The sequence below is a fragment of the Haliotis asinina genome, chromosome 11 (genome assembly GCF_037392515.1).
Source record: "Haliotis asinina isolate JCU_RB_2024 chromosome 11, JCU_Hal_asi_v2, whole genome shotgun sequence".
Lineage (NCBI taxonomy): Eukaryota > Metazoa > Mollusca > Gastropoda > Lepetellida > Haliotidae > Haliotis > Haliotis asinina.
Genome location: NC_090290.1, coordinates 28672501 through 28816679, shown reverse-complemented (window position 1 = coordinate 28816679; position 144179 = coordinate 28672501).

Sequence of the window (144179 nt, the reverse complement as noted above, 5' to 3'; positions counted from 1 at the left end):
CGTGACCTGGCTCACTATGTACAGCAACAACATTATCAGGCGCTTCCTTAGAATGCTCCTCCACACCCTTTTCACTAATGTCTTTTTGCTGATCACGATTAGCATATCTCCTTGGGCATTCAGATCGTGTATGTCCCAAATGATAACAACATAAACAAACAGGCAGCCTACCTGGTGCTGTTATCAGCATACTCATTCTGTCTCCCAGCCTGACGATATAAGGAATGGTGGCAGCCTTGTCACAATCTGTCTGGAGTTGCACAATCCTGACGCCAGTCTGCATGGGTTCCCCTCCCACAATCATGGTCTCGGATGACACTGAAATAACGTTTCCAAAACGGGAAAAGAAATCCCTGAGAAAAGCATCGGACACAATGTCATGCAACCAGTGCACCCGCAAGTCCATAATCTCTTTTTCATAAGGAGTGAAATCCACTTTCACCCCCCTGTAAACCACAGAACCAGCAGTTAATAAGAGTCTCACTCTGTTTTCGTGTTTAAGCGTTACATACCATACACCAGAGGATTCCGTCTTCCAGATGGAGAGTACCTCTTTAGCACGGATTCCTGGGTTTGATACCGACTGAATGATATCTAGTATTGCCTCCCTGTCAAAGTTTCTTATTACCGACTTCACACGTACCGTCAATGCAGCTTTCCTTTTGTCAAGAAACTTGGCCGGCACTGGAGGCAGGACTGTGGCAGCACTGTAAGCCATGGTGACAGTAAGTGGGGGGAGACCAAAGGTCACACAAACACTATGTGTCTGATGCCCGCCCGTAGATCTGGAAAGAAAAAGTCAATCAAACAATGTTCAATATCACCTTGATGATATACCGTGAAGATCGCTTCCACTGGATGCAAACAATAGATCGCAAGCCAAAAGGCCGAGAAGCGAAGAAGAAGAGAAGAAGTTTGTGTTTTTCAGACTGAAAGCGTTTCCTTTGAAATAAAAATGAAAGAGTGGTAAGAAACGGACCCTTGTTCAAATCCTCAAACGGGTCTACAATTTCATTCCTTTGCCGTAAATGTGTGCTAAATATAACTGTGAGGTATATGTATCACATGGTATTTCAGCTGACTAAGGTGTCTTCCAAACCTTACTTTGCCTTTATTAATTCATCCTCTGGTCCAACATTCAATTTCAAACCTTTAGATGATGACATTGTATTATCTTCGGTTTGTGGAAACGTTACATTGAAAAATTAAGAGATAGAAATGGAGTTATGTCATTCTTGACATCCTGCACACATGTAGTGTTCGACCTGTCAGAAGGGGAGACAATTCAGTGTGAAGGGTCTGACAGTTTGTGTTTTTCAGACTGAAAGCGTTTCCTTTGAAATAAAAATGAAAGAGTGGTAAGAAACGAACCCTTGTTCAAATCCTCAAACGCGTCTACATTGGAATTCCTTTGCCGTAAATGTGTGCCAAATATAGCTGTGAGGTATATGTATCACATGGTATTTCAGCTGACTAAGGTGTCTTCTAAACCTTACTTCGCCTTTATTAATTCAACCTCTGGTCCAACATTCAATTTCAAACTTTTAGATGATGACATTGTATTATCTTCGGTTTGTGGAAACATTACATTCAAAAACTAAGAGATACAAATGGAGCTACGTCATTCTTGACATCCTGCACACATGTAGTATTCGACCTGTCAGAAGGGGAGACAATTCAATGTGATGCACCTGACAGTTTGTGTTTTTGAGACTGAAAGCGTTTCCTTTGAAATAAAAATGAAAGAGTGGTAAGAAACGAACCCTTGTTCAAATCCTCAAACGCGTCTACAATTTAATTCCTTTGCCGTAAATGTGTCACAAAAATAACTGTGAGGTATATGTATCACATGGTATTTCAGATGCCTAAGGTGTGTTCCAAACCTTACTTCGCCTTTATTAATTCAACCTCTGGTCCAACATTCAATTTCAAACTTTTAGATGATGACATTGTATTACCTTCGGTTTGTGGAAACACTACATTCAAAAATTAAGAGATAGAAATGGAGTTATGTCATTCTTGACATCCTGCACACATGTAGTATTCGACCTGTCAGAAGGGGAGACAATTCAATGTGAAGCACCTGACAGTTTGTGTTTTTCAGACTGAAAGCGTTTCCGTGGAATTAGAAATGAAAGAGTGGTAAGAATCGAACCCTTGTTCAAATCCTCAAACGCGTCTACATTGGAATTCCTTTACCGTAAATGTGTGCCAAATATAACTCTGAGGTATATGTATCACATGGTATTTCAGCTGACTAAGGTGTCTTCCAAATCTTACTTCGCCTTTATTAATTCAACCTCTGGTCCAACATTCAATTTCAAACTTTTAAATGATGACATTGTATTATCTTCGGTTTGTGGAAACGTTACATTGAAAAATTAAGAGATAGAAATGGAGTTTTGTCATTCTTGACATCCTGCACACATGTAGTATTCGACCTGTCAGAAGGGGAGACAATTCAATGTGAAGCACCTGACAGTTTGTGTTTTTCAGAGTGAAAGCGTTTCCTTTGAAATAAAAATGAAAGAGTGGTAAGAAACGAACCCTTGTTGAAATCCTCAAACGCGTCTACAATTTAATTCCTTTGCCGTAAATGTGTCACAAAAATAACTGTGAGGTATATGTATCACATGGTATTTCAGCTGACTAAGGTGTCTTCCAAACCTTACTTCGCCTTTATTAATTCAACCTCTGGTCCAACATTCAATTTCAAACTTTTAGATGATGACATTGTATTATCTTCGGTTTGTGGAAACATTACATTCAAAAATTAAGAGATAGAAATGGAGTTTTGTCATTCTTGACATCCTGCACACATGTAGTATTCGACCTGTCAGGAGGGGAGACAATTCAGTGTGAAGCACCTGACAGTTTGTGTTTTTCAGACTGAAAGCGTTTCCGTAGAATTAGAAATGAAAGAGTGGTAAGAATCGAACCCTTGTTCAAATCCTCAAACGCGTCTACATTGGAATTCCTTTGCCGTAAATGTGTGCCAAATATAGCTCTGAGGTATATGTATCACATGGTATTTCAGCTGACTAAGGTGTCTTCCAAATCTTACTTCGGCTTTATTAATTCAACCTCTGGTCCAACATTCAATTTCAAACTTTTAGATGATGACATTGTATTATCTTCGGTTTGTGGAAACGTTACATTGAAAAATTAAGAGATAGAAATGGAGTTATGTCATTCTTGACATCCTGCACACATGTAGTATTCGACCTGTCAGAAGGGGAGACAATTCAGTGTGAAGGGTCTGACAGTTTGTGTTTTTCAGACTGAAAGCGTTTCCTTTGAAATAAAAATGAAAGAGTGGTAAGAAACGAACCCTTGTTCAAATCCTCAAACGCGTCTACAATTTCATTCCTTTGCCGTAAATGTGTGCTAAATATAACTGTGAGGTATATGTATCACATGGTATTTCAGCTGACTAAGGTGTCTTCCAAACCTTACTTTGCCTTTATTAATTCATCCTCTGGTCCAACATTCAATTTCAAACCTTTAGATGATGACATTGTATTATCTTCGGTTTGTGGAAACGTTACATTGAAAAATTAAGAGATAGAAATGGAGTTATGTCATTCTTGACATCCTGCACACATGTAGTGTTCGACCTGTCAGAAGGGGAGACAATTCAGTGTGAAGGGTCTGACAGTTTGTGTTTTTCAGACTGAAAGCGTTTCCTTTGAAATAAAAATGAAAGAGTGGTAAGAAACGAACCCTTGTTCAAATCCTCAAACGCGTCTACATTGGAATTCCTTTGCCGTAAATGTGTGCCAAATATAACTCTGAGGTATATGTATCACATGGTATTTCAGCTGACTAAGGTGTCTTCTAAACCTTACTTCGCCTTTATTAATTCAACCTCTGGTCCAACATTCAATTTCAAACTTTTAGATGATGACATTGTATTATCTTCGGTTTGTGGAAACATTACATTCAAAAACTAAGAGATACAAATGGAGCTACGTCATTCTTGACATCCTACACACATGTAGTATTCGACCTGTCAGAAGGGGAGACAATTCAATGTGATGCACCTGACAGTTTGTGTTTTTGAGACTGAAAGCGTTTCCTTTGAAATAAAAATGAAAGAGTGGTAAGAAACGAACCCTGTTCAAATCCTCAAACGCGTCTACATTGGAATTCCTTTACCGTAAATGTGTGCCAAATATAACTCTGAGGTATATGTATCACATGGTATTTCAGCTGACTAAGGTGTCTTCTAAACCTTACTTCGCCTTTATTAATTCAACCTCTGGTCCAACATTCAATTTCAAACTTTTAGATGATGACATTGTATTATCTTCGGTTTGTGGAAACGTTATATTGAAAAATTAAGAGATAGAAATGGAGTTATGTCATTCTTGACATCCTGCACACATGTAGCATTCGACCTGTCAGAAAGGGAGACAATTCAATGTGAAGCACCTGACAGTTTGTGTTTTTCAGACTGAAAGCGTTTCCTTTGAAATAAAAATGAAAGAGTGGTAAGAAACGAACCCTTGTTCAAATCCTCAAACGCGTCTACAATTTCATTCCTTTGCCGTAAATGTGTGCTAAATATAACTGTGAGGTATATGTATCACATGGTATTTCAGCTGACTAAGGTGTCTTCCAAACCTTACTTCGCCTTTATTAATTCAACCTCTGGTCCAACATTCAATTTCAAACTTTTAGATGATGACATTGTATTATCTTCGGTTTGTGGAAACATTACATTCAAAAACTAAGAGATACAAATGGAGCTACGTCATTCTTGACATCCTACACACATGTAGTATTCGACCTGTCAGAAGGGGAGACAATTCAATGTGATGCACCTGACAGTTTGTGTTTTTGAGACTGAAAGCGTTTCCTTTGAAATAAAAATGAAAGAGTGGTAAGAAACGAACCCTGTTCAAATCCTCAAACGCGTCTACATTGGAATTCCTTTACCGTAAATGTGTGCCAAATATAACTCTGAGGTATATGTATCACATGGTATTTCAGCTGACTAAGGTGTCTTCTAAACCTTACTTCGCCTTTATTAATTCAACCTCTGGTCCAACATTCAATTTCAAACTTTTAGATGATGACATTGTATTATCTTCGGTTTGTGGAAACGTTATATTGAAAAATTAAGAGATAGAAATGGAGTTTTGTCATTCTTGACATCCTGCACACATGTAGCATTCGACCTGTCAGAAAGGGAGACAATTCAATGTGAAGCACCTGACAGTTTGTGTTTTTCAGACTGAAAGCGTTTCCTTTGAAATAAAAATGAAAGAGTGGTAAGAAACGAACCCTTGTTCAAATCCTCAAACGCGTCTACAATTTAATTCCTTTGCCGTAAATGTGTGCCAAATATAACTCTGAGGTATATGTATCACATGGTATTTCAGCTGACTAAGGTGTCTTCCAAACCTTACTTTGCCTTTATTAATTCAACCTCTGGTCCAACATTCAATTTCAAACTTTTAGATGATGACATTGTATTATCTTCGGTTTGTGGAAACGTTACATTGAAAAATTAAGAGATAGAAATGGAGTTATGTCATTCTTGACATCCTGCACACATGTAGCATTCGACCTGTCAGAAAGGGAGACAATTCAATGTGAAGCACCTGACAGTTTGTGTTTTTCAGACTGAAAGCGTTTCCTTTGAAATAAAAATGAAAGAGTGGTAAGAAACGAACCCTTGTTCAAATCCTCAAACGCGTCTACAATTTAATTCCTTTACCGTAAATGTGTCACAAAAATAACTGTGAGGTATATGTATCACATGGTATTTCAGCTGACTAAGGTGCCTTCCAAACCTTACTTCGCCTTTATTAATTCAACCTCTGGTCCAACATTCAATTTCAAACTTTTAGATGATGACATTGTATTATCTTCGGTTTGTGGAAACATTATATTCAAAAAATAAGAGATAGAAATGGAGTTTTGTCATTCTTGACATCCTGCACACATGTAGTATTCGAACTGTCAGGAGGGGAGACAATTCAGTGTGAAGCACCTGACAGTTTGTGTTTTTCAGACTGAAAGCGTTTCCTTTGAAATAAAAATGAAAGAGTGGTAAGAAACGAACCCTTGTTCAAATCCTCAAACGCGTCTACATTGGAATTCCTTTGCCGTAAATGTGTGCCAAATATAGCTGTGAGGTATATGTATCACATGGTATTTCAGCTGACTAAGGTGTCTTCTAAACCTTACTTCGCCTTTATTAATTCAACCTCTGGTCCAACATTCAATTTCAAACTTTTAGATGATGACATTGTATTATCTTCGGTATGTGGAAACATTACATTCAAAAACTAAGAGATACAAATGGAGCTACGTCATTCTTGACATCCTACACACATGTAGTATTCGACCTGTCAGAAGGGGAGACAATTCAATGTGATGCACCTGACAGTTTGTGTTTTTGAGACTGAAAGCGTTTCCTTTGAAATAAAAATGAAAGAGTGGTAAGAAACGAACCCTTGTTCAAATCCTCAAACGCGTCTACATTGGAATTCCTTTACCGTAAATGTGTGCCAAATATAACTCTGAGGTATATGTATCACATGGTATTTCAGCTGACTAAGGTGTCTTCCAAATCTTACTTCGCCTTTATTAATTCAACCTCTGGTCCAACATTCAATTTCAAACTTTTAGATGATGACATTGTATTATCTTTGGTTTGTGGAAACATTACATTCAAAAACTAAGAGATACAGATGGAGCTATGTCATTCTTGACATCCTGCACACATGTAGTATTCGACCTGTCAGAAGGGGAGACAATTCAATGTGAAGCACCTGACAGTTTGTGTTTTTCAGACTAAAAGCGTTTCCTTTGAAATAAAAATGAAAGAGTGGTAAGAAACGAACCCTTGTTCAAATCCTCAAACGCGTCTACAATTTAATTCCTTTGCCGTAAATGTGTGCCAAATATAACTCTGAGGTATATGTATCACATGGTATTTCAGCTGACTAAGGTGTCTTCCAAACCTTACTTTGCCTTTATTAATTCAACCTCTGGTCCAACATTCAATTTCAAACTTTTAGATGATGACATTGTATTATCTTCGGTTTGTGGAAACGTTACATTGAAAAATTAAGAGATAGAAATGGAGTTATGTCATTCTTGACATCCTGCACACATGTAGCATTCGACCTGTCAGAAAGGGAGACAATTCAATGTGAAGCACCTGACAGTTTGTGTTTTTCAGACTGAAAGCGTTTCCTTTGAAATAAAAATGAAAGAGTGGTAAGAAACGAACCCTTGTTCAAATCCTCAAACGCGTCTACAATTTAATTCCTTTACCGTATATGTGTCACAAAAATAACTGTGAGGTATATGTATCACATGGTATTTCAGCTGACTAAGGTGTCTTCCAAACCTTACTTCGCCTTTATTAATTCAACCTCTGGTCCAACATTCAATTTCAAACTTTTAGATGATGACATTGTATTATCTTCGGTTTGTGGAAACATTATATTCAAAAATTAAGAGATAGAAATGGAGTTTTGTCATTCTTGACATCCTGCACACATGTAGTATTCGAACTGTCAGGAGGGGAGACAATTCAGTGTGAAGCACCTGACAGTTTGTGTTTTTCAGACTGAAAGCGTTTCCGTAGAATTAGAAATGAAAGAGTGGTAAGAAACGAACCCTTGTTCAAATCCTCAAACGCGTCTACATTGGAATTCCTTTGCCGTAAATGTGTGCCAAATATAGCTCTGAGGTATATGTATCACATGGTATTTCAGCTGACTAAGGTGTCTTCCAAATCTTACTTCGGCTTTATTAATTCAACCTCTGGTCCAACATTCAATTTCAAACTTTTAGATCATGACATTGTATTATCTTCGGTTTGTGGAAACGTTACATTGAAAAATTAAGAGATAGAAATGGAGTTATGTCATTCTTGACATCCTGCACACATGTAGTATTCGACCTGTCAGAAGGGGAGACAATTCAGTGTGAAGGGTCTGACAGTTTGTGTTTTTCAGAGTGAAAGCGTTTCCTTTGAAATAAAAGTGAAAGAGTGGTAAGAAACGAACCCTTGTTCAAATTCTCAAACGGGTCTACAATTTAATTCCTTTGCCGTAAATGTGTGCCAAATATAGCTCTGAGGTATATGTATCACATGGTATTTCAGCTGACTAAGGTGTCTTCCAAATCTTACTTCGGCTTTATTAATTCAACGTCTGGTCCAACATTCAATTTCAAACTTTTAGATGATGACATTGTATTATCTTCGGTTTGTGGAAACATTACATTCAAAAACTAAGAGATACAAATGGAGCTACGTCATTCTTGACATCCTACACACATGTAGTATTCGACCTGTCAGAAGGGGAGACAATTCAATGTGATGCACCTGACAGTTTGTGTTTTTGAGACTGAAAGCGTTTCCTTTGAAATAAAAATGAAAGAGTGGTAAGAAACGAACCCTTGTTCAAATCCTCAAACGCGTCTACATTGGAATTCCTTTGCCGTAAATGTGTGCCAAATATAACTCTGAGGTATATGTATCACATGGTATTTCAGCCGACTAAGGTGTCTTTGAAACCTTACTTCGCCTTTATTAATTCATCCTCTGGTCCAACATTCAATTTCAAACTTTTAGATGATGACATTGTATTATCTTCGGTTTGTGGAAACGTTACATTGAAAAATTAAGAGATAGAAATGGAGTTATGTCATTCTTGACATCCTGCACACATGTAGCATTCGACCTGTCAGAAGGGGAGACAATTCAATGTGAAGCACCTGACAGTTTGTGTTTTTCAGACTGAAAGCGTTTCCTTTGAAATAAAAATGAAAGAGTGGTAAGAAACGAACCCTTGTTGAAATCCTCAAACGCGTCTACAATTTAATTCCTTTGCCGTAAATGTGTCACAAAAATAACTGTGAGGTATATGTATCACATGGTATTTCCGCTGACTAAGGTGTCTTCCAAACCTTACTTCGCCTTTATTAATTCAACCTCTGGTCCAACATTCAATTTCAAACTTTTAGATGATGACATTGTATTATCTTCGGTTTGTGGAAACATTATATTCAAAAATTAAGAGATAGAAATGGAGTTTTGTCATTCTTGACATCCTGCACACATGTAGTATTCGACCTGTCAAGAGGGGAGACAATTCAATGTGAAGCACCTGACAGTTTGTGTTTTTCAGACTGAAAGCGTTTCCGTAGAATTAGAAATGAAAGACTGGTAAGAAACGAACCCTTGTTCAAATCCTCAAACGCGTCTACATTGGAATTCCTTTGCCGTAAATGTGTGCCAAATATAGCTCTGAGGTATATGTATCACATGGTATTTCAGCTGACTAAGGTGTGTTCCAAATCTTACTTCGGCTTTATTAATTCAACCTCTGGTCCAACATTCAATTTCAAACTTTTAGATCATGACATTGTATTATCTTCGGTTTGTGGAAACATTACATTCAAAAACTAAGAGATACAAATGGAGCTACGTCATTCTTGACATCCTACACACATGTAGTATTCGACCTGTCAGAAGGGGAGACAATTCAATGTGATGCACCTGACAGTTTGTGTTTTTGAGACTGAAAGCGTTTCCTTTGAAATAAAAATGAAAGAGTGGTAAGAAACGAACCCTTGTTCAAATCCTCAAACGCGTCTACATTGGAATACCTTTACCGTAAATGTGTGCCAAATATAACTCTGAGGTATATGTATCACATGGTATTTCAGCTGACTAAGGTGTCTTTGAAACCTTACTTCGCCTTTATTAATTCAACCTCTGGTCCAACATTCAATTTCAAACTTTTAGATGATGACATTGTATTACCTTCGGTTTGTGGAAACATTACATTCAAAAACTAAGAGATAGAAATGGAGTTATGTCATTCTTGACATCCTGCACACATGTAGTGTTCGACCTGTCAGAAGGGGAGACAATTCAATGTGAAGCACCTGACAGTTTGTGTTTTTCAGACTGAAAGCGTTTCCTTTGAAATAAAAATGAAAGAGTGGTAAGAAACGAACCCTTGTTCAAATCCTCAAACGCGTCTACAATTTAATTCCTTTGCCGTAAATGTGTCACAAAAATAACTGTGAGGTATATGTATCACATGGTATTTCAGCTGACTAAGGTGTCTTCCAAACCTTACTTCGCCTTTATTAATTCAACCTCTGGTCCAACATTCAATTTCAAACTTTTAGATGATGACATTGTATTATCTTCGGTTTGTGGAAACATTATATTCAAAAATTAAGAGATAGAAATGGAGTTTTGTCATTCTTGACATCCTGCACACATGTAGTATTCGACCTGTCAGGAGGGGAGACAATTCAGAGTGAAGCACCTGACAGTTTGTGTTTTTCAGACTGAAAGCGTTTCCGTAGAATTAGAAATGAAAGACTGGTAAGAATCGAACCCTTGTTCAAATCCTCAAACGCGTCTACATTGGAATTCCTTTGCCGTAAATGTGTGCCAAATATAGCTCTGAGGTATATGTATCACATGGTATTTCAGCTGACTAAGGTGTGTTCCAAATCTTACTTCGGCTTTATTAATTCAACCTCTGGTCCAACATTCAATTTCAAACTTTTAGATCATGACATTGTATTATCTTCGGTTTGTGGAAACATTACATTCAAAAACTAAGAGATACAAATGGAGCTACGTCATTCTTGACATCCTACACACATGTAGTATTCGACCTGTCAGAAGGGGAGACAATTCAATGTGATGCACCTGACAGTTTGTGTTTTTGAGACTGAAAGCGTTTCCTTTGAAATAAAAATGAAAGAGTGGTAAGAAACGAACCCTTGTTCAAATCCTCAAACGCGTCTACATTGGAATACCTTTACCGTAAATGTGTGCCAAATATAACTCTGAGGTATATGTATCACATGGTATTTCAGCTGACTAAGGTGTCTTTGAAACCTTACTTCGCCTTTATTAATTCAACCTCTGGTCCAACATTCAATTTCAAACTTTTAGATGATGACATTGTATTACCTTCGGTTTGTGGAAACATTACATTCAAAAACTAAGAGATAGAAATGGAGTTATGTCATTCTTGACATCCTGCACACATGTAGTATTCGACCTGTCAGAAGGGGAGACAATTCAATGTGAAGCACCTGACAGTTTGTGTTTTTCAGACTGAAAGCGTTTCCTTTGAAATAAAAATGAAAGAGTGGTAAGAAACGAACCCTTGTTCAAATCCTCAAACGCGTCTACAATTTAATTCCTTTGCCGTAAATGTGTCACAAAAATAACTGTGAGGTATATGTATCACATGGTATTTCAGCTGACTAAGGTGTCTTCCAAACCTTACTTCGCCTTTATTAATTCAACCTCTGGTCCAACATTCAATTTCAAACTTTTAGATGATGACATTGTATTATCTTCGGTTTGTGGAAACATTATATTCAAAAATTAAGAGATAGAAATGGAGTTTTGTCATTCTTGACATCCTGCACACATGTAGTATTCGACCTGTCAGGAGGGGAGACAATTCAGAGTGAAGCACCTGACAGTTTGTGTTTTTCAGACTGAAAGCGTTTCCGTAGAATTAGAAATGAAAGACTGGTAAGAATCGAACCCTTGTTCAAATCCTCAAACGCGTCTACATTGGAATTCCTTTGCCGTAAATGTGTGCCAAATATAGCTCTGAGGTATATGTATCACATGGTATTTCAGCTGACTAAGGTGTGTTCCAAATCTTACTTCGGCTTTATTAATTCAACCTCTGGTCCAACATTCAATTTCAAACTTTTAGATCATGACATTGTATTATCTTCGGTTTGTGGAAACATTACATTCAAAAACTAAGAGATACAAATGGAGCTACGTCATTCTTGACATCCTACACACATGTAGTATTCGACCTGTCAGAAGGGGAGACAATTCAGTGTGAAGGGTCTGACAGTTTGTGTTTTTCAGACTGAAAGCGTTTCCTTTGAAATAAAAATGAAAGAGTGGTAAGAAACGAACCCTTGTTCAAATCCTCAAACGCGTCTACATTGGAATACCTTTACCGTAAATGTGTGCCAAATATAACTCTGAGGTATATGTATCACATGGTATTTCAGCTGACTAAGGTGTCTTTGAAACCTTACTTCGCCTTTATTAATTCAACCTCTGGTCCAACATTCAATTTCAAACTTTTAGATGATGACATTGTATTATCTTCGGTTTGTGGAAACATTACATTCAAAAACTAAGAGATAGAAATGGAGTTTTGTCATTCTTGACATCCTGCACACATGTAGTATTCGACCTGTCAGAAGGGGAGACAATTCAATGTGAAGCACCTGACAGTTTGTGTTTTTCAGACTGAAAGCGTTTCCTTTGAAATAAAAATGAAAGAGTGGTAAGAAACGAACCCTTGTTCAAATCCTCAAACGCGTCTACATTGGAATTCCTTTGCCGTAAATGTGTGCTAAATATAACTCTGAGGTATATGTATCACATGGTATTTCAGCTGACTAAGGTGTCTTTGAAACCTTACTTCGCCTTTATTAATTCAACCTCTGGTCCAACATTCAATTTCAAACTTTTAGATGATGACATTGTATTATCTTCGGTTTGTGGAAACATTATATTCAAAAATTAAGAGATAGAAATGGAGTTTTGTCATTCTTGACATCCTGCACACATGTAGTATTCGACCTGTCAGGAGGGGAGACAATTCAGTGTGAAGCACCTGACAGTTTGTGTTTTTCAGACTGAAAGCGTTTCCGTAGAATTATAAATGAAAGACTGGTAAGAATCGAACCCTTGTTCAAATCCTCAAACGCGTCTACATTGGAATTCCTTTGGCGTAAATGTGTGCCAAATATAGCTCTGAGGTATATGTATCACATGGTATTTCAGCTGACTAAGGTGTCTTCCAAATCTTACTTCGGCTTTATTAATTCAACCTCTGGTCCAACATTCAATTTCAAACTTTTAGATGATGACATTGTATTATCTTCGGTTTGTGGAAACGTTACATTGATAAATTAAGAGATAGAAATGGAGTTATGTCATTCTTGACATCCTGCACACATGTAGTATTCGACCTGTCAGAAGGGGAGACAATTCAGTGTGAAGGGTCTGACAGTTTGTGTTTTTCAGAGTGAAAGCGTTTCCTTTGAAATAAAAGTGAAAGAGTGGTAAGAAACGAACCCTTGTTCAAATCCTCAAACGGGTCTACAATTTAATTCCTTTGCCGTAAATGTGTGCCAAATAAAGCTCTGAGGTATATGTATCACATGGTATTTCAGCTGACTAAGGTGTCTTCCAAATCTTACTTCGGCTTTATTAATTCAACGTCTGGTCCAACATTCAATTTCAAACTTTTAGATGATGACATTGTATTATCTTCGGTTTGTGGAAACATTACATTCAAAAATTAAGAGATAGAAATGGAGTTATGTCATTCTTGACATCCTGCACACATGTAGTATTCGACCTGTCAGAAGGGGAGACAATTCAATGTGATGCACCTGACAGTTTGTGTTTTTGAGACTGAAAGCGTTTCCTTTGAAATAAAAATGAAAGAGTGGTAAGAAACGAACCCTTGTTCAAATCCTCAAACGCGTCTACATTGGAATTCCTTTGCCGTAAATGTGTGCCAAATATAACTCTGAGGTATATGTATCACATGGTATTTCAGCCGACTAAGGTGTCTTTGAAACCTTACTTCGCCTTTATTAATTCATCCTCTGGTCCAACATTCAATTTCAAACTTTTAGATGATGACATTGTATTATCTTCGGTTTGTGGAAACGTTAGATTGAAAAATTAAGAGATAGAAATGGAGTTATGTCATTCTTGACATCCTGCACACATGTAGCATTCGACCTGTCAGAAGGGGAGACAATTCAATGTGAAGCACCTGACAGTTTGTGTTTTTCAGACTGAAAGCGTTTCCTTTGAAATAAAAATGAAAGAGTGGTAAGAAACGAACCCTTGTTCAAATCCTCAAATGCGTCTACAATTTAATTCCTTTGCCGTAAATGTGTCACAAAAATAACTGTGAGGTATATGTATCACATGGTATTTCAGCTGACTAAGGTGTCTTCCAAACCTTACTTCGCCTTTATTAATTCAACCTCTGGTCCAACATTCAATTTCAAACTTTTAGATGATGACATTGTATTATCTTCGGTTTGTGGAAACATTATATTCAAAAATTAAGAGATAGAAATGGAGTTTTGTCATTCTTGACATCCTGCACACATGTAGTATTCGACCTGTCAAGAGGGGAGACAATTCAGTGTGAAGCACCTGACAGTTTGTGTTTTTCAGACTGAAAGCGTTTCCGTAGAATTAGAAATGAAAGACTGGTAAGAAACGAACCCTTGTTCAAATCCTCAAACGCGTCTACATTAGAATTCCTTTGCCGTAAATGTGTTCCAAATATAGCTCTGAGGTATATGTATCACATGGTATTTCAGCTGACTAAGGTGTGTTCCAAATCTTCCTTCGGCTTTATTAATTCAACCTCTGGTCCAACATTCAATTTCAAACTTTTAGATCATGACATTGTATTATCTTCGGTTTGTGGAAACATTACATTCAAAAACTAAGAGATACAAATGGAGCTACGTCATTCTTGACATCCTACACACATGTAGTATTCGACCTGTCAGAAGGGGAGACAATTCAGTGTGAAGGGTCTGACAGTTTGTGTTTTTCAGACTGAAAGCGTTTCCTTTGAAATAAAAATGAAAGAGTGGTAAGAAACGAACCCTTGTTCAAATCCTCAAACGCGTCTACATTGGAATACCTTTACCGTAAATGTGTGCCAAATATAACTCTGAGGTATATGTATCACATGGTATTTCAGCTGACTAAGGTGTCTTTGAAACCTTACTTCGCCTTTATTAATTCAACCTCTGGTCCAACATTCAATTTCAAACTTTTAGATCATGACATTGTATTATCTTCGGTTTGTGGAAACATTACATTCAAAAACTAAGAGATAGAAATGGAGTTTTGTCATTCTTGACATCCTGCACACATGTAGTATTCGACCTGTCAGAAGGGGAGACAATTCAATGTGAAGCACCTGACAGTTTGTGTTTTTCAGACTGAAAGCGTTTCCTTTGAAATAAAAATGAAAGAGTGGTAAGAAACGAACCCTTGTTCAAATCCTCAAACGCGTCTACATTGGAATTCCTTTGCCGTAAATGTGTGCTAAATATAACTCTGAGGTATATGTATCACATGGTATTTCAGCTGACTAAGGTGTCTTTGAAACCTTACTTCGCCTTTATTAATTCAACCTCTGGTCCAACATTCAATTTCAAACTTTTAGATCATGACATTGTATTATCTTCGGTTTGTGGAAACATTACATTCAAAAACTAAGAGATAGAAATGGAGTTTTGTCATTCTTGACATCCTGCACACATGTAGTATTCGACCTGTCAGGAGGGGAGACAATTCAGTGTGAAGCACCTGACAGTTTGTGTTTTTCAGACTGAAAGCGTTTCCGTAGAATTAGAAATGAAAGACTGGTAAGAATCGAACCCTTGTTCAAATCCTCAAACGCGTCTACATTGGAATTCCTTTGGCGTAAATGTGTGCCAAATATAGCTCTGAGGTATATGTATCACATGGTATTTCAGCTGACTAAGGTGTCTTCCAAATCTTACTTCGGCTTTATTAATTCAACCTCTGGTCCAACATTCAATTTCAAACTTTTAGATGATGACATTGTATTATCTTCGGTTTGTGGAAACGTTACATTGAAAAATTAAGAGATAGAAATGGAGTTATGTCATTCTTGACATCCTGCACACATGTAGTATTCGACCTGTCAGAAGGGGAGACAATTCAATGTGATGCACCTGACAGTTTGTGTTTTTCAGACTGAAAGCGCTTCCTTTGAAATAAAAATGAAAGAGTGCTAAGAAACGAACCCTTGTTCAAATCCTCAAACGCGTCTACAATTTAATTCCTTTGCCAAAAATGTGTGCTAAATATAGCTCTGAGGTATATGTATCACATGGTATTTCAGCTGACTAAGGTGTCTTTGAAACCTTACTTCGCCTTTATTAATTCATCCTCTGGTCCAACATTCAATTTCAAACTTTTAGATGATGACATTGTATTATCTTCGGTTTGTGGAAACGTTACATTGAAAAATTAAGAGATAGAAATGGAGTTATGTCATTCTTGACATCCTGCACACATGTAGTATTCGACCTGTCAGAAGGGGAGACAATTCAATGTGAAGAGTCTGACAGTTTGTGTTTTTCAGACTAAAAGCGTTTCCTTTGAAATAAAAATGAAAGAGTGGTAAGAAACGAACTCTTGTTGAAATCCTGAAACGCGTCTACATTGGAATTCCTTTGCCGTAAATGTGTGCCAAATATAACTCTGAGGTATATGTATCACATGGTATTTCAGCTGACTAAGGTGTCTTTGAAACCTTACTTCGCCTTTATTAATTCAACCTCTGGTCCAACATTCAATTTCAAACTTTTAGATGATGACATTGTATTATCTTCGGTTTGTGGAAACGTTAGATTGAAAAATTAAGAGATAGAAATGGAGTTATGTCATTCTTGACATCCTGCACACATGTAGTATTCGACCTGTCAGAAGGGGAGACAATTCAATGTGAAGAGTCTGACAGTTTGTGTTTTTCAGACTGAAAGCGTTTCCTTTGAAATAAAAATGAAAGAGTGGTAACAAACGAACCCTTGTTCAAATCCTCAAACGCGTCTACAATTTAATTCCTTTGCCGTAAATCTGTCACAAAAATAACTGTGAGGTATATGTATCACATGGTATTTCAGCTGACTAAGGTGTCTTCCAAACCTTACTTCGCCTTTATTAATTCAACCTCTGGTCCAACATTCAATTTCAAACTTTTAGATCATGACATTGTATTATCTTCGGTTTGTGGAAACATTGCATTCAAAAATTAAGAGATAGAAATGGAGTTTTGTCATTCTTGACATCCTGCACACATGTAGTATTCGACCTGTCAGGAGGGGAGACATTTCAATGTGAAGCACCTGACAGTTTGTGTTTTTCAGACTGAAAGCGTTTCCTTAGAATTAGAAATGAAAGAGTGGTAAGAATCGAACCCTTGTTCAAATCCTCAAACGCGTCTACATTGGAATTCCTTTGCCGTAAATGTGTGCCAAATATAAGTGTGAGGTATATGTATCACATGGTATTTCAGCTGACTAAGGTGTCTTCCAAACCATACTTCGGCTTTATTAATTCAACCTCTGGTCCAACATTCAATTTCAAACTTTTAGATGATGACATTGTATTATCTTCGGTTTGTGGAAACGTTACATTGAAAAATTAAGAGATAGAAATGGAGTTTTGTCATTCTTGACATCCTGCACACATGTAGTATTCGACCTGTCAGAAGGGGAGACAATTCAATGTGAAGAGTCTGACAGTTTGTGTTTTTCAGACTGAAAGCGTTTCCTTTGAAATAAAAATGAAAGAGTGGTAAGAAACGAACCCTTGTTCAAATCCTCAAACGCGTCTACATTGGAATTCCTTTGCCGTAAATGTGTGCCAAATATAACTCTGAGGTATATGTATCACATGGTATTTCAGCTGACTAAGGTGTCTTTGAAACCTTTCTTCGCCTTTATTAATTCAACCTCTGGTCCAACATTCAATTTCAAACTTTTAGATGATGACATTGTATTATCTTCGGTTTGTGGAAACGTTACATTAAAAAATTAAGAGATAGAAATGGAGTTATGTCATTCTTGACATCCTGCACACATGTAGCATTCGACCTGTCAGAAAGGGAGACAATTCAATGTGATGCACCTGACAGTTTGTGTTTTTCAGACTGAAAGCGTTTCCTTTGAAATAAAAATGAAAGAGTGGTAAGAAACGAACCCTTGTTCAAATCCTCAAACGCGTCTACAATTTAATTCCTTTGCCGTAAATGTGTCACAAAAATAACTGTGAGGTATATGTATCACATGGTATTTCAGCTGACTAAGGTGTCTTCCAAACCTTACTTCGCCTTTATTAATTCAACCTCTGGTCCAACATTCAATTTCAAACTTTTAGATGATGACATTGTATTATCTTCGGTTTGTGGAAACATTATATTCAAAAATTAAGAGATAGAAATGGAGTTTTGTCATTCTTGACATCCTGCACACATGTAGTATTCGACCTGTCAGGAGGGGAGACAATTCAGTGTGAAGCACCTGACAGTTTGTGTTTTTCAGACTGAAAGCGTTTCCGTAGAATTAGAAATGAAAGACTGGTAAGAATCGAACCCTTGTTCAAATCCTCAAACGCGTCTACATTGGAATTCCTTTGCCGTAAATGTGTGCCAAATATAGCTCTGAGGTATATGTATCACATGGTATTTCAGCTGACTAAGGTGTCTTCCAAATCTTTCTTCGGCTTTATTAATTCAACCTCTGGTCCAACATTCAATTTCAAACTTGTAGATCATGACATTGTATTATCTTCGGTTTGTGGAAACTTTACATTGAAAAATTAAGAGATAGAAATGGAGCTATGTCATTCTTGACATCCTGCACACATGTAGTATTCGACATGTCAGAAGGGGAGACAATTCAGTGTGAAGGGTCTGACAGTTTGTGTTTTTCAGACTGAAAGCGTTTCCTTTGAAATAAAAATGAAAGAGTGGTAAGAAACGAACCCTTGTTCAAATCCTCAAACGCGTGTACATTGGAATTCCTTTACCGTAAATGTGTGCCAAATATCACTCTGAGGTATATGTATCACATGGTATTTCAGCTGACTAAGGTGTCTTCCAAATCTTACTTCGCCTTTATTAATTCTACCTCTGGTCCAACATTCAATTTCAAACTTTTAGATGATGACATTGTATTATCTTCGGTTTGTGGAAACATTACATTCAAAAACTAAGAGATACAAATGGAGCTATGTCATTCTTGACATCCTGCACACATGTAGTATTCGACCTGTCAGAAGGGGAGACAATTCAATGTGAAGCACCTGACAGTTTGTGTTTTTCAGACTGAAAGCGTTTCCGTAGAATTAGAAATGAAAGACTGGTAAGAATCGAACCCTTGTTCAAATCCTCAAACGCGTCTACATTGGAATTCCTTTGCCGTAAATGTGTGCCAAATATAGCTCTGAGGTATATGTATCACATGGTATTTCAGCTGACTAAGGTGTCTTCCAAATCTTACTTCGGCTTTATTAATTCAACCTCTGGTCCAACATTCAATTTCAAACTTTTAGATCATGACATTGTATTATCTTCGGTTTGTGGAAACGTTACATTGAAAAATTAAGAGATAGAAATGGAGTTATGTCATTCTTGACATCCTGCACACATGTAGTATTCGACCTGTCAGAAGGGGAGACAATTCAGTGTGAAGGGTCTGACAGTTTGTGTTTTTCAGACTGAAAGCATTTCCTTTGAAATAAAAATGAAAGAGTGGTAAGAAACGAACCCTTGTTCAAATCCTCAAGCGCGTCTACAATTTAATTCCTTTGCCGTAAATGTGTGCTAAATATAACTCTGAGGTATATGTATCACATGGTATTTCAGCTGACTAAGGTGTCTTCCAAACCTTACTTCGCCTTTATTAATTCATCCTCTGGTCCAACATTCAATTTCATACTTTTAGATCATGATATTGTGTTATCTTCGGTTTGTGGAGACGTTACATTGAAAAATTAAGAGATACAAATGGAGTTATGTCATTCTTGACATCCTGCACACATGTAGTATTCGACCTGTCAGAAGGGGAGACAATTCAATGTGATGCACCTGACAGTTTGTGTTTTTCAGACTGAAAGCGCTTCCTTTGAAATAAAAATGAAAGAGTGCTAAGAAACGAACCCTTGTTCAAATCCTCAAACGCGTCTACAATTTAATTCCTTTGCCAAAAATGTGTGCTAAATATAGCTCTGAGGTATATGTATCACATGGTATTTCAGCTGACTAAGGTGTCTTTGAAACCTTACTTCGCCTTTATTAATTCATCCTCTGGTCCAACATTCAATTTCAAACTTTTAGATGATGACATTGTATTATCTTCGGTTTGTGGAAACGTTACATTGAAAAATTAAGAGATAGAAATGGAGTTATGTCATTCTTGACATCCTGCACACATGTAGTATTCGACCTGTCAGAAGGGGAGACAATTCAATGTGAAGAGTCTGACAGTTTGTGTTTTTCAGACTAAAAGCGTTTCCTTTGAAATAAAAATGAAAGAGTGGTAAGAAACGAACTCTTGTTGAAATCCTGAAACGCGTCTACATTGGAATTCCTTTACCGTAAATGTGTGCCAAATATAACTCTGAGGTATATGTATCACATGGTATTTCAGCTGACTAAGGTGTCTTCCAAACCTTACTTCGGCTTTATTAATTCAACCTCTGGTCCAACATTCAATTTCAAACTTTTAGATGATGACATTGTATTATCTTCGGTTTGTGGAAACGTTACATTGAAAAATTAAGAGATAGAAATGGAGTTTTGTCATTCTTGACATCCTGCACACATGTAGTATTCGACCTGTCAGAAGGGGAGACAATTCAATGTGAAGAGTCTGACAGTTTGTGTTTTTCAGACTGAAAGCGTTTCCTTTGAAATAAAAATGAAAGAGTGGTAAGAAACGAACCCTTGTTCAAATCCTCAAACGCGTCTACATTGGAATTCCTTTGCCGTAAATGTGTGCCAAATATAACTCTGAGGTATATGTATCACATGGTATTTCAGCTGACTAAGGTGTCTTTGAAACCTTTCTTCGCCTTTATTAATTCAACCTCTGGTCCAACATTCAATTTCAAACTTTTAGATGATGACATTGTATTATCTTCGGTTTGTGGAAACGTTACATTAAAAAATTAAGAGATAGAAATGGAGTTATGTCATTCTTGACATCCTGCACACATGTAGCATTCGACCTGTCAGAAAGGGAGACAATTCAATGTGATGCACCTGACAGTTTGTGTTTTTCAGACTGAAAGCGTTTCCTTTGAAATAAAAATGAAAGAGTGGTAAGAAACGAACCTTTGTTCAAATCCTCAAACGCGTCTACAATTTAATTCCTTTGCCGTAAATGTGTCACAAAAATAACTGTGAGGTATATGTATCACATGGTATTTCAGCTGACTAAGGTGTCTTCCAAACCTTACTTCGCCTTTATTAATTCAACCTCTGGTCCAACATTCAATTTCAAACTTTTAGATGATGACATTGTATTATCTTCGGTTTGTGGAAACATTATATTCAAAAATTAAGAGATAGAAATGGAGTTTTGTCATTCTTGACATCCTGCACACATGTAGTATTCGACCTGTCAGGAGGGGAGACAATTCAGTGTGAAGCACCTGACAGTTTGTGTTTTTCAGACTGAAAGCGTTTCCGTAGAATTAGAAATGAAAGACTGGTAAGAATCGAACCCTTGTTCAAATCCTCAAACGCGTCTACATTGGAATTCCTTTGCCGTAAATGTGTGCCAAATATAGCTCTGAGGTATATGTATCACATGGTATTTCAGCTGACTAAGGTGTCTTCCAAATCTTTCTTCGGCTTTATTAATTCAACCTCTGGTCCAACATTCAATTTCAAACTTTTAGATCATGACATTGTATTATCTTCGGTTTGTGGAAACTTTACATTGAAAAATTAAGAGATAGAAATGGAGCTATGTCATTCTTGACATCCTGCACACATGTAGTATTCGACCTGTCAGAAGGGGAGACAATTCAGTGTGAAGGGTCTGACAGTTTGTGTTTTTCAGACTGAAAGCGTTTCCTTTGAAATAAAAATGAAAGAGTGGTAAGAAACGAACCCTTGTTCAAATCCTCAAACGCGTCTACAATTTAATTCCTTTGCCGTAAATGTGTCACAAAAATAACTGTGAGGTATATGTATCACATGGTATTTCAGCTGACTAAGGTGTCTTCCAAACCTTACTTCGCCTTTATTAATTCAACCTCTGGTCCAACATTCAATTTCAAACTTTTAGATGATGACATTGTATTATCTTCGGTTTGTGGAAACATTACATTCAAAAACTAAGAGATACAAATGGAGCTATGTCATTCTTGACATCCTGCACACATGTAGTATTCGACCTGTCAGAAGGGGAGACAATTCAATGTGAAGCACCTGACAGTTTGTGTTTTTCAGACTGAAAGCGTTTCCTTTGAAATAAAAATGAAAGAGTGGTAAGAAACGAACCCTTGTTCAAATCCTCAAACGCGTCTACATTGGAATTCCTTTGCCGTAAATGTGTGCCAAATATAACTCTGAGGTATATGTATCACATGGTATTTCAGCCGACGAAGGTGTCTTCCAAACCTTACTTTGCCTTTATTAATTCAACCTCTGGTCCAACATTCAATTTCAAACTTTTAGATGATGACATTGTATTATCTTCGGTTTGTGGAAACTTTACATTCAAAAACTAAGAGATACAAATGGAGTTATGTCATTCTTGACATCCTGCACACATGTAGTATTCGACCTGTCAGAAGGGGAGACAATTCAATGTGAAGAGTCTGACAGTTTGTGTTTTTCAGACTGAAAGCGTTTCCTTTGAAATAAAAATGAAAGAGTGGTAAGAAACGAACCCTTGTTCAAATCCTCAAACGCGTCTACAATTTAATTCCTTTGCCGTAAATGTGTGCTAAATATAACTCTGAGGTATATGTATCACATGGTATTTCAGCTGACTAAGGTGTCTTCCAAACCTTATTTCGCCTTTATTAATTCAACCTCTGGTCCAACATTCAATTTCAAACTTTTAGATGATGACATTGTATTATCTTCGGTTTGTGGAAACGTTACATTGAAAAATTAAGAGATAGAAATGGAGTTATGTCATTCTTGACATCCTGCACACATGTAGTATTCGACCTGTCAGAAGGGGAGACAATTCAATGTGAAGAGTCTGACAGTTTGTGTTTTTCAGACTGAAAGCGTTTCCTTTGAAATAAAAATGAAAGAGTGGTAAGAAACGAACCCTTGTTCAAATCCTCAAACGCGTCTACAATTTAATTCCTTTGCCGTAAATGTGTGCTAAATATAACTCTGAGGTATATGTATCACATGGTATTTCAGCTGACTAAGGTGTCTTCCAAACCTTATTTCGCCTTTATTAATTCAACCTCTGGTCCAACATTCAATTTCAAACTTTTAGATGATGACATTGTATTATCTTCGGTTTGTGGAAACGTTACATTGAAAAATTAAGAGATAGAAATGGAGTTATGTCATTCTTGACATCCTGCACACATGTAGTATTCGACCTGTCAGAAGGGGAGACAATTCAATGTGAAGAGTCTGACAGTTTGTGTTTTTGAGACTAAAAGCGTTTCCTTTGAAATAAAAATGAAAGAGTGGTAAGAAACGAACCCTTGTTCAAATCCTCAAACGCGTCTACATTGGAATTCCTTTGCCGTAAATGTGTGCCAAATATAACTCTGAGGTATATGTATCACATGGTATTTCAGCTGACTAAGGTGTCTTTGAAACCTTACTTCGCCTTTATTAATTCAACCTCTGGTCCAACATTCAATTTCAAACTTTTAGATGATGACATTGTATTATCTTCGGTTTGTGGAAACGTTACATTGAAAAATTAAGAGATAGAAATGGAGTTATGTCATTCTTGACATCCTGCACACATGTAGTATTCGACCTGTCAGAAGGGGAGACAATTCAATGTGAAGAGTCTGACAGTTTGTGTTTTTCAGACTGAAAGCGTTTCCTTTGAAATAAAAATGAAAGAGTGGTAAGAAACGAACCCTTGTTCAAATCCTCAAACGCGTCTACTTTGGAATTCCTTTGCCTTAAATGTGTGCCAAATATAACTCTGAGGTATATGTATCACATGGTATTTCAGCTGACTAAGGTGTCTTTGAAAGCTTACTTCGCCTTTATTAATTCAACCTCTGGTCCAACATTCAATTTCAAACTTTTAGATGATGACATTGTATTATCTTCGGTTTGTGGAAACGTTACATTGAAAAATTAAGAGATAGAAATGGAGTTATGTCATTCTTGACATCCTGCACACATGTAGTATTCGACCTGTCAGAAGGGGAGACAATTCAATGTGAAGCACCTGACAGTTTGTGTTTTTGAGACTGAAAGCGTTTCCTTTGAAATAAAAATGAAAGAGTGGTAAGAAACGAACCCTTGTTCAAATCCTCAAACGCGTCTACAATTTAATTCCTTTGCCGTAAATGTGTGCTAAATATAACTCTGAGGTATATGTATCACATGGTATTTCAGCTGACTAAGGTGTCTTTGAAACCTTACTTCGCCTTTATTAATTCAACCTCTGGTCCAACATTCAATTTCAAACTTTTAGATGATGACATTGTATTATCTTCGGTTTGTGGAAACGTTACATTGAAAAATTAAGAGATAGAAATGGAGTTATGTCATTCTTGACATCCTGCACACATGTAGTATTCGACCTGTCAGAAGGGGAGACAATTCAATGTGAAGCACCTGACAGTTTGTGTTTTAGAGACTAAAAGCGTTTCCTTTGAAATAAAAATGAAAGAGTGGTAAGAAACGAACCCTTGTTCAAATCCTCAAACGCGTCTATATATCAATATAACTCTGAGGTATATGTATCACATGGTATTTCAGCTGACTAAGGTGTCTTCCAAACCTTACTTCGCCTTTATTAATTCAACCTCTGGTCCAACATTCAATTTCAAACTTTTAGATGATGACATTGTATTATCTTCGGTTTGTGGAAACGTTACATTGAAAAATTAAGAGATAGAAATGGAGTTATGTCATTCTTGACATCCTGCACACATGTAGTATTCGACCTGTCAGAAGGGGAGACAATTCAATGTGAAGAGTCTGACAGTTTGTGTTTTTCAGACTGAAAGCGTTTCCTTTGAAATAAAAATGAAAGAGTGGTAAGAAACGAACCCTTGTTCAAATCCTCAAACGCGTCTACAATTTAATTCCTTTGCCGTAAATGTGTGCTAAATATAACTCTGAGGTATATGTATCACATGGTATTTCAACTGACTAAGGTGTCTTCCAAACCTTATTTCGCCTTTATTAATTCAACCTCTGGTCCAACATTCAATTTCAAACTTTTAGATGATGACATTGTATTATCTTCGGTTTGTGGAAACGTTACATTGAAAAATTAAGAGATAGAAATGGAGTTATGTCATTCTTGACATCCTGCACACATGTAGTATTCGACCTGTCAGAAGGGGAGACAATTCAATGTGAAGAGTCTGACAGTTTGTGTTTTTCAGACTGAAAGCGTTTCCTTTGAAATAAAAATGAAAGAGTGGTAAGAAACGAACCCTTGTTCAAATCCTCAAACGCGTCTACAATTTAATTCCTTTGCCGTAAATGTGTGCTAAATATAACTCTGAGGTATATGTATCACATGGTATTTCAGCTGACTAAGGTGTCTTCCAAACCTTATTTCGCCTTTATTAATTCAACCTCTGGTCCAACATTCAATTTCAAACTTTTAGATGATGACATTGTATTATCTTCGGTTTGTGGAAACGTTACATTGAAAAATTAAGAGATAGAAATGGAGTTATGTCATTCTTGACATCCTGCACACATGTAGTATTCGAGCTGTCAGAAGGGGAGACAATTCAATGTGAAGAGTCTGACAGTTTGTGTTTTTCAGACTGAAAGCGTTTCCTTTGAAATAAAAATGAAAGAGTGGTAAGAAACGAACCCTTGTTCAAATCCTCAAACGCGTCTACAATTTAATTCCTTTGCCGTAAATGTGTGCCAAATATAACTCTGAGGTATATGTATCACATGGTATTTCAGCTGACTAAGGTGTCTTTGAAACCTTACTTCGCCTTTATTAATTCAACCTCTGGTCCAACATTCAATTTCAAACTTTTAGATGATGACATTGTATTATCTTCGGTTTGTGGAAACGTTACATTGAAAAATTAAGAGATAGAAATGGAGTTATGTCATTCTTGACATCCTGCACACATGTAGTATTCGACCTGTCAGAAGGGGAGACAATTCAATGTGAAGAGTCTGACAGTTTGTGTTTTTCAGACTGAAAGCGTTTCCTTTGAAATAAAAATGAAAGAGTGGTAAGAAACGAACCCTTGTTCAAATCCTCAAACGCGTCTACATTGGAATTCCTTTGCCGTAAATGTGTGCTAAATATAACTTTGAGGTATATGTATCACATGGTATTTCAGCTGACTAAGGTGTCTTCCAAATCTTACTTCGCCTTTATTAATTCAACCTCTGGTCCAACATTCAATTTCAAACTTTTAGATGATGACATTGTATTATCTTCGGTTTGTGGAAACGTTACATTGAAAAATTAAGAGATAGAAATGGAGTTATGTCATTCTTGACATCCTGCACACATGTAGTATTCGACCTGTCAGAAGGGGAGACAATTCAATGTGAAGAGTCTGACAGTTTGTGTTTTTCAGACTGAAAGCGTTTCCTTTGAAATAAAAATGAAAGAGTGGTAAGAAACGAACCCTTGTTCAAATCCTCAAACGCGTCTACAATTTAATTCCTTTGCCGTAAATGTGTGCTAAATATAACTCTGAGGTATATGTATCACATGGTATTTCAGCTGACTAAGGTGTCTTCCAAACCTTACTTCGCCTTTATTAATTCAAGCTCTGGTCCAACATTCAATTTCAAACTTTTAGATGATGACATTGTATTATCTTCGGTTTGTGGAAACGTTACATTGAAAAATTAAGAGATAGAAATGGAGTTATGTCATTCTTGACATCCTGCACACATGTAGTATTCGACCTGTCAGAAGGGGAGACAATTCAATGTGAAGAGTCTGACAGTTTGTGTTTTTCAGACTGAAAGCGTTTCCTTTGAAATAAAAATGAAAGAGTGGTAAGAAACGAACCCTTGTTCAAATCCTCAAACGCGTCTACAATTTAATTCCTTTGCCGTAAATGTGTGCTAAATATAACTCTGAGGTATATGTATCACATGGTATTTCAGATGACTAAGGTGTCTTCCAAACCATACTTCGCCTTTATTAATTCAACCTCTGGTCCAACATTCAATTTCAAACTTTTAGATGATGACATTGTATTATCTTCGGTTTGTGGAAACGTTACATTGAAAAATTAAGAGATAGAAATGGAGTTATGTCATTCTTGACATCCTGCACACATGTAGTATTCGACCTGTCAGAAGGGGAGACAATTCAATGTGAAGAGTCTGACAGTTTGTGTTTTTCAGACTGAAAGCGTTTCCTTTGAAATAAAAATGAAAGAGTGGTAAGAAACGAACCCTTGTTCAAATCCTCAAACGCGTCTACAATTTAATTCCTTTGCCGTAAATGTGTGCTAAATATAACTCTGAGGTATATGTATCACATGGTATTTCAGCTGACTAAGGTGTCTTCCAAACCTTACTTTGCCTTTATTAATTCAACCTCTGGTCCAACATTCAATTTCAAACTTTTAGATGATGACATTGTATTATCTTCGGTTTGTGGAAACGTTACATTGAAAAATTAAGAGATAGAAATGGAGTTATGTCATTCTTGACATCCTGCACACATGTAGTATTCGACCTGTCAGAAGGGGAGACAATTCAATGTGAAGAGTCTGACAGTTTGTGTTTTTCAGACTGAAAGCGTTTCCTTTGAAATAAAAATGAAAGAGTGGTAAGAAACGAACCCTTGTTCAAATCCTCAAACGCGTCTACAATTTAATTCCTTTGCCGTAAATGTGTGCTAAATATAACTCTGAGGTATATGTATCACATGGTATTTCAGATGACTAAGGTGTCTTCCAAACCATACTTCGCCTTTATTAATTCAACCTCTGGTCCAACATTCAATTTCAAACTTTTAGATGATGACATTGTATTATCTTCGGTTTGTGGAAACGTTACATTGAAAAATTAAGAGATAGAAATGGAGTTATGTCATTCTTGACATCCTGCACACATGTAGTATTCGACCTGTCAGAAGGGGAGACAATTCAATGTGAAGAGTCTGACAGTTTGTGTTTTTCAGACTGAAAGCGTTTCCTTTGAAATAAAAATGAAAGAGTGGTAAGAAACGAACCCTTGTTCAAATCCTCAAACGCGTCTACAATTTAATTCCTTTGCCGTAAATGTGTGCTAAATATAACTCTGAGGTATATGTATCACATGGTATTTCAGCTGACTAAGGTGTCTTTGAAACCTTACTTCGCCTTTATTAATTCAACCTCTGGTCCAACATTCAATTTCAAACTTTTAGATGATGACATTGTATTATCTTCGGTTTGTGGAAACGTTACATTGAAAAATTAAGAGATAGAAATGGAGTTATGTCATTCTTGACATCCTGCACACATGTAGTATTCGACCTGTCAGAAGGGGAGACAATTCAATGTGAAGAGTCTGACAGTTTGTGTTTTTAGACTGAAAGCGTTTCCTTTGAAATAAAAATGAAAGAGTGGTAAGAAACGAACCCTTGTTCAAATCCTCAAACGCGTCTACAATTTAATTCCTTTGCCGTAAATGTGTGCCAAATATAACTCTGAGGTATATGTATCACATGGTATTTCAGATGACTAAGGTGTCTTCCAAACCATACTTCGCCTTTATTAATTCAACCTCTGGTCCAACATTCAATTTCAAACTTTTAGATGATGACATTGTATTATCTTCGGTTTGTGGAAACGTTACATTGAAAAATTAAGAGATAGAAATGGAGTTATGTCATTCTTGACATCCTGCACACATGTAGTATTCGACCTGTCAGAAGGGGAGACAATTCAATGTGAAGAGTCTGACAGTTTGTGTTTTTCAGACTAAAAGCGTTTCCTTTGAAATAAAAATGAAAGAGTGGTAAGAAACGAACCCTTGTTCAAATCCTCAAACGCGTCTACAATTTAATTCCTTTGCCGTAAATGTGTGCTAAATATAACTCTGAGGTATATGTATCACATGGTATTTCAGCTGACTAAGGTGTCTTTGAAACCTTACTTCGCCTTTATTAATTCAACCTCTGGTCCAACATTCAATTTCAAACTTTTAGATGATGACATTGTATTATCTTCGGTTTGTGGAAACGTTACATTGAAAAATTAAGAGATAGAAATGGAGTTATGTCATTCTTGACATCCTGCACACATGTAGTATTCGACCTGTCAGAAGGGGAGACAATTCAATGTGAAGCACCTGACAGTTTGTGTTTTTGAGACTGAAAGCGTTTCCTTTGAAATAAAAATGAAAGAGTGGTAAGAAACGAACCCTTGTTCAAATCCTCAAACGCGTCTACAATTTAATTCCTTTGCCGTAAATGTGTGCTAAATATAACTCTGAGGTATATGTATCACATGGTATTTCAGCTGACTAAGGTGTCTTTGAAACCTTACTTTGCCTTTATTAATTCAACCTCTGGTCCAACATTCAATTTCAAACTTTTAGATGATGACATTGTATTATCTTCGGTTTGTGGAAACGTTACATTGAAAAATTAAGAGATAGAAATGGAGTTATGTCATTCTTGACATCCTGCACACATGTAGTATTCGACCTGTCAGAAGGGGAGACAATTCAATGTGAAGAGTCTGACAGTTTGTGTTTTTGAGACTGAAAGCGTTTCCTTTGAAATAAAAATGAAAGAGTGGTAAGAAACGAACCCTTGTTCAAATCCTCAAACGCGTCTACAATTTAATTCCTTTGCCGTAAATGTGTGCTAAATATAACTCTGAGGTATATGTATCACATGGTATTTCAGCTGACTAAGGTGTCTTTGAAACCTTACTTCGCCTTTATTAATTCAACCTCTGGTCCAACATTCAATTTCAAACTTTTAGATGATGACATTGTATTATCTTCGGTTTGTGGAAACGTTACATTGAAAAATTAAGAGATAGAAATGGAGTTATGTCATTCTTGACATCCTGCACACATGTAGTATTCGACCTGTCAGAAGGGGAGACAATTCAATGTGAAGCACCTGACAGTTTGTGTTTTTGAGACTGAAAGCGTTTCCTTTGAAATAAAAATGAAAGAGTGGTAAGAAACGAACCCTTGTTCAAATCCTCAAACGCGTCTACAATTTAATTCCTTTGCCGTAAATGTGTGCTAAACATAACTCTGAGGTATATGTATCACATGGTATTTCAGCTGACTAAGGTGTCTTTGAAACCTTACTTCGCCTTTATTAATTCAACCTCTGGTCCAACATTCAATTTCAAACTTTTAGATGATGACATTGTATTATCTTCGGTTTGTGGAAACGTTACATTGAAAAATTAAGAGATAGAAATGGAGTTATGTCATTCTTGACATCCTGCACACATGTAGTGTTCGACCTGTCAGAAGGGGAGACAATTCAATGTGAAGCACCTGACAGTTTGTGTTTTTGAGACTGAAAGCGTTTCCTTTGAAATAAAAATGAAAGAGTGGTAAGAAACGAACCCTTGTTCAAATCCTCAAACGCGTCTACAATTTAATTCCTTTGCCGTAAATGTGTGCTAAATATAACTCTGAGGTATATGTATCACATGGTATTTCAGCTGACTAAGGTGTCTTTGAAACCTTCCTTCGCCTTTATTAATTCAACCTCTGGTCCAACATTCAATTTCAAACTTTTAGATGATGACATTGTATTATCTTCGGTTTGTGGAAACGTTACATTGAAAAATTAAGAGATAGAAATGGAGTTATGTCATTCTTGACATCCTGCACACATGTAGTATTCGACCTGTCAGAAGGGGAGACAATTCAATGTGAAGAGTCTGACAGTTTGTGTTTTTCAGACTGAAAGCGCTTCCTTTGAAATAAAAATGAAAGAGTGGTAAGAAACGGACCCTTGTTCAAATCCTCAAACGGGTCTACAATTTCATTCCTTTGCCGTAAATGTGTGCTAAATATAACTGTGAGGTATATGTATCACATGGTATTTCAGCTGACTAAGGTGTCTTCCAAACCTTACTTTGCCTTTATTAATTCATCCTCTGGTCCAACATTCAATTTCAAACCTTTAGATGATGACATTGTATTATCTTCGGTTTGTGGAAACGTTACATTGAAAAATTAAGAGATAGAAATGGAGTTATGTCATTCTTGACATCCTGCACACATGTAGTGTTCGACCTGTCAGAAGGGGAGACAATTCAGTGTGAAGGGTCTGACAGTTTGTGTTTTTCAGACTGAAAGCGTTTCCTTTGAAATAAAAATGAAAGAGTGGTAAGAAACGAACCCTTGTTCAAATCCTCAAACGCGTCTACATTGGAATTCCTTTGCCGTAAATGTGTGCCAAATATAGCTGTGAGGTATATGTATCACATGGTATTTCAGCTGACTAAGGTGTCTTCTAAACCTTACTTCGCCTTTATTAATTCAACCTCTGGTCCAACATTCAATTTCAAACTTTTAGATGATGACATTGTATTATCTTCGGTTTGTGGAAACATTACATTCAAAAACTAAGAGATACAAATGGAGCTACGTCATTCTTGACATCCTGCACACATGTAGTATTCGACCTGTCAGAAGGGGAGACAATTCAATGTGATGCACCTGACAGTTTGTGTTTTTGAGACTGAAAGCGTTTCCTTTGAAATAAAAATGAAAGAGTGGTAAGAAACGAACCCTTGTTCAAATCCTCAAACGCGTCTACAATTTAATTCCTTTGCCGTAAATGTGTCACAAAAATAACTGTGAGGTATATGTATCACATGGTATTTCAGATGCCTAAGGTGTGTTCCAAACCTTACTTCGCCTTTATTAATTCAACCTCTGGTCCAACATTCAATTTCAAACTTTTAGATGATGACATTGTATTACCTTCGGTTTGTGGAAACACTACATTCAAAAATTAAGAGATAGAAATGGAGTTATGTCATTCTTGACATCCTGCACACATGTAGTATTCGACCTGTCAGAAGGGGAGACAATTCAATGTGAAGCACCTGACAGTTTGTGTTTTTCAGACTGAAAGCGTTTCCGTGGAATTAGAAATGAAAGAGTGGTAAGAATCGAACCCTTGTTCAAATCCTCAAACGCGTCTACATTGGAATTCCTTTACCGTAAATGTGTGCCAAATATAACTCTGAGGTATATGTATCACATGGTATTTCAGCTGACTAAGGTGTCTTCCAAATCTTACTTCGCCTTTATTAATTCAACCTCTGGTCCAACATTCAATTTCAAACTTTTAAATGATGACATTGTATTATCTTCGGTTTGTGGAAACGTTACATTGAAAAATTAAGAGATAGAAATGGAGTTTTGTCATTCTTGACATCCTGCACACATGTAGTATTCGACCTGTCAGAAGGGGAGACAATTCAATGTGAAGCACCTGACAGTTTGTGTTTTTCAGAGTGAAAGCGTTTCCTTTGAAATAAAAATGAAAGAGTGGTAAGAAACGAACCCTTGTTGAAATCCTCAAACGCGTCTACAATTTAATTCCTTTGCCGTAAATGTGTCACAAAAATAACTGTGAGGTATATGTATCACATGGTATTTCAGCTGACTAAGGTGTCTTCCAAACCTTACTTCGCCTTTATTAATTCAACCTCTGGTCCAACATTCAATTTCAAACTTTTAGATGATGACATTGTATTATCTTCGGTTTGTGGAAACATTACATTCAAAAATTAAGAGATAGAAATGGAGTTTTGTCATTCTTGACATCCTGCACACATGTAGTATTCGACCTGTCAGGAGGGGAGACAATTCAGTGTGAAGCACCTGACAGTTTGTGTTTTTCAGACTGAAAGCGTTTCCGTAGAATTAGAAATGAAAGAGTGGTAAGAATCGAACCCTTGTTCAAATCCTCAAACGCGTCTACATTGGAATTCCTTTGCCGTAAATGTGTGCCAAATATAGCTCTGAGGTATATGTATCACATGGTATTTCAGCTGACTAAGGTGTCTTCCAAATCTTACTTCGGCTTTATTAATTCAACCTCTGGTCCAACATTCAATTTCAAACTTTTAGATGATGACATTGTATTATCTTCGGTTTGTGGAAACGTTACATTGAAAAATTAAGAGATAGAAATGGAGTTATGTCATTCTTGACATCCTGCACACATGTAGTATTCGACCTGTCAGAAGGGGAGACAATTCAGTGTGAAGGGTCTGACAGTTTGTGTTTTTCAGACTGAAAGCGTTTCCTTTGAAATAAAAATGAAAGAGTGGTAAGAAACGAACCCTTGTTCAAATCCTCAAACGCGTCTACAATTTCATTCCTTTGCCGTAAATGTGTGCTAAATATAACTGTGAGGTATATGTATCACATGGTATTTCAGCTGACTAAGGTGTCTTCCAAACCTTACTTTGCCTTTATTAATTCATCCTCTGGTCCAACATTCAATTTCAAACCTTTAGATGATGACATTGTATTATCTTCGGTTTGTGGAAACGTTACATTGAAAAATTAAGAGATAGAAATGGAGTTATGTCATTCTTGACATCCTGCACACATGTAGTGTTCGACCTGTCAGAAGGGGAGACAATTCAGTGTGAAGGGTCTGACAGTTTGTGTTTTTCAGACTGAAAGCGTTTCCTTTGAAATAAAAATGAAAGAGTGGTAAGAAACGAACCCTTGTTCAAATCCTCAAACGCGTCTACATTGGAATTCCTTTGCCGTAAATGTGTGCCAAATATAACTCTGAGGTATATGTATCACATGGTATTTCAGCTGACTAAGGTGTCTTCTAAACCTTACTTCGCCTTTATTAATTCAACCTCTGGTCCAACATTCAATTTCAAACTTTTAGATGATGACATTGTATTATCTTCGGTTTGTGGAAACATTACATTCAAAAACTAAGAGATACAAATGGAGCTACGTCATTCTTGACATCCTACACACATGTAGTATTCGACCTGTCAGAAGGGGAGACAATTCAATGTGATGCACCTGACAGTTTGTGTTTTTGAGACTGAAAGCGTTTCCTTTGAAATAAAAATGAAAGAGTGGTAAGAAACGAACCCTGTTCAAATCCTCAAACGCGTCTACATTGGAATTCCTTTACCGTAAATGTGTGCCAAATATAACTCTGAGGTATATGTATCACATGGTATTTCAGCTGACTAAGGTGTCTTCTAAACCTTACTTCGCCTTTATTAATTCAACCTCTGGTCCAACATTCAATTTCAAACTTTTAGATGATGACATTGTATTATCTTCGGTTTGTGGAAACGTTATATTGAAAAATTAAGAGATAGAAATGGAGTTATGTCATTCTTGACATCCTGCACACATGTAGCATTCGACCTGTCAGAAAGGGAGACAATTCAATGTGAAGCACCTGACAGTTTGTGTTTTTCAGACTGAAAGCGTTTCCTTTGAAATAAAAATGAAAGAGTGGTAAGAAACGAACCCTTGTTCAAATCCTCAAACGCGTCTACAATTTCATTCCTTTGCCGTAAATGTGTGCTAAATATAACTGTGAGGTATATGTATCACATGGTATTTCAGCTGACTAAGGTGTCTTCCAAACCTTACTTCGCCTTTATTAATTCAACCTCTGGTCCAACATTCAATTTCAAACTTTTAGATGATGACATTGTATTATCTTCGGTTTGTGGAAACATTACATTCAAAAACTAAGAGATACAAATGGAGCTACGTCATTCTTGACATCCTACACACATGTAGTATTCGACCTGTCAGAAGGGGAGACAATTCAATGTGATGCACCTGACAGTTTGTGTTTTTGAGACTGAAAGCGTTTCCTTTGAAATAAAAATGAAAGAGTGGTAAGAAACGAACCCTGTTCAAATCCTCAAACGCGTCTACATTGGAATTCCTTTACCGTAAATGTGTGCCAAATATAACTCTGAGGTATATGTATCACATGGTATTTCAGCTGACTAAGGTGTCTTCTAAACCTTACTTCGCCTTTATTAATTCAACCTCTGGTCCAACATTCAATTTCAAACTTTTAGATGATGACATTGTATTATCTTCGGTTTGTGGAAACGTTATATTGAAAAATTAAGAGATAGAAATGGAGTTTTGTCATTCTTGACATCCTGCACACATGTAGCATTCGACCTGTCAGAAAGGGAGACAATTCAATGTGAAGCACCTGACAGTTTGTGTTTTTCAGACTGAAAGCGTTTCCTTTGAAATAAAAATGAAAGAGTGGTAAGAAACGAACCCTTGTTCAAATCCTCAAACGCGTCTACAATTTAATTCCTTTGCCGTAAATGTGTGCCAAATATAACTCTGAGGTATATGTATCACATGGTATTTCAGCTGACTAAGGTGTCTTCCAAACCTTACTTTGCCTTTATTAATTCAACCTCTGGTCCAACATTCAATTTCAAACTTTTAGATGATGACATTGTATTATCTTCGGTTTGTGGAAACGTTACATTGAAAAATTAAGAGATAGAAATGGAGTTATGTCATTCTTGACATCCTGCACACATGTAGCATTCGACCTGTCAGAAAGGGAGACAATTCAATGTGAAGCACCTGACAGTTTGTGTTTTTCAGACTGAAAGCGTTTCCTTTGAAATAAAAATGAAAGAGTGGTAAGAAACGAACCCTTGTTCAAATCCTCAAACGCGTCTACAATTTAATTCCTTTACCGTAAATGTGTCACAAAAATAACTGTGAGGTATATGTATCACATGGTATTTCAGCTGACTAAGGTGCCTTCCAAACCTTACTTCGCCTTTATTAATTCAACCTCTGGTCCAACATTCAATTTCAAACTTTTAGATGATGACATTGTATTATCTTCGGTTTGTGGAAACATTATATTCAAAAAATAAGAGATAGAAATGGAGTTTTGTCATTCTTGACATCCTGCACACATGTAGTATTCGAACTGTCAGGAGGGGAGACAATTCAGTGTGAAGCACCTGACAGTTTGTGTTTTTCAGACTGAAAGCGTTTCCTTTGAAATAAAAATGAAAGAGTGGTAAGAAACGAACCCTTGTTCAAATCCTCAAACGCGTCTACATTGGAATTCCTTTGCCGTAAATGTGTGCCAAATATAGCTGTGAGGTATATGTATCACATGGTATTTCAGCTGACTAAGGTGTCTTCTAAACCTTACTTCGCCTTTATTAATTCAACCTCTGGTCCAACATTCAATTTCAAACTTTTAGATGATGACATTGTATTATCTTCGGTATGTGGAAACATTACATTCAAAAACTAAGAGATACAAATGGAGCTACGTCATTCTTGACATCCTACACACATGTAGTATTCGACCTGTCAGAAGGGGAGACAATTCAATGTGATGCACCTGACAGTTTGTGTTTTTGAGACTGAAAGCGTTTCCTTTGAAATAAAAATGAAAGAGTGGTAAGAAACGAACCCTTGTTCAAATCCTCAAACGCGTCTACATTGGAATTCCTTTACCGTAAATGTGTGCCAAATATAACTCTGAGGTATATGTATCACATGGTATTTCAGCTGACTAAGGTGTCTTCCAAATCTTACTTCGCCTTTATTAATTCAACCTCTGGTCCAACATTCAATTTCAAACTTTTAGATGATGACATTGTATTATCTTTGGTTTGTGGAAACATTACATTCAAAAACTAAGAGATACAGATGGAGCTATGTCATTCTTGACATCCTGCACACATGTAGTATTCGACCTGTCAGAAGGGGAGACAATTCAATGTGAAGCACCTGACAGTTTGTGTTTTTCAGACTAAAAGCGTTTCCTTTGAAATAAAAATGAAAGAGTGGTAAGAAACGAACCCTTGTTCAAATCCTCAAACGCGTCTACAATTTAATTCCTTTGCCGTAAATGTGTGCCAAATATAACTCTGAGGTATATGTATCACATGGTATTTCAGCTGACTAAGGTGTCTTCCAAACCTTACTTTGCCTTTATTAATTCAACCTCTGGTCCAACATTCAATTTCAAACTTTTAGATGATGACATTGTATTATCTTCGGTTTGTGGAAACGTTACATTGAAAAATTAAGAGATAGAAATGGAGTTATGTCATTCTTGACATCCTGCACACATGTAGCATTCGACCTGTCAGAAAGGGAGACAATTCAATGTGAAGCACCTGACAGTTTGTGTTTTTCAGACTGAAAGCGTTTCCTTTGAAATAAAAATGAAAGAGTGGTAAGAAACGAACCCTTGTTCAAATCCTCAAACGCGTCTACAATTTAATTCCTTTACCGTATATGTGTCACAAAAATAACTGTGAGGTATATGTATCACATGGTATTTCAGCTGACTAAGGTGTCTTCCAAACCTTACTTCGCCTTTATTAATTCAACCTCTGGTCCAACATTCAATTTCAAACTTTTAGATGATGACATTGTATTATCTTCGGTTTGTGGAAACATTATATTCAAAAATTAAGAGATAGAAATGGAGTTTTGTCATTCTTGACATCCTGCACACATGTAGTATTCGAACTGTCAGGAGGGGAGACAATTCAGTGTGAAGCACCTGACAGTTTGTGTTTTTCAGACTGAAAGCGTTTCCGTAGAATTAGAAATGAAAGAGTGGTAAGAAACGAACCCTTGTTCAAATCCTCAAACGCGTCTACATTGGAATTCCTTTGCCGTAAATGTGTGCCAAATATAGCTCTGAGGTATATGTATCACATGGTATTTCAGCTGACTAAGGTGTCTTCCAAATCTTACTTCGGCTTTATTAATTCAACCTCTGGTCCAACATTCAATTTCAAACTTTTAGATCATGACATTGTATTATCTTCGGTTTGTGGAAACGTTACATTGAAAAATTAAGAGATAGAAATGGAGTTATGTCATTCTTGACATCCTGCACACATGTAGTATTCGACCTGTCAGAAGGGGAGACAATTCAGTGTGAAGGGTCTGACAGTTTGTGTTTTTCAGAGTGAAAGCGTTTCCTTTGAAATAAAAGTGAAAGAGTGGTAAGAAACGAACCCTTGTTCAAATTCTCAAACGGGTCTACAATTTAATTCCTTTGCCGTAAATGTGTGCCAAATATAGCTCTGAGGTATATGTATCACATGGTATTTCAGCTGACTAAGGTGTCTTCCAAATCTTACTTCGGCTTTATTAATTCAACGTCTGGTCCAACATTCAATTTCAAACTTTTAGATGATGACATTGTATTATCTTCGGTTTGTGGAAACATTACATTCAAAAACTAAGAGATACAAATGGAGCTACGTCATTCTTGACATCCTACACACATGTAGTATTCGACCTGTCAGAAGGGGAGACAATTCAATGTGATGCACCTGACAGTTTGTGTTTTTGAGACTGAAAGCGTTTCCTTTGAAATAAAAATGAAAGAGTGGTAAGAAACGAACCCTTGTTCAAATCCTCAAACGCGTCTACATTGGAATTCCTTTGCCGTAAATGTGTGCCAAATATAACTCTGAGGTATATGTATCACATGGTATTTCAGCCGACTAAGGTGTCTTTGAAACCTTACTTCGCCTTTATTAATTCATCCTCTGGTCCAACATTCAATTTCAAACTTTTAGATGATGACATTGTATTATCTTCGGTTTGTGGAAACGTTACATTGAAAAATTAAGAGATAGAAATGGAGTTATGTCATTCTTGACATCCTGCACACATGTAGCATTCGACCTGTCAGAAGGGGAGACAATTCAATGTGAAGCACCTGACAGTTTGTGTTTTTCAGACTGAAAGCGTTTCCTTTGAAATAAAAATGAAAGAGTGGTAAGAAACGAACCCTTGTTGAAATCCTCAAACGCGTCTACAATTTAATTCCTTTGCCGTAAATGTGTCACAAAAATAACTGTGAGGTATATGTATCACATGGTATTTCCGCTGACTAAGGTGTCTTCCAAACCTTACTTCGCCTTTATTAATTCAACCTCTGGTCCAACATTCAATTTCAAACTTTTAGATGATGACATTGTATTATCTTCGGTTTGTGGAAACATTATATTCAAAAATTAAGAGATAGAAATGGAGTTTTGTCATTCTTGACATCCTGCACACATGTAGTATTCGACCTGTCAAGAGGGGAGACAATTCAATGTGAAGCACCTGACAGTTTGTGTTTTTCAGACTGAAAGCGTTTCCGTAGAATTAGAAATGAAAGACTGGTAAGAAACGAACCCTTGTTCAAATCCTCAAACGCGTCTACATTGGAATTCCTTTGCCGTAAATGTGTGCCAAATATAGCTCTGAGGTATATGTATCACATGGTATTTCAGCTGACTAAGGTGTGTTCCAAATCTTACTTCGGCTTTATTAATTCAACCTCTGGTCCAACATTCAATTTCAAACTTTTAGATCATGACATTGTATTATCTTCGGTTTGTGGAAACATTACATTCAAAAACTAAGAGATACAAATGGAGCTACGTCATTCTTGACATCCTACACACATGTAGTATTCGACCTGTCAGAAGGGGAGACAATTCAATGTGATGCACCTGACAGTTTGTGTTTTTGAGACTGAAAGCGTTTCCTTTGAAATAAAAATGAAAGAGTGGTAAGAAACGAACCCTTGTTCAAATCCTCAAACGCGTCTACATTGGAATACCTTTACCGTAAATGTGTGCCAAATATAACTCTGAGGTATATGTATCACATGGTATTTCAGCTGACTAAGGTGTCTTTGAAACCTTACTTCGCCTTTATTAATTCAACCTCTGGTCCAACATTCAATTTCAAACTTTTAGATGATGACATTGTATTACCTTCGGTTTGTGGAAACATTACATTCAAAAACTAAGAGATAGAAATGGAGTTATGTCATTCTTGACATCCTGCACACATGTAGTGTTCGACCTGTCAGAAGGGGAGACAATTCAATGTGAAGCACCTGACAGTTTGTGTTTTTCAGACTGAAAGCGTTTCCTTTGAAATAAAAATGAAAGAGTGGTAAGAAACGAACCCTTGTTCAAATCCTCAAACGCGTCTACAATTTAATTCCTTTGCCGTAAATGTGTCACAAAAATAACTGTGAGGTATATGTATCACATGGTATTTCAGCTGACTAAGGTGTCTTCCAAACCTTACTTCGCCTTTATTAATTCAACCTCTGGTCCAACATTCAATTTCAAACTTTTAGATGATGACATTGTATTATCTTCGGTTTGTGGAAACATTATATTCAAAAATTAAGAGATAGAAATGGAGTTTTGTCATTCTTGACATCCTGCACACATGTAGTATTCGACCTGTCAGGAGGGGAGACAATTCAGAGTGAAGCACCTGACAGTTTGTGTTTTTCAGACTGAAAGCGTTTCCGTAGAATTAGAAATGAAAGACTGGTAAGAATCGAACCCTTGTTCAAATCCTCAAACGCGTCTACATTGGAATTCCTTTGCCGTAAATGTGTGCCAAATATAGCTCTGAGGTATATGTATCACATGGTATTTCAGCTGACTAAGGTGTGTTCCAAATCTTACTTCGGCTTTATTAATTCAACCTCTGGTCCAACATTCAATTTCAAACTTTTAGATCATGACATTGTATTATCTTCGGTTTGTGGAAACATTACATTCAAAAACTAAGAGATACAAATGGAGCTACGTCATTCTTGACATCCTACACACATGTAGTATTCGACCTGTCAGAAGGGGAGACAATTCAATGTGATGCACCTGACAGTTTGTGTTTTTGAGACTGAAAGCGTTTCCTTTGAAATAAAAATGAAAGAGTGGTAAGAAACGAACCCTTGTTCAAATCCTCAAACGCGTCTACATTGGAATACCTTTACCGTAAATGTGTGCCAAATATAACTCTGAGGTATATGTATCACATGGTATTTCAGCTGACTAAGGTGTCTTTGAAACCTTACTTCGCCTTTATTAATTCAACCTCTGGTCCAACATTCAATTTCAAACTTTTAGATGATGACATTGTATTACCTTCGGTTTGTGGAAACATTACATTCAAAAACTAAGAGATAGAAATGGAGTTATGTCATTCTTGACATCCTGCACACATGTAGTATTCGACCTGTCAGAAGGGGAGACAATTCAATGTGAAGCACCTGACAGTTTGTGTTTTTCAGACTGAAAGCGTTTCCTTTGAAATAAAAATGAAAGAGTGGTAAGAAACGAACCCTTGTTCAAATCCTCAAACGCGTCTACAATTTAATTCCTTTGCCGTAAATGTGTCACAAAAATAACTGTGAGGTATATGTATCACATGGTATTTCAGCTGACTAAGGTGTCTTCCAAACCTTACTTCGCCTTTATTAATTCAACCTCTGGTCCAACATTCAATTTCAAACTTTTAGATGATGACATTGTATTATCTTCGGTTTGTGGAAACATTATATTCAAAAATTAAGAGATAGAAATGGAGTTTTGTCATTCTTGACATCCTGCACACATGTAGTATTCGACCTGTCAGGAGGGGAGACAATTCAGAGTGAAGCACCTGACAGTTTGTGTTTTTCAGACTGAAAGCGTTTCCGTAGAATTAGAAATGAAAGACTGGTAAGAATCGAACCCTTGTTCAAATCCTCAAACGCGTCTACATTGGAATTCCTTTGCCGTAAATGTGTGCCAAATATAGCTCTGAGGTATATGTATCACATGGTATTTCAGCTGACTAAGGTGTGTTCCAAATCTTACTTCGGCTTTATTAATTCAACCTCTGGTCCAACATTCAATTTCAAACTTTTAGATCATGACATTGTATTATCTTCGGTTTGTGGAAACATTACATTCAAAAACTAAGAGATACAAATGGAGCTACGTCATTCTTGACATCCTACACACATGTAGTATTCGACCTGTCAGAAGGGGAGACAATTCAGTGTGAAGGGTCTGACAGTTTGTGTTTTTCAGACTGAAAGCGTTTCCTTTGAAATAAAAATGAAAGAGTGGTAAGAAACGAACCCTTGTTCAAATCCTCAAACGCGTCTACATTGGAATACCTTTACCGTAAATGTGTGCCAAATATAACTCTGAGGTATATGTATCACATGGTATTTCAGCTGACTAAGGTGTCTTTGAAACCTTACTTCGCCTTTATTAATTCAACCTCTGGTCCAACATTCAATTTCAAACTTTTAGATGATGACATTGTATTATCTTCGGTTTGTGGAAACATTACATTCAAAAACTAAGAGATAGAAATGGAGTTTTGTCATTCTTGACATCCTGCACACATGTAGTATTCGACCTGTCAGAAGGGGAGACAATTCAATGTGAAGCACCTGACAGTTTGTGTTTTTCAGACTGAAAGCGTTTCCTTTGAAATAAAAATGAAAGAGTGGTAAGAAACGAACCCTTGTTCAAATCCTCAAACGCGTCTACATTGGAATTCCTTTGCCGTAAATGTGTGCTAAATATAACTCTGAGGTATATGTATCACATGGTATTTCAGCTGACTAAGGTGTCTTTGAAACCTTACTTCGCCTTTATTAATTCAACCTCTGGTCCAACATTCAATTTCAAACTTTTAGATGATGACATTGTATTATCTTCGGTTTGTGGAAACATTATATTCAAAAATTAAGAGATAGAAATGGAGTTTTGTCATTCTTGACATCCTGCACACATGTAGTATTCGACCTGTCAGGAGGGGAGACAATTCAGTGTGAAGCACCTGACAGTTTGTGTTTTTCAGACTGAAAGCGTTTCCGTAGAATTATAAATGAAAGACTGGTAAGAATCGAACCCTTGTTCAAATCCTCAAACGCGTCTACATTGGAATTCCTTTGGCGTAAATGTGTGCCAAATATAGCTCTGAGGTATATGTATCACATGGTATTTCAGCTGACTAAGGTGTCTTCCAAATCTTACTTCGGCTTTATTAATTCAACCTCTGGTCCAACATTCAATTTCAAACTTTTAGATGATGACATTGTATTATCTTCGGTTTGTGGAAACGTTACATTGATAAATTAAGAGATAGAAATGGAGTTATGTCATTCTTGACATCCTGCACACATGTAGTATTCGACCTGTCAGAAGGGGAGACAATTCAATGTGAAGCACCTGACAGTTTGTGTTTTTCAGAGTGAAAGCGTTTCCTTTGAAATAAAAGTGAAAGAGTGGTAAGAAACGAACCCTTGTTCAAATCCTCAAACGGGTCTACAATTTAATTCCTTTGCCGTAAATGTGTGCCAAATAAAGCTCTGAGGTATATGTATCACATGGTATTTCAGCTGACTAAGGTGTCTTCCAAATCTTACTTCGGCTTTATTAATTCAACGTCTGGTCCAACATTCAATTTCAAACTTTTAGATGATGACATTGTATTATCTTCGGTTTGTGGAAACATTACATTCAAAAATTAAGAGATAGAAATGGAGTTATGTCATTCTTGACATCCTGCACACATGTAGTATTCGACCTGTCAGAAGGGGAGACAATTCAATGTGATGCACCTGACAGTTTGTGTTTTTGAGACTGAAAGCGTTTCCTTTGAAATAAAAATGAAAGAGTGGTAAGAAACGAACCCTTGTTCAAATCCTCAAACGCGTCTACATTGGAATTCCTTTGCCGTAAATGTGTGCCAAATATAACTCTGAGGTATATGTATCACATGGTATTTCAGCCGACTAAGGTGTCTTTGAAACCTTACTTCGCCTTTATTAATTCATCCTCTGGTCCAACATTCAATTTCAAACTTTTAGATGATGACATTGTATTATCTTCGGTTTGTGGAAACGTTAGATTGAAAAATTAAGAGATAGAAATGGAGTTATGTCATTCTTGACATCCTGCACACATGTAGCATTCGACCTGTCAGAAGGGGAGACAATTCAATGTGAAGCACCTGACAGTTTGTGTTTTTCAGACTGAAAGCGTTTCCTTTGAAATAAAAATGAAAGAGTGGTAAGAAACGAACCCTTGTTCAAATCCTCAAATGCGTCTACAATTTAATTCCTTTGCCGTAAATGTGTCACAAAAATAACTGTGAGGTATATGTATCACATGGTATTTCAGCTGACTAAGGTGTCTTCCAAACCTTACTTCGCCTTTATTAATTCAACCTCTGGTCCAACATTCAATTTCAAACTTTTAGATGATGACATTGTATTATCTTCGGTTTGTGGAAACATTATATTCAAAAATTAAGAGATAGAAATGGAGTTTTGTCATTCTTGACATCCTGCACACATGTAGTATTCGACCTGTCAAGAGGGGAGACAATTCAGTGTGAAGCACCTGACAGTTTGTGTTTTTCAGACTGAAAGCGTTTCCGTAGAATTAGAAATGAAAGACTGGTAAGAAACGAACCCTTGTTCAAATCCTCAAACGCGTCTACATTAGAATTCCTTTGCCGTAAATGTGTTCCAAATATAGCTCTGAGGTATATGTATCACATGGTATTTCAGCTGACTAAGGTGTGTTCCAAATCTTCCTTCGGCTTTATTAATTCAACCTCTGGTCCAACATTCAATTTCAAACTTTTAGATCATGACATTGTATTATCTTCGGTTTGTGGAAACATTACATTCAAAAACTAAGAGATACAAATGGAGCTACGTCATTCTTGACATCCTACACACATGTAGTATTCGACCTGTCAGAAGGGGAGACAATTCAGTGTGAAGGGTCTGACAGTTTGTGTTTTTCAGACTGAAAGCGTTTCCTTTGAAATAAAAATGAAAGAGTGGTAAGAAACGAACCCTTGTTCAAATCCTCAAACGCGTCTACATTGGAATACCTTTACCGTAAATGTGTGCCAAATATAACTCTGAGGTATATGTATCACATGGTATTTCAGCTGACTAAGGTGTCTTTGAAACCTTACTTCGCCTTTATTAATTCAACCTCTGGTCCAACATTCAATTTCAAACTTTTAGATCATGACATTGTATTATCTTCGGTTTGTGGAAACATTACATTCAAAAACTAAGAGATAGAAATGGAGTTTTGTCATTCTTGACATCCTGCACACATGTAGTATTCGACCTGTCAGAAGGGGAGACAATTCAATGTGAAGCACCTGACAGTTTGTGTTTTTCAGACTGAAAGCGTTTCCTTTGAAATAAAAATGAAAGAGTGGTAAGAAACGAACCCTTGTTCAAATCCTCAAACGCGTCTACATTGGAATTCCTTTGCCGTAAATGTGTGCTAAATATAACTCTGAGGTATATGTATCACATGGTATTTCAGCTGACTAAGGTGTCTTTGAAACCTTACTTCGCCTTTATTAATTCAACCTCTGGTCCAACATTCAATTTCAAACTTTTAGATCATGACATTGTATTATCTTCGGTTTGTGGAAACATTACATTCAAAAACTAAGAGATAGAAATGGAGTTTTGTCATTCTTGACATCCTGCACACATGTAGTATTCGACCTGTCAGGAGGGGAGACAATTCAGTGTGAAGCACCTGACAGTTTGTGTTTTTCAGACTGAAAGCGTTTCCGTAGAATTAGAAATGAAAGACTGGTAAGAATCGAACCCTTGTTCAAATCCTCAAACGCGTCTACATTGGAATTCCTTTGGCGTAAATGTGTGCCAAATATAGCTCTGAGGTATATGTATCACATGGTATTTCAGCTGACTAAGGTGTCTTCCAAATCTTACTTCGGCTTTATTAATTCAACCTCTGGTCCAACATTCAATTTCAAACTTTTAGATGATGACATTGTATTATCTTCGGTTTGTGGAAACGTTACATTGAAAAATTAAGAGATAGAAATGGAGTTATGTCATTCTTGACATCCTGCACACATGTAGTATTCGACCTGTCAGAAGGGGAGACAATTCAATGTGATGCACCTGACAGTTTGTGTTTTTCAGACTGAAAGCGCTTCCTTTGAAATAAAAATGAAAGAGTGCTAAGAAACGAACCCTTGTTCAAATCCTCAAACGCGTCTACAATTTAATTCCTTTGCCAAAAATGTGTGCTAAATATAGCTCTGAGGTATATGTATCACATGGTATTTCAGCTGACTAAGGTGTCTTTGAAACCTTACTTCGCCTTTATTAATTCATCCTCTGGTCCAACATTCAATTTCAAACTTTTAGATGATGACATTGTATTATCTTCGGTTTGTGGAAACGTTACATTGAAAAATTAAGAGATAGAAATGGAGTTATGTCATTCTTGACATCCTGCACACATGTAGTATTCGACCTGTCAGAAGGGGAGACAATTCAATGTGAAGAGTCTGACAGTTTGTGTTTTTCAGACTAAAAGCGTTTCCTTTGAAATAAAAATGAAAGAGTGGTAAGAAACGAACTCTTGTTGAAATCCTGAAACGCGTCTACATTGGAATTCCTTTGCCGTAAATGTGTGCCAAATATAACTCTGAGGTATATGTATCACATGGTATTTCAGCTGACTAAGGTGTCTTTGAAACCTTACTTCGCCTTTATTAATTCAACCTCTGGTCCAACATTCAATTTCAAACTTTTAGATGATGACATTGTATTATCTTCGGTTTGTGGAAACGTTAGATTGAAAAATTAAGAGATAGAAATGGAGTTATGTCATTCTTGACATCCTGCACACATGTAGTATTCGACCTGTCAGAAGGGGAGACAATTCAATGTGAAGAGTCTGACAGTTTGTGTTTTTCAGACTGAAAGCGTTTCCTTTGAAATAAAAATGAAAGAGTGGTAACAAACGAACCCTTGTTCAAATCCTCAAACGCGTCTACAATTTAATTCCTTTGCCGTAAATCTGTCACAAAAATAACTGTGAGGTATATGTATCACATGGTATTTCAGCTGACTAAGGTGTCTTCCAAACCTTACTTCGCCTTTATTAATTCAACCTCTGGTCCAACATTCAATTTCAAACTTTTAGATCATGACATTGTATTATCTTCGGTTTGTGGAAACATTGCATTCAAAAATTAAGAGATAGAAATGGAGTTTTGTCATTCTTGACATCCTGCACACATGTAGTATTCGACCTGTCAGGAGGGGAGACATTTCAATGTGAAGCACCTGACAGTTTGTGTTTTTCAGACTGAAAGCGTTTCCTTAGAATTAGAAATGAAAGAGTGGTAAGAATCGAACCCTTGTTCAAATCCTCAAACGCGTCTACATTGGAATTCCTTTGCCGTAAATGTGTGCCAAATATAAGTGTGAGGTATATGTATCACATGGTATTTCAGCTGACTAAGGTGTCTTCCAAACCATACTTCGGCTTTATTAATTCAACCTCTGGTCCAACATTCAATTTCAAACTTTTAGATGATGACATTGTATTATCTTCGGTTTGTGGAAACGTTACATTGAAAAATTAAGAGATAGAAATGGAGTTTTGTCATTCTTGACATCCTGCACACATGTAGTATTCGACCTGTCAGAAGGGGAGACAATTCAATGTGAAGAGTCTGACAGTTTGTGTTTTTCAGACTGAAAGCGTTTCCTTTGAAATAAAAATGAAAGAGTGGTAAGAAACGAACCCTTGTTCAAATCCTCAAACGCGTCTACATTGGAATTCCTTTGCCGTAAATGTGTGCCAAATATAACTCTGAGGTATATGTATCACATGGTATTTCAGCTGACTAAGGTGTCTTTGAAACCTTTCTTCGCCTTTATTAATTCAACCTCTGGTCCAACATTCAATTTCAAACTTTTAGATGATGACATTGTATTATCTTCGGTTTGTGGAAACGTTACATTAAAAAATTAAGAGATAGAAATGGAGTTATGTCATTCTTGACATCCTGCACACATGTAGCATTCGACCTGTCAGAAAGGGAGACAATTCAATGTGATGCACCTGACAGTTTGTGTTTTTCAGACTGAAAGCGTTTCCTTTGAAATAAAAATGAAAGAGTGGTAAGAAACGAACCCTTGTTCAAATCCTCAAACGCGTCTACAATTTAATTCCTTTGCCGTAAATGTGTCACAAAAATAACTGTGAGGTATATGTATCACATGGTATTTCAGCTGACTAAGGTGTCTTCCAAACCTTACTTCGCCTTTATTAATTCAACCTCTGGTCCAACATTCAATTTCAAACTTTTAGATGATGACATTGTATTATCTTCGGTTTGTGGAAACATTATATTCAAAAATTAAGAGATAGAAATGGAGTTTTGTCATTCTTGACATCCTGCACACATGTAGTATTCGACCTGTCAGGAGGGGAGACAATTCAGTGTGAAGCACCTGACAGTTTGTGTTTTTCAGACTGAAAGCGTTTCCGTAGAATTAGAAATGAAAGACTGGTAAGAATCGAACCCTTGTTCAAATCCTCAAACGCGTCTACATTGGAATTCCTTTGCCGTAAATGTGTGCCAAATATAGCTCTGAGGTATATGTATCACATGGTATTTCAGCTGACTAAGGTGTCTTCCAAATCTTTCTTCGGCTTTATTAATTCAACCTCTGGTCCAACATTCAATTTCAAACTTGTAGATCATGACATTGTATTATCTTCGGTTTGTGGAAACTTTACATTGAAAAATTAAGAGATAGAAATGGAGCTATGTCATTCTTGACATCCTGCACACATGTAGTATTCGACATGTCAGAAGGGGAGACAATTCAGTGTGAAGGGTCTGACAGTTTGTGTTTTTCAGACTGAAAGCGTTTCCTTTGAAATAAAAATGAAAGAGTGGTAAGAAACGAACCCTTGTTCAAATCCTCAAACGCGTGTACATTGGAATTCCTTTACCGTAAATGTGTGCCAAATATCACTCTGAGGTATATGTATCACATGGTATTTCAGCTGACTAAGGTGTCTTCCAAATCTTACTTCGCCTTTATTAATTCTACCTCTGGTCCAACATTCAATTTCAAACTTTTAGATGATGACATTGTATTATCTTCGGTTTGTGGAAACATTACATTCAAAAACTAAGAGATACAAATGGAGCTATGTCATTCTTGACATCCTGCACACATGTAGTATTCGACCTGTCAGAAGGGGAGACAATTCAATGTGAAGCACCTGACAGTTTGTGTTTTTCAGACTGAAAGCGTTTCCGTAGAATTAGAAATGAAAGACTGGTAAGAATCGAACCCTTGTTCAAATCCTCAAACGCGTCTACATTGGAATTCCTTTGCCGTAAATGTGTGCCAAATATAGCTCTGAGGTATATGTATCACATGGTATTTCAGCTGACTAAGGTGTCTTCCAAATCTTACTTCGGCTTTATTAATTCAACCTCTGGTCCAACATTCAATTTCAAACTTTTAGATCATGACATTGTATTATCTTCGGTTTGTGGAAACGTTACATTGAAAAATTAAGAGATAGAAATGGAGTTATGTCATTCTTGACATCCTGCACACATGTAGTATTCGACCTGTCAGAAGGGGAGACAATTCAGTGTGAAGGGTCTGACAGTTTGTGTTTTTCAGACTGAAAGCATTTCCTTTGAAATAAAAATGAAAGAGTGGTAAGAAACGAACCCTTGTTCAAATCCTCAAGCGCGTCTACAATTTAATTCCTTTGCCGTAAATGTGTGCTAAATATAACTCTGAGGTATATGTATCACATGGTATTTCAGCTGACTAAGGTGTCTTCCAAACCTTACTTCGCCTTTATTAATTCATCCTCTGGTCCAACATTCAATTTCAAACTTTTAGATCATGATATTGTGTTATCTTCGGTTTGTGGAGACGTTACATTGAAAAATTAAGAGATACAAATGGAGTTATGTCATTCTTGACATCCTGCACACATGTAGTATTCGACCTGTCAGAAGGGGAGACAATTCAATGTGATGCACCTGACAGTTTGTGTTTTTCAGACTGAAAGCGCTTCCTTTGAAATAAAAATGAAAGAGTGCTAAGAAACGAACCCTTGTTCAAATCCTCAAACGCGTCTACAATTTAATTCCTTTGCCAAAAATGTGTGCTAAATATAGCTCTGAGGTATATGTATCACATGGTATTTCAGCTGACTAAGGTGTCTTTGAAACCTTACTTCGCCTTTATTAATTCATCCTCTGGTCCAACATTCAATTTCAAACTTTTAGATGATGACATTGTATTATCTTCGGTTTGTGGAAACGTTACATTGAAAAATTAAGAGATAGAAATGGAGTTATGTCATTCTTGACATCCTGCACACATGTAGTATTCGACCTGTCAGAAGGGGAGACAATTCAATGTGAAGAGTCTGACAGTTTGTGTTTTTCAGACTAAAAGCGTTTCCTTTGAAATAAAAATGAAAGAGTGGTAAGAAACGAACTCTTGTTGAAATCCTGAAACGCGTCTACATTGGAATTCCTTTACCGTAAATGTGTGCCAAATATAACTCTGAGGTATATGTATCACATGGTATTTCAGCTGACTAAGGTGTCTTCCAAACCTTACTTCGGCTTTATTAATTCAACCTCTGGTCCAACATTCAATTTCAAACTTTTAGATGATGACATTGTATTATCTTCGGTTTGTGGAAACGTTACATTGAAAAATTAAGAGATAGAAATGGAGTTTTGTCATTCTTGACATCCTGCACACATGTAGTATTCGACCTGTCAGAAGGGGAGACAATTCAATGTGAAGAGTCTGACAGTTTGTGTTTTTCAGACTGAAAGCGTTTCCTTTGAAATAAAAATGAAAGAGTGGTAAGAAACGAACCCTTGTTCAAATCCTCAAACGCGTCTACATTGGAATTCCTTTGCCGTAAATGTGTGCCAAATATAACTCTGAGGTATATGTATCACATGGTATTTCAGCTGACTAAGGTGTCTTTGAAACCTTTCTTCGCCTTTATTAATTCAACCTCTGGTCCAACATTCAATTTCAAACTTTTAGATGATGACATTGTATTATCTTCGGTTTGTGGAAACGTTACATTAAAAAATTAAGAGATAGAAATGGAGTTATGTCATTCTTGACATCCTGCACACATGTAGCATTCGACCTGTCAGAAAGGGAGACAATTCAATGTGATGCACCTGACAGTTTGTGTTTTTCAGACTGAAAGCGTTTCCTTTGAAATAAAAATGAAAGAGTGGTAAGAAACGAACCTTTGTTCAAATCCTCAAACGCGTCTACAATTTAATTCCTTTGCCGTAAATGTGTCACAAAAATAACTGTGAGGTATATGTATCACATGGTATTTCAGCTGACTAAGGTGTCTTCCAAACCTTACTTCGCCTTTATTAATTCAACCTCTGGTCCAACATTCAATTTCAAACTTTTAGATGATGACATTGTATTATCTTCGGTTTGTGGAAACATTATATTCAAAAATTAAGAGATAGAAATGGAGTTTTGTCATTCTTGACATCCTGCACACATGTAGTATTCGACCTGTCAGGAGGGGAGACAATTCAGTGTGAAGCACCTGACAGTTTGTGTTTTTCAGACTGAAAGCGTTTCCGTAGAATTAGAAATGAAAGACTGGTAAGAATCGAACCCTTGTTCAAATCCTCAAACGCGTCTACATTGGAATTCCTTTGCCGTAAATGTGTGCCAAATATAGCTCTGAGGTATATGTATCACATGGTATTTCAGCTGACTAAGGTGTCTTCCAAATCTTTCTTCGGCTTTATTAATTCAACCTCTGGTCCAACATTCAATTTCAAACTTTTAGATCATGACATTGTATTATCTTCGGTTTGTGGAAACTTTACATTGAAAAATTAAGAGATAGAAATGGAGCTATGTCATTCTTGACATCCTGCACACATGTAGTATTCGACCTGTCAGAAGGGGAGACAATTCAGTGTGAAGGGTCTGACAGTTTGTGTTTTTCAGACTGAAAGCGTTTCCTTTGAAATAAAAATGAAAGAGTGGTAAGAAACGAACCCTTGTTCAAATCCTCAAACGCGTCTACAATTTAATTCCTTTGCCGTAAATGTGTCACAAAAATAACTGTGAGGTATATGTATCACATGGTATTTCAGCTGACTAAGGTGTCTTCCAAACCTTACTTCGCCTTTATTAATTCAACCTCTGGTCCAACATTCAATTTCAAACTTTTAGATGATGACATTGTATTATCTTCGGTTTGTGGAAACATTACATTCAAAAACTAAGAGATACAAATGGAGCTATGTCATTCTTGACATCCTGCACACATGTAGTATTCGACCTGTCAGAAGGGGAGACAATTCAATGTGAAGCACCTGACAGTTTGTGTTTTTCAGACTGAAAGCGTTTCCTTTGAAATAAAAATGAAAGAGTGGTAAGAAACGAACCCTTGTTCAAATCCTCAAACGCGTCTACATTGGAATTCCTTTGCCGTAAATGTGTGCCAAATATAACTCTGAGGTATATGTATCACATGGTATTTCAGCCGACGAAGGTGTCTTCCAAACCTTACTTTGCCTTTATTAATTCAACCTCTGGTCCAACATTCAATTTCAAACTTTTAGATGATGACATTGTATTATCTTCGGTTTGTGGAAACTTTACATTCAAAAACTAAGAGATACAAATGGAGTTATGTCATTCTTGACATCCTGCACACATGTAGTATTCGACCTGTCAGAAGGGGAGACAATTCAATGTGAAGAGTCTGACAGTTTGTGTTTTTCAGACTGAAAGCGTTTCCTTTGAAATAAAAATGAAAGAGTGGTAAGAAACGAACCCTTGTTCAAATCCTCAAACGCGTCTACAATTTAATTCCTTTGCCGTAAATGTGTGCTAAATATAACTCTGAGGTATATGTATCACATGGTATTTCAGCTGACTAAGGTGTCTTCCAAACCTTATTTCGCCTTTATTAATTCAACCTCTGGTCCAACATTCAATTTCAAACTTTTAGATGATGACATTGTATTATCTTCGGTTTGTGGAAACGTTACATTGAAAAATTAAGAGATAGAAATGGAGTTATGTCATTCTTGACATCCTGCACACATGTAGTATTCGACCTGTCAGAAGGGGAGACAATTCAATGTGAAGAGTCTGACAGTTTGTGTTTTTCAGACTGAAAGCGTTTCCTTTGAAATAAAAATGAAAGAGTGGTAAGAAACGAACCCTTGTTCAAATCCTCAAACGCGTCTACAATTTAATTCCTTTGCCGTAAATGTGTGCTAAATATAACTCTGAGGTATATGTATCACATGGTATTTCAGCTGACTAAGGTGTCTTCCAAACCCTATTTCGCCTTTATTAATTCAACCTCTGGTCCAACATTCAATTTCAAACTTTTAGATGATGACATTGTATTATCTTCGGTTTGTGGAAACGTTACATTGAAAAATTAAGAGATAGAAATGGAGTTATGTCATTCTTGACATCCTGCACACATGTAGTATTCGACCTGTCAGAAGGGGAGACAATTCAATGTGAAGAGTCTGACAGTTTGTGTTTTTGAGACTAAAAGCGTTTCCTTTGAAATAAAAATGAAAGAGTGGTAAGAAACGAACCCTTGTTCAAATCCTCAAACGCGTCTACATTGGAATTCCTTTGCCGTAAATGTGTGCCAAATATAACTCTGAGGTATATGTATCACATGGTATTTCAGCTGACTAAGGTGTCTTTGAAACCTTACTTCGCCTTTATTAATTCAACCTCTGGTCCAACATTCAATTTCAAACTTTTAGATGATGACATTGTATTATCTTCGGTTTGTGGAAACGTTACATTGAAAAATTAAGAGATAGAAATGGAGTTATGTCATTCTTGACATCCTGCACACATGTAGTATTCGACCTGTCAGAAGGGGAGACAATTCAATGTGAAGAGTCTGACAGTTTGTGTTTTTCAGACTGAAAGCGTTTCCTTTGAAATAAAAATGAAAGAGTGGTAAGAAACGAACCCTTGTTCAAATCCTCAAACGCGTCTACTTTGGAATTCCTTTGCCTTAAATGTGTGCCAAATATAACTCTGAGGTATATGTATCACATGGTATTTCAGCTGACTAAGGTGTCTTTGAAAGCTTACTTCGCCTTTATTAATTCAACCTCTGGTCCAACATTCAATTTCAAACTTTTAGATGATGACATTGTATTATCTTCGGTTTGTGGAAACGTTACATTGAAAAATTAAGAGATAGAAATGGAGTTATGTCATTCTTGACATCCTGCACACATGTAGTATTCGACCTGTCAGAAGGGGAGACAATTCAATGTGAAGCACCTGACAGTTTGTGTTTTTGAGACTGAAAGCGTTTCCTTTGAAATAAAAATGAAAGAGTGGTAAGAAACGAACCCTTGTTCAAATCCTCAAACGCGTCTACAATTTAATTCCTTTGCCGTAAATGTGTGCTAAATATAACTCTGAGGTATATGTATCACATGGTATTTCAGCTGACTAAGGTGTCTTTGAAACCTTACTTCGCCTTTATTAATTCAACCTCTGGTCCAACATTCAATTTCAAACTTTTAGATGATGACATTGTATTATCTTCGGTTTGTGGAAACGTTACATTGAAAAATTAAGAGATAGAAATGGAGTTATGTCATTCTTGACATCCTGCACACATGTAGTATTCGACCTGTCAGAAGGGGAGACAATTCAATGTGAAGCACCTGACAGTTTGTGTTTTAGAGACTAAAAGCGTTTCCTTTGAAATAAAAATGAAAGAGTGGTAAGAAACGAACCCTTGTTCAAATCCTCAAACGCGTCTATATATCAATATAACTCTGAGGTATATGTATCACATGGTATTTCAGCTGACTAAGGTGTCTTCCAAACCTTACTTCGCCTTTATTAATTCAACCTCTGGTCCAACATTCAATTTCAAACTTTTAGATGATGACATTGTATTATCTTCGGTTTGTGGAAACGTTACATTGAAAAATTAAGAGATAGAAATGGAGTTATGTCATTCTTGACATCCTGCACACATGTAGTATTCGACCTGTCAGAAGGGGAGACAATTCAATGTGAAGAGTCTGACAGTTTGTGTTTTTCAGACTGAAAGCGTTTCCTTTGAAATAAAAATGAAAGAGTGGTAAGAAACGAACCCTTGTTCAAATCCTCAAACGCGTCTACAATTTAATTCCTTTGCCGTAAATGTGTGCTAAATATAACTCTGAGGTATATGTATCACATGGTATTTCAACTGACTAAGGTGTCTTCCAAACCTTATTTCGCCTTTATTAATTCAACCTCTGGTCCAACATTCAATTTCAAACTTTTAGATGATGACATTGTATTATCTTCGGTTTGTGGAAACGTTACATTGAAAAATTAAGAGATAGAAATGGAGTTATGTCATTCTTGACATCCTGCACACATGTAGTATTCGACCTGTCAGAAGGGGAGACAATTCAATGTGAAGAGTCTGACAGTTTGTGTTTTTCAGACTGAAAGCGTTTCCTTTGAAATAAAAATGAAAGAGTGGTAAGAAACGAACCCTTGTTCAAATCCTCAAACGCGTCTACAATTTAATTCCTTTGCCGTAAATGTGTGCTAAATATAACTCTGAGGTATATGTATCACATGGTATTTCAGCTGACTAAGGTGTCTTCCAAACCTTATTTCGCCTTTATTAATTCAACCTCTGGTCCAACATTCAATTTCAAACTTTTAGATGATGACATTGTATTATCTTCGGTTTGTGGAAACGTTACATTGAAAAATTAAGAGATAGAAATGGAGTTATGTCATTCTTGACATCCTGCACACATGTAGTATTCGAGCTGTCAGAAGGGGAGACAATTCAATGTGAAGAGTCTGACAGTTTGTGTTTTTCAGACTGAAAGCGTTTCCTTTGAAATAAAAATGAAAGAGTGGTAAGAAACGAACCCTTGTTCAAATCCTCAAACGCGTCTACAATTTAATTCCTTTGCCGTAAATGTGTGCCAAATATAACTCTGAGGTATATGTATCACATGGTATTTCAGCTGACTAAGGTGTCTTTGAAACCTTACTTCGCCTTTATTAATTCAACCTCTGGTCCAACATTCAATTTCAAACTTTTAGATGATGACATTGTATTATCTTCGGTTTGTGGAAACGTTACATTGAAAAATTAAGAGATAGAAATGGAGTTATGTCATTCTTGACATCCTGCACACATGTAGTATTCGACCTGTCAGAAGGGGAGACAATTCAATGTGAAGAGTCTGACAGTTTGTGTTTTTCAGACTGAAAGCGTTTCCTTTGAAATAAAAATGAAAGAGTGGTAAGAAACGAACCCTTGTTCAAATCCTCAAACGCGTCTACATTGGAATTCCTTTGCCGTAAATGTGTGCTAAATATAACTTTGAGGTATATGTATCACATGGTATTTCAGCTGACTAAGGTGTCTTCCAAATCTTACTTCGCCTTTATTAATTCAACCTCTGGTCCAACATTCAATTTCAAACTTTTAGATGATGACATTGTATTATCTTCGGTTTGTGGAAACGTTACATTGAAAAATTAAGAGATAGAAATGGAGTTATGTCATTCTTGACATCCTGCACACATGTAGTATTCGACCTGTCAGAAGGGGAGACAATTCAATGTGAAGAGTCTGACAGTTTGTGTTTTTCAGACTGAAAGCGTTTCCTTTGAAATAAAAATGAAAGAGTGGTAAGAAACGAACCCTTGTTCAAATCCTCAAACGCGTCTACAATTTAATTCCTTTGCCGTAAATGTGTGCTAAATATAACTCTGAGGTATATGTATCACATGGTATTTCAGCTGACTAAGGTGTCTTCCAAACCTTACTTCGCCTTTATTAATTCAAGCTCTGGTCCAACATTCAATTTCAAACTTTTAGATGATGACATTGTATTATCTTCGGTTTGTGGAAACGTTACATTGAAAAATTAAGAGATAGAAATGGAGTTATGTCATTCTTGACATCCTGCACACATGTAGTATTCGACCTGTCAGAAGGGGAGACAATTCAATGTGAAGAGTCTGACAGTTTGTGTTTTTCAGACTGAAAGCGTTTCCTTTGAAATAAAAATGAAAGAGTGGTAAGAAACGAACCCTTGTTCAAATCCTCAAACGCGTCTACAATTTAATTCCTTTGCCGTAAATGTGTGCTAAATATAACTCTGAGGTATATGTATCACATGGTATTTCAGATGACTAAGGTGTCTTCCAAACCATACTTCGCCTTTATTAATTCAACCTCTGGTCCAACATTCAATTTCAAACTTTTAGATGATGACATTGTATTATCTTCGGTTTGTGGAAACGTTACATTGAAAAATTAAGAGATAGAAATGGAGTTATGTCATTCTTGACATCCTGCACACATGTAGTATTCGACCTGTCAGAAGGGGAGACAATTCAATGTGAAGAGTCTGACAGTTTGTGTTTTTCAGACTGAAAGCGTTTCCTTTGAAATAAAAATGAAAGAGTGGTAAGAAACGAACCCTTGTTCAAATCCTCAAACGCGTCTACAATTTAATTCCTTTGCCGTAAATGTGTGCTAAATATAACTCTGAGGTATATGTATCACATGGTATTTCAGCTGACTAAGGTGTCTTCCAAACCTTACTTTGCCTTTATTAATTCAACCTCTGGTCCAACATTCAATTTCAAACTTTTAGATGATGACATTGTATTATCTTCGGTTTGTGGAAACGTTACATTGAAAAATTAAGAGATAGAAATGGAGTTATGTCATTCTTGACATCCTGCACACATGTAGTATTCGACCTGTCAGAAGGGGAGACAATTCAATGTGAAGAGTCTGACAGTTTGTGTTTTTCAGACTGAAAGCGTTTCCTTTGAAATAAAAATGAAAGAGTGGTAAGAAACGAACCCTTGTTCAAATCCTCAAACGCGTCTACAATTTAATTCCTTTGCCGTAAATGTGTGCTAAATATAACTCTGAGGTATATGTATCACATGGTATTTCAGATGACTAAGGTGTCTTCCAAACCATACTTCGCCTTTATTAATTCAACCTCTGGTCCAACATTCAATTTCAAACTTTTAGATGATGACATTGTATTATCTTCGGTTTGTGGAAACGTTACATTGAAAAATTAAGAGATAGAAATGGAGTTATGTCATTCTTGACATCCTGCACACATGTAGTATTCGACCTGTCAGAAGGGGAGACAATTCAATGTGAAGAGTCTGACAGTTTGTGTTTTTCAGACTGAAAGCGTTTCCTTTGAAATAAAAATGAAAGAGTGGTAAGAAACGAACCCTTGTTCAAATCCTCAAACGCGTCTACAATTTAATTCCTTTGCCGTAAATGTGTGCTAAATATAACTCTGAGGTATATGTATCACATGGTATTTCAGCTGACTAAGGTGTCTTTGAAACCTTACTTCGCCTTTATTAATTCAACCTCTGGTCCAACATTCAATTTCAAACTTTTAGATGATGACATTGTATTATCTTCGGTTTGTGGAAACGTTACATTGAAAAATTAAGAGATAGAAATGGAGTTATGTCATTCTTGACATCCTGCACACATGTAGTATTCGACCTGTCAGAAGGGGAGACAATTCAATGTGAAGAGTCTGACAGTTTGTGTTTTTAGACTGAAAGCGTTTCCTTTGAAATAAAAATGAAAGAGTGGTAAGAAACGAACCCTTGTTCAAATCCTCAAACGCGTCTACAATTTAATTCCTTTGCCGTAAATGTGTGCCAAATATAACTCTGAGGTATATGTATCACATGGTATTTCAGATGACTAAGGTGTCTTCCAAACCATACTTCGCCTTTATTAATTCAACCTCTGGTCCAACATTCAATTTCAAACTTTTAGATGATGACATTGTATTATCTTCGGTTTGTGGAAACGTTACATTGAAAAATTAAGAGATAGAAATGGAGTTATGTCATTCTTGACATCCTGCACACATGTAGTATTCGACCTGTCAGAAGGGGAGACAATTCAATGTGAAGAGTCTGACAGTTTGTGTTTTTCAGACTAAAAGCGTTTCCTTTGAAATAAAAATGAAAGAGTGGTAAGAAACGAACCCTTGTTCAAATCCTCAAACGCGTCTACAATTTAATTCCTTTGCCGTAAATGTGTGCTAAATATAACTCTGAGGTATATGTATCACATGGTATTTCAGCTGACTAAGGTGTCTTTGAAACCTTACTTCGCCTTTATTAATTCAACCTCTGGTCCAACATTCAATTTCAAACTTTTAGATGATGACATTGTATTATCTTCGGTTTGTGGAAACGTTACATTGAAAAATTAAGAGATAGAAATGGAGTTATGTCATTCTTGACATCCTGCACACATGTAGTATTCGACCTGTCAGAAGGGGAGACAATTCAATGTGAAGCACCTGACAGTTTGTGTTTTTGAGACTGAAAGCGTTTCCTTTGAAATAAAAATGAAAGAGTGGTAAGAAACGAACCCTTGTTCAAATCCTCAAACGCGTCTACAATTTAATTCCTTTGCCGTAAATGTGTGCTAAATATAACTCTGAGGTATATGTATCACATGGTATTTCAGCTGACTAAGGTGTCTTTGAAACCTTACTTTGCCTTTATTAATTCAACCTCTGGTCCAACATTCAATTTCAAACTTTTAGATGATGACATTGTATTATCTTCGGTTTGTGGAAACGTTACATTGAAAAATTAAGAGATAGAAATGGAGTTATGTCATTCTTGACATCCTGCACACATGTAGTATTCGACCTGTCAGAAGGGGAGACAATTCAATGTGAAGAGTCTGACAGTTTGTGTTTTTGAGACTGAAAGCGTTTCCTTTGAAATAAAAATGAAAGAGTGGTAAGAAACGAACCCTTGTTCAAATCCTCAAACGCGTCTACAATTTAATTCCTTTGCCGTAAATGTGTGCTAAATATAACTCTGAGGTATATGTATCACATGGTATTTCAGCTGACTAAGGTGTCTTTGAAACCTTACTTCGCCTTTATTAATTCAACCTCTGGTCCAACATTCAATTTCAAACTTTTAGATGATGACATTGTATTATCTTCGGTTTGTGGAAACGTTACATTGAAAAATTAAGAGATAGAAATGGAGTTATGTCATTCTTGACATCCTGCACACATGTAGTATTCGACCTGTCAGAAGGGGAGACAATTCAATGTGAAGCACCTGACAGTTTGTGTTTTTGAGACTGAAAGCGTTTCCTTTGAAATAAAAATGAAAGAGTGGTAAGAAACGAACCCTTGTTCAAATCCTCAAACGCGTCTACAATTTAATTCCTTTGCCGTAAATGTGTGCTAAACATAACTCTGAGGTATATGTATCACATGGTATTTCAGCTGACTAAGGTGTCTTTGAAACCTTACTTCGCCTTTATTAATTCAACCTCTGGTCCAACATTCAATTTCAAACTTTTAGATGATGACATTGTATTATCTTCGGTTTGTGGAAACGTTACATTGAAAAATTAAGAGATAGAAATGGAGTTATGTCATTCTTGACATCCTGCACACATGTAGTGTTCGACCTGTCAGAAGGGGAGACAATTCAATGTGAAGCACCTGACAGTTTGTGTTTTTGAGACTGAAAGCGTTTCCTTTGAAATAAAAATGAAAGAGTGGTAAGAAACGAACCCTTGTTCAAATCCTCAAACGCGTCTACAATTTAATTCCTTTGCCGTAAATGTGTGCTAAATATAACTCTGAGGTATATGTATCACATGGTATTTCAGCTGACTAAGGTGTCTTTGAAACCTTCCTTCGCCTTTATTAATTCAACCTCTGGTCCAACATTCAATTTCAAACTTTTAGATGATGACATTGTATTATCTTCGGTTTGTGGAAACGTTACATTGAAAAATTAAGAGATAGAAATGGAGTTATGTCATTCTTGACATCCTGCACACATGTAGTATTCGACCTGTCAGAAGGGGAGACAATTCAATGTGAAGAGTCTGACAGTTTGTGTTTTTCAGACTGAAAGCGTTTCCTTTGAAATAAAAATGAAAGAGTGGTAAGAAACGAACCCTTGTTCAAATCCTCAAACGCGTCTACAATTTAATTCCTTTGCCGTAAATGTGTGCTAAATATAACTCTGAGGTATATGTATCACATGGTATTTCAGCTGACTAAGGTGTCTTTGAAACCTTACTTCGCCTTTATTAATTCAACCTCTGGTCCAACATTCAATTTCAAACTTTTAGATGATGACATTGTATTATCTTCGGTTTGTGGAAACGTTACATTGAAAAATTAAGAGATAGAAATGGAGTTATGTCATTCTTGACATCCTGCACACATGTAGTATTCGACCTGTCAGAAGGGGAGACAATTCAATGTGAAGAGTCTGACAGTTTGTGTTTTTGAGACTGAAAGCGTTTCCTTTGAAATAAAAATGAAAGAGTGGTAAGAAACGAACCCTTGTTCAAATCCTCAAACGCGTCTACATTGGAATTCCTTTGCCGTAAATGTGTGCCAAATATAACTCTGAGGTATATGTATCACATGGTATTTCAGATGACTAAGGTGTCTTTGAAACCTTACTTCGCCTTTATTAATTCAACCTCTGGTCCAACATTCAATTTCAAACTTTTAGATGATGACATTGTATTATCTTCGGTTTGTGGAAACGTTACATTGAAAAATTAAGAGATAGAAATGGAGTTATGTCATTCTTGACATCCTGCACACATGTAGTATTCGACCTGTCAGAAGGGGAGACAATTCAATGTGAAGCACCTGACAGTTTGTGTTTTTCAGACTAAAAGCGTTTCCTTTGAAATAAAAATGAAAGAGTGGTAAGAAACGAACCCTTGTTCAAATCCTCAAACGCGTCTACAATTTAATTCCTTTGCCGTAAATGTGTGCTAAATATAACTCTGAGGTATATGTATCACATGGTATTTCAGCTGACTAAGGTGTCTTCCAAACCATACTTCGCCTTTATTAATTCAACCTCTGGTCCAACATTCAATTTCAAACTTTTAGATGATGACATTGTATTATCTTCGGTTTGTGGAAACGTTACATTGAAAAATTAAGAGATAGAAATGGAGTTATGTCATTCTTGACATCCTGCACACATGTAGTATTCGACCTGTCAGAAGGGGAGACAATTCAATGTGAAGCACCTGACAGTTTATGTTTTTCAGACTAAAAGCGTTTCCTTTGAAATAAAAGTGAAAGAGTGGTAAGAAACGAACCCTTGTTCAAATCCTCAAACGCGTCTACAATTTAATTCCTTTGCCGTAAATGTGTGCTAAATATAACTCTGAGGTATATGTATCACATGGTATTTCAGCTGACTAAGGTGTCTTTGAAACCTTACTTCGCCTTTATTAATTCAACCTCTGGTCCAACATTCAATTTCAAACTTTTAGATGATGACATTGTATTATCTTCGGTTTGTGGAAACGTTACATTGAAAAATTAAGAGATAGAAATGGAGTTATGTCATTCTTGACATCCTGCACACATGTAGTATTCGACCTGTCAGAAGGGGAGACAATTCAATGTGAAGCACCTGATAGTTTGTGTTTTTGAGACTGAAAGCGTTTCCTTTGAAATAAAAATGAAAGAGTGGTAAGAAACGAACCCTTGTTCAAATCCTCAAACGTGTCTACAATTTAATTCCTTTGCCGTAAATGTGTGCTAAATATAACTCTGAGGTATATGTGTCACATGGTATTTCAGCTGACTAAGGTGTCTTTGAAACCTTTCTTCGCCTTTATTAATTCAACCTCTGGTCCAACATTCAATTTCAAACTTTTAGATGATGACATTGTATTATCTTCGGTTTGTGGAAACGTTACATTGAAAAATTAAGAGATAGAAATGGAGTTATGTCATTCTTGACATCGTGCACATGTAGTATTCGACCTGTCAGAAGGGGAGACAATTCAATGTGAAGAGTCTGACAGTTTGTGTTTTTCAGACTGAAAGCGTTTCCTTTGAAATAAAAATGAAAGAGTGGTAAGAAACGAACCCTTGTTCAAATCCTCAAACGCATCAACATTGGAATTCCTTTGCCGTAAATGTGTGCCAAATATAACTCTGAGGTATATGTATCACATGGTATTTCAGATGACTAAGGTGTCTTTGAAACCTTACTTCGCCTTTATTAATTCCACCTCTGGTCCAACATTCAATTTCAAACTTTTAGATGATGACATTGTATTATCTTCGGTTTGTGGAAACGTTACATTGAAAAATTAAGAGATAGAAATGGAGTTATGTCATTCTTGACATCCTGCACACATGTAGTATTCGACCTGTCAGAAGGGGAGACAATTCAATGTGAAGCACCTGACAGTTTGTGTTTTTGAGACTGAAAGCGTTTCCTTTGAAATAAAAATGAAAGAGTGGTAAGAAACGAACCCTTGTTCAAATCCTCAAACGCGTCTACAATTTAATTCCTTTGCCGTAAATGTGTGCTAAATATAACTCTGAGGTATATGTATCACATGGTATTTCAGCTGACTAAGGTGTCTTTGAAACCTTTCTTCGCCTTTATTAATTCAACCTCTGGTCCAACATTCAATTTCAAACTTTTAGATGATGACATTGTATTATCTTCGGTTTGTGGAAACGTTACATTGAAAAATTAAGAGATAGAAATGGAGTTATGTCATTCTTGACATCCTGCACACATGTAGTATTCGACCTGTCAGAAGGGGAGACAATTCAATGTGAAGCACCTGACAGTTTGTGTTTTTCAGACTGAAAGCGTTTCCTTTGAAATAAAAATGAAAGAGTGGTAAGAAACGAACCCTTGTTCAAATCCTCAAACGCGTCTATATATAAATAAAACTCTGAGGTATATGTATCACATGGTATTTCAGCTGACTTTGGTGTCTTCCAAACCTTACTTCGCCTTTATTAATTCAACCTCTGGTCCAACATTCAATTTCAAACTTTTAGATGATGACATTGTATTATCTTCGGTTTGTGGAGTCGTTACATTGAAAAATTAAGAGATAGAAATGGAGTTATGTCATTCTTGACATCCTGCACACATGTAGTATTCGACCTGTCAGAAGGGGAGACAATTCAATGTGAAGAGTCTGACAGTTTGTGTTTTTGAGACTAAAAGCGTTTCCTTTGAAATAAAAATGAAAGAGTGGTAAGAAACGAACCCTTGTTCAAATCCTCAAACGCGTCTACAATTTAATTCCTTTGCCGTAAATGTGTGCTAAACATAACTCTGAGGTATATGTATCACATGGTATTTCAGATGACTAAGGTGTCTTTGAAACCTTACTTCGCCTTTATTAATTCAACCTCTGGTCCAACATTCAATTTCAAACTTTTAGATGATGACATTGTATTATCTTCGGTTTGTGGAAACGTTACATTGAAAAATTAAGAGATAGAAATGGAGTTATGTCATTCTTGACATCCTGCACACATGTAGTATTCGACCTGTCAGAAGGGGAGACAATTCAATGTGAAGCACCTGACAGTTTGTGTTTTTGAGACTGAAAGCGTTTCCTTTGAAATAAAAATGAAAGAGTGGTAAGAAACGAACCCTTGTTCAAATCCTCAAACGCGTCTACAATTTAATTCCTTTGCCGTAAATGTGTGCTAAATATAACTCTGAGGTATATGTATCACATGGTCTTTCAGCTGACTAAGGTGTCTTTGAAACCTTACTTCGCCTTTATTAATTCAACCTCTGGTCCAACATTCAATTTCAAACTTTTAGATGATGACATTGTATTATCTTCGGTTTGTGGAAACGTTACATTGAAAAATTAAGAGATAGAAATGGAGTTATGTCATTCTTGACATCCTGCACACATGTAGTATTCGACCTGTCAGATGGGGAGACAATTCAATGTGAAGCACCTGACAGTTTGTGTTTTTCAGACTAAAAGCGTTTCCTTTGAAATAAAAATGAAAGAGTGGTAAGAAACGAACCCTTGTTCAAATCCTCAAACGCGTCTACAATTTAATTCCTTTGCCGTAAATGTGTGCTAAATATAACTCTGAGGTATATGTATCACATGGTATTTCAGCTGACTAAGGTGTCTTTGAAACCTTACTTCGCCTTTATTAATTCCACCTCTGGTCCAACATTCAATTTCAAACTTTTAGATGATGACATTGTATTATCTTCGGTTTGTGGAAACGTTACATTGAAAAATTAAGAGATAGAAATGGAGTTATGTCATTCTTGACATCCTGCACACATGTAGTATTCGACCTGTCAGAAGGGGAGACAATTCAATGTGAAGCACCTGACAGTTTGTGTTTTTGAGACTGAAAGCGTTTCCTTTGAAATAAAAATGAAAGAGTGGTAAGAAACGAACCCTTGTTCAAATCCTCAAACGCGTCTACAATTTAATTCCTTTGCCGTAAATGTGTGCTAAATATAACTCTGAGGTATATGTATCACATGGTCTTTCAGCTGACTAAGGTGTCTTTGAAACCTTACTTCGCCTTTATTAATTCAACCTCTGGTCCAACATTCAATTTCAAACTTTTAGATGATGACATTGTATTATCTTCGGTTTGTGGAAACGTTACATTGAAAAATTAAGAGATAGAAATGGAGTTATGTCATTCTTGACATCCTGCACACATGTAGTATTCGACCTGTCAGATGGGGAGACAATTCAATGTGAAGCACCTGACAGTTTGTGTTTTTCAGACTAAAAGCGTTTCCTTTGAAATAAAAATGAAAGAGTGGTAAGAAACGAACCCTTGTTCAAATCCTCAAACGCGTCTACAATTTAATTCCTTTGCCGTAAATGTGTGCTAAATATAACTCTGAGGTATATGTATCACATGGTATTTCAGCTGACTAAGGTGTCTTTGAAACCTTACTTCGCCTTTATTAATTCCACCTCTGGTCCAACATTCAATTTCTAACTTTTAGATGATGACATTGTATTATCTTCGGTTTGTGGAAACGTTACATTGAAAAATTAAGAGATAGAAATGGAGTTATGTCATTCTTGACATCCTGCACACATGTAGTATTCGACCTGTCAGAAGGGGAGACAAATCAATGTGAAGAGTCTGACAGTTTGTGTTTTTCAGACTGAAAGCGTTTCCTTTGAAATAAAAATGAAAGAGTGGTAAGAAACGAACCCTTGTTCAAATCCTCAAACGCGTCTACATTGGAATTCCTTTGCCGTAAATGTGTGCCAAATATAACTCTGAGGTATATGTATCACATGGTATTTCAGCTGACTAAGGTGTCTTTGAAACCTTACTTCGCCTTTATTAATTCAACCTCTGGTCCAACATTCAATTTCAAACTTTTAGATGATGACATTGTATTATCTTCGGTTTGTGGAAACGTTACATTGAAAAATTAAGAGATAGAAATGGAGTTATGTCATTCTTGACATCCTGCACACATGTAGTATTCGACCTGTCAGAAGGGGAGACAATTCAATGTGAAGAGTCTGACAGTTTGTGTTTTTGAGACTGAAAGCGTTTCCTTTGAAATAAAAATGAAAGAGTGGTAAGAAACGAACCCTTGTTCAAATCCTCAAACGCGTCTACTTTGGAATTCCTTTGCCGTAAATGTGTGCCAAATATAACTCTGAGGTATATGTATCACATGGTATTTCAGATGACTAAGGTGTCTTCCAAATCTTACTTCGCCTTTATTAATTCAACCTCTGGTCCAACATTCAATTTCAAACTTTTACATGATGACATTGTATTATCTTCGGTTTGTGGAAACATTACATTCAAAAACTAAGAGATACAAATGGAGCTTTGTCATTCTTGACATCCTACACACATGCAGTATTCGACCTGTCAGAAGGGGAGACAATTCAATGTGAAGCACCTGACAGTTTGTGTTTTTCAGACTGAAAGCGTTTCCTTTGAAATAAAAATGAAAGAGTGGTAAGAAACGAACCCTTGTTCAAATCCTCAAACGCGTCTACAATTTAATTCCTTTGCCGTAAATGTGTGCTAAATATAACTCTGAGGTATATGTATCACATGGTATTTCAGCTGACTAAGGTGTCTTTGAAACCTTACTTCGCCTTTATTAATTCAACCTCTGGTCCAACATTCAATTTCAAACTTTTAGATGATGACATTGTATTATCTTCGGTTTGTGGAAACGTTACATTGAAAAATTAAGAGATAGAAATGGAGTTATGTCATTCTTGACATCCTGCACACATGTAGTATTCGACCTGTCAGAAGGGGAGACAATTCAATGTGAAGAGTCTGACAGTTTGTGTTTTTGAGACTGAAAGCGTTTCCTTTGAAATAAAAATGAAAGAGTGGTAAGAAACGAACCCTTGTTCAAATCCTCAAACGCGTCTACAATTTAATTCCTTTGCCGTAAATGTGTGCTAAATATAACTCTGAGGTATATGTATCACATGGTATTTCAGCTGACTAAGGTGTCTTCCAAACCTTATTTCGCCTTTATTAATTCAACCTCTGGTCCAACATTCAATTTCAAACTTTTAGATGATGACATTGTATTATCTTCGGTTTGTGGAAACGTTACATTGAAAAATTAAGAGATAGAAATGGAGTTATGTCATTCTTGACATCCTGCACACATGTAGTATTCGACCTGTCAGAAGGGGAGACAATTCAATGTGAAGAGTCTGACAGTTTGTGTTTTTCAGACTAAAAGCGTTTCCTTTGAAATAAAAATGAAAGAGTGGTAAGAAACGAACCCTTGTTCAAATCCTCAAACGCGTCTACAATTTAATTCCTTTGCCGTAAATGTGTGCTAAATATAACTCTGAGGTATATGTATCACATGGTATTTCAGCTGACTAAGGTGTCTTTGAAACCTTACTTCGCCTTTATTAATTCAACCTCTGGTCCAACATTCAATTTCAAACTTTTAGATGATGACATTGTATTATCTTCGGTTTGTGGAAACGTTCCATTGAAAAATTAAGAGATAGAAATGGAGTTATGTCATTCTTGACATCCTGCACACATGTAGTATTCGACCTGTCAGAAGGGGAGACAATTCAATGTGAAGCACCTGACAGTTTATGTTTTTCAGACTGAAAGCGTTTCCTTTGAAATAAAAATGAAAGAGTGGTAAGAAACGAACCCTTGTTCAAATCCTCAAACGCGTCTATATATAAATATAACTCAGAGGTATATGTATCACATGGTATTTCAGCTGACTAAGGTGTCTTTGAAACCTTACTTCGCCTTTATTAATTCAACCTCTGGTCCAACATTCAATTTCAAACTTTTAGATGATGACATTGTATTATCTTCGGTTTGTGGAATCGTTACATTGAAAAATTAAGAGATAGAAATGGAGTTATGTCATTCTTGACATCCTGCACACATGTAGTATTCGACCTGTCAGAAGGGGAGACAATTCAATGTGAAGAGTCTGACAGTTTGTGTTTTTGAGACTAAAAGCGTTTCCTTTGAAATAAAAATGAAAGAGTGGTAAGAAACGAACCCTTGTTCAAATCCTCAAACGCGTCACAATTTAATTCCTTTGCCGTAAATGTGTGCTAAATATAACTCTGAGGTATATGTATCACATGGTATTTCAGCTGACTAAGGTGTCTTTGAAACCTTACTTCGCCTTTATTAATTCAACCTCTGGTCCAACATTCAATTTCAAACTTTTAGATGATGACATTGTATTATCTTCGGTTTGTGGAAACGTTACATTGAAAAATTAAGAGATAGAAATGGAGTTATGTCATTCTTGACATCCTGCACACATGTAGTATTCGACCTGTCAGAAGGGGAGACAATTCAATGTGAAGCACCTGACAGTTTGTGTTTTTGAGACTGAAAGCGTTTCCTTTGAAATAAAAATGAAAGAGTGGTAAGAAACGAACCCTTGTTCAAATCCTCAAACGCGTCTACATTGGAATTCCTTTGCCGTAAATGTGTGCTAAATATAACTCTGAGGTATATGTATCACATGGTATTTCAGCTGACTAAGGTGTCTTTGAAACCTTACTTCGCCTTTATTAATTCAACCTCTGGTCCAACATTCAATTTCAAACTTTTAGATGATGACATTGTATTATCTTCGGTTTGTGGAAACGTTACATTGAAAAATTAAGAGATAGAAATGGAGTTATGTCATTCTTGACATCCTGCACACATGTAGTATTCGACCTGTCAGAAGGGGAGACAATTCAATGTGAAGCACCTGACAGTTTGTGTTTTTGAGACTAAAAGCGTTTCCTTTGAAATAAAAATGAAAGAGTGGTAAGAAACGAACCCTTGTTCAAATCCTCAAACGCGTCTATATATCAATATAACTCTGAGGTATATGTATCACATGGTATTTCAGCTGACTAAGGTGTCTTGGAAACCTTACTTCGCCTTTATTAATTCAACCTCTGGTCCAACATTCAATTTCAAACTTTTAGATGATGACATTGTATTATCTTCGGTTTGTGGAAACGTTACATTGAAAAATTAAGAGATAGAAATGGAGTTATGTCATTCTTGACATCCTGCACACATGTAGTATTCGACCTGTCAGAAGGGGAGACAAATCAATGTGAAGAGTCTGACAGTTTGTGTTTTTGAGACTGAAAGCGTTTCCTTTGAAATAAAAATGAAAGAGTGGTAAGAAACGAACCCTTGTTCAAATCCTCAAACGCGTCTACAATTTAATTCCTTTGCCGTAAATGTGTGCTAAATATAACTCTGAGGTATATGTATCACATGGTATTTCAGCTGACTAAGGTGTCTTCCAAACCTTATTTCGCCTTTATTAATTCAACCTCTGGTCCAACATTCAATTTCAAACTTTTAGATGATGACATTGTATTATCTTCGGTTTGTGGAAACGTTACATTGAAAAATTAAGAGATAGAAATGGAGTTATGTCATTCTTGACATCCTGCACACATGTAGTATTCGACCTGTCAGAAGGGGAGACAATTCAATGTGAAGAGTCTGACAGTTTGTGTTTTTGAGACTAAAAGCGTTTCCTTTGAAATAAAAATGAAAGAGTGGTAAGAAACGAACCCTTGTTCAAATCCTCAAACGCGTCTACAATTTAATTCCTTTGCCGTAAATGTGTGCTAAATATAACTCTGAGGTATATGTATCACATGGTATTTCAGCTGACTAAGGTGTCTTTGAAACCTTACTTCGCCTTTATTAATTCAACCTCTGGTCCAACATTCAATTTCAAACTTTTAGATGATGACATTGTATTATCTTCGGTTTGTGGAAACGTTACATTGAAAAATTAAGAGACAGAAATGGAGTTATGTCATTCTTGACATCCTGCACACATGTAGTATTCGACCTGTCAGAAGGGGAGACAATTCAATGTGAAGAGTCTGACAGTTTGTGTTTTTCAGACTGAAAGCGTTTCCTTTGAAATAAAAATGAAAGAGTGGTAAGAAACGAACCCTTGTTCAAATCCTCAAACGCGTCTACAATTTAATTCCTTTGCCGTAAATGTGTGCTAAATATAACTCTGAGGTATATGTATCACATGGTATTTCAGCTGACTAAGGTGTCTTGGAAACCTTACTTCGCCTTTATTAATTCAACCTCTGGTCCAACATTCAATTTCAAACTTTTAGATGATGACATTGTATTATCTTCGGTTTGTGGAAACGTTACATTGAAAAATTAAGAGATAGAAATGGAGTTATGTCATTCTTGACATCCTGCACACATGTAGTATTCGACCTGTCAGAAGGGGAGACAAATCAATGTGAAGAGTCTGACAGTTTGTGTTTTTGAGACTGAAAGCGTTTCCTTTGAAATAAAAATGAAAGAGTGGTAAGAAACGAACCCTTGTTCAAATCCTCAAACGCGTCTACAATTTAATTCCTTTGCCGTAAATGTGTGCTAAATATAACTCTGAGGTATATGTATCACATGGTATTTCAGCTGACTAAGGTGTCTTCCAAACCTTATTTCGCCTTTATTAATTCAACCTCTGGTCCAACATTCAATTTCAAACTTTTAGATGATGACATTGTATTATCTTCGGTTTGTGGAAACGTTACATTGAAAAATTAAGAGATAGAAATGGAGTTATGTCATTCTTGACATCCTGCACACATGTAGTATTCGACCTGTCAGAAGGGGAGACAATTCAATGTGAAGAGTCTGACAGTTTGTGTTTTTGAGACTAAAAGCGTTTCCTTTGAAATAAAAATGAAAGAGTGGTAAGAAACGAACCCTTGTTCAAATCCTCAAACGCGTCTACAATTTAGTTCCTTTGCCGTAAATGTGTGCTAAATATAACTCTGAGGTATATGTATCACATGGTATTTCAGCTGACTAAGGTGTCTTTGAAACCTTACTTCGCCTTTATTAATTCAACCTCTGGTCCAACATTCAATTTCAAACTTTTAGATGATGACATTGTATTATCTTCGGTTTGTGGAAACGTTACATTGAAAAATTAAGAGATAGAAATGGAGTTATGTCATTCTTGACATCCTGCACACATGTAGTATTCGACCTGTCAGAAGGGGAGACAATTCAATGTGAAGCACCTGACAGTTTGTGTTTTTCAGACTGAAAGCGTTTCCTTTGAAATAAAAATGAAAGAGTGGTAAGAAACGAACCCTTGTTCAAATCCTCAAACGCGTCTACAATTTAATTCCTTTGCCGTAAATGTGTGCTAAATATAACTCTGAGGTATATGTATCACATGGTATTTCAGCTGACTAAGGTGTCTTTGAAACCTTACTTCGCCTTTATTAATTCAACCTCTGGTCCAACATTCAATTTCAAACTTTTAGATGATGACATTGTATTATCTTCGGTTTGTGGAATCGTTACATTGAAAAATTAAGAGATAGAAATGGAGTTATGTCATTCTTGACATCCTGCACACATGTAGTATTCGACCTGTCAGAAGGGGAGACAATTCAATGTGAAGAGTCTGACAGTTTGTGTTTTTGAGACTAAAAGCGTTTCCTTTGAAATAAAAATGAAAGAGTGGTAAGAAACGAACCCTTGTTCAAATCCTCAAACGCGTCTACATTGGAATTCCTTTGCCGTAAATGTGTGCTAAATATAACTCTGAGGTATATGTATCACATGGTATTTCAGCTGACTAAGGTGTCTTTGAAACCTTACTTCGCCTTTATTAATTCAACCTCTGGTCCAACATTCAATTTCAAACTTTTAGATGATGACATTGTATTATCTTCGGTTTGTGGAAACGTTACATTGAAAAATTAAGAGATAGAAATGGAGTTATGTCATTCTTGACATCCTGCACACATGTAGTATTCGACCTGTCAGAAGGGGAGACAATTCAATGTGAAGAGTCTGACAGTTTGTGTTTTTGAGACTAAAAGCGTTTCCTTTGAAATAAAAATGAAAGAGTGGTAAGAAACGAACCCTTGTTCAAATCCTCAAACGCGTCTACAATTTAATTCCTTTGCCGTAAATGTGTGCTAAATATAACTCTGAGGTATATGTATCACATGGTATTTCAGCTGACTAAGGTGTCTTTGAAACCTTACTTCGCCTTTATTAATTCAACCTCTGGTCCAACATTCAATTTCAAACTTTTAGATGATGACATTGTATTATCTTCGGTTTGTGGAAACGTTACATTGAAAAATTAAGAGACAGAAATGGAGTTATGTCATTCTTGACATCCTGCACACATGTAGTATTCGACCTGTCAGAAGGGGAGACAATTCAATGTGAAGAGTCTGACAGTTTGTGTTTTTCAGACTGAAAGCGTTTCCTTTGAAATAAAAATGAAAGAGTGGTAAGAAACGAACCCTTGTTCAAATCCTCAAACGCGTCTACAATTTAATTCCTTTGCCGTAAATGTGTGCTAAATATAACTCTGAGGTATATGTATCACATGGTATTTCAGCTGACTAAGGTGTCTTGGAAACCTTACTTCGCCTTTATTAATTCAACCTCTGGTCCAACATTCAATTTCAAACTTTTAGATGATGACATTGTATTATCTTCGGTTTGTGGAAACGTTACATTGAAAAATTAAGAGATAGAAATGGAGTTATGTCATTCTTGACATCCTGCACACATGTAGTATTCGACCTGTCAGAAGGGGAGACAAATCAATGTGAAGAGTCTGACAGTTTGTGTTTTTGAGACTGAAAGCGTTTCCTTTGAAATAAAAATGAAAGAGTGGTAAGAAACGAACCCTTGTTCAAATCCTCAAACGCGTCTACAATTTAATTCCTTTGCCGTAAATGTGTGCTAAATATAACTCTGAGGTATATGTATCACATGGTATTTCAGCTGACTAAGGTGTCTTCCAAACCTTATTTCGCCTTTATTAATTCAACCTCTGGTCCAACATTCAGTTTCAAACTTTTAGATGATGACATTGTATTATCTTCGGTTTGTGGAAACGTTACATTGAAAAATTAAGAGATAGAAATGGAGTTATGTCATTCTTGACATCCTGCACACATGTAGTATTCGACCTGTCAGAAGGGGAGACAATTCAATGTGAAGAGTCTGACAGTTTGTGTTTTTGAGACTAAAAGCGTTTCCTTTGAAATAAAAATGAAAGAGTGGTAAGAAACGAACCCTTGTTCAAATCCTCAAACGCGTCTACAATTTAATTCCTTTGCCGTAAATGTGTGCTAAATATAACTCTGAGGTATATGTATCACATGGTATTTCAGCTGACTAAGGTGTCTTTGAAACCTTACTTCGCCTTTATTAATTCAACCTCTGGTCCAACATTCAATTTCAAACTTTTAGATGATGACATTGTATTATCTTCGGTTTGTGGAAACGTTACATTGAAAAATTAAGAGATAGAAATGGAGTTATGTCATTCTTGACATCCTGCACACATGTAGTATTCGACCTGTCAGAAGGGGAGACAATTCAATGTGAAGCACCTGACAGTTTGTGTTTTTCAGACTGAAAGCGTTTCCTTTGAAATAAAAATGAAAGAGTGGTAAGAAACGAACCCTTGTTCAAATCCTCAAACGCGTCTACAATTTAATTCCTTTGCCGTAAATGTGTGCTAAATATAACTCTGAGGTATATGTATCACATGGTATTTCAGCTGACTAAGGTGTCTTCTAAACCTTACTTCGCCTTTATTAATTCAACCTCTGGTCCAACATTCAATTTCAAACTTTTAGATGATGACATTGTATTATCTTCGGTTTGTGGAAACGTTACATTGAAAAATTAAGAGATAGAAATGGAGTTATGTCATTCTTGACATCCTGCACACATGTAGTATTCGACCTGTCAGAAGGGGAGACAATTCAATGTGAAGCACCTGACAGTTTGTGTTTTTCAGACTAAAAGCGTTTCCTTTGAAATAAAAATGAAAGAGTGGTAAGAAACGAACCCTTGTTCAAATCCTCAAACGCGTCTACAATTTAATTCCTTTGCCGTAAATGTGTGCTAAATATAACTCTGAGGTATATGTATCACATGGTATTTCAGCTGACTAAGGTGTCTTCCAAACCTTATTTCGCCTTTATTAATTCAACCTCTGGTCCAACATTCAATTTCAAACTTTTAGATGATGACATTGTATTATCTTCGGTTTGTGGAAACGTTACATTGAAAAATTAAGAGATAGAAATGGAGTTATGTCATTCTTGACATCCTGCACACATGTAGTATTCGACCTGTCAGAAGGGGAGACAATTCAATGTGAAGAGTCTGACAGTTTGTGTTTTTGAGACTGAAAGCGTTTCCTTTGAAATAAAAATGAAAGAGTGGTAAGAAACGAACCCTTGTTCAAATCCTCAAACGCGTCTACATTGGAATTCCTTTGCCGTAAATGTGTGCCAAATATAACTCTGAGGTATATGTATCACATGGTATTTCAGCTGACTAAGGTGTCTTTGAAACCTTACTTCGCCTTTATTAATTCAACCTCTGGTCCAACATTCAATTTCAAACTTTTAGATGATGACATTATATTATCTTCGGTTTGTGGAAACGTTACATTGAAAAATTAAGAGATAGAAATGGAGTTATGTCATTCTTGACATCCTGCACACATGTAGTATTCGACCTGTCAGAAGGGGACACAAATCAATGTGAAGAGTCTGACAGTTTGTGTTTTTGAGACTGAAAGCGTTTCCTTTGAAATAAAAATGAAAGAGTGGTAAGAAACGAACCCTTGTTCAAATCCTCAAACGCGTCTACAATTTAATTCCTTTGCCGTAAATGTGTGCTAAATATAACTCTGAGGTATACGTATCACATGGTATTTCAGCTGACTAAGGTGTCTTCCAAACCTTATTTCGCCTTTATTAATTCAACCTCTGGTCCAACATTCAATTTCAAACTTTTAGATGATGACATTGTATTATCTTCAGTTTGTGGAAACGTTACATTGAAAAATTAAGAGATAGAAATGGAGTTATGTCATTCTTGACATCCTGCACACATGTAGTATTCGACCTGTCAGAAGGGGAGACAATTCAATGTGAAGAGTCTGACAGTTTGTGTTTTTGAGACTGAAAGCGTTTCCTTTGAAATAAAAATGAAAGAGTGGTAAGAAACGAACCCTTGTTCAAATCCTCAAACGCGTCTACAATTTAATTCCTTTGCCGTAAATGTGTGCTAAATATAACTCTGAGGTATATGTATCACATGGTATTTCAGCTGACTAAGGTGTCTTTGAAACCTTACTTCGCCTTTATTAATTCAACCTCTGGTCCAACATTCAATTTCAAACTTTTAGATGATGACATTGTATTATCTTCGGTTTGTGGAAACGTTACATTGAAAAATTAAGAGATAGAAATGGAGTTATGTCATTCTTGACATCCTGCACACATGTAGTATTCGACCTGTCAGAAGGGGAGACAATTCAATGTGAAGCACCTGACAGTTTATGTTTTTCAGACTGAAAGCGTTTCCTTTGAAATAAAAATGAAAGAGTGGTAAGAAACGAACCCTTGTTCAAATCCTCAAACGCGTCTACAATTTAATTCCTTTGCCGTAAATGTGTGCTAAATATAACTCTGAGGTATATGTATCACATGGTATTTCAGCTGACTAAGGTGTCTTTGAAACCTTACTTCGCCTTTATTAATTCAACCTCTGGTCCAACATTCAATTTCAAACTTTTAGATGATGACATTGTATTATCTTCGGTTTGTGGAAACGTTACATTGAAAAATTAAGAGATAGAAATGGAGTTATGTCATTCTTGACATCCTGCACACATGTAGTATTCGACCTGTCAGAAGGGGAGACAAATCAATGTGAAGAGTCTGACAGTTTGTGTTTTTGAGACTGAAAGCGTTTCCTTTGAAATAAAAATGAAAGAGTGGTAAGAAACGAACCCTTGTTCAAATCCTCAAACGCGTCTACATTGGAATTCCTTTGCCGTAAATGTGTGCCAAATATAACTCTGAGGTATATGTATCACATGGTATTTCAGATGACTAAGGTGTCTTTGAAACCTTACTTCGCCTTTATTAATTCAACCTCTGGTCCAACATTCAATTTCAAACTTTTAGATGATGACATTGTATTATCTTCGGTTTGTGGAAACGTTACATTGAAAAATTAAGAGATAGAAATGGAGTTATGTCATTCTTGACATCCTGCACACATGTAGTATTCGACCTGTCAGAAGGGGAGACAATTCAATGTGAAGCACCTGACAGTTTGTGTTTTTCAGACTAAAAGCGTTTCCTTTGAAATAAAAATGAAAGAGTGGTAAGAAACGAACCCTTGTTCAAATCCTCAAACGCGTCTACAATTTAATTCCTTTGCCGTAAATGTGTGCTAAATATAACTCTGAGGTATATGTATCACATGGTATTTCAGCTGACTAAGGTGTCTTGGAAACCTTACTTCGCCTTTATTAATTCAACCTCTGGTCCAACATTCAATTTCAAACTTTTAGATGATGACATTGTATTATCTTCGGTTTGTGGAAACGTTACATTGAAAAATTAAGAGATAGAAATGGAGTTATGTCATTCTTGACATCCTGCACACATGTAGTATTCGACCTGTCAGAAGGGGAGACAATTCAATGTGAAGCACCTGACAGTTTGTGTTTTTCAGACTAAAAGCGTTTCCTTTGAAATAAAAATGAAAGAGTGGTAAGAAACGAACCCTTGTTCAAATCCTCAAACGCGTCTACAATTTAATTCCTTTGCCGTGAATGTGTGCTAAATATAACTCTGAGGTATATGTATCACATGGTATTTCAGCTGACTAAGGTGTCTTTGAAACCTTACTTCGCCTTTATTAATTCAACCTCTGGTCCAACATTCAATTTCAAACTTTTAGATGATGACATTGTATTATCTTCGGTTTGTGGAAACGTTACATTGAAAAATTAAGAGATAGAAATGGAGTTATGTCATTCTTGACATCCTGCACACATGTAGTATTCGACCTGTCAGAAGGGGAGACAATTCAATGTGAAGAGTCTGACAGTTTGTGTTTTTGAGACTGAAAGCGTTTCCTTTGAAATAAAAATGAAAGAGTGGTAAGAAACGAACCCTTGTTCAAATCCTCAAACGCGTCTACATTGGAATTCCTTTGCCGTAAATGTGTGCCAAATATAACTCTGAGGTATATGTATCACATGGTATTTCAGATGACTAAGGTGTCTTTGAAACCTTACTTCGCCTTTATTAATTCAACCTCTGGTCCAACATTCAATTTCAAACTTTTAGATGATGACATTGTATTATCTTCGGTTTGTGGAAACGTTACATTGAAAAATTAAGAGATAGAAATGGAGTTATGTCATTCTTGACATCCTGCACACATGTAGTATTCGACCTGTCAGAAGGGGAGACAATTCAATGTGAAGCACCTGACAGTTTGTGTTTTTCAGACTAAAAGCGTTTCCTTTGAAATAAAAATGAAAGAGTGGTAAGAAACGAACCCTTGTTCAAATCCTCAAACGCGTCTACAATTTAATTCCTTTGCCGTAAATGTGTGCTAAATATAACTCTGAGGTATATGTATCACATGGTATTTCAGCTGACTAAGGTGTCTTGGAAACCTTACTTCGCCTTTATTAATTCAACCTCTGGTCCAACATTCAATTTCAAACTTTTAGATGATGACATTGTATTATCTTCGGTTTGTGGAAACGTTACATTGAAAAATTAAGAGATAGAAATGGAGTTATGTCATTCTTGACATCCTGCACACATGTAGTATTCGACCTGTCAGAAGGGGAGACAATTCAATGTGAAGCACCTGACAGTTTGTGTTTTTCAGACTAAAAGCGTTTCCTTTGAAATAAAAATGAAAGAGTGGTAAGAAACGAACCCTTGTTCAAATCCTCAAACGCGTCTACAATTTAATTCCTTTGCCGTGAATGTGTGCTAAATATAACTCTGAGGTATATGTATCACATGGTATTTCAGCTGACTAAGGTGTCTTTGAAACCTTACTTCGCCTTTATTAATTCAACCTCTGGTCCAACATTCAATTTCAAACTTTTAGATGATGACATTGTATTATCTTCGGTTTGTGGAAACGTTACATTGAAAAATTAAGAGATAGAAATGGAGTTATGTCATTCTTGACATCCTGCACACATGTAGTATTCGACCTGTCAGAAGGGGAGACAATTCAATGTGAAGAGTCTGACAGTTTGTGTTTTTGAGACTGAAAGCGTTTCCTTTGAAATAAAAATGAAAGAGTGGTAAGAAACGAACCCTTGTTCAAATCCTCAAACGCGTCTACATTGGAATTCCTTTGCCGTAAATGTGTGCCAAATATAACTCTGAGGTATATGTATCACATGGTATTTCAGCTGACTAAGGTGTCTTTGAAACCTTACTTCGCCTTTATTAATTCAACCTCTGGTCCAACATTCAATTTCAAACTTTTAGATGATGACATTGTATTATCTTCGGTTTGTGGAAACGTTACATTGAAAAATTAAGAGATAGAAATGGAGTTATGTCATTCTTGACATCCTGCACACATGTAGTATTCGACCTGTCAGAAGGGGACACAAATCAATGTGAAGAGTCTGACAGTTTGTGTTTTTGAGACTGAAAGCGTTTCCTTTGAAATAAAAATGAAAGAGTGGTAAGAAACGAACCCTTGTTCAAATCCTCAAACGCGTCTACAATTTAATTCCTTTGCCGTAAATGTGTGCTAAATATAACTCTGAGGTATATGTATCACATGGTATTTCAGCTGACTAAGGTGTCTTCCAAACCTTATTTCGCCTTTATTAATTCAACCTCTGGTCCAACATTCAATTTCAAACTTTTAGATGATGACATTGTATTATCTTCAGTTTGTGGAAACGTTACATTGAAAAATTAAGAGATAGAAATGGAGTTATGTCATTCTTGACATCCTGCACACATGTAGTATTCGACCTGTCAGAAGGGGAGACAATTCAATGTGAAGCACCTGACAGTTTGTGTTTTTGAGACTGAAAGCGTTTCCTTTGAAATAAAAATGAAAGAGTGGTAAGAAACGAACCCTTGTTCAAATCCTCAAACGCGTCTACAATTTAATTCCTTTGCCGTAAATGTGTGCTAAATATAACTCTGAGGTATATGTATCACATGGTATTTCAGCTGACTAAGGTGTCTTTGAAACCTTACTTCGCCTTTATTAATTCAACCTCTGGTCCAACATTCAATTTCAAACTTTTAGATGATGACATTGTATTATCTTCGGTTTGTGGAAACGTTACATTGAAAAATTAAGAGATAGAAATGGAGTTATGTCATTCTTGACATCCTGCACACATGTAGTATTCGACCTGTCAGAAGGGGAGACAATTCAATGTGAAGCACCTGACAGTTTATGTTTTTCAGACTGAAAGCGTTTCCTTTGAAATAAAAATGAAAGAGTGGTAAGAAACAAACCCTTGTTCAAATCCTCAAACGCGTCTACAATTTAATTCCTTTGCCGTAAATGTGTGCTAAATATAACTCTGAGGTATATGTATCACATGGTATTTCAGCTGACTAAGGTGTCTTTGAAACCTTTCTTCGCCTTTATTAATTCAACCTCTGGTCCAACATTCAATTTCAAACTTTTAGATGATGACATTGTATTTTCTTCGGTTTGTGGAAACGTTACATTGAAAAATTAAGAGATAGAAACGGAGTTATGTCATTCTTGACATCCTGCACACATGTAGTATTCGACCTGTCAGAAGGGGAGACAATTCAGTGTGAAGGGTCTGACAGTTTGTGTTTTTGAGACTGAAAGCGTTTCCTTTGAAATAAAAATGAAAGAGTGGTAAGAAACGAACCCTTGTTCAAATCCTCAAACGCGTCTACAATTTCATTCCTTTGCCGTAAATGTGTGCTAAATATAACTGTGAGGTATATGTATCACATGGTATTTCAGATGACTAAGGTGTCTTTGAAACCTTACTTCGCCTTTATTAATTCAACCTCTGGTCCAACATTCAATTTCAAACTTTTAGATGATGACATTGTATTATCTTCGGTTTGTGGAAACGTTACATTGAAAAATTAAGAGATAGAAATGGAGTTATGTCATTCTTGACATCCTGCACACATGTAGTATTCGACCTGTCAGAAGGGGAGACAATTCAATGTGAAGGGTCTGACAGTTTGTGTTTTTGAGACTGAAAGCGTTTCCTTTGAAATAAAAATGAAAGAGTGGTAAGAAACGAACCCTTGTTCAAATCCTCAAACGCGTCTACAATTTAATTCCTTTGCCGTAAATGTGTGCTAAATATAACTCTGAGGTATATGTATCACATGGTATTTCAGCTGACTAAGGTGTCTTTGAAACCTTTCTTCGCCTTTATTAATTCAACCTCTGGTCCAACATTCAATTTCAAACTTTTAGATGATGACATTGTATTATCTTCGGTTTGTGGAAACGTTACATTGAAAAATTAAGAGATAGAAATGGAGTTATGTCATTCTTGACATCCTGCACACATGTAGTATTCGACCTGTCAGAAGGGGAGACAATTCAATGTGAAGAGTCTGACAGTTTGTGTTTTTCAGACTGAAAGCGTTTCCTTTGAAATAAAAATGAAAGAGTGGTAAGAAACGAACCCTTGTTCAAATCCTCAAACGCATCTACATTGGAATTCTTTTGCCGTAAATGTGTGCCAAATATAACTCTGAGGTATATGTATCACATGGTATTTCAGCTGACTAAGGTGTCTTTGAAACCTTACTTCGCCTTTATTAATTCAACCTCTGGTCCAACATTCAATTTCAAACTTTTAGATGATGACATTGTATTATCTTCGGTTTGTGGAAACGTTACATTGAAAAATTAAGAGATAGAAATGGAGTTATGTCATTCTTGACATCCTGCACACATGTAGTATTCGACCTGTCAGAAGGGGAGACAATTCAATATGAAGCACCTGACAGTTTGTGTTTTTGAGACTAAAAGCGTTTCCTTTGAAATAAAAATGAAAGAGTGGTAAGAAACGAACCCTTGTTCAAATCCTCAAACGCGTCTACAATTTAATTCCTTTGCCGTAAATATGTGCTAAATATAACTCTGAGGTATATGTATCACATGGTATTTCAGCTGACTAAGGTGTCTTTGAAACCTTTCTTCGCCTTTATTAATTCAACCTCTGGTCCAACATTCAATTTCAAACTTTTAGATGATGACATTGTATTATCTTCGGTTTGTGGAAACGTTACATTGAAAAATTAAGAGATAGAAATGGAGTTATGTCATTCTTGACATCCTGCACACATGTAGTATTCGACCTGTCAGAAGGGGAGACAATTCAATGTGAAGCACCTGACAGTTTGTGTTTTTCAGACTGAAAGCGTTTCCTTTGAAATAAAAATGAAAGAGTGGTAAGAAACGAACCCTTGTTCAAATCCTCAAACGCGTCTATATATAAATATAACTCTGAGGTATATGTATCACATGGTATTTCAGCTGACTTTGGTGTCTTTGAAACCTTACTTCGCCTTTATTAATTCAACCTCTGGTCCAACATTCAATTTCAAACTTTTAGATGATGACATTGTATTATCTTCGGTTTGTGGAGTCGTTACATTGAAAAAGTAAGAGATAGAAATGGAGTTATGTCATTCTTGACATCCTGCACACATGTAGTATTCGACCTGTCAGAAGGGGAGACAATTCAATGTGAAGAGTCTGACAGTTTGTGTTTTTGAGACTAAAAGCGTTTCCTTTGAAATAAAAATGAAAGAGTGGTAAGAAACGAACCCTTGTTCAAATCCTCAAACGCGTCTACAATTTAATTCCTTTGCCGTAAATGTGTGCTAAATATAACTCTGAGGTATATGTATCACATGGTATTTCAGATGACTAAGGTGTCTTTGAAACCTTACTTCGCCTTTATTAATTCAACCTCTGGTCCAACATTCAATTTCAAACTTTTAGATGATGACATTGTATTATCTTCGGTTTGTGGAAACGTTACATTGAAAAATTAAGAGATAGAAATGGAGTTATGTCATTCTTGACATCCTGCACACATGTAGTATTCGACCTGTCAGAAGGGGAGACAATTCAATATGAAGCACCTGACAGTTTGTGTTTTTGAGACTGAAAGCGTTTCCTTTGAAATAAAAATGAAAGAGTGGTAAGAAACGAACCCTTGTTCAAATCCTCAAACGCGTCTACATTGGAATTCCTTTGCCGTAAATGTGTGCTAAATATAACTCTGAGGTATATGTATCACATGGTATTTCAGCTGACTAAGGTGTCTTTGAAACCTTACTTCGCCTTTATTAATTCAACCTCTGGTCCAACATTCAATTTCAAACTTTTAGATGATGACATTGTATTATCTTCGGTTTGTGGAAACGTTACATTGAAAAATTAAGAGATAGAAATGGAGTTATGTCATTCTTGACATCCTGCACACATGTAGTATTCGACCTGTCAGAAGGGGAGACAAATCAATGTGAAGAGTCTGACAGTTTGTGTTTTTCAGACTGAAAGCGTTTCCTTTGAAATAAAAATGAAAGAGTGGTAAGAAACGAACCCTTGTTCAAATCCTCAAACGCGTCTACATTGGAATTCCTTTGCCGTAAATGTGTGCCAAATATAACTCTGAGGTATATGTATCACATGGTATTTCAGATGACTAAGGTGTCTTTGAAACCTTACTTCGCCTTTATTAATTCAACCTCTGGTCCAACATTCAATTTCAAACTTTTAGATGATGACATTGTATTATCTTCGGTTTGTGGAAACGTTACATTGAAAAATTAAGAGATAGAAATGGAGTTATGTCATTCTTGACATCCTGCACACATGTAGTATTCGACCTGTCAGAAGGGGAGACAATTCAATGTGAAGCACCTGACAGTTTGTGTTTTTCAGACTAAAAGCGTTTCCTTTGAAATAAAAATGAAAGAGTGGTAAGAAACGAACCCTTGTTCAAATCCTCAAACGCGTCTACATTGGAATTCCTTTGCCGTAAATGTGTGCCAAATATAACTCTGAGGTATATGTATCACATGGTATTTCAGATGACTAAGGTGTCTTTGAAACCTTACTTCGCCTTTATTAATTCAACCTCTGGTCCAACATTCAATTTCAAACTTTTAGATGATGACATTGTATTATCTTCGGTTTGTGGAAACGTTACATTGAAAAATTAAGAGATAGAAATGGAGTTATGTCATTCTTGACATCCTGCACACATGTAGTATTCGACCTGTCAGAAGGGGAGACAAATCAATGTGAAGAGTCTGACAGTTTGTGTTTTTGAGACTGAAAGCGTTTCCTTTGAAATAAAAATGAAAGAGTGGTAAGAAACGAACCCTTGTTCAAATCCTCAAACGCGTCTACATTGGAATTCCTTTGCCGTAAATGTGTGCCAAATATAACTCTGAGGTATATGTATCACATGGTATTTCAGATGACTAAGGTGTCTTTGAAACCTTACTTCGCCTTTATTAATTCAACCTCTGGTCCAACATTCAATTTCAAACTTTTAGATGATGACATTGTATTATCTTCGGTTTGTGGAAACGTTACATTGAAAAATTAAGAGATAGAAATGGAGTTATGTCATTCTTGACATCCTGCACACATGTAGTATTCGACCTGTCAGAAGGGGAGACAATTCAATGTGAAGCACCTGACAGTTTGTGTTTTTCAGACTAAAAGCGTTTCCTTTGAAATAAAAATGAAAGAGTGGTAAGAAACGAACCCTTGTTCAAATCCTCAAACGCGTCTACAATTTAATTCCTTTGCCGTAAATGTGTGCTAAATATAACTCTGAGGTATATGTATCACATGGTATTTCAGCTGACTAAGGTGTCTTGGAAACCTTACTTCGCCTTTATTAATTCAACCTCTGGTCCAACATTCAATTTCAAACTTTTAGATGATGACATTGTATTATCTTCGGTTTGTGGAAACGTTACATTGAAAAATTAAGAGATAGAAATGGAGTTATGTCATTCTTGACATCCTGCACACATGTAGTATTCGACCTGTCAGAAGGGGAGACAATTCAATGTGAAGCACCTGACAGTTTGTGTTTTTCAGACTAAAAGCGTTTCCTTTGAAATAAAAATGAAAGAGTGGTAAGAAACGAACCCTTGTTCAAATCCTCAAACGCGTCTACAATTTAATTCCTTTGCCGTGAATGTGTGCTAAATATAACTCTGAGGTATATGTATCACATGGTATTTCAGCTGACTAAGGTGTCTTTGAAACCTTACTTCGCCTTTATTAATTCAACCTCTGGTCCAACATTCAATTTCAAACTTTTAGATGATGACATTGTATTATCTTCGGTTTGTGGAAACGTTACATTGAAAAATTAAGAGATAGAAATGGAGTTATGTCATTCTTGACATCCTGCACACATGTAGTATTCGACCTGTCAGAAGGGGAGACAATTCAATGTGAAGAGTCTGACAGTTTGTGTTTTTGAGACTGAAAGCGTTTCCTTTGAAATAAAAATGAAAGAGTGGTAAGAAACGAACCCTTGTTCAAATCCTCAAACGCGTCTACATTGGAATTCCTTTGCCGTAAATGTGTGCCAAATATAACTCTGAGGTATATGTATCACATGGTATTTCAGATGACTAAGGTGTCTTTGAAACCTTACTTCGCCTTTATTAATTCAACCTCTGGTCCAACATTCAATTTCAAACTTTTAGATGATGACATTGTATTATCTTCGGTTTGTGGAAACGTTACATTGAAAAATTAAGAGATAGAAATGGAGTTATGTCATTCTTGACATCCTGCACACATGTAGTATTCGACCTGTCAGAAGGGGAGACAATTCAATGTGAAGCACCTGACAGTTTGTGTTTTTCAGACTAAAAGCGTTTCCTTTGAAATAAAAATGAAAGAGTGGTAAGAAACGAACCCTTGTTCAAATCCTCAAACGCGTCTACAATTTAATTCCTTTGCCGTAAATGTGTGCTAAATATAACTCTGAGGTATATGTATCACATGGTATTTCAGCTGACTAAGGTGTCTTGGAAACCTTACTTCGCCTTTATTAATTCAACCTCTGGTCCAACATTCAATTTCAAACTTTTAGATGATGACATTGTATTATCTTCGGTTTGTGGAAACGTTACATTGAAAAATTAAGAGATAGAAATGGAGTTATGTCATTCTTGACATCCTGCACACATGTAGTATTCGACCTGTCAGAAGGGGAGACAATTCAATGTGAAGCACCTGACAGTTTGTGTTTTTCAGACTAAAAGCGTTTCCTTTGAAATAAAAATGAAAGAGTGGTAAGAAACGAACCCTTGTTCAAATCCTCAAACGCGTCTACAATTTAATTCCTTTGCCGTGAATGTGTGCTAAATATAACTCTGAGGTATATGTATCACATGGTATTTCAGCTGACTAAGGTGTCTTTGAAACCTTACTTCGCCTTTATTAATTCAACCTCTGGTCCAACATTCAATTTCAAACTTTTAGATGATGACATTGTATTATCTTCGGTTTGTGGAAACGTTACATTGAAAAATTAAGAGATAGAAATGGAGTTATGTCATTCTTGACATCCTGCACACATGTAGTATTCGACCTGTCAGAAGGGGAGACAATTCAATGTGAAGAGTCTGACAGTTTGTGTTTTTGAGACTGAAAGCGTTTCCTTTGAAATAAAAATGAAAGAGTGGTAAGAAACGAACCCTTGTTCAAATCCTCAAACGCGTCTACATTGGAATTCCTTTGCCGTAAATGTGTGCCAAATATAACTCTGAGGTATATGTATCACATGGTATTTCAGCTGACTAAGGTGTCTTTGAAACCTTACTTCGCCTTTATTAATTCAACCTCTGGTCCAACATTCAATTTCAAACTTTTAGATGATGACATTGTATTATCTTCGGTTTGTGGAAACGTTACATTGAAAAATTAAGAGATAGAAATGGAGTTATGTCATTCTTGACATCCTGCACACATGTAGTATTCGACCTGTCAGAAGGGGACACAAATCAATGTGAAGAGTCTGACAGTTTGTGTTTTTGAGACTGAAAGCGTTTCCTTTGAAATAAAAATGAAAGAGTGGTAAGAAACGAACCCTTGTTCAAATCCTCAAACGCGTCTACAATTTAATTCCTTTGCCGTAAATGTGTGCTAAATATAACTCTGAGGTATATGTATCACATGGTATTTCAGCTGACTAAGGTGTCTTCCAAACCTTATTTCGCCTTTATTAATTCAACCTCTGGTCCAACATTCAATTTCAAACTTTTAGATGATGACATTGTATTATCTTCAGTTTGTGGAAACGTTACATTGAAAAATTAAGAGATAGAAATGGAGTTATGTCATTCTTGACATCCTGCACACATGTAGTATTCGACCTGTCAGAAGGGGAGACAATTCAATGTGAAGCACCTGACAGTTTGTGTTTTTGAGACTGAAAGCGTTTCCTTTGAAATAAAAATGAAAGAGTGGTAAGAAACGAACCCTTGTTCAAATCCTCAAACGCGTCTACAATTTAATTCCTTTGCCGTAAATGTGTGCTAAATATAACTCTGAGGTATATGTATCACATGGTATTTCAGCTGACTAAGGTGTCTTTGAAACCTTACTTCGCCTTTATTAATTCAACCTCTGGTCCAACATTCAATTTCAAACTTTTAGATGATGACATTGTATTATCTTCGGTTTGTGGAAACGTTACATTGAAAAATTAAGAGATAGAAATGGAGTTATGTCATTCTTGACATCCTGCACACATGTAGTATTCGACCTGTCAGAAGGGGAGACAATTCAATGTGAAGCACCTGACAGTTTATGTTTTTCAGACTGAAAGCGTTTCCTTTGAAATAAAAATGAAAGAGTGGTAAGAAACAAACCCTTGTTCAAATCCTCAAACGCGTCTACAATTTAATTCCTTTGCCGTAAATGTGTGCTAAATATAACTCTGAGGTATATGTATCACATGGTATTTCAGCTGACTAAGGTGTCTTTGAAACCTTTCTTCGCCTTTATTAATTCAACCTCTGGTCCAACATTCAATTTCAAACTTTTAGATGATGACATTGTATTTTCTTCGGTTTGTGGAAACGTTACATTGAAAAATTAAGAGATAGAAACGGAGTTATGTCATTCTTGACATCCTGCACACATGTAGTATTCGACCTGTCAGAAGGGGAGACAATTCAGTGTGAAGGGTCTGACAGTTTGTGTTTTTGAGACTGAAAGCGTTTCCTTTGAAATAAAAATGAAAGAGTGGTAAGAAACGAACCCTTGTTCAAATCCTCAAACGCGTCTACAATTTCATTCCTTTGCCGTAAATGTGTGCTAAATATAACTGTGAGGTATATGTATCACATGGTATTTCAGATGACTAAGGTGTCTTTGAAACCTTACTTCGCCTTTATTAATTCAACCTCTGGTCCAACATTCAATTTCAAACTTTTAGATGATGACATTGTATTATCTTCGGTTTGTGGAAACGTTACATTGAAAAATTAAGAGATAGAAATGGAGTTATGTCATTCTTGACATCCTGCACACATGTAGTATTCGACCTGTCAGAAGGGGAGACAATTCAATGTGAAGGGTCTGACAGTTTGTGTTTTTGAGACTGAAAGCGTTTCCTTTGAAATAAAAATGAAAGAGTGGTAAGAAACGAACCCTTGTTCAAATCCTCAAACGCGTCTACAATTTAATTCCTTTGCCGTAAATGTGTGCTAAATATAACTCTGAGGTATATGTATCACATGGTATTTCAGCTGACTAAGGTGTCTTTGAAACCTTTCTTCGCCTTTATTAATTCAACCTCTGGTCCAACATTCAATTTCAAACTTTTAGATGATGACATTGTATTATCTTCGGTTTGTGGAAACGTTACATTGAAAAATTAAGAGATAGAAATGGAGTTATGTCATTCTTGACATCCTGCACACATGTAGTATTCGACCTGTCAGAAGGGGAGACAATTCAATGTGAAGAGTCTGACAGTTTGTGTTTTTCAGACTGAAAGCGTTTCCTTTGAAATAAAAATGAAAGAGTGGTAAGAAACGAACCCTTGTTCAAATCCTCAAACGCATCTACATTGGAATTCTTTTGCCGTAAATGTGTGCCAAATATAACTCTGAGGTATATGTATCACATGGTATTTCAGCTGACTAAGGTGTCTTTGAAACCTTACTTCGCCTTTATTAATTCAACCTCTGGTCCAACATTCAATTTCAAACTTTTAGATGATGACATTGTATTATCTTCGGTTTGTGGAAACGTTACATTGAAAAATTAAGAGATAGAAATGGAGTTATGTCATTCTTGACATCCTGCACACATGTAGTATTCGACCTGTCAGAAGGGGAGACAATTCAATATGAAGCACCTGACAGTTTGTGTTTTTGAGACTAAAAGCGTTTCCTTTGAAATAAAAATGAAAGAGTGGTAAGAAACGAACCCTTGTTCAAATCCTCAAACGCGTCTACAATTTAATTCCTTTGCCGTAAATATGTGCTAAATATAACTCTGAGGTATATGTATCACATGGTATTTCAGCTGACTAAGGTGTCTTTGAAACCTTTCTTCGCCTTTATTAATTCAACCTCTGGTCCAACATTCAATTTCAAACTTTTAGATGATGACATTGTATTATCTTCGGTTTGTGGAAACGTTACATTGAAAAATTAAGAGATAGAAATGGAGTTATGTCATTCTTGACATCCTGCACACATGTAGTATTCGACCTGTCAGAAGGGGAGACAATTCAATGTGAAGCACCTGACAGTTTGTGTTTTTCAGACTGAAAGCGTTTCCTTTGAAATAAAAATGAAAGAGTGGTAAGAAACGAACCCTTGTTCAAATCCTCAAACGCGTCTATATATAAATATAACTCTGAGGTATATGTATCACATGGTATTTCAGCTGACTTTGGTGTCTTTGAAACCTTACTTCGCCTTTATTAATTCAACCTCTGGTCCAACATTCAATTTCAAACTTTTAGATGATGACATTGTATTATCTTCGGTTTGTGGAGTCGTTACATTGAAAAAGTAAGAGATAGAAATGGAGTTATGTCATTCTTGACATCCTGCACACATGTAGTATTCGACCTGTCAGAAGGGGAGACAATTCAATGTGAAGAGTCTGACAGTTTGTGTTTTTGAGACTAAAAGCGTTTCCTTTGAAATAAAAATGAAAGAGTGGTAAGAAACGAACCCTTGTTCAAATCCTCAAACGCGTCTACAATTTAATTCCTTTGCCGTAAATGTGTGCTAAATATAACTCTGAGGTATATGTATCACATGGTATTTCAGATGACTAAGGTGTCTTTGAAACCTTACTTCGCCTTTATTAATTCAACCTCTGGTCCAACATTCAATTTCAAACTTTTAGATGATGACATTGTATTATCTTCGGTTTGTGGAAACGTTACATTGAAAAATTAAGAGATAGAAATGGAGTTATGTCATTCTTGACATCCTGCACACATGTAGTATTCGACCTGTCAGAAGGGGAGACAATTCAATATGAAGCACCTGACAGTTTGTGTTTTTGAGACTGAAAGCGTTTCCTTTGAAATAAAAATGAAAGAGTGGTAAGAAACGAACCCTTGTTCAAATCCTCAAACGCGTCTACATTGGAATTCCTTTGCCGTAAATGTGTGCTAAATATAACTCTGAGGTATATGTATCACATGGTATTTCAGCTGACTAAGGTGTCTTTGAAACCTTACTTCGCCTTTATTAATTCAACCTCTGGTCCAACATTCAATTTCAAACTTTTAGATGATGACATTGTATTATCTTCGGTTTGTGGAAACGTTACATTGAAAAATTAAGAGATAGAAATGGAGTTATGTCATTCTTGACATCCTGCACACATGTAGTATTCGACCTGTCAGAAGGGGAGACAAATCAATGTGAAGAGTCTGACAGTTTGTGTTTTTCAGACTGAAAGCGTTTCCTTTGAAATAAAAATGAAAGAGTGGTAAGAAACGAACCCTTGTTCAAATCCTCAAACGCGTCTACATTGGAATTCCTTTGCCGTAAATGTGTGCCAAATATAACTCTGAGGTATATGTATCACATGGTATTTCAGATGACTAAGGTGTCTTTGAAACCTTACTTCGCCTTTATTAATTCAACCTCTGGTCCAACATTCAATTTCAAACTTTTAGATGATGACATTGTATTATCTTCGGTTTGTGGAAACGTTACATTGAAAAATTAAGAGATAGAAATGGAGTTATGTCATTCTTGACATCCTGCACACATGTAGTATTCGACCTGTCAGAAGGGGAGACAATTCAATGTGAAGCACCTGACAGTTTGTGTTTTTCAGACTAAAAGCGTTTCCTTTGAAATAAAAATGAAAGAGTGGTAAGAAACGAACCCTTGTTCAAATCCTCAAACGCGTCTACAATTTAATTCCTTTGCCGTAAATGTGTGCTAAATATAACTCTGAGGTATATGTATCACATGGTATTTCAGATGACTAAGGTGTCTTTGAAACCTTACTTCGCCTTTATTAATTCAACCTCTGGTCCAACATTCAATTTCAAACTTTTAGATGATGACATTGTATTATCTTCGGTTTGTGGAAACGTTACATTGAAAAATTAAGAGATAGAAATGGAGTTATGTCATTCTTGACATCCTGCACACATGTAGTATTCGACCTGTCAGAAGGGGAGACAATTCAATGTGAAGCACCTGACAGTTTGTGTTTTTGAGACTGAAAGCGTTTCCTTTGAAATAAAAATGAAAGAGTGCTAAGAAACGAACCCTTGTTCAAATCCTCAAACGCGTCTACATTGGAATTCCTTTACCGTAAATGTGTGCTAAATATAACTCTGAGGTATATGTATCACATGGTATTTCAGCTGACTAAGGTGTCTTTGAAACCTTACTTCGCCTTTATTAATTCAACCTCTGGTCCAACATTCAATTTCAAACTTTTAGATGATGACATTGTATTATCTTCGGTTTGTGGAAACGTTACATTGAAAAATTAAGAGATAGAAATGGAGTTATGTCATTCTTGACATCCTGCACACATGTAGTATTCGACCTGTCAGAAGGGGAGACAAATCAATGTGAAGAGTCTGACAGTTTGTGTTTTTCAGACTGAAAGCGTTTCCTTTGAAATAAAAATGAAAGAGTGGTAAGAAACGAACCCTTGTTCAAATCCTCAAACGCGTCTACATTGGAATTCCTTTGCCGTAAATGTGTGCCAAATATAACTCTGAGGTATATGTATCACATGGTATTTCAGATGACTAAGGTGTCTTTGAAACCTTACTTCGCCTTTATTAATTCAACCTCTGGTCCAACATTCAATTTCAAACTTTTAGATGATGACATTGTATTATCTTCGGTTTGTGGAAACGTTACATTGAAAAATTAAGAGATAGAAATGGAGTTATGTCATTCTTGACATCCTGCACACATGTAGTATTCGACCTGTCAGAAGGGGAGACAATTCAATGTGAAGCACCTGACAGTTTGTGTTTTTCAGACTAAAAGCGTTTCCTTTGAAATAAAAATGAAAGAGTGGTAAGAAACGAACCCTTGTTCAAATCCTCAAACGCGTCTACAATTTAATTCCTTTGCCGTAAATGTGTGCTAAATATAACTCTGAGGTATATGTATCACATGGTATTTCAGCTGACTAAGGTGTCTTTGAAACCTTACTTCGCCTTTATTAATTCAACCTCTGGTCCAACATTCAATTTCAAACTTTTAGATGATGACATTGTATTATCTTCGGTTTGTGGAAACGTTACATTGAAAAATTAAGAGATAGAAATGGAGTTATGTCATTCTTGACATCCTGCACACATGTAGTATTCGACCTGTCAGAAGGGGAGACAATTCAATGTGAAGCACCTGACAGTTTGTGTTTTTGAGATTGAAAGCGTTTCCTTTGAAATAAAAATGAAAGAGTGGTAAGAAACGAACCCTTGTTCAAATCCTCAAACGCGTCTACATTGGAATTCCTTTGCCGTAAATGTGTGCTAAATATAACTCTGAGGTATATGTATCACATGGTATTTCAGCTGACTAAGGTGTCTTTGAAACCTTTCTTCGCCTTTATTAATTCAACCTCTGGTCCAACATTCAATTTCAAACTTTTAGATGATGACATTGTATTATCTTCGGTTTGTGGAAACGTTACATTGAAAAATTAAGAGATAGAAATGGAGTTATGTCATTCTTGACATCCTGCACACATGTAGTATTCGACCTGTCAGAAGGGGAGACAATTCAATGTGAAGCACCTGACAGTTTGTGTTTTTCAGACTAAAAGCGTTTCCTTTGAAATAAAAATGAAAGAGTGGTAAGAAACGAACCCTTGTTCAAATCCTCAAACGCGTCTACAATTTAATTCCTTTGCCGTAAATGTGTGCTAAATATAACTCTGAGGTATATGTATCACATGGTATTTCAGCTGACTAAGGTGTCTTTGAAACCTTACTTCGCCTTTATTAATTCAACCTCTGGTCCAACATTCAATTTCAAACTTTTAGATGATGACATTGTATTATCTTCGGTTTGTGGAAACGTTACATTGAAAAATTAAGAGATAGAAATGGAGTTATGTCATTCTTGACATCCTGCACACATGTAGTATTCGACCTGTCAGAAGGGGAGACAATTCAATGTGAAGCACCTGACAGTTTGTGTTTTTGAGACTAAAAGCGTTTCCTTTGAAATAAAAATGAAAGAGTGGTAAGAAACGAACCCTTGTTCAAATCCTCAAACGCGTCTACAATTTAATTCCTTTGCCGTAAATGTGTGCTAAATATAACTCTGAGGTATATGTATCACATGGTATTTCAGCTGACTAAGGTGTCTTTGAAACCTTACTTCGCCTTTATTAATTCAACCTCTGGTCCAACATTCAATTTCAAACTTTTAGATGATGACATTGTATTATCTTCGGTTTGTGGAATCGTTACATTGAAAAATTAAGAGATAGAAATGGAGTTATGTCATTCTTGACATCCTGCACACATGTAGTATTCGACCTGTCAGAAGGGGAGACAATTCAATGTGAAGAGTCTGACAGTTTGTGTTTTTGAGACTGAAAGCGTTTCCTTTGAAATAAAAATGAAAGAGTGGTAAGAAACGAACTCTTGTTCAAATCCTCAAACGCGTCACAATTTAATTCCTTTGCCGTAAATGTGTGCTAAATATAACTCTGAGGTATATGTATCACATGGTATTTCAGCTGACTAAGGTGTCTTTGAAACCTTACTTCGCCTTTATTAATTCAACCTCTGGTCCAACATTCAATTTCAAACTTTTAGATGATGACATTGTATTATCTTCGGTTTGTGGAAACGTTACATTGAAAAATTAAGAGATAGAAATGGAGTTATGTCATTCTTGACATCCTGCACACATGTAGTATTCGACCTGTCAGAAGGGGAGACAATTCAATGTGAAGCACCTGACAGTTTGTGTTTTTGAGACTGAAAGCGTTTCCTTTGAAATAAAAATGAAAGAGTGGTAAGAAACGAACCCTTGTTCAAATCCTCAAACGCGTCTACAATTTAATTCCTTTGCCGTAAATGTGTGCTAAATATAACTCTGAGGTATATGTATCACATGGTATTTCAGCTGACTAAGGTGTCTTTGAAACCTTACTTCGCCTTTATTAATTCAACCTCTGGTCCAACATTCAATTTCAAACTTTTAGATGATGACATTGTATTATCTTCGGTTTGTGGAATCGTTACATTGAAAAATTAAGAGATAGAAATGGAGTTATGTCATTCTTGACATCCTGCACACATGTAGTATTCGACCTGTCAGAAGGGGAGACAATTCAATGTGAAGAGTCTGACAGTTTGTGTTTTTGAGACTAAGAGCGTTTCCTTTGAAATAAAAATGAAAGAGTGGTAAGAAACGAACTCTTGTTCAAATCCTCAAACGCGTCACAATTTAATTCCTTTGCCGTAAATGTGTGCTAAATATAACTCTGAGGTATATGTATCACATGGTATTTCAGCTGACTAAGGTGTCTTTGAAACCTTACTTCGCCTTTATTAATTCAACCTCTGGTCCAACATTCAATTTCAAACTTTTAGATGATGACATTGTATTATCTTCGGTTTGTGGAAACGTTACATTGAAAAATTAAGAGATAGAAATGGAGTTATGTCATTCTTGACATCCTGCACACATGTAGTATTCGACCTGTCAGAAGGGGAGACAATTCAATGTGAAGCACCTGACAGTTTGTGTTTTTGAGACTGAAAGCGTTTCCTTTGAAATAAAAATGAAAGAGTGCTAAGAAACGAACCCTTGTTCAAATCCTCAAACGCGTCTACAATTTAATTCCTTTACCGTAAATGTGTGCTAAATATAACTCTGAGGTATATGTATCACATGGTATTTCAGCTGACTAAGGTGTCTTCGAAAACTTACTTCGCCTTTATTAATTCAACCTCTGGTCCAACATTCAATTTCAAACTTTTAGATGATGACATTATGTTATCTTCGGTTTGTGGAAACGTTACATTGAAAAATTAAGAGATAGAAATGGAGTTATGTCATTCTTGACATCCTGCACACATGTAGTATTCGACCTGTCAGAAGGGGAGACAATTCAATGTGAAGCACCTGACAGTTTGTGTTTTTGAGACTGAAAGCGTTTCCTTTGAAATAAAAATGAAAGAGTGGTAAGAAACGAACCCTTGTTCAAATCCTCAAACGCGTCTACATTGGAATTCCTTTGCCGTAAATGTGTGCTAAATATAACTCTGAGGTATATGTATCACATGGTATTTCAGCTGACTAAGGTGTCTTTGAAACCTTACTTCGCCTTTATTAATTCAACCTCTGGTCCAACATTCAATTTCAAACTTTTAGATGATGACATTGTATTATCTTCGGTTTGTGGAAACGTTACATTGAAAAATTAAGAGATAGAAATGGAGTTATGTCATTCTTGACATCCTGCACACATGTAGTATTCGACCTGTCAGAAGGGGAGACAATTCAATGTGAAGCACCTGACAGTTTGTGTTTTTGAGACTGAAAGCGTTTCCTTTGAAATAAAAATGAAAGAGTGGTAAGAAACGAACCCTTGTTCAAATCCTCAAACGCGTCTACATTGGAATTCCTTTGCCGTAAATGTGTGCTAAATATAACTCTGAGGTATATGTATCACATGGTATTTCAGCTGACTAAGGTGTCTTTGAAACCTTACTTCGCCTTTATTAATTCAACCTCTGGTCCAACATTCAATTTCAAACTTTTAGATGATGACATTGTATTATCTTCGGTTTGTGGAAACGTTACATTGAAAAATTAAGAGATAGAAATGGAGTTATGTCATTCTTGACATCCTGCACACATGTAGTATTCGACCTGTCAGAAGGGGAGACAATTCAATGTGAAGGGTCTGACAGTTTGTGTTTTTCAGACTGAAAGCGTTTCCTTTGAAATAAAAATGAAAGAGTGGTAAGAAACGAACCCTTGTTCAAATCCTCAAACGCGTCTACAATTTAATTCCTTTGCCGTAAATGTGTGCCAAATATAACTCTGAGGTGTATGTATCACATGGTATTTCAGCTGACTAAGGTGTCTTCCAAACCTTACTTCGCCTTTATTAATTCAACCTCTGGTCCAACATTCAATTTCAAACTTTTAGATGATGACATTGTATTATCTTCGGTTTGTGGAAACGTTACATTGAAAAATTAAGAGATAGAAATGGAGTTATGTCATTCTTGACATCCTGCACACATGTAGTATTCGACCTGTCAGAAGGGGAGACAATTCAATGTGAAGCACCTGACAGTTTGTGTTTTTGAGACTAAAAGCGTTTCCTTTGAAATAAAAATGAAAGAGTGGTAAGAAACGACCCCTTGTTCAAATCCTCAAACGCGTCTACAATTTAATTCCTTTGCCGTAAATGTGTGCTAAATATAACTCTGAGGTATATGTATCACATGGTATTTCAGCTGACTAAGGTGTCTTTGAAACGTTACTTCGCCTTTATTAATTCAACCTCTGGTCCAACATTCAATTTCAAACTTTTAGATGATGACATTGTATTATCTTCGGTTTGTGGAAACGCTACATTGAAAAATTAAGAGATAGAAATGGAGTTATGTCATTCTTGACATCCTGCACACATGTAGTATTCGACCTGTCAGAAGGGGAGACAATTCAATGTGAAGCACCTGACAGTTTGTGTTTTTGAGACTGAAAGCGTTTCCTTTGAAATAAAAATGAAAGAGTGGTAAGAAACGAACCCTTGTTCAAATCCTCAAACGCGTCTACATTGGAATTCCTTTGCCGTAAATGTGTGCTAAATATAACTCTGAGGTATATGTATCACATGGTATTTCAGCTGACTAAGGTGTCTTTGAAACCTTACTTCGCCTTTATTAATTCAACCTCTGGTCCAACATTCAATTTCAAACTTTTAGATGATGACATTGTATTATCTTCGGTTTGTGGAAACGTTACATTGAAAAATTAAGAGATAGAAATGGAGTTATGTCATTCTTGACATCCTGCACACATGTAGTATTCGACCTGTCAGAAGGGGAGACAATTCAATGTGAAGCACCTGACAGTTTGTGTTTTTGAGACTAAAAGCGTTTCCTTTGAAATAAAAATGAAAGAGTGGTAAGAAACGAACCCTTGTTCAAATCCTCAAACGCGTCTACAATTTAATTCCTTTGCCGTAAATGTGTGCTAAATATAACTCTGAGGTATATGTATCACATGGTATTTCAGCTGACTAAGGTGTCTTTGAAACCTTACTTCGCCTTTATTAATTCAACCTCTGGTCCAACATTCAATTTCAAACTTTTAGATGATGACATTGTATTATCTTCGGTTTGTGGAATCGTTACATTGAAAAATTAAGAGATAGAAATGGAGTTATGTCATTCTTGACATCCTGCACACATGTAGTATTCGACCTGTCAGAAGGGGAGACAATTCAATGTGAAGAGTTTGACAGTTTGTGTTTTTGAGACTAAAAGCGTTTCCTTTGAAATAAAAATGAAAGAGTGGTAAGAAACGAACCCTTGTTCAAATCCTCAAACGCGTCACAATTTAATTCCTTTGCCGTAAATGTGTGCTAAATATAACTCTGAGGTATATGTATCACATGGTATTTCAGCTGACTAAGGTGTCTTTGAAACCTTACTTCGCCTTTATTAATTCAACCTCTGGTCCAACATTCAATTTCAAACTTTTAGATGATGACATTGTATTATCTTCGGTTTGTGGAAACGTTACATTGAAACATTAAGAGATAGAAATGGAGTTATGTCATTCTTGACATCCTGCACACATGTAGTATTCGACCTGTCAGAAGGGGAGACAATTCAATGTGAAGCACCTGACAGTTTGTGTTTTTGAGACTGAAAGCGTTTCCTTTGAAATAAAAATGAAAGAGTGGTAAGAAACGAACCCTTGTTCAAATCCTCAAACGCGTCTACAATTTAATTCCTTTACCGTAAATGTGTGCTAAATATAACTCTGAGGTATATGTATCACATGGTATTTCAGCTGACTAAGGTGTCTTCGAAAACAAAACTTACTTCGCCTTTATTAATTCAACCTCTGGTCCAACATTCAATTTCAAACTTTTAGATGATGACATTATATTATCTTCGGTTTGTGGAAACGTTACATTGAAAAATTAAGAGATAGAAATGGAGTTATGTCATTCTTGACATCCTGCACACATGTAGTATTCGACCTGTCAGAAGGGGAGACAATTCAATGTGAAGAGTCTGACAGTTTGTGTTTTTCAGACTGAAAGCGTTTCCTTTGAAATAAAAATGAAAGAGTGGTAAGAAACGAACCCTTGTTCAAATCCTCAAACGCGTCTACATTGGAATTCCTTTGCCGTAAATGTGTGCTAAATATAACTCTGAGGTATATGTATCACATGGTATTTCAGCTGACTAAGGTGTCTTTGAAACCTTACTTCGCCTTTATTAATTCAACCTCTGGTCCAACATTCAATTTCAAACTTTTAGATGATGACATTGTATTATCTTCGGTTTGTGGAAACGTTACATTGAAAAATTAAGAGATAGAAATGGAGTTATGTCATTCTTGACATCCTGCACACATGTAGTATTCGACCTGTCAGAAGGGGAGACAATTCAATGTGAAGAGTCTGACAGTTTGTGTTTTTGAGACTGAAAGCGTTTCCTTTGAAATAAAAATGAAAGAGTGGTAAGAAACGAACCCTTGTTCAAATCCTCAAACGCGTCTACAATTTAATTCCTTTACCGTAAATGTGTGCTAAATATAACTCTGAGGTATATGTATCACATGGTATTTCAGCTGACTAAGGTGTCTTCGAAAACAAAACTTACTTCGCCTTTATTAATTCAACCTCTGGTCCAACATTCAATTTCAAACTTTTAGATGATGACATTATATTATCTTCGGTTTGTGGAAACGTTACATTGAAAAATTAAGAGATAGAAATGGAGTTATGTCATTCTTGACATCCTGCACACATGTAGTATTCGACCTGTCAGAAGGGGAGACAATTCAATGTGAAGAGTCTGACAGTTTGTGTTTTTCAGACTGAAAGCGTTTCCTTTGAAATAAAAATGAAAGAGTGGTAAGAAACGAACCCTTGTTCAAATCCTCAAACGCGTCTACATTGGAATTCCTTTGCCGTAAATGTGTGCTAAATATAACTCTGAGGTATATGTATCACATGGTATTTCAGCTGACTAAGGTGTCTTTGAAACATTACTTCGCCTTTATTAATTCAACCTCTGGTCCAACATTCAATTTCAAACTTTTAGATGATGACATTGTATTATCTTCGGTTTGTGGAAACGTTACATTGAAAAATTAAGAGATAGAAATGGAGTTATGTCATTCTTGACATCCTGCACACATGTAGTATTCGACCTGTCAGAAGGGGAGACAATTCAATGTGAAGGGTCTGACAGTTTGTGTTTTTCAGACTGAAAGCGTTTCCTTTGAAATAAAAATGAAAGAGTGGTAAGAAACGAACCCTTGTTCAAATCCTCAAACGCGTCTACAATTTAATTCCTTTACCGTAAATGTGTGCTAAATATAACTCTGAGGTATATGTATCACATGGTATTTCAGCTGACTAAGGTGTCTTCCAAACCTTACTTCGCCTTTATTAATTCATCCTCTGGTCCAACATTCAATTTCAAACTTTTAGATGATGACATTGTATTATCTTCGGTTTGTGGAAACGTTACATTGAAAAATTAAGAGATAGAAATGGAGTTATGTCATTCTTGACATCCTGCACACATGTAGTATTCGACCTGTCAGAAGGGGAGACAATTCAGTGTGAAGAGTCTGACAGTTTGTGTTTTTCAGACTGAAAGCGTTTCCTTTGAAATAAAAATGAAAGAGTGGTAAGAAACGAACCCTTGTTCAAATCCTCAAACGCGTCTACAATTTAATTCCTTTGCCGTAAATGTGTGCCAAATATAACTCTGAGGTATATGTATCACATGGTATTTCAGCTGACTAAGGTGTCTTCCAAACCTTACTTCGCCTTTATTAATTCAACCTCTGGTCCAACATTCAATTTCAAACTTTTAGATGATGACATTGTATTATCTTCGGTTTGTGGAAACGTTACATTGAAAAATTAAGAGATAGAAATGGAGTTATGTCATTCTTGACATCCTGCACACATGTAGTATTCGACCTGTCAGAAGGGGAGACAATTCAATGTGAAGCACCTGACAGTTTGTGTTTTTCAGACTGAAAGCGTTTCCTTTGAAATAAAAATGAAAGAGTGGTAAGAAACGAACCCTTGTTCAAATCCTCAAACGCGTCTACAATTTAATTCCTTTGCCGTAAATGTGTGCTAAATATAACTCTGAGGTATATGTATCACATGGTATTTCAGCTGACTAAGGTGTCTTTGAAACCTTTCTTTGCCTTTATTAATTCAACCTCTGGTCCAACATTCAATTTCAAACTTTTAGATGATGACATTGTATTATCTTCGGTTTGTGGAAACGTTACATTGAAAAATTAAGAGATAGAAATGGAGTTATGTCATTCTTGACATCCTGCACACATGTAGTATTCGACCTGTCAGAAGGGGAGACAATTCAATGTGAAGCACCTGACAGTTTGTGTTTTTCAGACTAAAAGCGTTTCCTTTGAAATAAAAATGAAAGAGTGGTAAGAAACGAACCCTTGTTCAAATCCTCAAACGCGTCTACATTGGAGTTCCTTTACCGTAAATGTGTGCTAAATATAACTCTGAGGTATATGTATCACATGGTATTTCAGCTGACTAACGTGTCTTCGAAAACTTACTTCGCCTTTATTAATTCAACCTCTGGTCCAACATTCAATTTCAAACTTTTAGATGATGACATTATATTATCTTCGGTTTGTGGAAACGTTACATTGAAAAATTAAGAGATAGAAATGGAGTTATGTCATTCTTGACATCCTGCACACATGTAGTATTCGACCTGTCAGAAGGGGAGACAATTCAATGTGAAGAGTCTGACAGTTTGTGTTTTTCAGACTGAAAGCGTTTCCTTTGAAATAAAAATGAAAGAGTGGTAAGAAACGAACCCTTGTTCAAATCCTCAAACGCGTCTACATTGCAATTCCTTTGACGTAAATGTGTGCTAAATATAACTCTGAGGTATATGTATCACATGGTATTTCAGCTGACTAAGGTGTCTTTGAAACCTTACTTCGCCTTTATTAATTCAACCTCTGGTCCAACATTCAATTTCAAACTTTTAGATGATGACATTGTATTATCTTCGGTTTGTGGAAACGTTACATTGAAAAATTAAGAGATAGAAATGGAGTTATGTCATTCTTGACATCCTGCACACATGTAGTATTCGACCTGTCAGAAGGGGAGACAATTCAATGTGAAGGGTCTGACAGTTTGTGTTTTTCAGACTGAAAGCGTTTCCTTTGAAATAAAAATGAAAGAGTGGTAAGAAACGAACCCTTGTTCAAATCCTCAAACGCGTCTACAATTTAATTCCTTTACCGTAAATGTGTGCTAAATATAACTCTGAGGTATATGTATCACATGGTATTTCAGCTGACTAAGGTGTCTTCCAAACCTTACTTCGCCTTTATTAATTCATCCTCTGGTCCAACATTCAATTTCAAACTTTTAGATGATGACATTGTATTATCTTCGGTTTGTGGAAACGTTACATTGAAAAATTAAGAGATAGAAATGGAGTTATGTCATTCTTGACATCCTGCACACATGTAGTATTCGACCTGTCAGAAGGGGAGACAATTCAATGTGAAGGGTCTGACAGTTTGTGTTTTTCAGACTGAAAGCGTTTCCTTTGAAATAAAAATGAAAGAGTGGTAAGAAACGAACCCTTGTTCAAATCCTCAAACGCGTCTACAATTTAATTCCTTTACCGTAAATGTGTGCTAAATATAACTCTGAGGTATATGTATCACATGGTATTTCAGCTGACTAAGGTGTCTTCCAAACCTTACTTCGCCTTTATTAATTCATCCTCTGGTCCAACATTCAATTTCAAACTTTTAGATGATGACATTGTATTATCTTCGGTTTGTGGAAACGTTACATTGAAAAATTAAGAGATAGAAATGGAGTTATGTCATTCTTGACATCCTGCACACATGTAGTATTCGACCTGTCAGAAGGGGAGACAATTCAGTGTGAAGAGTCTGACAGTTTGTGTTTTTCAGACTGAAAGCGTTTCCTTTGAAATAAAAATGAAAGAGTGGTAAGAAACGAACCCTTGTTCAAATCCTCAAACGCGTCTACAATTTAATTCCTTTGCCGTAAATGTGTGCCAAATATAACTCTGAGGTATATGTATCACATGGTATTTCAGCTGACTAAGGTGTCTTCCAAACCTTACTTCGCCTTTATTAATTCAACCTCTGGTCCAACATTCAATTTCAAACTTTTAGATGATGACATTGTATTATCTTCGGTTTGTGGAAACGTTACATTGAAAAATTAAGAGATAGAAATGGAGTTATGTCATTCTTGACATCCTGCACACATGTAGTATTCGACCTGTCAGAAGGGGAGACAATTCAATGTGAAGCACCTGACAGTTTGTGTTTTTCAGACTGAAAGCGTTTCCTTTGAAATAAAAATGAAAGAGTGGTAAGAAACGAACCCTTGTTCAAATCCTCAAACGCGTCTACAATTTAATTCCTTTGCCGTAAATGTGTGCTAAATATAACTCTGAGGTATATGTATCACATGGTATTTCAGCTGACTAAGGTGTCTTTGAAACCTTACTTTGCCTTTATTAATTCAACCTCTGGTCCAACATTCAATTTCAAACTTTTAGATGATGACATTGTATTATCTTCGGTTTGTGGAAACGTTACATTGAAAAATTAAGAGATAGAAATGGAGTTATGTCATTCTTGACATCCTGCACACATGTAGTATTCGACCTGTCAGAAGGGGAGACAATTCAATGTGAAGCACCTGACAGTTTGTGTTTTTCAGACTAAAAGCGTTTCCTTTGAAATAAAAATGAAAGAGTGGTAAGAAACGAACCCTTGTTCAAATCCTCAAACGCGTCTACAATTTAATTCCTTTACCGTAAATGTGTGCTAAATATAACTCTGAGGTATATGTATCACATGGTATTTCAGCTGACTAACGTGTCTTCGAAAACTTACTTCGCCTTTATTAATTCAACCTCTGGTCCAACATTCAATTTCAAACTTTTAGATGATGACATTGTATTATCTTCGGTTTGTGGAAACGTTACATTGAAAAATTAAGAGATAGAAATGGAGTTATGTCATTCTTGACATCCTGCACACATGTAGTATTCGACCTGTCAGAAGGGGAGACAATTCAATGTGAAGAGTCTGACAGTTTGTGTTTTTCAGACTGAAAGCGTTTCCTTTGAAATAAAAATGAAAGAGTGGTAAGAAACGAACCCTTGTTCAAATCCTCAAACGCGTCTACATTGCAATTCCTTTGACGTAAATGTGTGCTAAATATAACTCTGAGGTATATGTATCACATGGTATTTCAGCTGACTAAGGTGTCTTTGAAACCTTACTTCGCCTTTATTAATTCAACCTCTGGTCCAACATTCAATTTCAAACTTTTAGATGATGACATTGTATTATCTTCGGTTTGTGGAAACGTTACATTGAAAAATTAAGAGATAGAAATGGAGTTATGTCATTCTTGACATCCTGCACACATGTAGTATTCGACCTGTCAGAAGGGGAGACAATTCAATGTGAAGGGTCTGACAGTTTGTGTTTTTCAGATTGAAAGCGTTTCCTTTGAAATAAAAATGAAAGAGTGGTAAGAAACGAACCCTTGTTCAAATCCTCAAACGCGTCTACAATTTAATTCCTTTACCGTAAATGTGTGCTAAATATAACTCTGAGGTATATGTATCACATGGTATTTCAGCTGACTAAGGTGTCTTCCAAACCTTACTTCGCCTTTATTAATTCATCCTCTGGTCCAACATTCAATTTCAAACTTTTAGATGATGACATTGTATTATCTTCGGTTTGTGGAAACGTTACATTGAAAAATTAAGAGATAGAAATGGAGTTATGTCATTCTTGACATCCTGCACACATGTAGTATTCGACCTGTCAGAAGGGGAGACAATTCAATGTGAAGAATCTGACAGTTTGTGTTTTTCAGACTGAAAGCGTTTCCTTTGAAATAAAAATGAAAGAGTGGTAAGAAACGAACCCTTGTTCAAATCCTCAAACGCGTCTACAATTTAATTCCTTTGCCGTAAATGTGTGCCAAATATAACTCTGAGGTATATGTATCACATGGTATTTCAGCTGACTAAGGTGTCTTCCAAACCTTACTTCGCCTTTATTAATTCAACCTCTGGTCCAACATTCAATTTCAAACTTTTAGATGATGACATTGTATTATCTTCGGTTTGTGGAAACGTTACATTGAAAAATTAAGAGATAGAAATGGAGTTATGTCATTCTTGACATCCTGCACACATGTAGTATTCGACCTGTCAGAAGGGGAGACAATTCAATGTGAAGGGTCTGACAGTTTGTGTTTTTCAGATTGAAAGCGTTTCCTTTGAAATAAAAATGAAAGAGTGGTAAGAAACGAACCCTTGTTCAAATCCTCAAACGCGTCTACAATTTAATTCCTTTACCGTAAATGTGTGCTAAATATAACTCTGAGGTATATGTATCACATGGTATTTCAGCTGACTAAGGTGTCTTCCAAACCTTACTTCGCCTTTATTAATTCATCCTCTGGTCCAACATTCAATTTCAAACTTTTAGATGATGACATTGTATTATCTTCGGTTTGTGGAAACGTTACATTGAAAAATTAAGAGATAGAAATGGAGTTATGTCATTCTTGACATCCTGCACACATGTAGTATTCGACCTGTCAGAAGGGGAGACAATTCAATGTGAAGAATCTGACAGTTTGTGTTTTTCAGACTGAAAGCGTTTCCTTTGAAATAAAAATGAAAGAGTGGTAAGAAACGAACCCTTGTTCAAATCCTCAAACGCGTCTACAATTTAATTCCTTTGCCGTAAATGTGTGCCAAATATAACTCTGAGGTATATGTATCACATGGTATTTCAGCTGACTAAGGTGTCTTCCAAACCTTACTTCGCCTTTATTAATTCAACCTCTGGTCCAACATTCAATTTCAAACTTTTAGATGATGACATTGTATTATCTTCGGTTTGTGGAAACGTTACATTGAAAAATTAAGAGATAGAAATGGAGTTATGTCATTCTTGACATCCTGCACACATGTAGTATTCGACCTGTCAGAAGGGGAGACAATTCAATGTGAAGGGTCTGACAGTTTGTGTTTTTCAGACTGAAAGCGTTTCCTTTGAAATAAAAATGAAAGAGTGGTAAGAAACGAACCCTTGTTCAAATCCTCAAACGCGTCTACAATTTAATTCCTTTACCGTAAATGTGTGCTAAATATAACTCTGAGGTATATGTATCACATGGTATTTCAGCTGACTAAGGTGTCTTCCAAACCTTACTTCGCCTTTATTAATTCATCCTCTGGTCCAACATTCAATTTCAAACTTTTAGATGATGACATTGTATTATCTTCGGTTTGTGGAAACGTTACATTGAAAAATTAAGAGATAGAAATGGAGTTATGTCATTCTTGACATCCTGCACACATGTAGTATTCGACCTGTCAGAAGGGGAGACAATTCAATGTGAAGAGTCTGACAGTTTGTGTTTTTCAGACTGAAAGCGTTTCCTTTGAAATAAAAATGAAAGAGTGGTAAGAAACGAACCCTTGTTCAAATCCTCAAACGCGTCTACAATTTAATTCCTTTGCCGTAAATGTGTGCCAAATATAACTCTGAGGTATATGTATCACATGGTATTTCAGCTGACTAAGGTGTCTTCCAAACCTTACTTCGCCTTTATTAATTCAACCTCTGGTCCAACATTCAATTTCAAACTTTTAGATGATGACATTGTATTATCTTCGGTTTGTGGAAACGTTACATTGAAAAATTAAGAGATAGAAATGGAGTTATGTCATTCTTGACATCCTGCACACATGTAGTATTCGACCTGTCAGAAGGGGAGACAATTCAATGTGAAGGGTCTGACAGTTTGTGTTTTTCAGGCTGAAAGCGTTTCCTTTGAAATAAAAATGAAAGAGTGGTAAGAAACGAACCCTTGTTCAAATCCTCAAACGCGTATACATTGGAATTCCTTTACCGTAAATGTGTGCCAAATATAACTCTGAGGTATATGTATCACATGGTATTTCAGCTGACTAAGGTGTCTTTGAAACCTTACTTCGCCTTTATTAATTCAACCTCTGGTCCAACATTCAATTTCAAACTTTTAGATGATGACATTGTATTATCTTCGGTTTGTGGAAACGTTACATTGAAAAATTAAGAGATAGAAATGGAGTTATGTCATTCTTGACATCCTGCACACATGTAGTATTCGACCTGTCAGAAGGGGAGACAATTCAATGTGAAGCACCTGACAGTTTGTGTTTTTGAGACTAAAAGCGTTTCCTTTGAAATAAAAATGAAAGAGTGGTAAGAAACGAACCCTTGTTCAAATCCTCAAACGCGTCTACATTGCAATTCCTTTGACGTAAATGTGTGCTAAATATAACTCTGAGGTATATGTATCACATGGTATTTCAGCTGACTAAGGTGTCTTTGAAACCTTACTTCGCCTTTATTAATTCAACCTCTGGTCCAACATTCAATTTCAAACTTTTAGATGATGACATTGTATTATCTTCGGTTTGTGGAAACGTTACATTGAAAAATTAAGAGATAGAAATGGAGTTATGTCATTCTTGACATCCTGCACACATGTAGCATTCGACCTGTCAGAAGGGGAGACAATTCAATGTGAAGAGCCTGACAGTTTGTGTTTTTCAGACTGAAAGCGTTTCCTTAGAATTAGAAATGAAAGAGTGGTAAGAAACGAACCCTTGTTCAAATCCTCAAACGCGTCTACAATTTAATTCCTTTGCCGTAAATGTGTGCCAAATAAAACTCTGAGGTATATGTATCACATGGTATTTCAGATGACTAAGGTGTCTTCCAAACCTTACTTCGCCTTTATTAATTCAACCTCTGGTCCAACATTCAATTTCAAACTTTTAGATGATGACATTGTATTATCTTCGGTTTGTGGAAACATTACATTCAAAAACTAAGAGATACAAATGGAGCTACGTCATTCTTGACATCCTGCACACATGTAGTATTCGACCTGTCAGAAGGGGAGACAATTTAATGTGAAGCGCCTGACAGTTTGTGTTTTTCAGACTGAAAGCGTTTCCTTTGAAATAAAAATGAAAGAGTGGTAAGAAACGAACCCTTGTTCAAATCCTCAAACGCGTCTACAATTTAATTCCTTTACCGTAAATGTGTGCCAAATATAACTCTGATGCATATGTATCACATGGTATTTCAGCTGACTAAGGTGTCTTCCAAATCTTACTTCGCCTCTATTAATTCCACCTCTGGTCCAACATTCAATTTCAAACTTTCAGATGATGACATTGTATTATCTTCGGTTTGTGGAAACGTTACATTGAAAAATTAAGAGATAGAAATGGAGTTATGTCATTCTTGACATCCTGCACACATGTAGTATTCGACCTGTCAGAAGGGGAGACAATTCAATGTGAAGAGTCTGACAGTTTGTGTTTTTCAGACTGAAAGCGTTTCCTTTGAAATAAAAATGAAAGAGTGGTAAGAAACGAACCCTTGTTCAAATCCTCAAACGCGTCTACAATTTAATTCCTTTGCCGTAAATGTGTGCCAAATATAACTCTGAGGTATATGTATCACATGGTATTTCAGCTGACTAAGGTGTCTTCCAAACCTTACTTCGCCTTTATTAATTCAACCTCTGGTCCAACATTCAATTTCAAACTTTTAGATGATGACATTGTATTATCTTCGGTTTGTGGAAACGTTACATTCAAAAATTAAGAGATAGAAATGGAGTTATGTCATTCTTGACATCCTGCACACATGTAGTATTCGACCTGTCAGAAGGGGAGACAATTCAATGTGAAGAGTCTGACAGTTTGTTTTTCAGACTGAAAGCGTTTCCTTTGAAATAAAAATGAAAGAGTGGTAAGAAACGAACCCTTGTTCAAATCCTCAAACGCGTCTACATTGGAATTCCTTTACCGTAAATGTGTGCCAAATATAACTCAGAGGTATATGTATCACATGGTATTTCAGCTGACTAAGGTGTCTTCCAAATCTTACTTCGCCTTTATTAATTCAACCTCTGGTCCAACATTCAATTTGAAACTTTTAGATGATGACATTGTATTATCTTCGGTTTGTGGAAACATTACATTCAAAAACTAAGAGATAGAAATGGAGCTATGTCATTCTTGACATCCTGCACACATGTAACATTCCACCTGTCAGAAGGGGAGACAATTCAATGTGAAGAGTCTGACAGTTTGTGTTTTTGAGACTGAAAGCGTTTCCTTTGAAATAAAAATGAAAGAGTGGTAAGAAACGAACCCTTGTTCAAATCCTCAAACGCGTCTACAATTTAATTCCTTTGCCGTAAATGTGTGCCAAATATAACTCTGAGGTATATGTATCACATGGTATTTCAGCTGACTAAGGTGTCTTCCAAACCTTACTTCGCCTTTATTAATTCAACCTCTGGTCCAACATTCAATTTCAAACTTTTAGATGATGACATTGTATTATCTTCGGTTTGTGGAAACGTTACATTGAAAAATTAAGAGATAGAAATGGAGTTATGTCATTCTTGACATCCTGCACACATGTAGTATTCGACCTGTCAGAAGGGGAGACAATTCAATGTGATGCACCTGACAGTTTGTGTTTTTCAGACTGAAAGCGTTTCCTTTGAAATAAAAATGAAAGAGTGCTAAGAAACGAACTATTGTTCAAATCCTCAAACGCGTCTACAATTTAACTCCTTTGCCGTAAATGTGTGCTAAATATAACTGTGAGGTATATGTATCACATGGTATTTCAGATGACTAAGGTGTCTTTGAAACCTTACTTCGCCTTTATTAATTCAACCTCTGGTCCAACATTCAATTTCAAACTTTTAGATGATGACATTGTATTATCTTCGGTTTGTGGAAACATTGCATTGAAAAATTAAGAGATAGAAATGGAGTTTTGTCATTCTTGACATCCTGCACACATGTAGTATTCGACCTGTCAGAAGGGGAGACAATTCAATGTGATGCACCTGACAGTTTGTGTTTTTCAGAGTGAAAGCGTTTCCTTTGAAATAAAAATGAAAGAGTGGTAAGAAACGAACCCTTGTTCAAATCCTCAAACGCGTCTACAATTTAATTCCTTTGCCGTAAATGTGTCACAAAAATAACTGTGAGGTATATGTATCACATGGTATTTCAGCTGACTAAGGTGTCTTCCAAACCTTACTTTGCCTTTATTAATTCAACCTCTGGTCCAACATTCAATTTCAAACTTTTAGATGATGACATTGTATTATCTTCGGTTTGTGGAAACGTTACATTCAAAAATTAAGAGATAGAAATGGAGCTATGTCATTCTTGACATCCTGCACACATGTAGTATTCGACCTGTCAGAAGGGGAGACAATTCAATGTGAAGAACCTGACAGTTTGTATTTTTCAGAGTGAAACCGTTTCCTTTGAAATAAAAATGAAAGAGTGGTAAGAAACGAACCCTTGTTCAAATCCTCAAACGCGTCTACATTGGAATTGCTTTGCCGTAAATGTGTGCCAAATATAACTCTGAGGTATATGTATCACATGGTATTTCAGCTGACTAAGGTGTCTTCCAAACCTTTCTTTGCCTTTATTAATTCAACCTCTGGTCCAACATTCAATTTCAAACTTTTAGATGATGACATTGTATTATCTTCGGTTTGTGGAAACATTACATTCAAAAACTAAGAGATACAAATGGAGCTATGTCATTCTTGACATCCTGCACACATGTAGTATTCGACCTGTCAGAAGGGGAGACAATTCAATGTGAAGCACCTGACAGTTTGTGTTTTTCAGAGTGAAAGCGTTTCCTTTGAAATAAAAATGAAAGAGTGGTAAGAAACGAACCCTTGTTCAAATCCTCAAACGCGTCTACAATTTAATTCCTTTGCCGTAAATGTGTCACAAAAATAACTGTGAGGTATATGTATCACATGGTATTTCAGCTGACTAAGGTGTCTTCCAAACCTTACTTTGCCTTTATTAATTCAACCTCTGGTCCAACATTCAATTTCAAACTTTTAGATGATGACATTGTGTTATCTTCGGTTTGTGGAAACGTTACATTCAAAAATTAAGAGATAGAAATGGAGTTATGTCATTCTTGACATCCTGCACACATGTAGTATTCGACCTGTCAGAAGGGGAGACAATTCAATGTGAAGAGTCTGACAGTTTGTTTTTCAGAGTGAAAGCGTTTCCTTTGAAATAAAAATGAAAGAGTGGTAAGAAACGAACCCTTGTTCAAATCCTCAAACGCGTCTACATTGGAGTTCCTTTACCGTAAATGTGTGCCAAATATAACTCTGAGGTATATGTATCACATGGTATTTCAGCTGACTAAGGTGTCTTCCAAATCTTACTTCGCCTTTATTAATTCCACCTCTGGTCCAACATTCAATTTCAAACTTTTAGATGATGACATTGCATTATCTTCGGTTTGTGGAAACGTTACATTCAAAAACTAAGAGATAGAAATGGAGTTATGTCATTCTTGACATCCTGCACACATGTAGTATTCGACCTGTCAGAAGGGTTGACAATTCAATGTGAAGCACCTGACAGTTTGTGTTTTTGAGACTGAAAGGGTTTCCTTAAAATTAGAAATGAAAGAGTGGTAAGAAACGAACCCTTGTTCTAATCCTCAAACGCGTCTACATTGGAATTCCTTTGCCGTAAATGTGTGCCAAATATAACTCTGAGGTAAATGTATCAAATTGTATTTCAGCTGACTAAGGTGTCTTCCAAATCTTACTTCGACTTTATTAATTCAACCTCTGGTCCAACATTCAATTTCAAACTTTTAGATGATGACATTGTATTATCTTCGGTTTGTGGAAACATTACATTCAAAAACTAAGAGATACAAATGGAGCTATGTCATTCTTGACATCCTGCACACATGTAGTATTCGACCTGTCAGAAGGGGAGGCAATTCAATGTGAAGCACCTGACAGTTTGTGTTTTTCAGACTGAAAGGGTTTCCTTAGAATTAGAAATGAAAGAGTGGTAAGAAACGAACGCTTGTTCTAATGCTCAAACGCGTCTACATTGGAATTCCTTTCCCGTAAATGTGTGCCAAATATAACTCTGAGGTATATGTATCAAATTGTATTTCAGCTGACTAAGGTGTCTTCCAAATCTTACTTCGCCTTTATTAATTCAACCTCTGGTCCAACATTCAATTTGAAACTTTTAGATGATGACATTGCATTATCTTCGGTTTGTGGAAATGTTACATTCAAAAACTAAGAGATAGAAATGGAGTTATGTCATTCTTGACATCCTGCACACATGTAGTATTCGACCTGTCAGAAGGGGAGACAATTCAATGTGATGCACCTGACAGTTTGTGTTTTTCAGACTGAAAGCGCTTCCTTTGAAATAAAAATGAAAGAGTGGTAAGAAACGAACTCTTGTTCAAATCCTCAAACGCGTCTACAATTTAATTCCTTTGCCGTAAATGTGTGCTAAATATAGCTGTGAGGTATATGTATCACATGGTATTTCAGCTGACTAAGGTGTCTTTGAAGCCTTTCTTCGCCTTTAGTAATTCAACCTCTGGTCCAACATTCAATTTCAAACTTTTAGATGATGACATTGTATTATCTTCGGTTTGTGGAAACACTACATTCAAAAATTAAGAGATAGAAATGGAGTTTTGTCATTCTTGACATCCTGCACACATGTAGTATTCGACCTGTCAGAAGGGGAGACAATTCAGTGTGAAGCACCTGACAGTTTGTGTTTTTCAGACTGAAAGCGTTTCCGTAGAATTAGAAATGAAAGAGTGGTAAGAATCGAACCCTTGTTCAAATCCTCAAACGCGTCTACATTGGAATTCCTTTACCGTAAATGTGTGCCAAATATAACTCTGAGGTATATGTATCACATGGTATTTCAGCTGACTAAGGTGTCTTCCAAATCTTACTTCGCCTTTATTAATTCAACCTCTGGTCCAACATTCAATTTCAAACTTTTAGATGATGACATTGTATTATCTTCGGTTTGTGGAAACATTACATTGAAAAATTAAGAGATAGAAATGGAGTTTTGTCATTCTTGACATCCTGCACACATGTAGTATTCGACCTGTCAGAAGGGGAGACAATTCAGTGTGAAGGGTCTGACAGTTTGTGTTTTTTTTTTCTTTTTGATAAAATTTAATACATAAAAGAATTTTACAGGCGCGGACAGCGCGGTCGCTGCAGGGCGGCCTAAAAGAATATCACAACAAAGAGTTATGCCCTGCAGCGCTAACATAAAATGAACTAAAGAGGAAAAGAAGTGCCACATCCGGCTACATGCAAACTGAACAGTAATTCTTTATACAATACATAAGGAAAAAAGTAAAAAAAGCAAACATAAATGAAACACACGTAAAATATACAAATAGGTTTGCCTTAGTCTGGCTTCAGAAACAAATAATTAATTCATACATTCAAGACATATGAACAAAACACACAACATGTACAGCTCAACTACTCATCACAAGCACATACATACTATATACAATTTTGACATAATACATATAATACACATACAACATGCATAACATCAATATGTAGAATCACACATATACAAACATAAAAAATGCCAGTCTCTGGCAGCATGCAACATATAAGAACTTACATGTAAAACTAACACAAAAGGTGCCTTACTGGCTACATGCACAAACAAAATGCATAAATATATACAATATAAAACATACTTTATATAAGAGGTTACACCAGAACGTTACATGCTTACAAATGAAGTTATATACATAATTCTAATGAATGATTAGCATTGATTTTGCAAAAGATGGAAGAAAACAGCCAATATTTAGAAAAGATAGATAATGGAAAGCGACAAAAGTCAACCTTGACACGTGTCCTAAGGAAACACAAAAAACGCAACATGATATCATTCCCATTTAATTTTGTGTGCTCAAATTTATTAGAATTCCGAACAAGCCAAATGGTATACTTTGCCAAAGTTAAAAGGTAAATGCACATTGATTTTTGATAAGAATTTGGAATTTTGGGAACCAAATTAAATCGAATGACTTCGTTAGATCGTTTTAATAAACCAAATGACAATTGATCTAACCACTGGAAAACGATATCCAATAAAACATCCACACACGAGCAATAGATGAAGAGATGGTCAGAAGTCTCTATTGCTATACGACAGAGTGGACAGTTCGGAGTGACAGACATTCCCCGAGTATAGAGAGTATACCCCAAGGGGAGAGAATCATAGATGAGACGATAATTGACCGATTTCGAAAGTGGATCCACGAAGGAATTATGCAAATTAAGCCAAACCTGTCGAAAAGGAATACGTGGATACAACGTTTCAACTTTATTTTCCACAACAGTTTGTAATAAACAAGAATAGAACTGTTTTGAAGTAAACCGAAACATATCTATCAGATAATTTGAATTAACAGCTTCAAACTGTCTTACAGCCAATAAGCACGTCTGATAGAATTGTGGCATCGTCTCAGAGTGTGGAAATAATAGTGAAGCAAAAGTAGAACAATAGTGGCGTAAAGACATTCCTAACCAATATTTTGCAAAAAATGTCCACTTAGCTGAGGAATTAAGTAAAAGATTTTGAATGTGCCTTAGATAAAAAGAATATAATTTTGATTGGATGTGTACTACACCCAAACCCCCATCTAAAGTAGATTTATAGCACACAGACCTCCGAATAGGTTCAGCAGTGGATTGCCAAATAAACCGAAAAGTCTCCCTCTGAAAAAGGTCGACATAATGTTTTGAATATATAGTTACTGCCCCACGGTACCAAACTTTAGATAAGGCCATAATATTGCACACAGTAGATTTACCAAAAATAGAAATTGAACGTCCCTTCGCACCGTTTAAAACTGAACGAAATTTAGATAATATAGGATGTAACTGATCGTCTACATTGACATTCTTGCCTGTTACAATTCCAACTATTTTTGACTGCTCAATCCAAGAGATACCGAAAGGGTGGTCCGATCTTGAACGCCATTTGCCAACAAAAATGCCATGAGTTTTTGCTAGATTCAATTTGGAGCCTGACGCTTTACCATTACAAGAATATGCTGCCAAAAGGTGACCAATTGAAGCGTCAGTTGTACAAAAACCAAGCCCATCATCAGCAAAAGCAGATATTTTTGCTGAATCATCAATGCCTGGTAAAGAAAGCCCTACAACTTTTGAATTTTTTCTTATATAACAGAGTAAAGGCTCCAGTGCTAATACATACAGAGATGGAGACAAGCCACATCCCTGTCGGACAGACCTCGTTACAGGAAATGATTTTGAAATGTGTTGGTTAATTATAAGCGCACTAGATATGTCCTGATATAAAATTTTAACCCATTTTTTAAAATTTGGACCAAAGCCAAAAGCGTCCAGCACTTTAAACAAAAACTCATGAGAGACCCGATCAAATGCCTTCTCTTGGTCTAAACTGATAAAGGCACAAGGCAGATCTTTTTGATCCACATAATCCAACACATTGCGAATTAAATGGCAGTTATCTTGAATAGATCGGCCAGGAACAGCACAAGTTTGATCTAAATGCACGATACTACCTATAACATTGCCTAAACGTGTGCATAATAATTTAGAAATAATTTTGACATCAACATTTAATAAAGAAATGGGACGCCAGTTACGAACATTATCAGCATTATTAATGTCTTTACACAAAAGAGAAATATAAGAAGTTTTAGATGATTCAGGTAAGGAAGTTTCCTGAAAAGACAACTGAATAACACGGAGAAGTACATCACCAAGAACATCAAAATTATAAACATAAAACTCCTTAGTAAGCCCGTCTGGACCCGGAGACTTATTATTCTCCATAGAATTAAGGGTCTTTAGAATTTCATCACGAGTTATCTCCCCTTCCAGTGAAGCCGAATCATCCGAATGAAGCGCCGGTAAATCAGCAAGGAATTGATTGCAAATTTCCTCATCAATGGGCTCATAGCCAAACAATTCGCTATAAAAATCAACAAAAACGCCCATGATTTCACGAGAGGTACTTACTTTATTGCCAAACGAGTCTAAAATTGAAGAAATAGTTTTCTTTTTACCTCTCTGTGCTTCCTTGCGTAAGAAATAACTGGAAGGTTTTTCACCATTTTCAAGGTCCTTAGCCTTGGAACGAACTAGACGACCTTTAAATTCCAACATTTCCAAATCATTGAGTTGTTTCTTTACAGCCGCAATTTGGTCACAATAAAGCCCAGGACGTAGAGATTCAGCTTGACACAAGTTTCTGTATTGTTTAATTAAATCATTATGAAGAGATGCCCTTTGTGACTTACATACTTGAGCATACAATTTAACAAATGAACGAATTTCCAACTTGAAGGCATCCCACCAGTCTATAGTAATAGAATTTAAGGGAGGAATATGATTTAAACAAAACCCCTGAAATAAAACCTTGAATGAGTTATCTAATAATGAATTATTAAATTTGAAATACCCCGGGCCAAAACTTATGCCAGCAAAATCCCTTAGCTTAAATGACACATAGTCATGGTCAGAAAAGGAACAAGGAGATATATCTACAGTCTCAAGTGTACAGTGCAGAGTAGAAGAAATATAGAACCGGTCCAGACGAGATCCAACGCCGGCTGAGTTGCGCCAGGAAACCGCCACAGAACCAGGAAACTTGGAGCGATACACATCAAAAATAGAAAAATCAGAAACCCATTGTTTAATAATATTTGACCCAGCCTGAACCAAAGTCCTACCCCCAACTTTATCCAATTGTATATTTAAAACACAATTAAAATCCCCTCCTAAAATAATATACCTACTAGTAACTAAATACTTAGCAATAGTCCTAAAAAATTCAACTCGATCTGCATCAACATTCGGAGCATAAACATTTATAAATCTGACACCATGCCCATCAACAGATAAATCAACAACAAGTAGCCTTCCCTCCACATCGAAATAAAAGAAATCAACAACGAAATTAACCTTAGAAGACACAATAAACCCTACCCCACGACTGAAATTACTCCCAAAGCTCCAGAATGCTTTCCCCTGAAATTTAGATTCGAACAATTTAGCTAACCTTAGATTGTAAACATGAGTCTCTTGAAGAAATAAAAAATCAATGCTATCATTAACAAAAGAATCAGCAAGTAAATCTAACTTTGAAGAATTATTAAGAAGACCATTACAGTTGATTGAGACAAAATTATACATGATGTGTGATGAGTAGGAAATGACAGAAGCGTACGTAAAATATATTGCAGCTATATACATATTATTTACTAGATTCACATGTAAAAACAAACATCAAAAAGACAAAATGACAACATGAAACATTCCATAAATTAAACCATAAATATTCAAGCAACACAGTGCACTTAATTCTTACCCGTAAAAAGCCCAAAACCTTCAAGAAACAATGAAAACCAAGTAATATGCAAATGAGCTGTGGCCAAGTTTTGTACAAAGCAAATACTTCAAAGACAAAATTTACCCATAATGCATCAGTTACTAATTCCAACCAAGTGAAAGAAACCCTCTTAAAATACACAATAGTATAAACATTAATCGAAAGATCCGAACACTCCCCACACAGGGAGAACCATGCAAACAATGTTAATTTCAGTAGTCTGGCTCGTTTAGTGATGGACATTGCTTGGTCGTTATCTGAAGTTCGCTCACACACTTGCGCACTTTACGGGGGGTCCCGCTTACTGGCTATCACTCGCTCAGCACGATGAGGTCCCGTCGGGGAACGCGTAACTGCAACAGCAGCGGCATTAGCCACACCCAAAGGAATGGACGATAGCCTTTGTTTTTTCCCCGACGAGGACCCACGTGTCACTGATCTCGAACGATGTTTCGATCTATTCACTTCCTGCCATGACTGAGAACTTACACTAGCTAATAGATTATCAGTGTCCTGAGAATCCATCAATTCAAGAGCGGGCACTGAGGCAGCTGCAGCATAGCTTTTAGCAACACCCTGCTTTTCAACGTCTTTATCTGCGTCGCTCTCATCCTGACTCTGGCCCTGACTCTGAATAACCATTACATTCTCAGATTCATCAACCTCATTCTCTCTATTATCCATCACGTGACCTGGCTCACTATGTACAGCAACAACATTATCAGGCGCTTCCTTAGAATGCTCCTCCACACCCTTTTCACTAATGTCTTTTTGCTGATCACGATTAGCATATCTCCTTGGGCATTCAGATCGTGTATGTCCCAAATGATAACAACGTAAACAAACAGGCAGCCTACCTGGTGCTGTTATCAGCATACTCATTCTGTCTCCCAGCCTGACGATATAAGGAATGGTGGCAGCCTTGTCACAATCTGTCTGGAGTTGCACAATCCTGACGCCAGTCTGCATGGGTTCCCCTCCCACAATCATGGTCTCGGATGACACTGAAATAACGTTTCCAAAACGGGAAAAGAAATCCCTGAGAAAAGCATCGGACACAATGTCATGCAACCAGTGCACCCGCAAGTCCATAATCTCTTTTTCATAAGGAGTGAAATCCACTTTCACCCCCCTGTAAACCACAGAACCAGCAGTTAATAAGAGTCTCACTCTGTTTTCGTGTTTAAGCGTTACATACCATACACCAGAGGATTCCGTCTTCCAGATGGAGAGTACCTCTTTAGCACGGATTCCTGGGTTTGATACCGACTGAATGATATCTAGTATTGCCTCCCTGTCAAAGTTTCTTATTACCGACTTCACACGTACCGTCAATGCAGCTTTCCTTTTGTCAAGAAACTTGGCCGGCACTGGAGGCAGGACTGTGGCAGCACTGTAAGCCATGGTGACAGTAAGTGGGGGGAGACCAAAGGTCACACAAACACTATGTGTCTGATGCCCGCCCGTAGATCTGGAAAGAAAAAGTCAATAAAACAATGTTCAATATCACCTTGATGATATACCGTGAAGATCGCTTCCACTGGATGCAAACAATAGATCGCAAGCCAAAAGGCCGAGAAGCGAAGAAGAAGAGAAGAAGTTTGTGTTTTTCAGACTGAAAGCGTTTCCTTTGAAATAAAAATGAAAGAGTGGTAAGAAACGAACCCTTGTTCAAATCCTCAAACGGGTCTACAATTTCACTCCTTTGCCGTAAATGTGTGCTAAATATAACTGTGAGGTACATGTATCACATGGTATTTCAGCTGACTAAGGTGTCTTCCAAATCTTACTTTGCCTTTATTAATTCATCCTCTGGTCCAACATTCAATTTCAAACCCTTAGATGATGACATTGTATTATCTTCGGTTTGTGGAAACGTTACATTGAAAAATTAAGAGATAGAAATGGAGTTATGTCATTCTTGACATCCTGCACACATGTAGTGTTCGACCTGTCAGAAGGGGAGACAATTCAGTGTGAAGGGTCTGACAGTTTGTGTTTTTCAGACTGAAAGCGTTTCCTTTGAAATAAAAATGAAAGAGTGGTAAGAAACGAACCCTTGTTCAAATCCTCAAACGCGTCTACATTGGAATTCCTTTGCCGTAAATGTGTGCCAAATATAGCTGTGAGGTATATGTATCACATGGTATTTCAGCTGACTAAGGTGTCTTCTAAACCTTACTTCGCCTTTATTAATTCAACCTCTGGTCCAACATTCAATTTCAAACTTTTAGATGATGACATTGTATTATCTTCGGTTTGTGGAAACATTACATTCAAAAACTAAGAGATACAAATGGAGCTACGTCATTCTTGACATCCTGCACACATGTAGTATTCGACCTGTCAGAAGGGGAGACAATTCAATGTGATGCACCTGACAGTTTGTGTTTTTGAGACTGAAAGCGTTTCCTTTGAAATAAAAATGAAAGAGTGGTAAGAAACGAACCCTTGTTCAAATCCTCAAACGCGTCTACAATTTAATTCCTTTGCCGTAAATGTGTCACAAAAATAACTGTGAGGTATATGTATCACATGGTATTTCAGATGACTAAGGTGTGTTCCAAACCTTACTTCGCCTTTATTAATTCAACCTCTGGTCCAACATTCAATTTCAAACTTTTAGATGATGACATTGTATTACCTTCGGTTTGTGGAAACACTACATTCAAAAATTAAGAGATAGAAATGGAGTTATGTCATTCTTGACATCCTGCACACATGTAGTATTCGACCTGTCAGAAGGGGAGACAATTCAATGTGAAGCACCTGACAGTTTGTGTTTTTCAGACTGAAAGCGTTTCCGTGGAATTAGAAATGAAAGAGTGGTAAGAATCGAACCCTTGTTCAAATCCTCAAACGCGTCTACATTGGAATTCCTTTACCGTAAATGTGTGCCAAATATAACTCTGAGGTATATGTATCACATGGTATTTCAGCTGACTAAGGTGTCTTCCAAATCTTACTTCGCCTTTATTAATTCAACCTCTGGTCCAACATTCAATTTCAAACTTTTAGATGATGACATTGTATTATCTTCGGTTTGTGGAAACGTTACATTGAAAAATTAAGAGATAGAAATGGAGTTTTGTCATTCTTGACATCCTGCACACATGTAGTATTCGACCTGTCAGAAGGGGAGACAATTCAATGTGAAGCACCTGACAGTTTGTGTTTTTCAGAGTGAAAGCGTTTCCTTTGAAATAAAAATGAAAGAGTGGTAAGAAACGAACCCTTGTTCAAATCCTCAAACGCGTCTACAATTTAATTCCTTTGCCGTAAATGTGTCACAAAAATAACTGTGAGGTATATGTATCACATGGTATTTCAGCTGACTAAGGTGTCTTCCAAATCTTACTTCGGCTTTATTAATTCAACCTCTGGTCCAACATTCAATTTCAAACTTTTAGATGATGACATTGTATTATCTTCGGTTTGTGGAAACGTTACATTGAAAAATTAAGAGATAGAAATGGAGTTATGTCATTCTTGACATCCTGCACACATGTAGTATTCGACCTGTCAGAAGGGGAGACAATTCAGTGTGAAGGGTCTGACAGTTTGTGTTTTTCAGACTGAAAGCGTTTCCTTTGAAATAAAAATGAAAGAGTGGTAAGAAACGAACCCTTGTTCAAATCCTCAAACGCGTCTACAATTTCATTCCTTTGCCGTAAATGTGTGCTAAATATAACTGTGAGGTATATGTATCACATGGTATTTCAGCTGACTAAGGTGTCTTCCAAACCTTACTTTGCCTTTATTAATTCATCCTCTGGTCCAACATTCAATTTCAAACCTTTAGATGATGACATTGTATTATCTTCGGTTTGTGGAAACGTTACATTGAAAAATTAAGAGATAGAAATGGAGTTATGTCATTCTTGACATCCTGCACACATGTAGTGTTCGACCTGTCAGAAGGGGAGACAATTCAGTGTGAAGGGTCTGACAGTTTGTGTTTTTCAGACTGAAAGCGTTTCCTTTGAAATAAAAATGAAAGAGTGGTAAGAAACGAACCCTTGTTCAAATCCTCAAACGCGTCTACATTGGAATTCCTTTGCCGTAAATGTGTGCCAAATATAACTCTGAGGTATATGTATCACATGGTATTTCAGCTGACTAAGGTGTCTTCTAAACCTTACTTCGCCTTTATTAATTCAACCTCTGGTCCAACATTCAATTTCAAACTTTTAGATGATGACATTGTATTATCTTCGGTTTGTGGAAACATTACATTCAAAAACTAAGAGATACAAATGGAGCTACGTCATTCTTGACATCCTACACACATGTAGTATTCGACCTGTCAGAAGGGGAGACAATTCAATGTGAAGCACCTGACAGTTTGTGTTTTTGAGACTGAAAGCGTTTCCTTTGAAATAAAAATGAAAGAGTGGTAAGAAACGAACCCTTGTTCAAATCCTCAAACGCGTCTACATTGGAATTCCTTTACCGTAAATGTGTGCCAAATATAACTCTGAGGTATATGTATCACATGGTATTTCAGCTGACTAAGGTGTCTTCCAAATCTTACTTCGCCTTTATTAATTCAACCTCTGGTCCAACATTCAATTTCAAACTTTTAGATGATGACATTGTATTATCTTCGGTTTTTGGAAACATTACATTCAAAAACTAAGAGATACAAATGGAGCTATGTCATTCTTGACATCCTGCACACATGTAGTATTCGACCTGTCAGAAGGGGAGACAATTCAATGTGAAGCACCTGACAGTTTGTGTTTTTCAGACTGAAAGCGTTTCCTTTGAAATAAAAATGAAAGAGTGGTAAGAAACGAACCCTTGTTCAAATCCTCAAACGCGTCTACAATTTAATTCCTTTGCCGTAAATGTGTGCCAAATATAACTCTGAGGTATATGTATCACATGGTATTTCAGCTGACTAAGGTGTCTTCAAAACCTTACTTTGCCTTTATTAATTCAACCTCTGGTCCAACATTCAATTTCAAACTTTTAGATGATGACATTGTATTATCTTCGGTTTGTGGAAACGTTACATTGAAAAATTAAGAGATAGAAATGGAGTTATGTCATTCTTGACATCCTGCACACATGTAGCATTCGACCTGTCAGAAAGGGAGACAATTCAATGTGAAGCACCTGACAGTTTGTGTTTTTCAGACTGAAAGCGTTTCCTTTGAAATAAAAATGAAAGAGTGGTAAGAAACGAACCCTTGTTCAAATCCTCAAACGCGTCTACAATTTCATTCCTTTACCGTAAATGTGTCACAAAAATAACTGTGAGGTATATGTATCACATGGTATTTCAGCTGACTAAGGTGTCTTCCAAACCTTACTTCGCCTTTATTAATTCAACCTCTGGTCCAACATTCAATTTCAAACTTTTAGATGATGACATTGTATTATCTTCGGTTTGTGGAAACATTATATTCAAAAATTAAGAGATAGAAATGGAGTTTTGTCATTCTTGACATCCTGCACACATGTAGTATTCGACCTGTCAGGAGGGGAGACAATTCAGTGTGAAGCACCTGACAGTTTGTGTTTTTCAGACTGAAAGCGTTTCCGTAGAATTAGAAATGAAAGAGTGGTAAGAAACGAACCCTTGTTCAAATCCTCAAACGCGTCTACATTGGAATTCCTTTGCCGTAAATGTGTGCCAAATATAGCTCTGAGGTATATGTATCACATGGTATTTCAGCTGACTAAGGTGTCTTCCAAATCTTTCTTCGGCTTTATTAATTCAACCTCTGGTCCAACATTCAATTTCAAACTTTTAGATCATGACATTGTATTATCTTCGGTTTGTGGAAACGTTACATTGAAAAATTAAGAGATAGAAATGGAGTTATGTCATTCTTGACATCCTGCACACATGTAGTATTCGACCTGTCAGAAAGGGAGACAATTCAGTGTGAAGGGTCTGACAGTTTGTGTTTTTCAGAGTGAAAGCGTTTCCTTTGAAATAAAAGTGAAAGAGTGGTAAGAAACGAACCCTTGTTCAAATCCTCAAACGGGTCTACAATTTAATTCCTTTGCCGTAAATGTGTGCCAAATATAGCTCTGAGGTATATGTATCACATGGTATTTCAGCTGACTAAGGTGTCTTCCAAATCTTACTTCGGCTTTATTAATTCAACGTCTGGTCCAACATTCAATTTCAAACTTTTAGATCATGACATTGTATTATCTTCGGTTTGTGGAAACATTACATTCAAAAACTAAGAGATACAAATGGAGCTACGTCATTCTTGACATCCTACACACATGTAGTATTCGACCTGTCAGAAGGGGAGACAATTCAATGTGATGCACCTGACAGTTTGTGTTTTTGAGACTGAAAGCGTTTCCTTTGAAATAAAAATGAAAGAGTGGTAAGAAACGAACCCTTGTTCAAATCCTCAAACGCGTCTACATTGGAATTCCTTTGCCGTAAATGTGTGCCAAATATAACTCTGAGGTATATGTATCACATGGTATTTCAGCCGACTAAGGTGTCTTTGAAACCTTACTTCGCCTTTATTAATTCATCCTCTGGTCCAACATTCAATTTCAAACTTTTAGATGATGACATTGTATTATCTTCGGTTTGTGGAAACGTTACATTGAAAAATTAAGAGATAGAAATGGAGTTATGTCATTCTTGACATACTGCACACATGTAGCATTCGACCTGTCAGAAGGGGAGACAATTCAATGTGAAGCACCTGACAGTTTGTGTTTTTCAGACTGAAAGCGTTTCCTTTGAAATAAAAATGAAAGAGTGGTAAGAAACGAACCCTTGTTCAAATCCTCAAACGCGTCTACAATTTCATTCCTTTACCGTAAATGTGTCACAAAAATAACTCTGAGGTATATGTATCACATGGTATTTCAGCTGACTAAGGTGTCTTCCAAACCTTACTTCGCCTTTATTAATTCAACCTCTGGTCCAACATTCAATTTCAAACTTTTAGATGATGACATTGTATTATCTTCGGTTTGTGGAAACATTATATTCAAAAATTAAGAGATAGAAATGGAGTTTTGTCATTCTTGACATCCTGCACACATGTAGTATTCGACCTGTCAGGAGGGGAGACAATTCAGTGTGAAGCACCTGACAGTTTGTGTTTTTCAGACTGAAAGCGTTTCCGCAGAATTAGAAATGAAAGAGTGGTAAGAAACGAACCCTTGTTCAAATCCTCAAACGCGTCTACATTGGAATTCCTTTGCCGTAAATGTGTGCCAAATATAGCTCTGAGGTATATGTATCACATGGTATTTCAGCTGACTAAGGTGTCTTCCAAATCTTTCTTCGGCTTTATTAATTCAACCTCTGGTCCAACATTCAATTTCAAACTTTTAGATCATGACATTGTATTATCTTCGGTTTGTGGAAACGTTACATTGAAAAATTAAGAGATAGAAATGGAGTTATGTCATTCTTGACATCCTGCACACATGTAGTATTCGACCTGTCAGAAAGGGAGACAATTCAGTGTGAAGGGTCTGACAGTTTGTGTTTTTCAGAGTGAAAGCATTTCCTTTGAAATAAAAGTGAAAGAGTGGTAAGAAACGAACCCTTGTTCAAATCCTCAAACGGGTCTACAATTTAATTCCTTTGCCGTAAATGTGTGCCAGATATAGCTCTGAGGTATATGTATCACATGGTATTTCAGCTGACTAAGGTGTCTTTCAAATCTTACTTCGGCTTTATTAATTCAACGTCTGGTCCAACATTCAATTTCAAACTTTTAGATCATGACATTGTATTATCTTCGGTTTGTGGAAACATTACATTCAAAAACTAAGAGATACAAATGGAGCTACGTCATTCTTGACATCCTACACACATGTAGTATTCGACCTGTCAGAAGGGGAGACAATTCAATGTGATGCACCTGACAGTTTGTGTTTTTGAGACTGAAAGCGTTTCCTTTGAAATAAAAATGAAAGAGTGGTAAGAAACGAACCCTTGTTCAAATCCTCAAACGCGTCTACATTGGAATTCCTTTGCCGTAAATGTGTGCCAAATATAACTCTGAGGTATATGTATCACATGGTATTTCAGCCGACTAAGGTGTCTTTGAAACCTTACTTCGCCTTTATTAATTCATCCTCTGGTCCAACATTCAATTTCAAACTTTTAGATGATGACATTGTATTATCTTCGGTTTGTGGAAACGTTACATTGAAAAATTAAGAGATAGAAATGGAGTTATGTCATTCTTGACATCCTGCACACATGTAGCATTCGACCTGTCAGAAGGGGAGACAATTCAATGTGAAGCACCTGACAGTTTGTGTTTTTCAGACTGAAAGCGTTTCCTTTGAAATAAAAATGAAAGAGTGGTAAGAAACGAACCCTTGTTCAAATCCTCAAACGCGTCTACAATTTAATTCCTTTGCCGTAAATGTGTCACAAAAATAACTGTGAGGTATATGTATCACATGGTATTTCAGCTGACTAAGGTGTCTTCCAAACCTTACTTCGCCTTTATTAATTCAACCTCTGGTCCAACATTCAATTTCAAACTTTTAGATGATGACATTGTATTATCTTCGGTTTGTGGAAACATTATATTCAAAAATTAAGAGACAGAAATGGAGTTTTGTCATTCTTGACATCCTGCACACATGTAGTATTCGACCTGTCAGGAGGGGACACAATTCAGTGTGAAGCACCTGACTTTTTGTGTTTTTCAGACTGAAAGCGTTTCCGTAGAATTAGAAATGAAAGACTGGTAAGAAACGAACCCTTGTTTAAATCCTCAAACGCGTCTACATTGGAATTCCTTTGCCGTAAATGTGTGCCAAATATAGCTCTGAGGTATATGTATCACATGGTATTTCAGCTGACTAAGGTGTCTTCCAAATCTTTCTTCGGCTTTATTAATTCAACCTCTGGTCCAACATTCAATTTCAAACTTTTAGATCATGACATTGTATTATCTTCGGTTTGTGGAAACGTTACATTGAAAAATTAAGAGATAGAAATGGAGTTATGTCATTCTTGACATCCTGCACACATGTAGTATTCGACCTGTCAGAAAGGGAGACAATTCAGTGTGAAGGGTCTGACAGTTTGTGTTTTTCAGAGTGTAAGCGTTTCCTTTGAAATAAAAGTGAAAGACTGGTAAGAAACGAACCCTTGTTCAAATCCTCAAACGGGTCTACAATTTAATTCCTTTGCCGTAAATGTGTGCCAAATATAGCTCTGAGGTATATGTATCACATGGTATTTCAGCTGACTAAGGTGTCTTCCAAATCTTACTTCGGCTTTATTAATTCAACGTCTGGTCCAACATTCAATTTCAAACTTTTAGATCATGACATTGTATTATCTTCGGTTTGTGGAAACATTACATTCAAAAACTAAGAGATACAAATGGAGCTACGTCATTCTTGACATCCTACACACATGTAGTATTCGACCTGTCAGAAGCGGAGACAATTCAATGTGATGCACCTGACAGTTTGTGTTTTTGAGACTGAAAGCGTTTCCTTTGAAATAAAAATGAAAGAGTGGTAAGAAACGAACCCTTGTTCAAATCCTCAAACGCGTCTACATTGGAATTCCTTTGCCGTAAATGTGTGCCAAATATAACTCTGAGGTATATGTATCACATGGTATTTCAGCCGACTAAGGTGTCTTTGAAACCTTACTTCGCCTTTATTAATTCATCCTCTGGTCCAACATTCAATTTCAAACTTTTAGATGATGACATTGTATTATCTTCGGTTTGTGGAAACGTTACATTGAAAAATTAAGAGATAGAAATGGAGTTATGTCATTCTTGACATCCTGCACACATGTAGCATTCGACCTGTCAGAAGGGGAGACAATTCAATGTGAAGCACCTGACAGTTTGTGTTTTTCAGACTGAAAGCGTTTCCTTTGAAATAAAAATGAAAGAGTGGTAAGAAACGAACCCTTGTTCAAATCCTCAAACGCGTCTACAATTTAATTCCTTTGCCGTAAATGTGTCACAAAAATAACTCTGAGGTATATGTATCACATGGTATTTCAGCTGACTAAGGTGTCTTCCAAACCTTACTTCGCCTTTATTAATTCAACCTCTGGTCCAACATTCAATTTCAAACTTTTAGATGATGACATTGTATTATCTTCGGTTTGTGGAAACATTATATTCAAAAATTAAGAGATAGAAATGGAGTTTTGTCATTCTTGACATCCTGCACACATGTAGTATTCGACCTGTCAGGAGGGGAGACAATTCAGTGTGAAGCACCTGACAGTTTGTGTTTTTCAGACTGAAAGCGTTTCCGTAGAATTAGAAATGAAAGACTGGTAAGAAACGAACCCTTGTTCAAATCCTCAAACGCGTCTACATTGGAATTCCTTTGCCGTAAATGTGTGCCAAATATAGCTCTGAGGTATATGTATCACATGGTATTTCAGCTGACTAAGGTGTCTTCCAAATCTTACTTCGGCTTTATTAATTCAACCTCTGGTCCAACATTCAATTTCAAACTTTTAGATGATGACATTGTATTATCTTCGGTTTGTGGAAACATTACATTCAAAAACTAAGAGATACAAATGGAGCTACGTCATTCTTGACATCCTACACACATGTAGTATTCGACCTGTCAGAAGGGGAGACAATTCAATGTGATGCACCTGACAGTTTGTGTTTTTCAGACTGAAAGCGTTTCCTTTGAAATAAAAATGAAAGAGTGGTAAGAAACGAAAGCTTGTTCAAATCCTCAAACGCGTCTACAATTTAATTCCTTTGCCGTAAATGTGTCACAAAAATAACTGTGAGGTATATGTATCACATGGTATTTCAGCTGACTAAGGTGTCTTCCAAACCTTACTTCGCCTTTATTAATTCAACCTCTGGTCCAACATTCAATTTCAAACTTTTAGATGATGACATTGTATTATCTTCGGTTTGTGGAAACATTATATTCAAAAATTAAGAGATAGAAATGGAGTGTTGTCATTCTTGACATCCTGCACACATGTAGTATTCGACCTGTCAGGAGGGGAGACAATTCAGTGTGAAGCACCTGACAGTTTGTGTTTTTCAGACTGAAAGCGTTTCCGTAGAATTAGAAATGAAAGACTGGTAAGAATCGAACCCTTGTTCAAATCCTCAAACGCGTCTACATTGGAATTCCTTTGCCGTAAATGTGTGCCAAATATAGCTCTGAGGTATATGTATCACATGGTATTTCAGCTGACTAAGGTGTCTTCCAAATCTTACTTCGGCTTTATTAATTCAACCTCTTGTCCAACATTCAATTTCAAACTTTTAGATGATGACATTGTATTATCTTCGGTTTGTGGAAACGTTACATTGAAAAATTAAGAGATAGAAATGGAGTTATGTCATTCTTGACATCCTGCACACATGTAGTATTCGACCTGTCAGAAGGGGAGACATTTCAATGTGATGCATCTGACAGTTTGTGTTTTTCAGACTGAAAGCGCTTCCTTTGAAATAAAAATGAAAGAGTGCTAAGAAACGAACCCTTGTTCAAATCCTCAAACGCGTCTACAATTTAATTCCTTTGCCAAAAATGTGTGCTAAATATAGCTCTGAGGTATATGTATCACATGGTATTTCAGCTGACTAAGGTGTCTTTGAAACCTTACTTCGCCTTTATTAATTCATCCTCTGGTCCAACATTCAATTTCAAACTTTTAGATGATGACATTGTATTATCTTCGGTTTGTGGAAACGTTACATTGAAAAATTAAGAGATAGAAATGGAGTTATGTCATTCTTGACATCCTGCACACATGTAGTATTCGACCTGTCAGAAGGGGAGACATTTCAATGTGAAGCACCTGACAGTTTGTGTTTTTCAGACTGAAAGCGTTTCCTTAGAATTAGAAATGAAAGAGTGGTAAGAATCGAACCCTTGTTCAAATCCCCAAACGCGTCTACATTGGAATTCCTTTGCCGTAAATGTGTGCCAAATATAACTGTGAGGTATATGTATCACATGGTATTTCAGCTGACTAAGGTGTCTTCCAAACCTTACTTCGGCTTTATTAATTCAACCTCTGGTCCAACATTCAATTTCAAACTTTTAGATGATGACATTGTATTATCTTCGGTTTGTGGAAACGTTACATTGAAAAATTAAGAGATAGAAATGGAGTTTTGTCATTCTTGACATCCTGCACACATGTAGTATTCGACCTGTCAGAAGGGGAGACAATTCAATGTGAAGAGTCTGACAGTTTGTGTTTTTCAGACTGAAAGCGTTTCCTTTGAAATAAAAATGAAAGAGTGGTAAGAAACGAACCCTTGTTCAAATCCTCAAACGCGTCTACATTGGAATTCCTTTGCCGTAAATGTGTGCCAAATATAACTCTGAGGTATATGTATCACATGGTATTTCAGCTGACTAAGGTGTCTTTGAAACCTTTCTTCGCCTTTATTAATTCAACCTCTGGTCCAACATTCAATTTCAAAATTTTAGATGATGACATTGTATTATCTTCGGTTTGTGGAAACGTTACATTAAAAAATTAAGAGATAGAAATGGAGTTATGTCATTCTTGACATCCTGCACACATGTAGCATTCGACCTGTCAGAAAGGGAGACAATTCAATGTGATGCACCTGACAGTTTGTGTTTTTCAGACTGAAAGCGTTTCCTTTGAAATAAAAATGAAAGAGTGGTAAGAAACGAACCCTTGTTCAAATCCTCAAACGCGTCTACAATTTAATTCCTTTGCCGTAAATGTGTCACAAAAATAACTCTGAGGTATATGTATCACATGGTATTTCAGCTGACTAAGGTGTCTTCCAAACCTTACTTCGCCTTTATTAATTCAACCTCTGGTCCAACATTCAATTTCAAACTTTTAGATGATGACATTGTATTATCTTCGGTTTGTGGAAACATTATATTCAAAAATTAAGAGATAGAAATGGAGTTTTGTCATTCTTGACATCCTGCACACATGTAGTATTCGACCTGTCAGGAGGGGAGACAATTCAGTGTGAAGCACCTGACAGTTTGTGTTTTTCAGACTGAAAGCGTTTCCGTAGAATTAGAAATGAAAGACTGGTAAGAATCGAACCCTTGTTCAAATCCTCAAACGCGTCTACATTGGAATTCCTTTGCCGTAAATGTGTGCCAAATATAGCTGTGAGGTATATGTATCACATGGTATTTCAGCTGACCAAGGTGTCTTCCAAATCTTTCTTCGGCTTTATTAATTCAACCTCTGGTCCAACATTCAATTTCAAACTTGTAGATCATGACATTGTATTATCTTCGGTTTGTGGAAACGTTACATTGAAAAATTAAGAGATAGAAATGGAGCTATGTCATTCTTGACATCCTGCACACATGTAGTATTCGACCTGTCAGAAGGGGAGACAATTCAGTGTGAAGGGTCTGACAGTTTGTGTTTTTCAGACTGAAAGCGTTTCCTTTGAAATAAAAATGAAAGAGTGGTAAGAAACGAACCCTTGTTCAAATCCTCAAACGCGTCTACATTGGAATTCCTTTACCGTAAATGTGTGCCAAATATAACTCTGAGGTATATGTATCACATGGTATTTCAGCTGACTAAGGTGTCTTCCAAATCTTACTTCGCCTTTATTAATTCTACCTCTGGTCCAACATTCAATTTCAAACTTTTAGATGATGACATTGTATTATCTTCGGTTTGTGGAAACATTACATTCAAAAACTAAGAGATACAAATGGAGCTATGTCATTCTTGACATCCTGCACACATGTAGTATTCGACCTGTCAGAAGGGGAGACAATTCAATGTGAAGCACCTGACAGTTTGTGTTTTTCAGACTGAAAGCGTTTCCTTTGAAATAAAAATGAAAGAGTGGTAAGAAACGAACCCTTGTTCAAATCCTCAAACGCGTCTACATTGGAATTCCTTTGCCGTAAATGTGTGCCAAATATAACTCTGAGGTATATGTATCACATGGTATTTCAGCTGACTAAGGTGTCTTTGAAACCTTTCTTCGCCTTTATTAATTCAACCTCTGGTCCAACATTCAATTTCAAAATTTTAGATGATGACATTGTATTATCTTCGGTTTGTGGAAACGTTACATTAAAAAATTAAGAGATAGAAATGGAGTTATGTCATTCTTGACATCCTGCACACATGTAGCATTCGACCTGTCAGAAAGGGAGACAATTCAATGTGATGCACCTGACAGTTTGTGTTTTTCAGACTGAAAGCGTTTCCTTTGAAATAAAAATGAAAGAGTGGTAAGAAACGAACCCTTGTTCAAATCCTCAAACGCGTCTACAATTTAATTCCTTTGCCGTAAATGTGTCACAAAAATAACTCTGAGGTATATGTATCACATGGTATTTCAGCTGACTAAGGTGTCTTCCAAACCTTACTTCGCCTTTATTAATTCAACCTCTGGTCCAACATTCAATTTCAAACTTTTAGATGATGACATTGTATTATCTTCGGTTTGTGGAAACATTATATTCAAAAATTAAGAGATAGAAATGGAGTTTTGTCATTCTTGACATCCTGCACACATGTAGTATTCGACCTGTCAGGAGGGGAGACAATTCAGTGTGAAGCACCTGACAGTTTGTGTTTTTCAGACTGAAAGCGTTTCCTTAGAATTAGAAATGAAAGACTGGTAAGAATCGAACCCTTGTTCAAATCCTCAAACGCGTCTACATTGGAATTCCTTTGCCGTAAATGTGTGCCAAATATAGCTGTGAGGTATATGTATCACATGGTATTTCAGCTGACCAAGGTGTCTTCCAAATCTTTCTTCGGCTTTATTAATTCAACCTCTGGTCCAACATTCAATTTCAAACTTGTAGATCATGACATTGTATTATCTTCGGTTTGTGGAAACGTTACATTGAAAAATTAAGAGATAGAAATGGAGCTATGTCATTCTTGACATCCTGCACACATGTAGTATTCGACCTGTCAGAAGGGGAGACAATTCAGTGTGAAGGGTCTGACAGTTTGTGTTTTTCAGACTGAAAGCGTTTCCTTTGAAATAAAAATGAAAGAGTGGTAAGAAACGAACCCTTGTTCAAATCCTCAAACGCGTCTACATTGGAATTCCTTTACCGTAAATGTGTGCCAAATATAACTCTGAGGTATATGTATCACATGGTATTTCAGCTGACTAAGGTGTCTTCCAAATCTTACTTCGCCTTTATTAATTCTACCTCTGGTCCAACATTCAATTTCAAACTTTTAGATGATGACATTGTATTATCTTCGGTTTGTGGAAACATTACATTCAAAAACTAAGAGATACAAATGGAGCTATGTCATTCTTGACATCCTGCACACATGTAGTATTCGACCTGTCAGAAGGGGAGACAATTCAATGTGAAGCACCTGACAGTTTGTGTTTTTCAGACTGAAAGCGTTTCCTTTGAAATAAAAATGAAAGAGTGGTAAGAAACGAACCCTTGTTCAAATCCTCAAACGCGTCTACATTGGAATTCCTTTGCCGTAAATGTGTGCCAAATATAACTCTGAGGTATATGTATCACATGGTATTTCAGCCGACGAAGGTGTCTTCTAAACCTTACTTTGCCTTTATTAATTCAACCTCTGGTCCAACATTCAATTTCAAACTTTTAGATGATGACATTGTATTATCTTCGGTTTGTGGAAACTTTACATTGAAAAATTAAGAGATAGAAATGGAGTTATGTCATTCTTGACATCCTGCACACATGTAGCATTCGACCTGTCAGAAAGGGAGACAATTCAATGTGAAGCACCTGACAGTTTGTGTTTTTCAGACTGAAAGCGTTTCCTTTGAAATAAAAATGAAAGAGTGGTAAGAAACGAACCCTTGTTCAAATCCTCAAACGCGTCTACAATTTAATTCCTTTGCCGTAAATGTGTCACAAATATAACTCTGAGGTATATGTATCACATGGTATTTCAGCCGACGAAGGTGTCTTCTAAACCTTACTTTGCCTTTATTAATTCAACCTCTGGTCCAACATTCAATTTCAAACTTTTAGATGATGACATTGTATTATCTTCGGTTTGTGGAAACTTTACATTGAAAAATTAAGAGATAGAAATGGAGTTATGTCATTCTTGACATCCTGCACACATGTAGCATTCGACCTGTCAGAAAGGGAGACAATTCAATGTGAAGCACCTGACAGTTTGTGTTTTTCAGACTGAAAGCGTTTCCTTTGAAATAAAAATGAAAGAGTGGTAAGAAACGAACCCTTGTTCAAATCCTCAAACGCGTCTACAATTTAATTCCTTTGCCGTAAATGTGTCACAAAAATAACTGTGAGGTATATGTATCACATGGTATTTCAGCTGACTAAGGTGTCTTCCAAACCTTACTTCGCCTTTATTAATTCAACCTCTGGTCCAACATTCAATTTCAAACTTTTAGATGATGACATTGTATTATCTTCGGTTTGTGGAAACATTATATTCAAAAATAAAGAGATAGAAATGGTGTTTCGTCATTCTTGACATCCTGCACACATGTAGTATTCGACCTGTCAGGAGGGGAGACAATTCAGTGTGAAGCACCTGACAGTTTGTGTTTTTCAGACTGAAAGCGTTTCCTTTGAAATAAAAATGAAAGAGTGGTAAGAAACGAACCCTTGTTCAAATCCTCAAACGCGTCTACATTGGAATTCCTTTACCGTAAATGTGTGCCAAAAATAACTGTGAGGTATATGTATCACATGGTATTTCAGCTGACTAGGGTGTCTTCCAAATCTTACTTCGGCTTTATTAATTCAACCTCTGGTCCAACATTCAATTTCAAACTTTTAGATCATGACATTGTATTATCTTCGGTTTGTGGAAACGTTACATTGAAAAATTAAGAGATAGAAATGGAGTTATGTCATTCTTGACATCCTGCACACATGTAGTATTCGACCTGTCAGGAGGGGAGACATTTCAATGTGAAGGGTCTGACAGTTTGTGTTTTTCAGACTGAAAGCGTTTCCTTAGAATTAGAAATGAAAGAGTGGTAAGAAACGAACCCTTGTTCAAATCCTCAAACGCGTCTACAATTTAATTCCTTTGCCGTAAATGTGTGCTAAATATAACTCTGAGGTATATGTATCACATGGTATTTCAGCTGACTAAGGTGTCTTCCAAACCTTACTTCGCCTTTATTAATTCATCCTCTGGTCCAACATTCAATTTCAAACTTTTAGATCATGATATTGTGTTATCTTCGGTTTGTGGAGACGTTACATTGAAAAATTAAGAGATACAAATGGAGTTATGTCATTCTTGACATCCTGCACACATGTAGTATTCGACCTGTCAGAAGGGGAGACAATTCAATGTGATGCACCTGACAGTTTGTGTTTTTCAGACTGAAAGCGCTTCCTTTGAAATAAAAATGAAAGAGTGCTAAGAAACGAACCCTTGTTCAAATCCTCAAACGCGTCTACAATTTAATTCCTTTGCCATAAATGTGTGCTAAATATAGCTGTGAGGTATATGTATCACATGGTATTTCAGCTGACTAAGGTGTCTTTGAAACCTTACTTCGCCTTTATTAATTCAACCTCTGGTCCAACATTCAATTTCAAACTTTTAGATGATGACATTGTATTATCTTCGGTTTGTGGAAACGTTAGATTGAAAAATTAAGAGATAGAAATGGAGTTATGTCACTCTTGACATCCTGCACACATGTAGTATTCGACCTGTCAGAAGGGGAGACAATTCAATGTGAAGAGTCTGACAGTTTGTGTTTTTCAGACTAAAAGCGTTTCCTTTGAAATAAAAATGAAAGAGTGGTAAGAAACGAACCCTTGTTCAAATCCTGAAACGCGTCTACATTGGAATTCCTTTACCGTAAATGTGTGCCAAATATAACTCTGAGGTATATGTATCACATGGTATTTCAGCTGACTAAGGTGTCTTCCAAACCTTACTTCGCCTTTATTAATTCAACCTCTGGTCCAACATTCAATTTCAAACTTTTAGATGATGACATTGTATTATCTTCGGTTTGTGGAAACGTTACATTGAAAAATTAAGAGATAGAAATGGAGTTATGTCATTCTTGACATCCTGCACACATGTAGTATTCGACCTGTCAGAAGGGGAGACAATTCAGTGTGAAGAGTCTGACAGTTTGTGTTTTTCAGACTGAAAGCGTTTCCTTTGAAATAAAAATGAAAGAGTGGTAAGAAACGAACCCTTGTTCAAATCCTCAAACGCGTCTACAATTTAATTCCTTTGCCGTAAATGTGTCACAAAAATAACTGTGAGGCATATGTATCACATTGTATTTCAGCTGACTAAGGTGTCTTCCAAACCTTACTTCGCCTTTATTAATTCAACCTCTGGTCCAACATTCAATTTCAAACTTTTAGATGATGACATTGTATTATCTTCGGTTTGTGGAAACATTGCATTCAAAAATTAAGAGATAGAAATGGAGTTTTGTCATTCTTGACATCCTGCACACATGTAGTATTCGACCTGTCAGGAGGGGAGACAATTCAATGTGAAGCACCTGACAGTTTGTGTTTTTCAGACTGAAAGCGTTTCCTTAGAATTAGAAATGAAAGAGTGGTAAGAAACGAACCCTTGTTCAAATCCTCAAACGCGTCTACATTGGAATTCCTTTGCCGTAAATGTGTGCCAAATATAACTGTGAGGCATATTTTCTCACATGGTATTTCAGCTGACTAAGGTGTCTTCCAAACCTTACTTCGGCTTTATTAATTCAACCTCTGGTCCAACATTCAATTTCAAACTTTTAGATGATGACATTGTATTATCTTCGGTTTGTGGAAACGTTACATTGAAAAATTAAGAGATAGAAATGGAGTTTTGTCATTCTTGACATCCTGCACACATGTAGTATTCGACATGTCAGAAGGGGAGACAATTCAATGTGAAGAGTCTGACAGTTTGTGTTTTTCAGACTGAAAGCGTTTCCTTTGAAATAAAAATGAAAGAGTGGTAAGAAACGAACCCTTGTTCAAATCCTCAAACGCGTCTACATTGGAATTCCTTTGCCGTAAATGTGTGCCAAATATAACTCTGAGGTATATGTATCACATGGTATTTCAGCTGACTAAGGTGTCTTCCAAACCTTACTTAGCCTTTATTAATTCAACCTCTGGTCCAACATTCAATTTCAAACTTTTAGATGATGACATTGTATTATCTTCGGTTTGTGGAAACATTGCATTCAAAAATTAAGAGATAGAAATGGAGTTTTGTCATTCTTGACATCCTGCACACATGTAGTATTCGACCTGTCAGGAGGGGAGACAATTCAATGTGAAGCACCTGACAGTTTGTGTTTTTCAGACTGAAAGCGTTTCCTTTGAAATAAAAATGAAAGAGTGGTAAGAAACGAACCCTTGTTCAAATCCTCAAACGCGTCGACAATTTAATTCCTTTGCCGTAAATGTGTGCCAAATATAACTCTGAGGTATATGTATCACATGGTATTTCAGCTGACTAAGGTGTCTTTGAAACCTTACTTCGCCTTTATTAATTCAACCTCTGGTCCAACATTCAATTTCAAACTTTTAGATGATGACATTGTATTATCTTCGGTTTGTGGAAACGTTACATTGAAAAATTAAGAGATAGAAATGGAGTTTTGTCATTCTTGACATCCTGCACACATGTAGTATTCGACATGTCAGAAGGGGAGACAATTCAATGTGAAGCACCTGACAGTTTGTGTTTTTCAGACTGAAAGCGTTTCCTTTGAAATAAAAATGAAAGAGTGGTAAGAAACGAACCCTTGTTCAAATCCTGAAACGCGTCTACATTGGAATTCCTTTGCCGTAAATGTGTGCCAAATATAACTCTGAGGTATATGTATCACATGGTATTTCAGCTGACTAAGGTGTCTTCCAAACCTTACTTAGCCTTTATTAATTCAACCTCTGGTCCAACATTCAATTTCAAACTTTTAGATGATGACATTGTATTATCTTCGGTTTGTGGAAACATTGCATTCAAAAATTAAGAGATAGAAATGGAGTTTTGTCATTCTTGACATCCTGCACACATGTAGTATTCGACCTGTCAGGAGGGGAGACAATTCAATGTGAAGCACCTGACAGTTTGTGTTTTTCAGACTGAAAGCGTTTCCTTTGAAATAAAAATGAAAGAGTGGTAAGAAACGAACCCTTGTTCAAATCCTCAAACGCGTCGACAATTTAATTCCTTTGCCGTAAATGTGTGCCAAATATAACTCTGAGGTATATGTATCACATGGTATTTCAGCTGACTAAGGTGTCTTTGAAACCTTACTTCGCCTTTATTAATTCAACCTCTGGTCCAACATTCAATTTCAAACTTTTAGATGATGACATTGTATTATCTTCGGTTTGTGGAAACGTTACATTGAAAAATTAAGAGATAGAAATGGAGTTTTGTCATTCTTGACATCCTGCACACATGTAGTATTCGACCTGTCAGGAGGGGAGACAATTCAGTGTGAAGCACCTGAGAGTTTGTGTTTTTCAGACTGAAAGCGTTTCCGTAGAATTAGAAATGAAAGACTGGTAAGAATCGAACCCTTGTTCAAATCCTCAAACGCGTCTACATTGGAATTCCTTTGCCGTAAATGTGTGCCAAATATAGCTCTGAGGTATATGTATCACATGGTATTTCAGCTGACTAAGGTGTCTTCCAAATCTTACTTCGGCTTTATTAATTCAACCTCTGGTCCAACATTCAATTTCAAACTGTTAGATCATGACATTGTATTATCTTCGGTTTGTGGAAACGTTACATTGAAAAATTAAGAGATAGAAATGGAGTTATGTCATTCTTGACATCCTGCACACATGTAGTATTCGACCTGTCAGAAGGGGAGACAATTCAGTGTGAAGGGTCTGACAGTTTGTGTTTTTCAGACTGAAAGCGTTTCCTTTGAAATAAAAATGAAAGAGTGGTAAGAAACGAACCCTTGTTCAAATCCTCAAACGCGTCTACAATTTAATTCCTTTGTCGTAAATGTGTGCTAAATATAACACTGAGGTATATGTATCACATGGTATTTCAGCTGACTAAGGTGTCTTCCAAACCATACTTCGCCTTTATTAATTCATCCTCTGGTCCAACATTCAATTTCAAACTTTTAGATGATGACATTGTATTATCTTCGGTTTGTGGAGACGTTACATTGAAAAATTAAGAGATAGAAATGGAGTTATGTCATTCTTGACATCCTGCACACATGTAGTATTCGACCTGTCAGAAGGGGAGACAATTCAATGTGATGCACCTGACAGTTTGTGTTTTTCAGACTGAAAGCGCTTCCTTTGAAATAAAAATGAAAGAGTGGTAAGAAACGAACCCTTGTTCAAATCCTCAAACGCGTCTACAATTTAATTCCTTTGCCATAAATGTGTGCTAAATATAGCTGTGAGGTATATGTATCACATGGTATTTCAGCTGACTAAGGTGTCTTTGAAACCATACTTCGCCTTTATTAATTCAACCTCTGGTCCAACATTCAATTTCAAACTTTTAGATGATGACATTGTATTATCTTCGGTTTGTGGAAACGTTAGATTGAAAAATTAAGAGATAGAAATGGAGTTATGTCATTCTTGACATCCTGCACACATGTAGTATTCGACCTGTCCTAAGGGGAGACAATTCAATGTGAAGAGTCTGACAGTTTGTGTTTTTCAGACTGAAAGCGTTTCATTTGAAATAAAAATGAAAGAGTGGTAAGAAACGAACCCTTGTTCAAATCCTCAAACGCGTCTACATTGGAATTCCTTTACCGTAAATGTGTGCCAAATATAACTCTGAGGTATATGTATCACATGGTATTTCAGCTGACTAAGGTGTCTTCCAAACCTTACTTCGCCTTTATTAATTCAACCTCTGGTCCAACATTCAATTTCAAACTTTTAGATGATGACATTGTATTATCTTCGGTTTGTGGAAACATTGCATTCAAAAATTAAGAGATAGAAATGGAGTTTTGTCATTCTTGACATCCTGCACACATGTAGTATTCGACCTGTCAGGAGGGGAGACAATTCAATGTGAAGCACCTGACAGTTTGTGTTTTTCAGACTGAAAGCGTTTCCTTAGAATTAGAAATGAAAGAGTGGTAAGAATCGAACCCCTGTTCAAATCCTCAAACGCGTCTACATTGGAATTCCTTTGCCGTAAATGTGTGCCAAATATAACTCTGAGGTATATGTATCACATGGTATTTCAGCTGACTACGGTGTCTTCCAAACCTTACTTCGCCTTTATTAATTCAACCTCTGGTCCAACATTCAATTTCAAACTTTTAGATGATGACATTGTATTATCTTCGGTTTGTGGAAACGTTAGATTGAAAAATTAAGAGATAGAAATGGAGTTTTGTCATTCTTGACATCCTGCACACATGTAGTATTCGACCTGTCAGAAGGGGAGACAATTCAATGTGAAGAGTCTGAGAGTTTGTGTTTTTCAGACTGAAAGCGTTTCCTTTGAAATAAAAATGAAAGAGTGGTAAGAAACGAACCCTTGTTCAAATCCTCAAACGCGTCTACAATTTAATTCCTTTGTCGTAAATGTGTGCTAAATATAACACTGAGGTATATGTATCACATGGTATTTCAGCTGACTAAGGTGTCTTCCAAACCATACTTCGCCTTTATTAATTCATCCTCTGGTCCAACATTCAATTTCAAACTTTTAGATGATGACATTGTATTATCTTCGGTTTGTGGAAACATTGCATTCAAAAATTAAGAGATAGAAATGGAGTTTTGTCATTCTTGACATCCTGCACACATGTAGTATTCGACCTGTCAGAAGGGGAGACAATTCAATGTGAAGCACCTGACAGTTTGTGTTTTTCAGACTGAAAGCGTTTCCTTTGAAATAAAAATGAAAGAGTGGTAAGAAACGAACCCTTGTTCAAATCCTGAAACGCGTCTACATTGGAATTCCTTTGCCGTAAATGTGTGCCAAATATAACTCTGAGGTATATGTATCACATGGTATTTCAGCTGACTAAGGTGTCTTCCAAACCTTACTTCGGCTTTATTAATTCAACCTCTGGTCCAACATTCAATTTCAAACTTTTAGATGATGACATTGTATTATCTTCGGTTTGTGGAGACGTTACATTGAAAAATTAAGAGATAGAAATGGAGTTATGTCATTCTTGACATCCTGCACACATGTAGTATTCGACCTGTCAGAAGGGGAGACAATTCAATGTGATGCACCTGACAGTTTGTGTTTTTCAGACTGAAAGCGCTTCCTTTGAAATAAAAATGAAAGAGTGCTAAGAAACGAACCCTTGTTCAAATCCTCAAACGCGTCTACAATTTAATTCCTTTGCCATAAATGTGTGCTAAATATCGCTGTGAGGTATATGTATCACATGGTATTTCAGCTGACTAAGGTGTCTTTGAAACCTTACTTCGCCTTTATTAATTCAACCTCTGGTCCAACATTCAATTTCAAACTTTTAGATGATGACATTGTATTATCTTCGGTTTGTGGAAACGTTAGATTGAAAAATTAAGAGATAGAAATGGAGTTATGTCATTCTTGACATCCTGCACACATGTAGTATTCGACCTGTCAGAAGGGGAGACAATTCAATGTGAAGAGTCTGACAGTTTGTGTTTTTCAGACTGAAAGCGTTTCCTTTGAAATAAAAATGAAAGAGTGGTAAGAAACGAACCCTTGTTCAAATCCTCAAACGCGTCTACATTGGAATTCCTTTACCGTAAATGTGTGCCAAATATAACTCTGAGGTGTATGTATCACATGGTATTTCAGCTGACTAAGGTGTCTTCCAAACCATACTTCGCCTTTATTAATTCAACCTCTGGTCCAACATTCAATTTCAAACTTTTAGATGATGACATTGTATTATCTTCGGTTTGTGGAAACATTGCATTCAAAAATTAAGAGATAGAAATGGAGTTATGTCATTCTTGACATCCTGCACACATGTAGTATTCGACCTGTCAGAAGGGGAGACAATTCAATGTGATGCACCTGACAGTTTGTGTTTTTCAGACTGAAAGCGCTTCCTTTGAAATAAAAATGAAAGAGTGGTAAGAAACGAACCCTTGTTCAAATCCTCAAACGCGTCTACAATTTAATTCCTTTGCCATAAATGTGTGCTAAATATAGCTGTGAGGTATATGTATCACATGGTATTTCAGCTGACTAAGGTGTCTTTGAAACCTTACTTCGCCTTTATTAATTCAACCTCTGGTCCAACATTCAATTTCAAACTTTTAGATGATGACATTGTATTATCTTCGGTTTGTGGAAACGTTTGATTGAAAAATTAAGAGATAGAAATGGAGTTATGTCATTCTTGACATCCTGCACACATGTAGTATTCGACCTGTCAGAAGGGGAGACAATTCAATGTGAAGAGTCTGACAGTTTGTGTTTTTCAGACTGAAAGCGTTTCCTTTGAAATAAAAATGAAAGAGTGGTAAGAAACGAACCCTTGTTCAAATCCTGAAACGCGTCTACATTGGAATTCCTTTGCCGTAAATGTGTGCCAAATATAACTCTGAGGTATATGTATCACATGGTATTTCAGCTGACTAAGGTGTCTTCCAAACCTTACTTCGCCTTTATTAATTCAACCTCTGGTCCAACATTCAATTTCAAACTTTTAGATGATGACATTGTATTATCTTCGGTTTGTGGAAACATTGCATTTAAAAATTAAGAGATAGAAATGGAGTTTTGTCATTCTTGACATCCTGCACACATGTAGTATTCGACCTGTCAGGAGGGGAGACAATTCAATGTGAAGCACCTGACAGTTTGTGTTTTTCAGACTGAAAGCGTTTCCTTAGAATTAGAAATGAAAGAGTGGTAAGAATCGAACCCTTGTTCAAATCCTCAAACGCGTCTACATTGGAATTCCTTTGCCGTAAATGTGTGCCAAATATAGCTCTGAGGTATATGTATCACATGGTATTTCAGCTGACTAAGGTGTCTTCCAAACCTTACTTCGCCTTTATTAATTCAACCTCTGGTCCAACATTCAATTTCAAACTTTTAGATGATGACATTGTATTATCTTCGGTTTGTGGAAGCGTTACATTAAAAAATTAAGAGATAGAAATGGAGTTATGTCATTCTTGACATCCTGCACACATGTAGTATTCGACCTGTGAGAAGGGGAGACAATTCAATGTGAAGAGTCTGACAGTTTGTGTTTTTGAGACTAAAAGCGTTTCCTTTGAAATAAAAATGAAAGAGTGGTAAGAAACGAACCCTTGTTCAAATCCTCAAACGCGTCTACATTGGAATTCCTTTGCCGTAAATGTGTGCCAAATATAACTCTGAGGTATATGTATCACATGGTATTTCAGCTGACTAAGGTGTCTTCCAAACCTTACTTTGCCTTTATTAATTCAACCTCTGGTCCAACATTCAATTTCAAACTTTTAGATGATGACATTGTATTATCTTCGGTTTGTGGAAACATTATATTCAAAAATTAAGAGATAGAAATGGAGTTTTGTCATTCTTGACATCCTGCACACATGTAGTATTCGACCTGTCAGGAGGGGAGACAATTCAATGTGAAGCACCTGACAGTTTGTGTTTTTCAGACTGAAAGCGTTTCCTTTGAAATAAAAATGAAAGAGTGGTAAGAAACGAACCCTTGTTCAAATCCTCAAACGCGTCTACATTGGAATTCCTTTGCCGTAAATGTGTGCCAAATATAACTCTGAGGTATATGTATCACATGGTATTTCAGCTGACTAAGGTGTCTTCCAAACCTTACTTCGGCTTTATTAATTCAACCTCTGGTCCAACATTCAATTTCAAACTTTTAGATGATGACATTGTATTATCTTCGGTTTGTGGAAACGTTACATTGAAAAATTAAGAGATAGAAATGGAGTTATGTCATTCTTGACATCCTGCACACATGTAGTATTCGACATGTCAGAAGGGGAGACAATTCAATGTGAAGAGTCTGACAGTTTGTGTTTTTCAGACTGAAAGCGTTTCCTTTGAAATAAAAATGAAAGAGTGGTAAGAAACGAACCCTTGTTCAAATCCTCAAACGCGTCTACAATTTAATTCCTTTGCCGTAAATGTGTGCCAAATATAACTCTGAGGTATATGTATCACATGGTATTTCAGCTGACTAAGGTGTCTTTGAAACCTTACTTCGCCTTTATTAATTCAACCTCTGGTCCAACATTCAATTTCAAACTTTTAGATGATGACATTGTATTATCTTCGGTTTGTGGAAACATTACATTAAAAAATTAAGAGATAGAAATGGAGTTATGTCATTCTTGACATCCTGCACACATGTAGTATTCGACCTGTGAGAAGGGGAGACAATTCAATGTGAAGAGTCTGACAGTTTGTGTTTTTCAGACTGAAAGCGTTTCCTTTGAAATAAAAATGAAAGAGTGGTAAGAAACGAACCCTTGTTCAAATCCTCAAACGCGTCTACATTGGAATTCCTTTGCCGTAAATGTGTGCCAAATATAACTCTGAGGTATATGTATCACATGGTATTTCAGCTGACTAAGGTGTCTTCCAAACCTTACTTTGCCTTTATTAATTCAACCTCTGGTCCAACATTCAATTTCAAACTTTTAGATGATGACATTGTATTATCTTCGGTTTGTGGAAACATTATATTCAAAAATTAAGAGATAGAAATGGAGTTTTGTCATTCTTGACATCCTGCACACATGTAGTATTCGACCTGTCAGGAGGGGAGACAATTCAGTGTGAAGCACCTGACAGTTTGTGTTTTTCAGACTGAAAGCGTTTCCGTAGAATTAGAAATGAAAGACTGGTAAGAATTGAACCCTTGTTCAAATCCTCAAACGCGTCTACATTGGAATTCCTTTGCCGTAAATGTGTGCCAAATATAGCTCTGAGGTATATGTATCACATGGTATTTCAGCTGACTAAGGTGTCTTCCAAATCTTACTTCGCCTTTATTAATTCATCCTCTGGTCCAACATTCAATTTCAAACTTTTAGATGATGACATTGTATTATCTTCGGTTTGTGGAAACGATACATTGAAAAATTAAGAGATAGAAATGGAGTTATGTCATTCTTGACATCCTGCACACATGTAGTATTCGACCTGTCAGAAGGGGAGACAATTCAATGTGATGCACCTGACAGTTTGTGTTTTTCAGACTGAAAGCGCTTCCTTTGAAATAAAAATGAAAGAGTGGTAAGAAACGAACCCTTGTTGAAATCCTCAAACGCGTCTACAACTTAATTCCTTTGATGTAAATGTGTCACAAAAATAACTGTGAGGTATATGTATCACATGGTATTTCAGCTGACTAAGGTGTCTTCCAAACCTTAGTTCGCCTTTATTAATTCAACCTCTGGTCCAACATTCAATTTCAAACTTTTAGATGATGACATTGTATTATCTTCGGTTTGTGGAAACACTACACTCAAAAATTAAGAGATAGAAATGGAGTTTTGTCATTCTTGACATCCTGCACACATGTAGTATTCGACCTGTCAGAAGGGGAGACAATTCAATGTGAAGCACCTGACAGTTTGTGTTTTTCAGACTGAAAGCGTTTCCGTAGAATTAGAAATGAAAGAGTGGTAAGAATCGAACCCTTGTTCAAATCCTCAAACGCGTCTACATTGGAATTCCTTTACCGTAAATGTGTGCCAAATATAACTCTGAGGTATATGTATCACATGGTATTTCAGCTGACTAAGGTGTCTTCCAAATGTTACTTCGCCTTTATTAATTCAACCTCTGGTCCAACATTCAATTTCAAACTTTTAGATGATGACATTGTATTATCTTCGGTTTGTGGAAACGTTACATTGAAAAATTAAGAGACAGAAATGGAGTTATGTCATTCTTGACATCCTGCACACATGTAGTATTCGACCTGTCAGAAGGGGAGACAATTCAATGTGAAGAGTCTGACAGTTTGTGTTTTTCAGACTGAAAGCGTTTCCTTTGAAATAAAAATGAAAGAGTGGTAAGAAACGAACCCTTGTTCAAATCCTCAAACGCGTCTACAATTTAATTCCTTTACCGTAAATGTGTGCTAAATATAACTCTGAGGTATATGTATCACATGGTATTTCAGCTGACTAAGGTGTCTTTGAAACCTTACTTCGCCTTTATTAATTCAACCTCTGGTCCAACATTCAATTTCAAACTTTTAGATGATGACATTGTATTATCTTCGGTTTGTGGAAACGTTACATTGAAAAATTAAGAGATAGAAATGGAGTTATGTCATTCTTGACATCCTGCACACATGTAGTATTCGACCTGTCAGAAGGGGAGACAATTCAATGTG